General features: G+C 42.0%; 13 protein-coding genes across 15 annotated transcripts in view; 8 read left to right on the forward strand and 5 right to left on the reverse strand.

Moving 5' to 3' along the window:
• The window catches only part of LOC143122974 (metal transporter CNNM4), a 27,569-nt gene extending 18,309 nt beyond the window's left edge, over window positions 1–9,260 (forward strand). The window contains exons 6-7 of the mRNA XM_076284022.1: window positions 6,548–6,723; window positions 7,382–9,260. Coding sequence (XP_076140137.1) covers window positions 6,548–6,723; window positions 7,382–7,957 — 752 coding nt within the window. The 3' untranslated portion in view covers window positions 7,958–9,260. The remainder of the gene's footprint in view (window positions 1–6,547; window positions 6,724–7,381) is intronic.
• A 3,873-nt stretch (window positions 9,261–13,133) lies between these two features.
• On the forward strand, window positions 13,134–47,384 carry cnnm3 (cyclin and CBS domain divalent metal cation transport mediator 3). 2 transcript variants are annotated; one of them, XM_076284023.1, is made up of 9 exons: window positions 13,134–14,727; window positions 14,845–14,988; window positions 15,503–15,664; window positions 15,916–16,085; window positions 18,503–18,599; window positions 19,745–19,875; window positions 20,128–20,254; window positions 47,009–47,048; window positions 47,227–47,384. In XM_076284023.1, exons 1-9 carry the CDS (start codon window positions 13,350–13,352, stop codon window positions 47,273–47,275), a joined length of 2,298 nt encoding a protein of 765 aa, XP_076140138.1. In that variant the 5' UTR covers window positions 13,134–13,349; the 3' UTR covers window positions 47,276–47,384. The 2 variants fall into 2 exon arrangements, with proteins under 2 accessions (XP_076140138.1, XP_076140140.1); XM_076284025.1 differs by lacking the exons at window positions 47,009–47,048; window positions 47,227–47,384 and adding an exon at window positions 23,547–26,228 and having other exon boundaries at window positions 13,136–14,727.
• On the reverse strand, window positions 35,764–39,283 carry LOC143122442 (interleukin-1 beta-like). The gene is made up of 7 exons (XM_076283233.1): window positions 39,183–39,283; window positions 39,033–39,077; window positions 38,655–38,694; window positions 38,299–38,491; window positions 37,943–38,125; window positions 37,151–37,281; window positions 35,764–36,646 (listed from the first exon to the last, which is right to left on the reverse strand). Exons 2-7 carry the CDS (start codon window positions 39,071–39,073, stop codon window positions 36,437–36,439), a joined length of 798 nt encoding a protein of 265 aa, XP_076139348.1. The 5' UTR covers window positions 39,074–39,077; window positions 39,183–39,283; the 3' UTR covers window positions 35,764–36,436.
• Window positions 47,299–49,066, forward strand: LOC143123537 (interleukin-1 beta-like). The gene is made up of 4 exons (XM_076284991.1): window positions 47,299–47,419; window positions 47,704–47,886; window positions 48,201–48,331; window positions 48,857–49,066. The coding sequence occupies exons 1-4, from the start codon at window positions 47,299–47,301 to the stop codon at window positions 49,064–49,066; spliced, it is 645 nt and encodes a 214-aa protein (XP_076141106.1).
• Window positions 49,067–63,305: 14,239 nt separating this feature from the next.
• LOC143122977 (interleukin-1 beta-like) lies at window positions 63,306–66,505 on the forward strand. Its single transcript, XM_076284026.1, has 7 exons — window positions 63,306–63,385; window positions 63,506–63,550; window positions 63,825–63,882; window positions 64,028–64,217; window positions 64,458–64,640; window positions 65,278–65,408; window positions 65,594–66,505. Exons 2-7 carry the CDS (start codon window positions 63,510–63,512, stop codon window positions 65,801–65,803), a joined length of 813 nt encoding a protein of 270 aa, XP_076140141.1. The 5' UTR covers window positions 63,306–63,385; window positions 63,506–63,509; the 3' UTR covers window positions 65,804–66,505.
• A 7,267-nt stretch (window positions 66,506–73,772) lies between these two features.
• On the reverse strand, window positions 73,773–76,672 carry purbb (purine-rich element binding protein Bb). Its single transcript, XM_076284027.1, has one exon. It carries the CDS (start codon window positions 76,588–76,590, stop codon window positions 75,694–75,696), a length of 897 nt encoding a protein of 298 aa, XP_076140142.1. The 5' UTR covers window positions 76,591–76,672; the 3' UTR covers window positions 73,773–75,693.
• Window positions 76,673–78,392: 1,720 nt separating this feature from the next.
• h2az2b (H2A.Z variant histone 2b) lies at window positions 78,393–80,791 on the forward strand. The gene is made up of 5 exons (XM_076283235.1): window positions 78,393–78,500; window positions 79,353–79,430; window positions 79,578–79,691; window positions 79,957–80,086; window positions 80,273–80,791. The coding sequence occupies exons 1-5, from the start codon at window positions 78,498–78,500 to the stop codon at window positions 80,332–80,334; spliced, it is 387 nt and encodes a 128-aa protein (XP_076139350.1). The 5' UTR covers window positions 78,393–78,497; the 3' UTR covers window positions 80,335–80,791.
• Window positions 80,792–83,688: 2,897 nt separating this feature from the next.
• Window positions 83,689–85,038, reverse strand: ved (ventrally expressed dharma/bozozok antagonist). Its single transcript, XM_076284992.1, has 3 exons — window positions 84,768–85,038; window positions 84,280–84,533; window positions 83,689–84,033 (listed from the first exon to the last, which is right to left on the reverse strand). Exons 1-3 carry the CDS (start codon window positions 85,036–85,038, stop codon window positions 83,689–83,691), a joined length of 870 nt encoding a protein of 289 aa, XP_076141107.1.
• Window positions 85,039–96,089: 11,051 nt separating this feature from the next.
• polm (polymerase (DNA directed), mu) lies at window positions 96,090–108,686 on the reverse strand. The gene is made up of 12 exons (XM_076284029.1): window positions 108,584–108,686; window positions 107,156–107,345; window positions 106,891–107,071; window positions 106,581–106,679; window positions 105,818–105,988; window positions 105,081–105,152; window positions 102,204–102,324; window positions 99,996–100,128; window positions 99,703–99,805; window positions 99,040–99,354; window positions 98,592–98,675; window positions 96,090–98,216 (listed from the first exon to the last, which is right to left on the reverse strand). Exons 2-12 carry the CDS (start codon window positions 107,335–107,337, stop codon window positions 98,130–98,132), a joined length of 1,548 nt encoding a protein of 515 aa, XP_076140144.1. The 5' UTR covers window positions 107,338–107,345; window positions 108,584–108,686; the 3' UTR covers window positions 96,090–98,129.
• gnsb (glucosamine (N-acetyl)-6-sulfatase (Sanfilippo disease IIID), b) lies at window positions 108,181–127,818 on the forward strand. Of its 2 annotated transcripts, none has more exons than XR_012986776.1 (13): window positions 108,181–108,491; window positions 108,946–109,005; window positions 109,216–109,419; window positions 109,816–109,881; window positions 111,309–111,407; window positions 121,322–121,489; window positions 121,626–121,708; window positions 123,275–123,393; window positions 123,823–123,926; window positions 124,151–124,252; window positions 124,599–124,709; window positions 126,205–126,329; window positions 126,833–127,052. XR_012986776.1 is itself a non-coding variant. In XM_076284028.1 (13 exons), exons 1-13 carry the CDS (start codon window positions 108,312–108,314, stop codon window positions 126,986–126,988), a joined length of 1,560 nt encoding a protein of 519 aa, XP_076140143.1. In that variant the 5' UTR covers window positions 108,185–108,311; the 3' UTR covers window positions 126,989–127,818. The 2 variants fall into 2 exon arrangements, 1 of the variants encoding a protein (XP_076140143.1); XM_076284028.1 differs by having other exon boundaries at window positions 108,185–108,491; window positions 126,222–126,329; window positions 126,833–127,818.
• A 3,343-nt stretch (window positions 127,819–131,161) lies between these two features.
• On the reverse strand, window positions 131,162–133,009 carry mrps24 (mitochondrial ribosomal protein S24). The gene is made up of 4 exons (XM_076283236.1): window positions 132,955–133,009; window positions 132,607–132,684; window positions 131,969–132,080; window positions 131,162–131,602 (listed from the first exon to the last, which is right to left on the reverse strand). The coding sequence occupies exons 1-4, from the start codon at window positions 132,991–132,993 to the stop codon at window positions 131,319–131,321; spliced, it is 513 nt and encodes a 170-aa protein (XP_076139351.1). The 5' UTR covers window positions 132,994–133,009; the 3' UTR covers window positions 131,162–131,318.
• Window positions 133,010–133,233: 224 nt separating this feature from the next.
• On the forward strand, window positions 133,234–138,819 carry nudcd3 (NudC domain containing 3). The gene is made up of 6 exons (XM_076284030.1): window positions 133,234–133,591; window positions 134,263–134,594; window positions 134,773–134,905; window positions 135,237–135,380; window positions 136,365–136,553; window positions 138,072–138,819. Exons 1-6 carry the CDS (start codon window positions 133,394–133,396, stop codon window positions 138,180–138,182), a joined length of 1,107 nt encoding a protein of 368 aa, XP_076140145.1. The 5' UTR covers window positions 133,234–133,393; the 3' UTR covers window positions 138,183–138,819.
• A 453-nt stretch (window positions 138,820–139,272) lies between these two features.
• The window catches only part of camk2b2 (calcium/calmodulin-dependent protein kinase (CaM kinase) II beta 2), a 73,836-nt gene continuing 70,985 nt past the window's right edge, over window positions 139,273–142,123 (forward strand). Inside the window, exon 1 of the mRNA XM_076284051.1 lies at window positions 139,273–139,562. Coding sequence (XP_076140166.1) covers window positions 139,501–139,562 — 62 coding nt within the window. The 5' untranslated portion in view covers window positions 139,273–139,500. The remainder of the gene's footprint in view (window positions 139,563–142,123) is intronic.

Here is a 142,123-nt window from a genome sequence, read left to right on the forward strand (position 1 = left end):
TGAACACGTCAATATTTTTTTCAGTAAGTATACTTCCAGTGAGGCTATTCGCATGAAATTTTCACTGGACATTAGTATTAACTTAGGTAAACCACACATATATAAAACCCCAAACATTAATGTCTAAAAGTAGAGTTATGATTAAAAAAGTGGAATGGCACAGGGAAAAAGTATTGAACACGCTAAGAAAAAGCAGTACTCAAAGGCAAGAAATGGCAAGGAACAAACTGGAATCTATAAGTAGTTAGAGAAATTATCCCTCCTATCTGTGCAAATTGATATAAGCTGGGTTAGTACATACTGGTGGGCTATAAAAAGGTTTTTTGTTACCAAGGTGTCAAACAAGAAACATTTCATAATGGGTAAAAGCAAAGAGCTCTCCCAAGACCTTTGCAACCTTATTGTTGCAAAACATATCAATGGAACTGGTTACAGATGCACATCAAAACCTCCGAAGCATCCAGCAAGCAGTATTAGAGCCATTATCTGCAAGTGAAAGGAACATCACTGCATCATCACTGGCCATGCACAGGATCTCCTTGCAAGATTTCTGACCAGGAAGTCAGAAGGATAGTCAGAAGAGTAGCCCAAGAGCCAAGGACCACTCGGAGAAAGCTCCAGAAAGACTTGGTACAGTTGTTATAGAGAAAATCATAGGTAATGCACTCCACCGCCATGGCCTCTATGCACGCTCATCCCGCATGACTCTATTGCTGAAGAAAAACATGTCAAAGCTCGTTGAAAGTTTGCTACACAACATTTGGACAATCCTATGAAATACTGAGAGAATGTATTCTGGTCAGGCGAGAGCAAAATTGAACTTTTTGGATGTCATAATACACACCATATTTGGAGGAGAAATGGCACTGTGCATCACCCTAAAAATACCCTACCAACAGTGAGGTTTGGAGGTGGTGGCATCATGGTATGGGCTGTTTTTCATCTCATGGTACTAGCAGACTTCATACAGTTGAAGGACTGATGAATTGAGTCATTTTGGTCTGGGAGAATCTTGACCATCCACCAGGATGATGAGGATGAGACATGGCTAGACCTTCCAGCAGGACAATGATCCAAACCATTCAGCAAAGGAAACTCTCAATTGGTTTCAGAGAAAGGAAATCAAGGCCCTGACTTCAATCCAATTGAACAGTTTTGGAAGTTAACTAAAGATCAGGATTCACAAGAGGGACCCCTGGAATCTTCAATATTAAAGGACTATCTGTTGAAAAGAATGGGCCAAAATCACACCAGAATACTGTAACTGGTTAGTTTCGTCATACAGGAAATGCCTTGAAGCTGTCATTACGAATAAAGGCTTTTCCACAAAAAATTTCAGCAGGCGTGTTCAATACTTTTTTCCTGTGTCATTCCACTTTATTACACATAACTCTACCTATGGACTTTAATGTTTGGATTTTTTTATATGGGTGGCTTATCTGAGTTAATAGTAATGTCTGGTGAAAATTTCATGCAAGTAGCCTCATTGGAAGTATACTTACTGAAAAAAATGTTGACGTGTTCAATACTTATTTTCCCCGCTGTATATATAGACTCACGTATGCAAACACACACACACACACACACACATACTGTATATACACTCACATATGCAAACACACACACACACACACACACACACACATATATGCAAACATACACACACATACATACACACACACATATATGCAAACATACACACACACACAGACACACACACCAGCATAGTGTTATGAATTATAACACAAGATTTGTTATGAATTATAATTTATTTTATTTGCCAACAAACAGTTCCAAAATGTAGATGTCAATGATGAGTGAGATGATATGTGGCAGTGAAAGAGAGGCATTAGTAGCATTAGTAATCGTAGATTAAAAGTGGGTTTCCTCCTGCGCGAAGGCCATTGACCAGGTCAGAAATGCAGCATGTTTAATCATAAAAACGGCAGCGCTGCACTATGAAACCCATTATTTTCAATTGTTTGTGCACACAAGAACTGGTCTGCCACTGTGCCATGAAAAACATGCAGAGCAAAGCAAACCACGTTGAACTTTGACAGCGACACACTGTAAATCAGAGGTGTTTTTGCGCTGAGCACGGCGGCAAGCACAACAAAAATCTTTGGGACATCACCGCAACCGAGAGCAACCTAGCGGTGAGCGTAGCGCATGCCGCTTTCAATGTGAGGTCCGTTTTAGGCATGTTATGTCATTCATAGTGCTGGTATTAGTGTCAGGCAAGCATAGAGCAGTGCAGTGACACCTAGTGGGATTACTGTGCAGTGCCTCTCTTGGAACAATGCAGTATCTCTCTCTCTCTGTCTCTCTCTTGGTGTCTCTATCTCTCTCTCTCTCTCTCTCTGTTTCTCTCTCTCTGTTTCTCTTTCTCCCTTTCTCTCCTCTCTGTCTTTTTCCCCGTCTGTCTCTTTAGGAGTCTGTTCTGTTATTGTATTCTCTGTCTGAGGTCCCTCGTGGTGTACACGTGATGTTAAGATCATCTGTTACTCTGTGCTTAGCATTTTGTTGTCACTGTACTATTTGTCCACGTCTGTGTGCATCGCTGTATTAATGTACACAACATACATGCCATGTTGTACTTCCAGCTATTCTACCTCTTTTGTGGCACAATGACACTGTGGGTAGTTGAGTTGATTTTCACATGTCAGAAGATGCATTGGAAGTGAAAGCTTCCAGGGGGAAAAAACAACAACACTGTCTATTTTTTTTTAAACAAATTGTAACAGTTTTTAAATTCAGTGGTTTAAAACAAATAATATATATACATATATACATAAAATATTAGTGTTTGGCAGGATTCATTGATTTTTAAAATATACATACTTTTTTGTGTTTGACAGGATTCAGTGATTTAAAAAAATCTATGTACATACAATTTTTGTGTTTGACAGGATTCACTGATTTTTTAATATATATATAGCTGTCTGACTCTACCTTCCTCTACCCCCCTACTCTGCCTATCTACCTGCCCCCCCCCCTCGACCCCCCAGCGGTGACCCCCCCGCTCTCTCCTTCGGGGGTGGCACCTCGGCCGCGTCGCCTCTCTCTTAAGCGCTTCTCTCTGTTCACGCGCTTCCCAGGTAAATGCCCTGTCCGGGGGTCCAGGGGCCGGGGGTGGGGGGGAACTCACTTGGGGCACCTGTGCCACCCCGCACGCCTAACCCCTTGGGATGGGAGGAGGGAGGGAGGGATGGGAGTAGAGTAGCCATGTCAACACCACCAATAATGACAGTAACCATAACAACAAACACCATTCTTTCACTTCCTCTCTGAAATCACTAGCTTCAGTCCATTCATCCATACACACGCCCTAGAGCCCTGGTCAGAACAGGCTACAGCTCCTAGACCACTGCAGGGATTGAAGCATGTGTGTGTGGTCGAGTGTGTTATGGCTGAGTGTGTATGTCTGTGTGTATGGCTGAGTGTGTATGTCTGTGTATGTGTGTGCATGGCTGTGTTTCTGTAGGTGAGTATGTATGCTTTTGTGTGTGTGGTCGAGTGTCTATGGTTGTGTGTGTGGTCGAGTGTCTATGGTTGTGTGTGTGGTCAAATGTCTATGGCTGTGTATGTGTGTATGGCTGTGTGTGTGTAGGTGAGAGTGTATGAGTGTATGTGTGGCTGAGTGTGTGTAGGTGAGTGTGTTTGGCTGTATATATGTAGGTGAGTGTGTATGTTTGTGTATATGGCTGAGTGTGTGTAGGTGAGGGTGTTTAGCTGTGTGTATATAGGTGAGTGTGTATGTATATGGCTGAGTTTGTGTTTGGCTGAGTGTGTGTAGGTGAGTGTGTATGTGTGTGTATATGGCTGAGTGTGTGTAGGTGTGTGTGCATATTGCTGAGTGTGTGTAGGTGAGTGTGTATGTGTGTGTATATGGCTGAGTGTGTATGTGTATGTGTGTGTATATGGCTGAGTGTGTATGTGTATGTGTGTGTGTATATATGGCTGAGTGTGTGTAGGTGAGTGTGTATGTGTGTGTATATGGCTGAGTGTGTGTAGGTGAGTGTGTATGTGTGTGTGTATATGGCTGAGTGTGTGTAGGTGAGTGTGTATGTGTGTGTGTATATGGCTGAGTGTGTGTAGGTGAGTGTGTATGTGTGTGTGTATGGCTGAGTGTGTGTAGGTGAGTGTGTATGTGTGTGTGTATATGGCTGAGTGTGTGTAGGTGAGTGTGTATGTATATGGCTGAGTGTGTGTAGGTGAGTCTGTATGTCTGTGTATATGGCTGAGTGTGTTTAGATGAGTGTGTATGTGTGTATGTATATGGCTGAGTGTGTGTAGACGAGTGTGTATGTGTGTGTGTGTGTATATGGCTGAGTGTGTGTAGGTGAGTGTGTATGTGTGTGTGTATATGGCTGAGTGTGTGTAGACGAGTGTGTATGTGTGTGTCTGTATATGGCTGAGTGTGTGTAGACGAGTGTGTATGTGTGTGTTGCTGCACCATGATCAGGACTCTTTTGCTGCTGCTGACATGTGGTATCTTCACCGCGTTACTAATTCATTAAGGTTGAGCCAGCATTACGTCTCATGTGTGTGTGTGTGTATATGTGTGTGTATGTGTGTGTGTGTTTAGAGTAAGGTGGTTCTTGAAAACAGGTAGAGGGAGAGGTGTATGTGTGTGTGTGTGTAAGCTGGCACTTGAGAACTGGCAGAGGAAGGTGTGTGTGTTTGTGTGTGTGTGCGTGAGTGTAAGGTGGCACTTGAGAACTGGCAGAGGGAGGTGTGTGTGTTTTTGTGTGTGTGTGTGCGTGAGTGTAAGGTGGCCCTCGAGAACTGGCAGAGGGAAAGGAAGGACAAGGTTGCTGGCCAGGGCTCAGCGTTAGATTTCGAGGCCACTCTGGTGGCCTGGATGCTAGAGACCTCCAATACCCTGCCCTCTACCCCACCTCATGCCCCAGGCCCCTACCCCCACCTCACGCCCTTGCCCTTTACCCCCACCTTTCAAACACTCCAATCATGTTCATTTTTGCACTCTCACGGACTGCCCCCCCCCACTCCCCCCACACACACACACAATAGCATGGACCCTCCTGAGCAAAGACAGCAGTACATCATCCTCATAGAAACCAAACCAGTCCTTACTTAGCAACCCAACTCAGCCCAACGCCATGCATGCTTGGACACAATGGCTGCGCCTCTGTGAGTTTTTTTACAGAAGCTATCAACCCAAAAGTGTGAAAACCCAAAGATCACAGCGTTTTGTTATGAACGCCAGCTCCGTGTACGGAGTTCCATGCCGACTCGATCCCTGCTTTGGGCTCCCTGCCTGACGACGCCAGACGGGCATGGGTTGAGATGAGCTCGGGCAGCATCTCGGACTGCCCTCGCTGCCAACACTAACCCTGCGCTCTTTGACTCGCCTGCTTGGCCTGGCATGACAGTGTGGAAGATATTTACGGCACTGGGGCTGGCGTTGGCATGGGTACACGCCACAGCATGTTTGGGTATTTGACACTGCGGACGAGCCCAGGAGGCTGCCCAAGGCTGGCGGCTGCCCGAGGCTGCATTTGTTTGTTGACGTTCAGCAACAGACTGACGATCAGGCCGCAATTGGCTCACTGGCAAAATTTCACTCCAGGTTTCCACACTGACGATTGTGTGTGTGTGTTTGTGTTTGTGTTTGTGTTTGTGTTTGTGTGTGTGTGTGTGTGTGTGTGTGTGTGTGTGTGTGTGTGTGTGTGTGTGTGTGTGTGTGTGTGTGTGTGTGTGTGTGTACGTGTATGTGTGTGTGTGTGTGTGTGTGTGTGTGTGGAGAGCGCCCCGGTGTGATCTTTGGTCAAACTGCCCACTCTCTCCATGTTGGCCTGATGAATCATCAGTGGCTGATGAACACACAGCTTTGTTTTTTTGGAAGTGCTTCAGTGCTTCCTGCTTTGTCCCCGCATTATGACTCACACCCTTATGCTCACGCCCCTCTCCTCCGAGAGCCACTAACTCTGGCCAGATCGAGGCTTGATCGGTGCCGTGTCTGGACCAGGGGTGCGTTTTTCCCAGAACCATAGTTGCTTACCTGTTAGCAACTTAGTTGGTTGGCAATGGGAAATTGCATTGCAACCAACAAAGTTGCTAACTTCATGCTAACTAAACTAGCAACTATGGTTTTGGGAAACGCACCCCAGATCGGGGCCTGATCAATGCCGGATCCGTGTCCAAGTTACTGTAGCTGCCATGGAGGTCACCTGTTTCGCTGCTCTGGTCCATGCTCACTCATCCTATCACCTGTCTCATTGTGCATATGGTTGATCTGCCATTCCGTTCACCATTAGACCATATGAATGTACACATCAGCTTACTGCAATTTTATGTGTGTGGTTATGTGTGTGTGCAAATATGTGAATGTACCCTTGTGTATGTGTAAGTCTGTGCACCTGTTTTTATGTGTTATGAATTATGAGTGCTGTGTGTGTGTGTTTTTGTGTGTGTTTTTGCATGGGGGGGCTTCAAGTTTTACACATGGCCAGTAAAGCTGTGAAGAGGCACTTACATGTTTGTGTGTGTGTGTGTACGTGCGCATGTGTGTGTGTGGTTCCAGAGTTCCGCAGCCCATCCCATCTGAGTGGTCTGAACCGCTCGGCGTCTCTGAGCTGCACGGAGCGAGTGGATTCCATGTCGGTCAGTGGCAGCAACACGCAGCTCAACAACGCCCCCTGCCCGCAGTACACCCCCGACTTCAGTGTCCGCATCCTCAGCGACGTGCAGCTCGTCAAGGTAGGAGCCCCCGTACACGCAAACACACACACACCTGGTTTATTCAGGTACTGGTAAGCACACACCTGGACTAGTCAAGTATACGTATAAGCACACTAGGTGTAAACACACCTGTGTTTTTTGTGCAGGTTGAGGGAGATAGGTGAGTGAATTAAAGGCTGTATCAGCGATAGCGGGGATACGTCACTTCTGTTGACGTTCAAACAAAACAGAGAGCTAGCTTGCTACTCCCTCCCCCTCCCTCCCGTGCAGTTAAAACTCTCCTAAACGCGCATCTCGTCGGTTATTGGATGAAACACTTTATTTTGCCTTTAAGTGGGTTGCCAACCCTTGTTGGTAGCAGTTATTGTTGTGTTCAGATCTCGGAGCCGAGGCTGCCTACAGAGAAGCGTTTTTTTGACGGCCTGCTTATGGGGCAGGCAGCTAGCGGATCGTCAGGAAAGATTAGATGAATGTGATCATTTATGTTTGGGCCTTTTTTGGGCCTGAAATCGCTGATACAACCTTTAAAGCAGGACCCCATGCTGGCTTACTGCCATTAGTGAAACTCAAACTGTAAGGTCAACGCGCACACAAGAGCGCAAGCTCAAAGCCCAGGACTGCGTTGTCTCCATGGCGACACTGTTTCTCACTCAATCTCTCACTCTGTACGTCCCAGGTGACCCGCGCCCAGTACCAGAACGGCCTGCTGGCGTCCAGGCTGGACAGCACCCCTCAGTCCCCAGAGAGCACCCATGCTCTGCGGTCGCTGGACTACCCACACCCCCCGCAAACACCCCTGCCACCCCCAACCCCACCTGCCTCCAAGATCACCTTCAACAGCTCCCCCTCCTCCACCGCTGCCAAGACCAGCACCGCCTCCACGGCTAGCATCAAGACCAGCACCGCCTCCACGGCAACCATCAAGACCATCAGCTCCGCTGCCGCCGCCCCGACGACCACCAACAGCAAACCCAGCAACCCCAGCACCGTCATAACCATGACGACGGGGACCGGAGCTGGGAGCCGTGGTTCCATAGGTCGTCGTGGCGACAGCCTGGACGAGGCGAGCACGCTGCTGAACAGCAGTCAGCAGGCCCAGAACCAGAACTCCAACCAGAACTCCAACCAGAACTGCATGGCCGGACGGCGCCACAGCCACGGACCGAGCAGCACGCATGCGACACACTCTCCGCAGCTGCCTCACCCGCTCTGCCACCTTCTCACACACACACACACCGAGAGCACCATCTGACACAGGCCACACGGGGTGGGAAGGGGGATCCAAAGATAACCAACATACACACACGCACACACACATATACCCTTTGTATTTATGTTCTACAGTGGCACATAGTCTTAGAAACATACTAACAAACACATACACATAAACTTACACACACACACACCCATACACACAATCAAATTTTGATAAGGAAACATGCATCCTCCCCCATCTCATCCTATAGGCATGCAGTCAACTTTGTTTGGCCACTAGGTGGAGCTAGAGTACATGACATGATGTTTGTAAACACTGAGTAGATTTGGTGGACACTTGCGTATCTGAAGACTGACACACATATGCAGTTAGTGGGCACTACATAGAGAGAGTGTACACAAGATGGAGACAACCTACTACTGAAGTTTCAACTGGAATTGCATCCCATTTCTGAAGAGGACAGTGTGTCGCCCCTCCCCCCCCCCCCTTCTTCTCATATTCCTCTTCAGCCTCTTTCAGTCTCTCTTTCATACCTCCCTCACTCTTTTCTATGTCTGTGTCCTGCGGAGATGACAGCTGGAGCTGGACTAGAAATATAGTTGTGTGTGTGTGGCTGCAGGTCCAGCCAAGAGGGGGCGCTGTGGAGCCCAGCCTCACGCCCAAGGAATGATCATTTCACTGGAATGGCCTGCTTGAGAAATGGCCTCGCAGCTGACCCAGATGGTGCACACTGGGTTGGCTATACACACTGTATATATATATATACCTCTTATTTTCCCAACGGTCAGGTAAATGTGTGTGTGTGTGTGTGTGTGTGTGTGTGTGTGTGTGGGTGGCATGCAGAAAACATGTAAAACACTGCACCCATGTGGAAGTAGAGATTCATATATTTTAAGTTCTTATGCACTTTGATGAACCTCAATTTGATGGGCCACTCACACGTCTTGTGTGTTCTCTAAACAGGCGAGGGGGTTTAAAATGTGTGACCCCTACTAGCTGACAGGAGTGGGGGATTTTGACCACTCAATAGAGTCTACACAAAAACAAAATCCAAATTGAATTGTCCATTGCTTTATGAAGTATGTATTTCCCCGTAATTATTTTCTCCTTCCAAAGTGGGTGACGGGTGTATGTGTAATATAATATAAGGAAATCTGAGACATCATTTGAAATGGTGCTCTGATGGACTGTACATTAGTGTGTTTGACCTCACTGGATGAGCCTTACTTCCTGGTTCCATGCCCCAGGAAGTGATTTAGGAGGTGAAAGGTCATGCAGCTGTTGCTGCTCTTTGGCTTCAAATACCAACTTTTATGCTACAGATTTGAAGTATAATTTATTCAAGTATACCTACAAAATATTTATTTAGAGTTACAATATATTTATTTTGCCTAAATTAATTTGTACATAAGTGATTTTATTTGTTGGGCATCCTTTCAGTATGTTTTATAATCCTACGTTTTACTGTTACTTTAACTGTTTGACATAATTTCCATTCGGGTTTTTTGTTTGTTTGTGTTTGAGTGTTCAGTTGAGACTGAGGGAAGGGTCACTGGATAACAACCTCTTCTGCAGTCACTATACCAAGACCAATCTAATCCATTGTCCAAATCTACCTGTAGCAGAACTCTGACAAAGCACTACCTTCTTTACTGATCTCTCTAGAAGTGTGTGTGTGTGAGTGTGTTTGCTTATTTGTTTATTTATTTTATTTATTTTTGACTGACAACTCTCTGAGAAAAACACGCCATCAGTGTTTTGCGGCCTCCCTCCGAGAGGAACACGGATGGCCGTGCGGGAGAGAACATTCCAGAACTGGTCAACAACTGTGGCTTTGGTGGTGCGCGCTGTGACACACAAACTTCACTGTGAACAGAAAAAAAAAAAAAAAGAACTCTGAGACTACTACCACTGTCCGCTACGTTCCCAGATCTCCCCAGCGCTCTACGTGATCACCTCAGCTGCCCCGCCGTTACCCTTTTTACGTGCTCCACAGGTCTTCTCAGCTGCGGCGACGGCACAGCGGACCTGGATTTAAATAGAGGTTCCCTCACAAGGGAGGTCAGGCTTCCTTTAAGTACATGTAGCATAGAGACCTTTGCCTGCCTGGCCATGTTGAACGTCCCTTCAGCATGATAGTCGGCCAGTCCTCTCCACTGACATACCTGAGGAAATCTATGGTTATTATATTTAGGCACCGTCATACACTTGTTCTCAGTCCTTCAGTTTTATTTTTGTAGCAAATCATCTCAAGTGTTCTGTTCAAATTGTATGTTTAAATAAGCTAAGTAGTGTTGTGCATGCCAGGTTGTTTGGGATCGTTCCCATGTAAAAAAAAAAAGTTCTTCCATTCATAATTGTTCAAGAGTTTAAAAAAATTCAGCCAATGGAATATACTTTTGCAAGGCATACAATGTTGTTTTTTTTAATTATTATTTTATGTCACTATTGACTTATTTATTTGTCTTTGTAGCATTTTAAATGGTCAATTAGTGGAATTTGGTTCTAGAGATGTTCTAGAAGATTGTTGTTGCCTTTCCAAGGGCTCTGTAAAAGAGAAGCAATATAGAAAGTTGGATGTTTTTCTGAATAAGTTGTACCGAATAGACTCACACAATGCCGCTAGTCGTGTCTTTCCCTTCAGAGTTCACTTTGTTTTGGTCAGCAAACCTGGGGGCCAGCACATTGGGAAGGATCAGTGACATTTTCCGCTGAAAATGTTGAGCTTGTGTTAACATGACCAAAGTTACAGAAACACTGCGTTTGAATCAGTAACCACATGGAAATGGTTAGTCAGACCACGTTGGCCAAAGGCTTTTGCACTTTATTTTTGTTCCCCACAATTCAAATAGTTCCAATCTCCTCCCCCAGGGAAACCTGTGCATGCATACCCACCCCCCTCGGTCCCCTACCCTCTCCTCGCGGGGGGGGGGGGGTTACTCTTACTCTGATCTGAATTAATGAAATTCTTCTCGGCTGCTGGACGGCGGTCCACCTCCGGTCCAAATTTGGTAATAAGCAGCTCTTAGAGATCTTCCAAAACCTTTTGACCCTTTCAGCTTGAGTTAGGCAGAGCCCCCCCGAGACTGAAACGGCAGGGAGGTGGGGAGAGAAGGGTTTCAAAACTCAGCAGGCGATGGGGCCTTTTTTTCCACTGGCCCAGAATTTGGCCAGTTAATGTTTTTCAGGCCAGTTATCTTGAGTCTTCATCTACAGAGCAGTGATGGTGAACCGGAGGGCACTAGACCATATCGTCGTTCCTGGACTTCATGCTCCTGCTTCTCAACCACAGCATTCTAGTCTTCCATTGACTCTCATCTGTGGTTTGAAGCAGGGATTACAAACAAACACATCCACACCGTTTGTTATTGACTGGGAAAAACATGGGGTGAACCACAATGACAAAGTTTTATCTGTCTATTGTAAGGACTGATGCAATATTCAAAAACATGTTCTTTTCTCCAGGTTTTTGTTTTATTTATTGTTTTTGTCTTTTGTTTTTAGGTATGGACCATTTCCTTAATGGTGGATTTGAAGTGTTTGGTTGTTATAGTATGAGAATCACTGTGTTGATGTATTGCAAGCAGCAATATTGAGTTTTCCTTGTTCTAGTAACTGTTAAGGATGTTTCGGCAAGCACACGTACTGTAGGTGTACAAGTGTTCAACTGAAAGGAAAGTGTACATACTGTTTTTTATATATATATATATATATATATATATATATATATATATATGTATATATATATATATATATATATATATATATATATATATATATATATATATAAAAGACTATTTAAAGAGTTCTGACAATGAGGGACAATAAATCTGAGATATATTTCTCTATGGAGATCGAACTGTTGTCATCCTTTTTACTTGTGTTCCTCCTATATGTATTGTACTGTGGGTACAAAATCTCAGTTTGAAATCAACACCAAGTATAACTTGTCACAGAGTGAGGAATGATTCTTAGAGTTGTTGTTTGACGGTTGTTGGGGGAAACATTGGCCAGCACTAACAAACCCTGCATGGCTCCTCACAGTCCTTGGGACCTTGGTGCCCAAGCATATTTAGCCGCCCGTGATGGAGACTGTGACATTGTGTTTTAAGAAGTAATGATCTCAGAAACACAGACAGAAAGCCTATTCACACTAGACCAGCTCCATTCTACAGTAATAGACAGTAATACAGTTATTTTTGTTACAGTGTAGCAGGTCTGAATCCCCTCCAGGTTTTGCACTTATCAGAGATGTCCTTGAGATGGGGCAATGGTAGTGTATTGGATGAGGAGCCTTGAGATGGCTGTGTATTAGTGTCAGGGGACAGCAGTGGCTGACCACAGTCATACTCTTTACACAAGATAGAGTCTCATTGAGACCACTTCTAAATTGGTGAGATGATTCAAGTGGGACATTTTAATCTTCTGATACATCAAAAATGCCATACATGTGAGGTTATTACATCAATGATCTGTCCACGACCAGCCAGCAATAAATTTGTCCAGGTTTTCACAAATGGATGTTTTTAATACAACGAGTTGAATGGGATCCACATGTACATGATCAGACATTGTTGTCTGCTTCTCTAACTAGTTGCTTTGTGGTATTGCCTATAGCTTGCTGGAGCACTAAGGGGCTTCATTTAGGCTAGGCTAGTTTTCAAACTCCTATATGAGGGCATAGCAACTTCTGAAGTGCATATCAATTTCAGCAATTGAAAAAAAATAGATAGCGAGAAACTATTAGTGGCCAGGCCAAGATGTCTATCTTACAATCATTCCAGGAACATTAGGCCTATCCAGAATGCATTTGATAAGTTATTTAATGCATTACTGTTAGTCAATTGTCAGTTATCAATCAATTATCCCAATTCAAATAGCCTAGTCGGGTAGCCTAATTCGGAAACCGATCCAGCGGCCTACAGACTAGCTTACAATGCTTACTTAATTTATCACTTATTTAGCAGTTGGTTGTATGTGTAACTTGTAGCGAAATGTTTCCTACTTCTGATCATTCACAGACTAACCAACACCAACTCGTGGGCCTAAATGTCATTCCTTTAAATATTGATGACAATCAACAGAGTTGTTTGTCTGTCGACGTTGCTGGTAACTTTAGGCGTGTCGCTTGGCTTTACCTTCTCTCATTGGCTTTTCAACAACAACACAATCCAATTGGTCAGTAGGTGATGATGAGTTGTTCCGGTTGCACAGAATCTGAAACCATTGTGGCTCAAAAACATCTTTGTAGCAGAAAGATGCTCTGTGCTTTCCGGTGCGTTCGTGCCATTTTAGATCCAACATGGCGATAACGGCATGCCAGTTTACTGCGAAGTTTTGTTTGGTTTGTTAACCAAAAGTAGGTGGGTGGTTGCAAGGCTGAGCAGTGCCACGTGACTCACACATAACCGAGCTGCCCAATTCCAATATGGTGGTCGGCTCTGCAGGCTTACGTTTCTTGTTGACGATATTGTTCCTCTGCGGGTTCGGGTTCGGCGCGTCCAGCCATCAAGCCCCGCAGATTTTGGGGCTCCGACTGGAAGATCCCCAGGGTGAGGTGTTTATACACGAGAGGATCATTTCGGCGCCTTACGGGTCTAGTTTCAAGCTCAGATTGTTCGGCACCTACCTAAATGGGACTTGGCCGTGGGTCGCTTTCGCAGGAGCTGCGCGAGGGGAAGCAGGTGCCGTCGGAGACGCAGTGGATCCTTGTGAGCAAGAGAAGCGACGGAACTCGTCTGCGTTCAAGGTTTCCGGATTTGGGCTGGACGAGGAGTATAGTGGGGTGATAACGGTCCAGGCGGAAAAGAGCATCCCCGCTGTATCCGCGGAAGGGGATGCCAGTCTGATTTATCATCACTTGTGCGTTTTGCAAGGCCACAAATGGGCATCAGCTGCTCCCGACAGGTTGCGTATCCTGACCGACCCCCAGTTGCCTCCTGACTACATTCCAGCGTGGGGAGTGGCGATAATAATAATACTTATTCTAGCTGCTTGTGCGATACTTAGGAGTCTCAACATCAGTTTGTTGTGGCTCGACCCACTTGAGCTTTATGTGCTGCACAGTTGTGGTTCTGAGAATGAGAAACGAACCGCGAAACGCCTCGAGCCTGTCCGCAGGAGAGGGAACTTCCTGCTGTGCTCGCTCTTGTTTATTTCTTCTGTGGGCCATTCCGTTATCGGCGTGCTGTTCTACCGGGTCCTGGGGTCAATCGCGCCCGCGGTGTTTACTAGCGCTATTCTCATCTTCCTGTTAGCAGAAGTGCTGCCGCACGTGATATGCTCCAGTTACGGGTTCCAGCTCGCACCGGGCCTGACGTGGCTTGCGCAGGTTTGCATGATCGTGACATGTCCACTCTCGTGCCCCCTCGGGCTTCTGCTGGACCTGGCCCTCCGACGCGACATCAGCGTGTACGGCCTGCGGGAAAAGATCATGGAGATGATCAGGACGAACGTGAACGACCCATACAATGAATTTGTCAAAGATGAGTTCAGTCGCGGGGCTCTTCGAACCAAAACTGTGGAGGACATCCTAACTCCGCTCAAAGAATGCTTCATGCTTCCTTCTACTACCGTGCTGGACTTCGGTACCATGTCGGAAATCATGCAGAGCGGCTACACACGGGTGCCGGTATACGAGGAAGAGCGATCCAACATCATCGAGATCCTGTACGTGAAGGACTTGGCCTTGGTTGACCCCGACGACTGTACCCCCATCACCACCATCACCAAGTTCTACAACCACCCTCTGCATTTTGTCTTCAATGACACTAAACTGGACGCCATGCTCGAGGAGTTTAAGAAAGGTAGCCTACCTTTGATTGAAGTTACGCATAACTGAATGATAATATATTGTTAGAGATGGGAAATGTTACTGTGAACAGGCAGTGTGCTTAATATGTCTGTTGCCATTCCACCCTCAGGAAACTCTCACTTGGCCATAGTGCAGAAAGTAAACAACGAGGGAGAGGGGGACCCCTTTTATGAGGTGCTGGGCCTGGTCACTCTGGAGGACGTTATTGAGGAGATCATCAAGTCAGAGATCCTGGACGAGTCTGATGGCTACAGTAAGCTCTGTGTGTGTGTGTGTGTGTGTGTGTGTGTGTGTGTGTGTGTGTGTTGGCTACAGTAAGCTGTATGTGTGTGAGAAAATGCAGGGGAGGCATGGACGTTGTTTATCTTTCATTCTTTCATTGTGGAACTTCTGTGTCTTCACTCACACACATTTGCTACTTTATTTATTTAAATGTTTTTATGGTAACACATGCAGGGTAGGGTTGGGTAGGGAGCACTTAGTACATTTTTTTATTGCCAGTCAGACAAGGTTCTTATTCTCTGTTGATTTTTTCTCTTGCCACACACACACACTCTCACTCACTCTCTCTCTCTCTCTCTCTCTCTCTCTCTCTCTCACACACACACACAAACACACTCTCTCTCGCTCTCTCTCTCTCTCTCTCTCTTACACATACACACAAACACTCTTTCTCCACACACACACACACAACACTCTCTTTCTCTCACACACACACATAAACACTCTCTTTCTCCACACACACTCACACACACTCACACACCCAGTGGAGCTGAAGGTGAAGCGTCCGATGCCCCCTCTGGAGATTCCCCTGGAGCCACGCAGCGTCAGTGAGGAGTTCTCCTTGTTCAAGACGCCAGAGGGAGGAGAGCCCAAGATCCGCACCTCCCCACAGCTGCTGCTCGCCACACACCGATTCCTCTCCAGAGGTGTGTGTGTGTGTGTGTGTGTGTGTGTGTGTGTTTGTCTTGTGTGTGTGTGTCTGTCTGCCTTTTATATCCCTGTGTGCAAAATTGCAAGATCCCTGGTTGCGTGAGTGAAAGTGGGAGAGATGTGCTGTCTCTACAAAACTGTTCAGAGAAGGACAATAATGTATCTAGCTGCCTGCCTGTGTGTGTGCCTGTCACCCTGTGCATGTGTACTGCTAGTCTGCTAACTGAAAGACCGCTGGTGTGTGCAGAGGTGGAGCACTTCAGCCCGCTGCGTATGTCTGAGAAGGTCCTGCTGCACTTACTGCGCCACCCCAGCGTTAACCAGGAGGTCCATTTCGACCCCTCGAACCGCCTGAGCCCTGACCACTACCTCTACACCCGCAACCACCCTGTGGACTACTTCATCCTCTTGCTGCAGGTAAACACGAGTCAGTGTAACTATGTTTATATTTATTCAAAGAGAAGGAGAGGGACGCCGGTGTAGCTCAGATGTCTTCTTAATTTTTTATTAACCTGTTCTGCATAGCACAGGGTCGGTATCGACCCAAATCACTCGTTCAATCACTAATCTCAATGTAAAGTATATCGTAGCCGAGTCATTGTGCTAGCTACATAGTCATGGCATACACCATTGGAAAGCCATGAGCCTCAGGATTCATTTGAGATCCGTGTCGACTGAATGAAACCCATCCCGAACGGCTAAAACCTACAATTTGTATCACTAGTCACGTTTCCAAATGCCCCCACCACCACCGTGTCTCCTCACATTACAGCCTTTGTGTACATCCCGGGCTTCAGGCTACCCCAACATGCTTGGTGTCATACTGTTCACAAGAAGCACGAGAATCCGAATATCCACCGTGTTTTGTCGACATTACGTTTAGAAGATGCATAATTCCACCCAAACAGTACCGTTTAGTTTGTAAAAAAACAAACGATAACTTTTCTCTGACAGAAAACCACATAGTTCGTATGCTTATCCTATGTATCGCCGGGATTCACACCACTCAGCGTGTTCAGGAAGCTCTCCTGAGTACGTAGACACCAGTGACAACTTTGTGTGACGTACCGTTGTCGAGAAACACGTGTTAGAAGCATGATAGCCATGCGAGCTGGCTAATGGATAAGTTAGCTTTGATTGACAATAGCTCTGGCCTATGACAAGCTACGAGGATGGTTCAAAGATCGTCTTGTAGCCAACGAGTAGACCTTTCGAATGACGTATGGTACAACCACCTCCGGTGAGGGGAACTCTGGGAAATTGAGTCCACCTTCGTTGTGCATAACGATAGCTTACTAGTACGACCGGCTCGTCAGAGGAATACAGTCGCAATTTTTACAGTTAGATAGATAGATAGATACTTTATTGATCCCCAAGGGTAAATTCAAGGATCATTTGGATCTTTTGAAGAAGAAGAAAGCAGAAAACATGCCGAAAAGACAGGCAAAGAAGAAGAACGTGGAGGTTGAACCAGCTGAGCATTTCCACACAAAAATGGCTCTAAAGGGGTCATACTTCATTGTACAAACATTTCCTTAGATATTTATCTTCACAACACCTGGGAGTGGGCCTCTGATGTGTTTCAGTTGCCCTTTTAGGGACTTTCACATCTGAAATGTGGCCATTTCCAGGGATTTACATAACCGCCTGAAAGAAAAAGCAATATTCCAGCTACTGTAGCACCTTGACAGTACATAACAGAGTCATTCTGACAGTTTCTAAAAATTCTACAAGGTCTCAGCTTTCAGGGGATACCAGGCATTTGATGATAGGTCACAGTATGAGGACACAGGAGCTATTACAATAGACGCTGTGCAAAATCCCAAAAATAGGCCCATATGCATATCAGGTTTTAAAGGTGCAAAACATCATTGACTGTCATTGATCAGTCGATGATGTTTTGCACCTTTAAGTAAATAAAAAATTAAGAAGACATCTGAGCTGCACCAGCGTCCCTCTCCTTCGCCAAACGGCAGAAGCGCGGAGAACCTTCCTTTGTCTATTTACATTTATTCATTTAGCAGATGCTTTTATCCAAAGTGACGTACATATGTCAGTTACATTACAAGGGCCATTGCCAACTGGTGCCATCCTCATTAATGTTTCCATGGCAACCATACTGATTTGTAACATAGCCAGTGGCTAATTATCAGGCTATTAGCCACAGTGTTTTGATATGGCTCAGTGTACAGAACACTGCTTTGAAAATTCAAGCCATGTACTGGACATGAAGGTAGAATTTTTGGGGAAAGTATGATGTTAGCTAAAGCATGAGGGTTTCCGGTTGAAGTGTTCAAAACCAAAGCAAATACTTTGAAATGAAAATAAATATTTAGCGTAATGCTCTACAAAAAGTCGACTTTTTTCACTTTTGTTTGTCCCGAAGTTACCGTTAGGTCATGTTTGTTTATGTCGTTCAAAGGGTCTATACAGAGAACCTGGCTCTAGAATTCACCTGATATGTACACCGTAGTAAATACACATGTCTATTACAATGTGAAGTCACATTCAGTTGATGTTTACATTTATATTAATTAATTTGGCAAACGAGTTTATCTAAACAGACTTACAGCAATATAATAACATTTAAGCAATTTAACACGGTTGTGTATTTTCACTGTGTTTCATATCTGTTAGCCCAAGTATTATGCTATCTTGATGTCCTAATATCATTCATTTTAATCATTTGTTTGCTCTGTAGTGCCTAGAGTCATTGTGAGCATAGGTATGAATATATGAGGACTTCAGGAAGGAAGGAAATCAGTTGCCAAGCTGGGTTTAACATTTTTGTATTGATTAGTCACTGTTTTGTCCTCTGTTTGATGGTTGTTAAGGGCCGGGTTGAGGTGGAAATTGGCAAAGAGGGCCTGAAGTTTGAGAATGGAGCTTTCACCTACTACGGTGTGTCTGCACTCACAGCGCCCTCTTCAGGTGAGCCAAGAGAATGCATGTGTTTGTGATAAATAGCCCTTTGTTTAGATGCAGCTTGTACTGTTAATGGAGGATTCTGCATCAGTTCAGATTTTAAAGGAAGACGTTCCTGCAAACCATTGCTTTAAAATGCATGTGTATATGTATTTAATTTCACATTTGAAGTATACCTTATCCTTTTTTTGCCTGTTTTGCCTTGCCTTGTATACTTTTCAGATCCACAGATTAACATGAAGGCCTCATTGCATTCCATGTGTGAGGGCATTGTTCCTTTTGTTAACTAGCTCGCCATGGGAACATGAGAACTGACTGTCACGTCAGCGGCTGTTAACAACAACATCAGTTCAGTGGCTTTGTTTTCAATTAGAAGTCCAATAGGACAGAAAACTCTTTTATTCCGAGTGCAATATGCCTGCTCAATTTGCACAATTTTGCTTTATTGCACATACATTTTTCTGATGACCATCTGTCAGAAACATTGATAGATAAGACAGTTTCTTAACTTATATTAACCTGTGTCTTTTTTTCCCCATTTTGTGTCTTTGTGTATCTTTGTGCGATTTATGTTTACCTGACTGCGAGACAAGTTTCCCTTTGGGACAATAAATTAAATAAAATAAATTAAACTAAACTGAACTGAACTGAATTAGAATGTATCTAAATGTAATCTAAAAGCAGGCAGAGCTTTTGTCAGATAGGCTGCTTCTACCTTCCAGCTGTCACTGGTGGTGCATTAGACACAACAGTAGGAAGGACAGCAGAAGTTTTAACTGTTTTTTTTCCCACCTGCATTCTGCCAAAACCCAACTTTACTTGGCCTTTGATCAGCATTCTTACCTCTGACAAACCGACGAGTGAATGTGACGAGCACTAGAGGAGAACCCAGCAGGAAAAGCCTTGGCACTTGTTCTGAGGGGAGACGGCTGAAGAAGCAGCTGAAAAGACGTACAGTTTGACAAGGGGGTTTATTTCCTAGGCAAAAAGGACGCCGCAAACTTACCAACAATAGTTAGAAATGACCATGTTAAAGTGAAGGTCTCTAGCCCCTGAATCGTGACCCTTTCCACGCAGTGTTCTCACCTTTTTAACCTTGTGGCCATTTGCCCCGAGTAATGCCCCTTCTGCCCGCTCTCCTCTGCCCCCAGTGCACCAGTCTCCAGTGTCCACCCAGCGCTGCTCTCCACGGGACCCGTTTGAGCTGGGTGAGGCCGCCAGCCCCTCCAGCTACTGCCCCGACTACACGGTGCGCGCACTCACCGACCTGCAGATCATCAGGGTAAGGTCAAGAGGTTAAGAGGTCATGACCTTAGCCCGCTTTTAGGGCTGCATTCAGAAATTCTGATGGTGGCATTGTGTGTCTGTGTGTGTTTGAATGTAAATGGTCTTTTGTTAGTTGTTGAAAAAGTTATTTTGGAAAAGAAATACTATAAATGACCTCACAGTAAGGACACACACAGGTCTGTGTGATGTTGTGACTGTTTGACCTTGTGACATCGGCATCTCTTCTCCCTGCCACCCGCCCCCACAGGTGACGCGTCTGCAGTACCTGAACGCTCTGAGGGCGTCACGCATCGGCCAGAGTCCCGATCCCCCCGAGATTAAGATCTTACCCAACAGCCAGACCAAGCTACTGAATGAGAGGAACACTACCCAAGGTACGTTTCACCTTAGCACTGTGTGTGTGTGTGTGTGTGTGTGTGTGTGCGTGTGTGTGTGTGTGTGTGTGTGTGTGTGTGTGTGTGTGTGTGTGTGTGTGTGTGTGTGTGTGGGAATTTGGGGAAAGGGGGCAGAGATGTTGTAAAAGGGGGAGATGTCAATCTAAGAAATATTCCCATATGTGAGAATATAACAGCTAACTAGCATTAACTTCAGACACATCTGTAGGCGCATTCGGCTAACTAGCATTAACTTCAGACACATCTATTGGTGCATTCGGCTAACTAGCATTAACTTCAGACACATCTATTGGCGCATTCGCCTAACTAGCATTAGCTTCAGACAAATCTACCTACATGTATAGGCGCAGTCGGAATGGAGAGGCTACCCCTAGATCTACACAGTTCCTAGGGCTTTTTTTGTATTTGCATTCGGACACAGTAAGAACTCTGAGATGACACACATTAGTATCCCAATTATTATGGACCCTTTCAAAAGAGTTCCATTATCAGCATCATAGTTGGCCCCACAAGGCTTCTGTTTTAACATTCCATATGTTATCTTAATGCAGAGGAAGTAGATTGGGGCCCAAATAGAATGTTCAAGCATTGTTTTTGTTTTTATTGTTGAAAGGGTCTATATGAACATAAAGTAATCCAACTGACAGCATTGCTATTTAATTACCAGCTACTGAAGTTTATTGACAAACTAGAAGCTCATGTTATCAGGAGCATTTAAAAAAAAAAAAAGAATCAGCATTGTTATTAAAAAAAATTCTTGTCTGTCCAGAAGGCATTTGTTGCGTGACAGTAGTCAGTCTCTGCAGCCTTCTCATGAAGTTTTATTTTAAGCAAATTTAAACAGGAGCTGAATTATATTGACCGCAATATTAAAAATGGCGCTTTCTTGGCATGCACATCAGTCATGGTTCCTAGACACAGTGAAAAGACCCTACCCCAAAATAGTTATAGGAACTGTGGTCAGAGGAACTCTTTAATCCCCAATTCCATGCTGTCCGAATTTGCGGGGGGAAAAAGGGGTTCTAGGAACTGCAAAAAGTCCCTACAGTGCAAAAGGGCCTTATCACTGTGAGCTAGTAGTATCAGTTCTCTGATGTTAATCACCCAGTATTTCTGCGTCAGTTATTCTCGTGGTACTATAGAAGAGATGAGCTGGAGATTTGTCTTGTTCAGTCAGTTGTCTTTTTAAAATTTTCCTTTTCTCTATTTCTATTCTTCTGTTCTATGTTGATTATTTTGGTGTGCGATGTTTGTTACCAACGCCACTCGCACTCATGCCATATTCCCTCATTAAAATCCAGACTGCCACAGACGATTAGCAAGTCAGGCTATGTTTATATCCACCTTAGAGGTGTTAGAGTCAAATCAAAGAACTGACATATAATGCAGTATAATGTGCATTTTTGTTAGGATACTACTGTAGTTTGAGTATATGGGATCGATAAATGTGGAGACACTGTCTGTTGCAGCACCTCTAACTATCACTTGTCATAAAATGGCCATTCTTTCATATTAGCAGGTGTCACCATAATATGCTAGCTATGCATAAGATGTCAAAGATCATCACAGAGAAAGTGTAATTGAGATGAAGCCAATTGTTTCCACCAAATAGGTCAAGGTCAGGGTAACTTTATTGTCCCCGAGGGGCAATTATTTGCACAGCCAGACATAAGGACAAGACACACAACAATACATAAAAACATAAAATACCCACAGTATCTAAAACACAATAATTAAAAAATAAATAAATAAATATAGTTAAAACAGTTCTGGCAGACTGTTTAAAATGGAAATGGAAGTCGGGATAAAAGAGTTTCTGAGTCTATTGGACCTGCATCTGGAGTACCTACGGCCTTAGGGGATTAGCTTAAACTGGCAGGACAGGGGATGGCTGGGGTCAGCTGCAATAGAAGAACCGGCCTTCTTTGCCACTCTGTTGGAGTAGGTGTGAGAGAGAGTGGGGAAGTTGATGCCTGCAATCTTGCTACATGTTCTGACAATAACTCTCCAGTCGGTTTTTATAGGAGCTTGTTCAGGCTTGTTCAGCCTCTGGTATTCTATTGAAGACCTAGCAACCGTAACATGTTTTCAACCGCAGATTGGAATCTCCCTCTTTTAGAATATCTCTCTCGGTGCTGTTTTCTCTGACTGCTTTAAACTAAGACCTTTCTCTCTTTTTTTTCTTTCCTTTCCTTTCCCTCTCTTTCTCCTCTCTCCTCTCCTCTTCTGCCACCTGTAGACTTTCCTGTTCACTTTTCATTCTTTGAAACTATCGAGAACTTCTGTTAGTACAGTCTGCATGAGGTATTTGCTAATGCTGGTTACTCTGTCGCATGTTATTTGAAGTTCACATATTTAAAGCTGATCTTGAATGCTTTGTCATACTCAAGATGAAACACACACAGTTGACAACAGTTCATTAGAATAATGTGTGGAATCAGCATTTAAAAAGTATATGTATGTATACTTTCAAAAAGTTCATTTGATATTACTTCATTTATTTGGGCACTTTTCATTTACTTCTATATTGTGTTATATTATTTTGAATTATTTTGCTTGTCCATATCCTAGGCCACATGAATTTCATATTATTTATTTTCCCACGGGTTGATTTTGTTTTGCATTGTTGTCATATTGTTCTGGACTCGCGCAGGATGTAAAGAGTAAGGTAAGGATGTCTCATCTGCCAAACGTCCATGAGTCCTCTAACATGTGCTTGTCTTGGAGGGACAGCTACTTGCACGTGTGGTTCGTTGAGGTTCTGTGTTTGAGCGGTTTGTACCGAGTATCGGTCAGAATTGGATTGTTGATATTGATAGAAACTGTATGTAATGGATGTCGCTACCTAGAGGAATGCAAGATAGTCTTTTCCAAAACTTCTGAGGTGCTTTTCATTTTTTTTTCTTGAAATGAATTAGGGAGGATGGGGATGCTGTTTCAGGACAAACATGCTGAACCTCCTCACATATAAGTACTGTACATGCAACAGTTTTAACATTAGCACTCCTCTCTGCGTACTATTTGCATGGCGCCCCCTGGATGTCATTTGTAGATCTTCAGATATTCACAGTTTACTTTTACATTGCTCCGCCATGTTTCCTTTGTCTACACGTGCATCTACGTAACACTTAAGTTACATTAGCATTCCATTGCTTTTAAACAAGTAATAACTGCAGCTTTAAAAATGTTGGTATTAGGTCCTAAAGAACTCACTTTGACCTCCCCCATCTCACCAACCCCACCCCCCACCCCACCTCACTCCCCTAAACAGGTCCAAGCCAGACGCAAGAGGGAGCCTCTAAGGACGAGACTCAAAGCTGAAACGCCTCACAGTTACCCCCCACTTACCCCCAGTTACCCCCATTTACCTCCCACTTACCCTGACACTTCAAAGGATTTTAAATGAATCAAGTGAAATCATATTTTCTAAAAGAAAAAAACAACGTAGGAGATTAGAAAGAAAATAAATCAGTCTTTTATCCCTATTAATGTAGCATTTGAGCCAGGTAAGAGGGGTTAGTTAGTTCATTTTTTTATTTTATTTCTGTTATGGGAGCAGGCAGTGGACTTATGCCTTCAGGAGTTGCACAGTCTGAGGGCTTAAGCTTTGTCTTTGATGGATTACGAAGGACCAATGTCCTATTCCTCACCCACTCCTACCTGCCACACCACCATCTCTTTAAGGACTCCTTTCCGGAGGGCCGGACATCACCTGGATGCTTCTGCCCTCACCAACACACTCATTCACAGCAGACCAGGACTCAGAACTACCAGGAACTGCTCAGACAGCCGTGATGCTCCAAGCACACGCCAAACACGCCGCGCGGGATGAAACGAAAACAGGTTAAATCTGCTTTTAGCAGAGACGTGCTCCTCCAAAACCAATCATCTAATCGCTGTTTTCACTCTGTTCGCTTTTAATAGGCTGTGTATGGGTGCCAAAGTTAAACCCGCCATACTCTCTCGCCTTGTGTTTGAGTTCCATGTTCCATGAGCGGTTCTTCGTGCGTGTGTGTTCTCAGCATGTGCCTCCTTCGTCGTTTTTGTTCCGTTTTATTTCCTCTCAAGCAGCCCTGCAGCAGTTTCTGCTTGTATTGTAGACTTCTCATGAGCACTTTCCACCGTGTGTGTGTGTGTGTGTGTGTGTGTGTGTGTGTGTGTGTGTGTGTGTGTGTGTGTGTGTGTGTGTGTGTGTGTGTGTGTGTGTGTGTGTGTGTGTGTGTGTGTGTGTGTGTGTGTGTGTGTGTGTGTGTGTGTGTGTGTGAGAGAGAGAGAGAGACAGAGAGTATGTGTGTGTGTGTGTGTAAGTAATGATGCTAGTGAGAGAGATCCATCCACTTTCTTTGCTTAGCTGCTCTACTTCACTTGTCCTAAAGGACATAAGTACGTCCGGTACGTCAGAAAACATCTCCAGCCCCTGAAGGCCGCCATGTTGGTGCTGGTCACTCACACTGATCATCAAATACATACAGATTTTAGTTTTGTGTTTTCTTTTGCTGTTCATTTTTATTTTGTAAACATGAAAGTGCAATGATGTTTGGTGCCTAAATCAAAACGATAGAACACTAGCTGTAAACAAAAAAAAAACATGCCAAAATACGAGGGATTTGTTGTGACCACTTTTGTCCAACCAAGTACAAGTACTCACAAACGGTGTGTGTGTGTGTGCTTAATGATAACTGGTGATGAACTGATGCAAGTTCTTAATAAGGCAGTATTTCTTCCGTAAGGATAACGATTATCATCAAGATAGGATTAGTTTCTGTGAGCTTCAGAGATGCAGTGTCTTCATCTTTCACCTCATGTTTCCTCAGAGCAGGACGCCTCTGTGTAAATCCATGTCATTTGTTTTGTTTGGTAATGTGAGTTCGCCAATATCCCTCCCTCTGTGCCATAATGTTCTTTCATTAATCCACAATCCATTCCATGGTTTGAGGCAACAGACCAAGTCAGGTGTGTGTGTGTGTGTGTTTTCTTGCTGTTCATTTTTCCTTAATTAATCCTGTGATGTTGTAATACAATGGTCACATTGAAGATTTGCCTCTCACCTGCCCAACACACAATGACTGGTTGCCAATTATACTCTGCTGTGTTTTACCTTTTAAGTTGAACATTCCAACTTAATTTGTGTGTATGTGTGTGTGTGTGTGTGTGTGTGAGAGAGAGAGAGAGAGAGAGAGAGAGAGAGAGTGTGTGTGTGTGAGCGAGCGGTGTAGAAGAGTGGGAGAGTCACTCAAACATTTCAGTATTCAGTCTCAAAGGATGGTTCATTTTCAATTTTCAGGAAGTGTGCTATCAAAGTATCAAACTCTCCCTGTCCACTAAAGACTTTCCCTCTAGACGTTCAACCATGTTTTAGAGACATGATTCCTTTACACGGTGCCAGCAGTCCTCTCGTTATACAAAATAATGCCGTCATTCAGTTTCTTCTGCCTTTTTATTAGTCATTTTCTCTTCTCTTTGAGTAATGTCAAGAACTGTTTTCTTGAGAATGACCATGTGATTCCAAGTAAATATTTTTCAGCTGTTTTAAATATATTGTACTGTATGCAGAGTTGCATAGGCCGATTTATATTGTATCAAATGAATGAATGTATATTGTAAAAGAACCTGTTACTTGTGCTTCCTTGCTCTAATGGAGAATGCTGGGTATTTTGGTAGGGTAAGGATCACTGTATATACAAATCTGAATCTATATATTGCAGAGATTATAAATCAAGATTAGTGGTTAGATAAAGTGTTACGTTTTTTAGGTACAAGAGTAAAGTGCTGTTACCAGGGGAAACTAATGTTAAGGCATCATTAGGACCAGCTTCTCTTTTTTTCCTTGTTGTAGTCTTTTAATTAATTTCTTTTCCTGGAATGACTAACAGTGAGCGCATCAACCCTTTTCATTGAATGCTTTCAATCTCGACTGTTTGATAGGAAATAAAAATAACCCTGTACAAAAAAAGATCAGTGTATTTCTCAGTTTTATTGTCTTGCATAGTAGTTATTACAAAGCAACATTATTAATGTGTTTGCTCCTCTGTATTTTAGTTGTGCTGCCTCATATGTCCACTAGGTGGCAAAAGAAGGGTTTACTACATTACATTGACCAGAGATGCAGAGTTCATGGTTCCTTCATGTTAATCTGTGATGTGATCTGTAGTAGTTGGTATGCATTTCAGATTGCTGATCATGTTAAAATGATATCTGCTTACTGACACTTTGGCAGTTCAGTCCAGCAGTGAAGAGTTCAGTTTAACTCCTATTGTTGCCCAGTGGCGTGCATGTGTTTGTATGTAAAACATTGCAAAAGTGGAAGAGACTGTCTGCTTAAACAAACCGCCCTCCTTACTTGGTATGTAACAACCAACCTCACTTCAAGAACACCCTACAGTGCGTATCATCCTTAAAATGCAATAAGCATCATACATGCAGTATAGGAAAAACTGATAATGAACAGATATTGCACATTATATGGGTTTGTCAGACTGGGCGCAATGGTGGCAGCCGTTACTTTTACAACTTTTCTGGCTACTGCATGCTAGCTCTTAGCCACTATGTTACCAATGGCAATGACTTTCCTCAGCCTCTTCGGAGAGTAAAATGATTTTCTTTCACAGGGCCCACAATTTCTAGCGGCGCCCCTGGTCGTACCTAATCCACCACCTATCCTGTGCTGCCACAGAAACTGCTGACTCACTTCAAACTGCTGACTGCATTGTATAATATTCCCAAAGCATTGTAAAGAGTAAAATAAATAATAACAGTAATAATGGTAGTGTTAATGATATTAATAACATGACTATAAATAATAATAATAGTAAAAATGAAATAAAACTAATATTATCTTAACTTATCTCTCTCTCACACACACACACACACATATGAATAATCATAAACAAAGAAGGAGGAGGGGGGGTCTCTCCACCTCCTCTGAGTGGATCTGGACTGCACAGAGTGTGGTTGAAAATTGTTGTTGCACCATATTTTGACCCTCACCCCTGTAAGCCTCCTTGTTAAGTTGACATTTTGGGGCATTTTCCCCAATTCTCCATATTATTTTTATCATCATTTTGAGACAGCGTGAATGACTCTGGATTTTCATTCAATCTTTATTTATTCTCGGAGGTTCATTGAGGGTAGTCCTCATTTTCAGTGAAGCCGAGATTACACAGTAATAGGGATATAACGGTATGAAAATTTAACCTCACGGTTATAGTGACCAAAATGATCACGGTTTTCGGTATTATCACGGTATTTCTAAAAGTGTGTTCAATATGTTCAGAAAGCACTGATAGGCCTACACAAGCTGAAATAGTTCAAAAAGTATCCCGTTCACTTTTTTCTTCATGTTTAATTGGCTATGTGCTTATAGCTTAACTTACCCTACCATTACTTGGAGTTTGCTATTTCTGTTATTTGGATGCAATGAGTGAGACCAAAGTAAGCGTTCAAAATAAAACTTCAGGCTACTGTATTCTCCTGACAATGTGAGTGGAATGGATTTAATGTGGACGCAAACATAACAAGAGTGGCTACATGATACAGTGCATATTTTGTGGTGAAAAAGTTCCGCCTTTTATAATCAGGTGTAGTCTAATCCGAATCGTAGTTAAAACCATCAATTAGACAACAGAATCAGAAACAATTTGAAATGAAAATGGTAATTATTATCGTCAACATTTTTATCGCGGTTTACCATTATACCGGTAATCGTTACATCCCTACACCGTAACAATGGAATAACAAGAGATATACAGTAGTATAATAATTGGGGAAAATGAAACAAATAATAAGATAACCTACATAACATTATAAAGGAGGAAGGGAAAATAAAAATACAGAAAATATTAATAATAAAATAACATTTACATAAAACAGGTACAATTTGACATAGGAAGGTTTGTGATTACAGATCTGAATTGATTATAGGAAAGTAGAGAGTTCATTTTTATGTTACATTGGAGCCGTTTTGTACAGTGGCGCATTGCATTCACATCACAAAAAAAAAAAATCAGGTCATCTCATAATCATACGAGATAGTATCTCATAATTATGACATATTATCTCATAATTACGAGATAACTATCTCATAATTACGAGATAAACATCAACATACATGTCTTAGTACCGTTTCCTGGATACCCCTCTCTGTCTCTGTATTTCTCTTTCTCTCCCTCTATTAAAGGTTGTGTCAGCGATGGCGTGGTAACGTCACTTCTGTTGACGTTCAAACAAAACAGAGAGCTAGCTCGCTACTCCCTCCCCCTCCCTCCCGTGCAATTGAAACTCTCCTGAATGCGCATCTCACCGGTTATTGGTTGGAACACTTTATTTTGCCTTGGAGTGGTAGGCAACGCTTGTTGGTAGCAATTGTTTTTGTGTACAGATCTCGGAGCCTGGGCTGCCTACAGAGGGGCGTTTTTTTGACGGCCTGCTTATGGGGCGGGCAGCTAGCGGATCGTTAGGAAAGATTAGATAGATAGATAGAGATAGATAGATACTTTATTGATCCCCAAGGGGAAATTCAAGATGAAATTCAAGATGAATGTGATCATTTATGTTTAGGCCTTAGATAATTTATGTTATGTATTATGCAATCGCTGATACAACCTTTAATGTACTTATTTATTTATTTGTTTATACATACATCCATTCATCATTGTTGCTCAACATGGGAGAAGAGGGTGTTTTCCGCAAGGACATAGCAATAAAATGGAAAAGGGTAAGAATCAAATTGCAACACAATCAAATCATTATTACTGTACAGCTGATTGTTTGTCATGCTGGTGACAGGTTGTTATTAGGTATTAAGTACTCCTCTGTGTTATATGTTAAATATTAGAGTTTTGCGTTGGTGGGGAAATCTTCAGTGACTCGAGGTTGGTCAAGCAGAAGTGAAACTTTGTTCTCTCTAATAACAGAGGACCTGACAGAGGGCGGGTGTTGTGTGTGTGAGGACAACGCACATGATTAGAGTGTGTGTGTGTGTGTGTGTGTGTGTGTGTGTGTGTGTGTGTGTGTGTGTGTGTGTGTGTGTGAGGACAACGCGCATGATCAGACTGTGTGTGTGTGTGTGTGAGAAGATATGATAAGATCATATAACAATAACACCCCCCTCACACACTCACACACACCCACTCCTCCCCCGAGTCACAGGGACTCTGGTCTCATGTCACACCAAGTCACCACCCGATGCATCCTTGCTAAAACCAACGATTCGAGAACACTTCCGGGAATGTTATGCGTTCTTGAATAAATGCGAACTTGTGAATTGGAACAGTACTTCGGCGGTGATTGATGACGTTTTAGAACGATTTTCAAGTTCATGAGAACACAAGTATAGAAAAGAATATTGAGAAAAGCCCATTATTTTGGATGCTTTTATGCCTTGCAGTGACCTGAGGCCTCATTTATAAAACATTCTTATGCACAGATGTGATCTTAGACCGTGGGTACGCTCAAATCCATTCCAACGCTCAGATTTATAAAAAACGTGGAAAAGTGCTTATCTCCAAGTCAGGTTCCAACCTGACGTACGACCATTTCCTTGTGGTAATGCTGGGCTACTGCAAGTAATCTGAGGTCTAAGAGTGATGAATTTTCAAAAATTCAAAAAACTATCTCATGTCTTTTTTTGCCATATGCTTGATCAATATCAGCAGATGTTTTTTGAAGTAGTGAAAACTGGACACAGCTTAATGTTTCATGGTTTGACATGAAACTGCTAATGAGAACTATTTAAGAAAGTAAAGAAATGTGGGCCTATACAGCTTACTTATTCTATAACATCTAAAGAAAACTACGAAGGCCTACCATTTAGTGATTGAAAAATTCTTACAGCTGATCTAGAATATATACAGTATCAGTCTAATATTGACTGTAAAATGTCCAATTGCGCTCATTTAGGAGAGGAAAATGACATTTGCACTCACGATATTCCCAGCTCCGCAACACAAAAGGTAATATTTGAATGTAGGCTATATATGGCCAGCTATTTTATATCATCTATATACTACCAAGGGACAGAAGTTATCCTCTGAACGCAGGGCCTCGCATCTTCATAGAGTTGCAGCCGAGTTGCACAAGGAGTTACAGAGCGCACCTGTTTGCTTTATGACTTTATGAAATTTTTATGTCGTGTGTTGAGAAAAGTGCTATGTAAATGTAACGTGTTGTTGTTCTCTATTATATATGTCACGATTCTCAGGATAGGACCCACGCGCAAGACTCTTCCAGGCGGAAATTTAGCAAAACACACTTTATTATTACAAACTAACACATTTACAAATTTACTTACGGACAGGACTCAGACAGGACTCAAACAGGGTGAACAGAGAGACAAACCGACAAAGGACAGAGGATCAGGGGGGTAGAAATACACAGACCAATTAACATAAACACAGAGGACTTGACCAGACTAACAAGACAATAACAGGGAACAACAGGTGTGAGCAGAAACGGAGGGAAACTAACGAGACAGGCAGTGCAGACCATATAAGGGAAAAGGGGTGGAGACAGTCACACGACAGCAGACAGGTAAACAGAGCACATGGGGAACAGGCAAAAGCAAACACAGGACAATACACAAAATGGCCACCAGGGTGGCACAAAGTCACTTAGTCCTGGCCAGATCCTGACAATATAATTCTTCATTTTACAAATGAAGTCCAACCTCTGACCAAACTCCAAACTTGACTCCATGTGTAGGTAACACTGTAATGTCACACTCTTGCACACTACTAGCGTGCAGTCCATTGTTTATTTCACCCTCACTTCCTGTTAACTGTGAAATTCCTTCGACGACTGTGTCCTCACCAGAGAATGCTTCTGATTGGGTAAACTCACAAACCACACCCAGTGGATATTCCAGAGTCGTAAGAGTTGACTGCGGAGGATATTGCTGCCGTCATAGCAGCCATATCCTTTGTGGTATTCTTCAGGTGCATTGTTGGCCTAAAGGGAGTTACACACACACACACACACACACAGTGACACACACACAGTCACACTCAGTCACACACTCACACAGTCACACACACACACACTCACATATCATAACAGTAAAACCACAACACTTGCCAGGGCACTGTGGTAAACCCTTTTGAAATGTTTGCAATTAACCATCATCACATTACGTCAGCGGCCTCTCTCCAGGGGAAAACACACACGCACACACACACAAACACGCTCACACACGCACACAAACAATCCCTGTGTGAATATGCATACCTATGAAATAGTTCTCAGGTTTGGTTTGCACTGGTTGGCCGAGTTCACACACTGGTTGATTTCATGTCTCCAGTCAGACATGGGCAGTATTTTAATTACATGTATTTAAAATACGTATAATTACTTTAGCGTATTTTGTAATTTGTATTTTGCAGGATTGGAAAAACTAAGATGTAGTTTGTAACAAACTACTTTGAGGGATTGTATTTGAGCATTTCAACTACTTAAATACTTCTCAAATAAGCCAAAATGTCATCACTCAATTAAATATACTACCCGCTATAATAACCATGACAATAGGCAACGCTTAAAGCCAAAGGCCAGAATCTTGGTGAATCTGGTTTTAAGAATAGGCTGGGTGCCTGGAGATATCCCTTGGGCAATTCCTTATATTCAACTGTAAAGTTGACCTAAACATTTCATTACCTTTTTGGAAGAAAAGCATGACGTGTTTACCCATTTTCCATTTTTCTTGCTGTGGTATGCCACATTGTGACCCACTTAAAAGTGTTAGAATCAACTTTCTTCTATTACGATCCCCTCTGAACATGTGTAAAGTTGAACAAAAATGAAAAGAAAAGTCATTTGAGGGAGCCAAAATGGTCAACTTTATCACCCTTCTGTAAGGACAACATAGGGTGTAAACCCAATTTGTTTGTTTATGTCAATTTTTGTCACCCTGTAGACAACTTAAAGCCCCTTAGAACTCCAGCATGTCAGGAAGTTGAAAGAAATTAAAAAGTAACTTGAATTGGAGCTTGAATTGTCAGGTGTGTTAAGTACTACAAGATTAAAATATGAAAACGATACAGATAAGATACTGAGGGAGAATATTAGGACCACGGCCTTTGACCCCATGACCTTGAGTACCTAATACTGTAGCTGATGTTCATTGTCACTACAGGACAGTATTAAAACTTGGATTTGACATGAGGATTTATGTAAGGAGTAACATCCGCTGAGGTGTCCTGATATGCAGTCATAATGGAGGAGACGGAGACAAAGACCTCCCGGAGTGGAATTCTCTCCCAAGTTAATTCATTATGTTACTCAGCGCACAGTGAATCCGGGCGCAGTGAGCTGCCTGCAACAACAGTGGCGCTCAGGGAGCAGTGAGGGGTTAGATGCCTTGCTCAAGGGCACTTTAGCCGTGCCTACTGGTCGGGGTTCGAAGCGGCAACCCTCCGGTTAGAAGTCCGAAGCGCTAACCAGTAGGCCATGGTTACATGGTCCCTTGATTCCACTGTTGCGAAGCCTGCTTGTCAGTTCAATCATTGTTTACATTGATATGGGATGGTGATTAAATTTTTTTACCAGATCTACTTAGGTGCCCCAATGTACAGAATTAATAACCCCCTGCCAGCCAATCAATCAGTTACATTTCATGAGCCAGTATTTGTAATTTGTAACAAAATAGTTTTTGATGTATTTGTGCCCACCTCTGTCTCCAGTGCAGTTCAGGGTCTTCACTTCACTGCATCCAGCAGTAGGGCTACATAGAGCCCTGAAAAGTGCAAGAACAACCAGATCATTGTTTGCAGCCTAACTATATAACTGAAAAACAGTTGTGATTACATACAGATGTTCATATTTCATGTTTTTAATTTACACAAACATCTCCATTCGTGCATCTGTGCAGTGAAGGGTATTTTGTGTGCTGCCTGTTTCCAGAAATCAAACCAACATCTTGTGTTGCCATCTCTTGCCTTACCGATTGTGCCAGAGAAAGTCTAATCTGTGACACCATCACATACTGCATCACATCCTCTGATGGTACAAAGGTTGGGATGGCATCGATTTACCAACCCGCCTCCACACAAACCTACTTCCCCACCCCCGCCCACAACACCTTTAGAGTCAACTGAAATCGCAGGTACCAGCTACAAGAGGAAATGAATCACCTATAATAAAAAAAAAAGAGATGGATGTTCTCAGAACAGGATGTTTCACTAACTGAATAGGTGCAAGAATGCTGTTGTCCAAAACAGTGTTGCATTGACTGTTTCACAAAACAACCATGTAAGAAACAGTGGTCTCATATATATACAGCACATGGATAGACTCTCATTGCAGCAGAGCAAACAGTGCTGAAATATTTTTTGTATAATCTAGACATGGAATGAATATTACCAGCAGTTGCCTGAAGTACACATGGAATATTCCCAGCTAATAGTACACCAATCATCAGCTGCTAACTGAGAGTCAAAAGCTGATACTGTGACATCCTGTGAGGCATTACGTTTGTTTATTGTCTGTTACAGTGATAACCACTTCCTGTTTGCTTGTTGCACAATGAACCAGTTTAAGCAAGACTATATCTCTACTATTAACCTTCCCAGGGCTGTCATGCCAAGGGAATTCCCCTGGTTGTTAAGTTGCCTGGCGCAGATCCAGCTCATACCTCAAATATGCCTCATACTGTATGCCTCAAATCACTCTTAAATATGCCCCAAATCGCTCTTAAATATGCCTCAAATCGCTCTTATATGCCTCAAATATGCCTCAAATCGCTCTTATGCCTCCAATATGCCTCAAATCGCTTTTATATGCCTCATATGCCTCAAATCGCTCTTATGTGCCTCAAATCGCTCTTAAATATGCCTCAAATCGCTCTTATATGCTAGCCTGGGTTTTCCCATGCTGCCTTACGCACACGATTTTATTCACGCTGCTAGGCAGCCTGGATTCCATGGACTTCGTTTTCACCTCAACGAAGGAACCAATCACAGAACGGAGGGGGGACAGCAAGACGATGACGACACACCGAAGCGGTTATGAGCTACGTACAGACACATTTGATAGACATTCGTAGTGCCCAATAAACGGCTCTGGGCAATCGTAAATCACGTTTCAAATAAGAGAAAATGTATGTAGTTCCCAGACCCCATCTCAATGAGATATTTAAGATTGATTTGAGGCATATAAGTAGCCTGGCTCTTAAATATACCTCAAATCGCTCTTAAATATGCCTCAAATCTGCCTCAAATTTGGTCTGTAATAGCACTCAGATGCAATGCAGATTTGACATAGCAGGGATTAGTTTACAGTTTTTCTCGATGGCTAAGAGATGCACTTAATGAAACTGGGATCCACTTGATTTGAGCTTGTAAATGTGTTAGCACTTTTTCATTGGTTTAACACAATTTTCACGTCTTTTTCAAAACATTTAACACAGTTCCTAAACAAAGACTCCAAGTATTATTGGATTAAATGAGTTCAGCAAATGGAAAGTATTTATTGATATTGCTTGCAAAATTTTGAGCTTCTAATGTCACCGTGTGAAACTCCTGTGCACAATTCTTCAATCAGCAATCATTCGTTATCCATCTCTGTTCTGAGTTGCTATTTGCAAGCATGGTTCTAAGGGACATTTACAGAAAGTGCTGTTTCACCTTTTTGGTCCAGGTATTTATTGTAGGTCTATTTCAATGAAAAATGACAACTTGTAGTTTGATGAAATTTGTCCTGTCTAGGTGCTTAACCTTGTTAAAAATGAAAAAAGGTGCTTAACCTAGTTAAAAATGAAAAAAAATTGGAAAAACAAGGCGTTGTAATCGCAGGTATCTTTGGCTGACTATTCAAAACTGCACAATATCTGAAGTGTAGGATCATTATGACACCTTCTGAATGCATGCCAAGTTTCATGGAATTTCGTTCATGAGGGGCCATACAATAAATGAATATACAGTATGTGTACATTTAGTGACTGTACACCACGCACGCACATACACACGCACGCATAAACACACGCACACACACACACACAAAGACATGCACACACATGCAGGAATAGACAAATACACACACACAAAGTACAGACGCACACGCACACACGCATGCATGCACACATAAACGCACACATGCATACACATGCACGCACACACGCACACATACAGGCACACACACATAAAGACACCAGTACACACATATACACACAGTACACATGCACGCACACACACACACACATGCAGGAACACTACACGCACGCACACACACATAACACATAACACACACATTAAGATACAGACACGTACACGCATATACATACATCGTTTCGGGTCTAGCCCTTCATCAGTATTACTTGTGTGACTACAAGGAATACTGATGAAGGGCTAGACCCGAAACGTTTACCCCTTGTTTATGTGGCCTGTAACTGTTTTTTCGGCTTTTTAAAAATACACTGTTGGAACTACTCAGCCCCTGTGTGCGATCTCCCTTTTCTTCACTTGAACTCCCTAGTCTAAACATAATATGATGTTACAACCAAATCTGATTCTTGAACACTTTTATTTTGAAAGCAAAGCACAAAGTATACAAAACAGATCCATCATTTACAACACAGCAGGTCGTCTAAATGCAACTATATTATCACTTCTGGAGGACATCTGAGTTACATTAAAAACACGATTAGAGATTTATTACATGTTACTCTGTGTCAATGCTCCTTCCACATGCAGTCTATGAAAATTACCCATGGACAGTATTTGCTGTTTGCTTTGCAAAGTCATGGTTGATTATATGGTAGATTCATGGTAAATTGTAGATCATTCAGAAATTCAGAATCAGAAATCAATCAGAAATTATAACAGAATATGCAGAATAATAAATAAATACCATACATAAATACATATATAAATAAATAAATAAAAACAAAGGAACTTCAGCCCACACAAAAATTCCATAAATACAAATTAATAAAATGACATACACAGGAATTCAATATGAACTTCTACTTAACTTGCTGTTAGGTAATACAATTTGTATTTACTATGACAAATGAAATTTCCCCAAATATAAGGTTAGAAATCCATCCCAGTGAGTTTAGGGACTCTGTTCTGAACCCTTCATCTCAGCTCAGGTTTTTAAAAAACACCCAGACTAAAGGCTGCACATTGTACATACTGTCTGGGTGTTTGGTATATAGTGGCAGAAATGGCCATTTCACACAAGCGTGAAAGTCGTCAGGCGGTCCGGGACATCCTGACTCTGGCACATATCCACTTGCTGTCCATCAGTGTAAGACGTACTGATGAAGTAGCCTTTATACTTCACTGACTCGAAGCTGGTCACTGTTTCCCCAGAGACCGTCTTGTTGAACAGGAATCGCTTCATGTCGCCACTGATGCTCTTCAGGTCTTCCTTTTTCACCACCTAAAAACACAAAAGAAAGTATTTAGATAAAAAAAGTTCCACATTGTTTCTGATTGCCAGTCTGGTGTTTCATGGGAGAGGACAGATCATGTGGAGAGAGGGAGCCGTCACCGGCACTCAGATGTGGATGTTTGTTGTTTTATTTCAGTGCAGCAAAAAGACTAACGTTTCGATGGAATATGTTAGTCCATCTGGGAAGATGGAATACCTATCGGAATGTTAGAAGATCTGGGAAGATGGAATACCCATCGGAACGTTAGAAGATTTGGGAAGATGGAATACCCATCGGAACGTTAGAAGATCTGAGAAGAAGGCATACCCATGGAAACGTTTTTTGCTGCACTGAGACAACAAACATCCACGTCTGTGCTCCGATGATTTCACTGAGCTTGTGAGATACACCACAGACATGAGTCATGACAACTAAGTAAGAAGAGAATATAATGTCAGTTGCTGTCAGGCACAGTGATAGCTGAATGTGTGTTGTGTTTGAATTTACTGTACCTCTAAGCCTAGAACAGGTTTCCCAGAGGAAGACGTGCATGAGAGGTAGAGGTCCTCTCCCACCCCCAAGGCAATAGGTCGGCCTTTGTCAGGTGTGACCGAGGGTTTGTATGTAGTCAGTTCCAGTTGGACTGCAAGCCAAAGAGGAAACAAGTGTTACAAGATTTGAATGGCCACTGAACATGCCACCCACTTCACCAAGTCAAGATGAGTAAAGAGTAAAATCAACACTGCTTAACCAAATTCACAGAAATGTTTTACAAAACAACACTGATAAATAATGGCATGAGCTGTGCCATCCTACACAACGTAGGTTACATGTGTACATTAAAGACCAAAACATTAAAGGTATACTATGCAAGTTTAGGTATTTTTGGCGAGTTTAGAGCTCCTTCTCTTCTCGCGACCTATCCCCCCTGTACACAATGCAAATGCTTTTGTTGTGGAGGTGAAGGATTAACAACAGGCAAAAACTATCTCCAAAGAGTTATATCTACTGACAAGGTAATGTTTCAGATTCTCGCGAGTCACTCTTGGGGGCCACTCTTGGAAGTTGCATGGCTGGTTTTCTCGGTAGGGACTCGCTACGTCTATGCTGTATAGCTATGCTAGGTGAGCGATTCGCCTATTACAAGTTTGTTTACCATCAAATTGGCTTCATAAAGGTGAACATTTTGCATAGTGTGCCTTTAAAGAATCATGCTTTGTAAAACTACTATGACTTTTAGAAAGACTGTGAGGTTGGTACCAGTGGAACCGGGTTCCGTGTGATGTGTTCTGCTGAGTACTCACCCCTTCTGCTCTTGTTCCCACTCTGGAGGGTGATGGCCTGCAGCTCCGTGGTGATTCCTTTACTTAGAACCAGGAACTTGTTTCGAACATCACAGATGAAGCACTTTTGCGGCGGTTGTTCAGACGAGTCATAGTGGTCAGCAGCATTTGTTGTTTTTTGATGGACTGTTGGTGTCACATACTCTGAAAGATGATGAGTGGCATATGATGAGATATTTACTTCATCTATATCTCATCTTCCTCAGATCAAGGTGCTAGTACATTGTAAGAAGACCTGCTATTGAAATCTCTGGGGTTTATTTTTGAATTCACAATCTCTTGAAGGCAAGCTTTGGAGGCGCCAAAAGTCAAATTACCTTCCACCACATTCTCAAAGAAAATGTTGCACAGCTCCTCGTCTAAGAATTCAGTGCCCTGCAGCTTCTGGGTTTTCTTTAAACGCTGCAAGGCAATGACAAGGTTTACCACCTGCCGCATGTTATGAGGCTCATCAGCCACCTCTATGTCGATTCCTGAATGTTGGTCACACTCTGCATCGTGTTCTTTGATCTGAAAAAACACACACATACACACATTGGTTACAGAATACACAAACATTAGTCCACAGAATTATTAATTTTGTAAATATGAATTTCAATAGGTAAGGTGTCATACTGATAGCCTACATTAATTAGAAAGTCTGTAAATTGTGTGAAGACATTAAATGACTCACCTTGATCGTTGATTCAGCTTCCACAGAGTCGGGTTTGTAGCTGTTGCAAAAGTAAAAACAATGTCCATTAAGGTGTAAAATGCAGGGAAGAATTAAAAAGTGAAATAGATATTAGAGTTAAATTATATTAGCTACTTTAGGCTACATGCCTTCCAGGACCACTCTGATATTTGAGGATTATTGTAGCAACAAACATGGGTATCTCAAGCTAACAAGCCACTTATCTTAAGATCTTAATTACAAAAATGGTTATCTTGTGAGAACCCGTTACATATATTGAGATCTAAAGAAAAAAATATAGGTGTCCTCTAGAGACTTTTGTAAACAAACTCTAAACAATATATGTATGTTCAATTTTGCATTAAAGATATATCTAACCTTTCCAAAGCTGCAGCCAAATTGAAATACACGTCAGCCATGATGCTAAAATAAAATGGAAAAAGAAAAAGTTTAATCTCCAAACAACTGTGACATTAGGATTGTTAATGTATAATAATTACATCTCAATTTGTCATAATGTCATCTTACCGGTTAGTAGGATGAGGATATGCTCCTTTAGATATTTCTTTTTATATGTTGATGAATCGTTATATCAGAATGTTCTGAGTATCACACAGAGTTTTGCTTTTATAGGATTGAGCTGGCAAACCCCTGAAGTGAAAAAAAGTCAAAAATTGCAACATCTTTTTAATAAGTCCATACAACTCTTACGCAATTACAAGAGGAAGTATTAACGTTGCAATAGTTGTATTCACCTTAAAAGTATTTTAAAAGATTCACACAGACTTTTAATAAACATAGTCTTCATCGCACCTTATACCTGAACGTGTTGCCTCAGGTGTGTTTGAATGCAAAATAAGCAATTGTATAAACATTACCCCCTTTCAAGTCAGAATTTAGTAAATGCACTTTTGGAGGTCTGGGCTTTGACTTGGCCACTCCAGAATTCACCTTTTTGTTTTTAAACAATTTCTGTGTAGTTTTCGCTGTATGCTTCGGCTCTTTGTCTTGCTGGAAAGTAAATCTTCTTCCAAGTCTCTTATCTTGCAGACTGAATCAGATTGTCCTCCCGGCTTTCCATATATTTTGCATGATATTTATGTGATTGCTTATTTTGCATTATATTTTTTTATTAATTAACATTATTGTGTAGAAATCTGCTGTTACTTTGACATGAAGTAGGGGATTCTTGTAAATTATTGTAAAAAAAGGCAAATTAAATTGATCATGATTCCATTTCTAAAAGCAGTAAAAGGGGAAATATCCAAGGCGGGGGAATACTTTTTATAGGCACTGTAAACTGTAACTGCTTATTTACAGTTTTTTGTCTGTCAATTAATAAGCATTGTCCCTATCATATAAACAAACAAATAAAACAAATTAAAAACTTATTTTGAACTTGAATTTGACACTACAGGTCCAAATTGTCCACAGATCTCTGATCTCAGACATATAATTTTATTCAGAATGGTTGTCAGAAGATACATTTTTTTGTGGGGAGGTCTTGCTTAATTTGTTTGTACCTATGTAAAAACTCTAAAGCGTCTTTGAGTGTCTGGAAAAGCACTATAAAAATACATGTTTTATTATTATTATTATTATTATTATTATTTTATATGATGATGATGATGATGATGATGATTATTATTATTATTGTTATATTAATGATTTTATTTTGTATTCAAGTGGTATTCTGATACTTTGCTTTTTTAACTCTTTCTTGCAGTGCAATTCAGGAAATCATTGGAGTCATTTTGAAACTCATAAAATTTCCACTCCTTCCTGAAACTTTCCATTAGTTGTGGTTTGTTTCTCTTCTCTCCTTGTGACCAGTCAACGTAATCTAAGAAATCCTACCACAAATTCTGAAAAAAAAAATTAACAGGGAATATAAAAACAAACTCATGATACTGTGAATAAATGAAAGAGGAACTCAGGAAACTATACTGTATGGCAAGAGAAATCATGTAGGCCTACCCACAAACACGGAAACTCTACTGTATGACGAGAGAAATCATGTACCCACAAACACATAGGCCTATAACATTCTATTTCTGGTTCACATCTCACTAAGATGGCGAGCACATATTTAAACATTAGCAACATAAACATAAGTACCCAGATGCCGAACGTTTCTGGCCCCTGGAGTTGCCAAATTCCAGTGATCTTGGCACGCAAGAGCACTCAGTGAGGAATAACATAGGCCTGAGATGAGAACCAGAAATAGAATGTTATAGGCCTACATGTTTGTGGGTACATGATTTCTCTTGTCATACAGTAGAGTTTCCGTGTTTGTGGGTAGGCCTACATGATTTCTCTTGTCATACAGTAGAGTTTCCGTGTTTGTGGGTAGGCGTACATGATTTCTCTTGTCATACAGTATAGTTTCCTGAGTTCCTCTTTCATTTATTCACAGTATCATGAGTTTGTTTTTATATTCCCTGTTAATGTTTTTTTTTCAGAATTTGTGGTAGGATTTCTTAGATTACGTTGACTGGTCAAAAGAAGAGAAGAGAAACAAACCACAACTAATGGAAAGTTTCAGGAAGGAGTGGAAATTTTATGATTTTCAAAATGACTCCAATGATTTCCTGAATTGCACTGCAAGAAAGAGTTAAAAAAGCAGAATACCACTTGAATACAATAAAAGTATCAGAATACCACTTGAATACAAAATAAAATCATTAATATAATAATAATAATAATAATAATAATAATAATAATAATAATAGTAATAATAAATATAGCCGCAAGCGGCAATACCGGGCCCGAGCACCTCCGGTCCGCAACCTGTGACATTTCGGAATCCAACAAAGCTCCCATGTGGTGCGTTTGTGAAATGTACATATTTGATGCGTGTGCTATTTGTTTATGTATTTTATTTTCTGGCACATTTACTTGCTTGGCCAGGTGGGGGCGCAATGAAAGGCAGGCCCATTGGGTGTCATCATAATCATAATATATGATTTGGGGGCAGCCGTGGCCTACTGGTTAGCACTTCGGACTTGTAACCGGAGGGTTGCCGGTTCGAACCCCGACCAGTAGCCACGGCTGAAGTGCCCTTGAGTAAGGCACCTAACACCTCACTGCTCCCCGAGCGCCACTGTTGTTGCAGGCAGCTCACTGCGCCGGGATTAGTGTGTGCTTCACCTCACTGTGTGTTCAGTTCACTGTGTGCTGAGTGTGTTTCACTAATTCACGGATTGGGATAAATGCAGAGACCAAATTTATATATACTATACTTATACTATATATATATATTAACCTGAGAAATTTCAGACCATTCATTTTAAGCAAAGAACATTTCTGATGCACTTTTTGGTTTGCCAGATGGTGGCGCTATGTAAGGTAGGCATATTGGGTGTTTGGATGTCATATACACCTAATCTGATTAATGATGCATCTGATTGTGATACCCAACAGACGTGGAAAAAACCCATTCCTTCTCGTGCCAATTGGTGGTGCTATGCAAGGCATGTTAATAAGACATATGAATATAATCATCATGATATCTAATTTTGTGTAAAATTTCAGATCAATCAGTCAAAGCATTGAACATTTTTGGCACATTTCCTGATTGGCCAGATGGTGGCACTATGCTAGGCATGTGAATTACACATGTGATTATCATCACAATAATGATATCCAATATTTTGTAAAGTTTCAGATCAATCAATAAAGGCAGTACCAATTTCTGGCACATGTTCCTGCTTGGCCAGGTGGTGGCGCTCTGCCAGGCAGGCCAATTGGTTGTCTGGATATCATCATAATCATAATATCTATTAACCAGAGAAGTTTCAGACCATTCATTCAATGCACTGTGACTTTAAGACACATTTCCTGTTTATGTTATCTGTTTAAGATATTAAAATCATAACATATTACAACATATCAAAAATCCCTTCGCGATTTAACATCAGCGTCATCTTGCCATCATATCTGCCAAATTTCACATGAATCTGACAAACCGTCTAGGAGGAGTATGTTCAAATCTATCACGTGACATCAGTGTTCTTGTCATTCTTTCTGTTGCCAGTGGGTGGTACTATGCCAAATATGGATTATGGGCTTGTGAATATTGTCATTACCATGGTATTCAATAACCTGTGAAATTTAAAACATTGCAAGCCATGCATGGTGAATTACATTTATTGTTTTTGTGGAAGGGTATTAAAATTCATAGTTTCGCCATTTTGTCAAATTACAACATATCAAAAAAAGCTTCTCCATTTAGAATCAGAAGCATATTGGCATCATGTATACCAACTTTCACATGAATCGGAGCAACCGTCTAGGAGGAGTACGTTAAAATTGATCTTGTCCACAACACACAAAATCCCAATTACCTCACTTCCTGTGGGCGTGGCTAATGGCATGTTAATACAAAAGTTGTTTGTTTTTGGGAGTTACATGCACCGACCAAATTTGGTGTGTGTATCTAAAACTATATATGGAGTTCCTGGGCCAAGCCCAGTGCCAAGGCTTTTCCCCTGTGTATCCACGGTACCTCTTGATGTGTGTGCCAAATTTCATGCGTTTTTACCAATGGGAAGCACCTCTTTTGGCATCACAATTCATCACATTTTAGTCCGCACAAAATCCCAAATACCTCACTTCCTGTTGGGCGTGGCAAATGCATTGTACATACGAAAGTTGTTCATCTTGGGGAGATACACACACCTACCAAAATTGGTGTGTCTAGCTGAAAGTATGTGCCAACCACTGGATCAATCACCTAAGGAGGTGCTACTGAGTCCCTGGGCCACGCCCGGGGCCAAGCCTTTATGCCTATGTAGCCATTGTGATACCAGATGTGTGTGTGCCAAATTCCAAGACTTTTCATCCATGTTAACCACCTCAAAAATAGCAAAAAGGTGAACAAATAATAATAATAATAATAATAAAAAACCTTTCAAAAACAATAGGGCTTCGCACCTCTCGGTGCGCAAGGCCGTCCCGGCCTCGCGCACTGTCGGTGCTTGGGCCCTAATAATAATAATAATAATAATAATAAAACATGTATTTTTTTATAGTGCTTTTCTAGACACTCAAAGACGCTTGAGATTTTTACATAGGTAAACAAACAAACAAACAAAGTCCATGGATAATATACACACAGGGGCTCAAATTTGGGTCTCAAATTAAGCGAGACCTACCCACAAAAAAAATGTGATCTTCTGACAACCATTCTGAACAAAATTAGATGTCTGAGATCAGAGATCTGTGGACAATTTGGACCTGTAGTGTCAAATTCCAGTTCAAATTAAGTTTTTAATTTGTTTCATTTGTTTGTTTATACGATAGAGACAATGCTTATTAATTGACAGACAAAAAACTGTAAATAAGCCTTACAGTTACAGTTTACAATGCCTATAAAAGTATTCAGCCGCCTTGGATATTTCCCCTTTTACTGCTTTTAGAAATGGAATGATGATTCCATTATCAATTTAATTTGGCATTTTTTTTACAATAATTTACAAGAAACCCCTCTTTCATGTCAAAGTAACAGCAGATTTCTACACAGTAATGTTAATTAAAAATTTAAAAATATAATGCAAAATAAGCAATCGCATAAATATTCAGCAAACATATGGGAAGCCGGGAGGACAATCTGATTCAGTCTGCAAGAGAAGAGACTTGGAAGAAGATTTACTTTCCAGCAAGGCAAAGAGCCGAAGCATACAGCGAAAACTACACAGAAATTGTTTAAAGACAAAAAGGTGAATTCTGGAGTGGCCAAGTCAAAGCCCAGACCTCAAACCAGAATATCTGTGGCTGGACTTGAAAAGAGCTGTTCACACTCAATCCCCTTATGACCTAACAAAGCTTGAGTAGTTTTGCAAAGAAAAATGGAGTAAAATTGCAGTATCCAGATGTGCAAGACTAATTGGGACCTATCCACACAGAGTCCATGCTTTAATTGCGACCAAAAGTGCATCTACTAAATTCTGACTTGAAAGGGGGGAATGTTTATACAATTGCTTATTTTGCATTCAAACACACCTGAGGCAACACGTTCAGATATAAGGTGCGATGAAGATTATGTTTATTAAAGGTCTGTGTGAATCTTTTAAAATACTTTTAAGGTGCATACAACTATTGCAACGTTAATACTTCCTCTTGTAATTGCGTAAGAGTTGTATGGGCTTATTAAAAAGATGTTGCAATTTTTGACTTTTTTTTTCACTTCAGGGGTTTGCCAGCTCAATCCTATAAAAGCAAGACTCTGTGTGTGATACTCAGAACATTCTGAGACAACGATTCATCAACATATAAAAATAAATATCTAAAGGAGCATATCCTTATCCTACTAACCGGTAAGATGACATTATAACAAATTGAGATGTCATTATTATACATTAACAATCCTAATGTCACAGTTGTTTGGAGGTTAAACTTTTTCTTTTTCCATTTTTTTTAGCATAATGGCTGACGTGTATTTCAATTTGGCTGCAGCTTTGGAAAGGTTAGATATATCTTTAATGCAAAATTGAACATAAATATATTGTTTAAAGTTTGTTTACAAAAGTCTCTAGAGGACACCTATATTTTTTTCTTCAGATCTCAATATATGTAACGGGTTCTCACAAGATAACCATTTTTGTAATTACAAGATCTCAAGATAAGTGGCTTGTTAGCTTGAGATACCCATGTTTGTCGCTACAATAATCCTCAAATATCAGAGTGGTCCTGGAAGGCATGTAGCCTAAAGTAGCTAATATAATTGGTAACACTTTATTTTAAGGTTCACATGTTAGCCACCAATACATACCTAATTAATACCTGTATTAGTGACTTGTAAGGCATGTGTTAGGCAACATTAACCATTTGTTAGGTGTGTATTCACAAATTTCTTGTTCATGATGAATTAGGCCTTTATTATTGATATAATCTTAATAATGACCTTGTAAGCCTTGATCTCTACATACTAATTAGTAGTAAGTACCAAAATAGAATATGCATAACCTACTTGTATACTATCTGAATAAATCCAAAATAGTAGGAGAACAGTTGTAGAATAAGCAAGTGTATGGCTCAACCTCATTGCTGCATTTCACTGCCCAGGTTGCTGTGTGAAATAGCACTTAATAACTGGGAGATTGGCTCCCATTCTAAAGTGGAAACTGGTTCCTTGGTAGCAAGCACATTATCATCAGTAATACCTCTGCAGAATGTACTTATTAGTCATGAATTGGTTCAATATTCTAAAGTCAGGCATTATTATTATTAAGAATTATATGATGGGAACAGTCTAGACTATAACTCCTGGTCAATACAGACATTCTTTACCCTTAATACATTGCTAGTGCATACATTGTTCATTCAAAATATGGTCCCTGTTGTAAAGTAGAGGCTGGGACAATGTTTATTTAACAAGTTCTGTAAACATGTTACATTGTACTCTCAATGAGCTCACAAAGCACAAAAAGACTAGCAATACCTTCTCCCAATACTGATAAAATACTAGTCCACTCTGGCAAGTAAATAGCAAATGTTCTTTTGTGTGATTTCTTTACTGCTACTGTAGTTTTCAGGCAAATAGGCCTGCTGTGTACAAGTTTTTGATATGTGGTAGGTGGGTCCCATTTCAAAGAAGACCACCACAGATGTGTTGAATGACAATTCTTTTGCCCTTTTTATTTGTTTAAAAGACGTGTTTTTATCCTGTCAGTTCTAGTTAAAACTAGCTTTTTAAAAACTAACTTGTTAAATAAACATTGTCAGTGCTGTCACTTTTCTCATCTTCTTTTCTATTGTTAACACCCTCCCAGCCTCTACTTTAGAACAGGGACCATATTTTGACATATCATGACTAATAAGTACATACTGCAGAGGTATTACTGATGATAATGTGCTTGCTGCTAAGGAACCAGTTTCCACTTTAGAATGGGAGCCAATCTCCCAGTTATTAAGTGCTATTTCACACAGCAACCTGGGCAGTGAAATGCAGCAATGAGGTTGAGCCATACACTTGCTTATTCTACAACTGTTCTCCTACTATTTGGGATTTATTCAGACAGTATACAAGTAGGTTATGCATATTCTATTTTGGTACTTACTACTAATTAGTATGTAGAGATCAAGGCTTACAAGGTCATTATTAAGATTATATCAATAATAAAGGCCTAAATCTTCATGAACAAGACATTTGTGAATACACACCTAACAAATGGTTAATGTTGCCTAACACATGCCTTACAAGTCACTAATACAGGTATTAATTAGGTATGTATTGGTGGCTAACATGTGAACCTTAAAATAAAGTGTTACCATATAATTTAACTCTAATTTTACTTTTTAATTCTTCCCTGCATTTTACACCTTAATGGACATTGTTTTTACTTTTGCAACAGCTACAAACCCGACTCTGTGGAAGCTGAATCAACGATCAAGGTGAGTCATTTAATGTCTTCACACAAATACAGACTTTCTAATTAATGTAGGCTATCAGTATGACACCTTATTGTTGTTACTGATGCCAGCTATTGAAATTCATATTTACAAAATGAATAAATCTGTGGACTAATGTTTGTGTATTTTGTAGCTAATGTGTGTATGTGTGTTTTTTCAGATCAAAGAACACGATGCAGAGTGTGACCAACATTCAGGAATCGACATAGAGGTGGCTGATGAGCCTCATAACATGCGGCAGGTGGTAAACCTCGTCATTGCCTTGCACCGTTTAAAGAAAACCCAGAAGCTCCAGAGCACTGAATTCTCAGACGAGGAGCTGTGCAACATTTTCTTTGAGAATGTGGTGGAAGGTAATTTGACTTTTGGCGCCTCCAAAGCTTGCCTTCAAAAGATTGTGAATTCAAAAATAAACCCCAGAGATTTCAATAGCAGGTCTTCTTACAATGTACTAGCACCTTGATCTGAGGAAGATGAGATATAGATGAACAGTAAACACTAGCTGAGCCTCTGAAAGAAGGAATTCCAAGCAAATCATTCTAAAACATAAGGGCTCTAGAAATACAGTATCTGCTATCTAAGTTTTCCAGTGATGTGCCTTGACACATCTCATCATATGTCACTCATCATCTTTCAGAGTATGTGACACCAACAGTCCATCAAAAAACAACAAATGCTGCTGACCACTATGACTCGTCTGAACAACCGCCGCAAAAGTGCTTCATCTGTGATGTTCGAAACAAGTTCCTGATTCTAAGTAAAGGAATCACCACGGAGCTGCAGGCCATCACCCTCCAGAGTGGGAACAAGAGCAGAAGGGGTGAGTACTCAGCAGAACGCATCACACAGAACCCGGTTCCACTGGTACCAACCTCACAGTCTTTCTGAAAGTCATAGTAGTTTTACAAAGCATGATTCTTTAATGTTTTGGTCTTTATTGTACACATGTAACCTACGTCTTGTAGGATGGCACAGCTCATGTCATTATTTGTCAGTGTTGTTTTGTAAAACATTTCTGTGAATTTGGTTAAGCAGTGTTGATTTTACTCTTTACACGTCTTGACTTGGTGAAGTGGGTGGCATGTTCAGTGGCCATTCAAAGCTTTTAACACCTGTTTCCTCTTTGGCTTGCAGTCCAACTGGAACTGACTACATACAAACCCTCGGTCACACCTGACAAAGGCCGACCTATTGCCTTGGGGGTGGGAGAAGACCTCTACCTCTCATGCACGTCTTCCTCTGGGAAACCTGTTCTAGGCTTAGAGGTACAGTAAATTCAAACACAACACACATTCAGCTATCACTGTGCCTGACAGCAACTGACATTATATTCTCTTCTTACTTAGTTGTCATGACTCATGTCTGTGGTGTATCTCACAAGCTCAGTGAAATCATCGGACCACACAGACGTGGATGTTTGTTGTCTCAGTACAGCTAATGTTTACATGGGTATGCCATCTTCTCAGATCTTCTAACGTTCCGATGGGTATTCCATCTTCCAGATCTTCTAACATTCCGATAGGTATTCCATCTTCCCAGATGGACTAACTAATTCTTGAATTTCCCCTTGGGGATCAATAAAGTATCTATCTATCTATCTATCATATTCCATCGAAACGTTAGTGTTTTTGCTACACTAAAATAAAACAACAAACATCCACATCTGAGTGCTCCGGTGACAGCTCCCTCTCTCCACATGATCCTCTCCCATGAAACACCAGACTGGCAATCAGAAACGCTGTGAATTTAACTTTTTTTTTATCTAAAAGTACTTTCTTTTGTGTTTTTAGGTGGTGAAAAAGGAAGACCTGAAGAGCATCAGTGGCGACATGAAGCGATTCCTGTTCAACAAGATGGTCTCTGGGCAAACAGTGACCAGCTTCGAGTCAGTGAAGCATAAAGGCTACTTCATCAGTACGTCTTACACTGATGGACAGCGAGTGGACATGTGCCAGAGTCAGGATGTCCCGGACCGCCTGACGACTTTCACGCTTGTGTGAAATGGCCATTTCTGCCACTATATACCAAACACCCAGACAGTATGTACAATGTGCAGCCTTTAGTCTGGGTATTTTTTAAAAACCTGAGCTGAGTTGAAGGGTTCAGAACAGAGTCCCTAAACTCACTGGGATGGATTTCTAACCTTATATTTGGGGAAATTTCATTTGTCATAGTAAATACAAATTGTATTACCTAACAGCAAGTTAAGTAGAAGTTCATATTGAATTCCTGTGGATGTCATTTTATTAATTTGTATTTATGGAATTTTTGTGTGGGCTGAAGTTCCTTTTTTTTTATTTTTTTATTTATATATGTATTTATGTATGGTATTTATTTATTATTCTGCATATTCTGTTATAATTTCTGATTGATTTCTGATTCTGAATTTCTGAATGATCTACAATTTACCATGAATCTACCATATAATCAACCATGACTTTGCAAAGCAAACAGCAAATACTGTCCATGGGTAATTTTCATAGACTGCATGAGGAAGGAGCATTGACACAGAGTAACATGTAATAAATCTCTAATCGTGTTTTTAATGTAACTCAGATGTCCTCCAGAAGTGATAATATAGTTGCATTTAGACGACCTGCTGTGTTGTAAATGATGGATCTGTTTTGTATACTTTGTGCTTTGCTTTCAAAATAAAAGTGTTCAAGAATCAGATTTGGTTGTAACATTGTATTATGTTTAGACTATGGAATTTTCAAGTGTTCATCTACATCATTGGTTTCATTTAAAGACTGATTGATTGGATTATATACTGGGCCTGTGTTCTTCTCTTGGATTGTGATTCAAACCTGTTGTCATTGTACATATGACAATGTGACCCATACGCACTATTTTTAAATTTACATCTAACATTTGATTTTCATCATTCCTTTTATATTGTTTTCTTTGGCAAGAGGACAAGACTAGGTGCACATTGGCTTGTTATTTTGTTTCATGTTGTTTTATGTTTCACGCTGTTGTTAATGTACATCATGATTTTTGTAATATTTTTAATATTTGTAATTGCGCTGGATGCGCAAAGGGAGCATGTATATTCTCCGCATGGTCAGGGTAGGGTAGCCTAATTGGCTGGTTAGCTTCATGAATTGAGGCCTTTATCTATCTATAAAGTATCTATCTATCTATCTATCTATCTGTTTGACAATCAGGGAGAGGTCACCTGGGGGGTATTCCAAGGACGTGGTTTAGTGACAAACCTGGGTAAGTTAACTCAGAGTAAGAGCTGTATGGCTTCATTCTCCTAACAAAACAATGCCATAGGGCTCTTGAGTTAACTTACCCAGGTTTGCAATAGTTTTGGGTATTTCAAGAGGGGTCTAAAGACTTATCTATTCAACTTGCAGTTATTTAATTAATTCATTCATTCATTCATTCATCCTTAGCATTATGGTTTGTATATAATCATGTTTTTTGTTTATTTTCATTATGGATATTTCATATATTGATATTATTGTTATTATTACTATATTCACTTAATGTAGGCTTATCAACTTTTTTAAGTCTGTAACTTCTTCTGTAAGTCACTTTGAACAAAAGCGTCTGCTAAATACAATAACCATGTTATCTTATCTCTCTTTTACTTTAAGAGAGTGGATTCAGTATGGGAAATACATTGTCATCAATCTGTTTTTCATTTTTCTCAGGCTCTGTAGAGCAACTGTTCAATTTCCATCATTTCCTCAACTCGTTCAACCCTCCATTAGGAGTGCAGGCTGCCAGAGCCTCACTTTTTGGATCTTAACAACACCATGGTGGAGCAGCAAGGCCTACGACACACTTCCCCTTTTAGGAAGGGTACGATTTTAAAAGCTGACAGCAGAGCCCTTCTAAGGAGAGCCTCCCCACTCTTTTCCCATATCCCATAATCCCATACAAACCGAATTTGGCTGCAGTTCACCAGAGTTCACCTAGATGGCGATCGCGGGCGAGTCCAAAATACATGGGGTCCTATGGAGCTATATGGCTACATTTGTTGTTTTCACCTATTTAACAACAGAAACCCTCAGATTTTATTTTATTTTTCGCAAAATGGATATGGATTTTCAATCAAAAGTGAAATAATCCGGGAGTCATGTCCTTTCGTTTTCTTACAGGTTGGGTCGTTGCTGCCCATAACACGCTAGCATTGATGCTATGCTACGTCATTGGCACGTTTGAAAGGATTTTTAGAACAATTAAGTGACTTTAAAAAATATAATACTCAACCAAGTGTATTGTCTTTGCCTCCCCTTTCGAATACAATATTCAAATTACTTGAAAAAAAATTATATCCCGAGAAAAGTGGATTTTGAGGGGTACAGCTCCATAGACCTCCATTCATTCTGGACTCGCCCGTGAGCGCCCCTAGATGCAGTACCACACCGGAAGAGTTCCGAGAGTGAAGGTTCTCTCCTTATTAGACATTCTCTGCTGACAGCTTCCTACAAGCTAAGCTGCAATCCTACGTGTCTAACCTGTGATATCCCTTACACAGAGAGGGAATGTTAAAGGGTTGTTCTGTAACTCCAGTAATTTCTTTGCTGATTTCTCACTTTTGTTGTCTCATTTTTCTCTACGGAGCTCCCCGCAGCTTTGGGGTGCATAATTCGCAACTGTCTCTTTTGTCTTTTCTCTGGCTCTGCCATGATAAAAATCTAAAAAATGAAACCATCTTATAACTAGCCGGCCTGGCTAACCAGTGCTTGAGGGGAGAATTTTAAGCATTATGTGTTGCTCGTTCATTTTTGCTTTCTCACAAGACTTCCTGATTCAGACTCTGCTACCAGACAGTAGGGGGAGCAGGGTAATCCGCCATTCTCACCAGAACAGGTTATTTAACCAGTGATTTCCAGTGATTTGTTTTATTAAGTTGCATAGGGGGCCTTTAAGCTTGCCGAATTTATACAGTCAGCCACAGGCAGCTTAGCTGTCTACTAGCTTACATTCGTGACACTCCATAATGGTCACCTAAATCCCACGAACACACAGATAACTCTTACACTAACCTTATTTTGTGCCTTTTATTCATGTTTGGATTAAAGATTTAGTAAGTATAAGACCTTTTCATTCCCCACTTCGATGCAGCTGCATAGGTTTCCATTATATCCAGTCATCTTTCCCGTGCAGCACATACAACATTCCATCTGCAACTATTTGTAGCACTAAAGCAATCTAGATTCTGTCAGAATTTCTGTGGGTGGTTAAGAACCAACCAAGTGGGCAGGATCATGAATAATAATTAGGCAGTTCTATATAGCAATGACCGCTTATCCAGATTGGCTCAATTTGTCTGCCTTTTCGTTTCATTTGGCTACTGCATACAGCAGACAAACAGCATATAGATTTCAAAATTACCACAGGTCACAAACTCAATTTGACCTATGTTATTAAAAAAAACAGGAAAAATTAGATTTTAATGGCATGAGATCTTTAATGTAACCTTTACGAAGCCAATTTGATAGTAAACAAACTTTTAATAGGGGAACTGTTCACCAGCATAGCCACAGTGAGTCATTAACAAGTACAACAAACCAGTAATGCCAGGTTTTCATTCAGATTTCCAGGTTATCATTCTTATTTATTAATTTAGATTTTAATCCACAACTTTTCAGTTTACTGCATGCTAGCCCAGCTCCTTAACCACTACACTACCGCCCCATTCTACCCTAAAGTGGGCAAACCAGAAATGCTATGCCTGGCCCTGTTAGCTCAAATGACAACAAATCGATTGATTGATCAGGACAGTTGAGCAGCCAATATAAATGTTCAAATGATCAGTTATCTCACCACAAATCAAAGATTAGAGAAAAAGGCCCGAAAACTGAGAGCAGATTTGTGTTTCTTCTTTCCTCTCCCACTGATCATCTCATGATCTACAGATCCCTGAACCACTGCTTTCACTTCTAGACTTTGGTCAGATGGACAAGGCTTTATGATATCCATGCCCCTTTCATGTCGGAGGTTTCACTTCTGTTACACTAAAACCCCCTACAGACAACTCACAGTCTGATTCCATAGACCACTGAAGTTGCGAAATCCACATCTCCTTATATGGGCAGAGACGGCAGCTTTTGGGTCCTTTTTGTCTGCGAACTTCAGAGGTCTGTTCACTGATCACAAGCACAAACACCATTCATGTTTCAGTGGGAAGTTACTGTTGGAAGGCACAATAAAGTGTCTGTGTATCAAAGACATACATTTCCCTCAAGATAGTAGGTCTATCCATCAAATCTACCTTATCTTGTCTTGTCTTCTGAAACTCAAAAGGAGTATGAGTTTTTGTCTCAGTACAGAAACACACACACACACACACACACACACACACAAACATACATACAGTAGATAACCGATATTGTTCTGTGAGAACCACATAAAGCATTAAAACATTTGTTTTCCACACCTTTAACTACATTTTGCTCTTTCTACTTTAACTGATGTAGGATTTTTCTTGCAGGACTTTTCCTATGGAACATTTTGTAGAGAATGCCCACAAAGAGTAGGCCTACTATGGACATGCACCTAAGATTTCAGCATATGGTATGTTCCATCGCCTCCTCCAGAGGGAGACCTAGTGGATTATTACTTAAAGGCAACCACACTTCCAGGATTAAACAATGATATGAACTTGTCCCCATTTCCAAGATATTTAAGGTGTGTCACTGTTTACCATCTATACGGGAAGGCCAACAAATCTGGGTGTGTTTATGAATGGATTTGATTCTCATGACTTAGTGCATTTATGAGGGTCTTAAAGTAACCAGTTCTCTTTACAGGATTTCGCAATAACTATTCTTCTATATCATCAGTGTTGCAATCTGTTCTCTTTCTTCCTATTTGTTTTTTAGGCCTATTCCTTCCTGTCGTTGCCATCATGTCTGGTGTAGCCAGTTCCACTGATTACAGTGGAAGCTAATTGTTGCAGCAGACACTCCGCGAATGGAACTCTTCAGTTACACGTCCCTGTCAGAGTGTAGTTCAGTAGACGGACAGCCTAAGGGCTGATTCAGACTGGGTGCGTGGCATGTCTGTTGCGTGTCAGTTGTGTGGTGGCTGCGTGGCATTTTCTATGTCTACACCAGATACGTATCTGACACTGCACTGCGGCGGCGGCCTCTCTGCCTATTAAAGCTGCAGTTGGCAAGATTTTTTTGATTATATTCACTGAAACTGACACTATGCTCTGACAGAACAACATAAATCAGCCGGTTTTAGAAAAAAAAAAACGCACTTTTACCTCCACCTAGAGCCTGTTATTTGTTTTGCAAAAATCCACAGCTCCCGGTTCTTCTGGTCCAATCAGAGCAGGGCTGTGTGAGATCTGACTGTCAATCACAGTCTGGTGCAGTCTGGTGCGCACTGACGAGCACAAACTCGATGAGAGGGTGTTCGATGGTAGTGGGGGAGGGGCATGAGAGTTGTAAACATTAAAAATGTTGGCTAAGTCCCCTCAATCTGTCAGACTTGCCAACTGCAGCTTTAAAGCATCTCTTCACTTTCTGTTTTGAATGCGTGTCACGCATCTCTTCACTTTCTGTTTTGAATGCGTGTCGCCTGAAAAATAGGCATCGGTCCTATTTCTAGCATGCGCACATTTTCGGCGCGACTCGAGCTGCTCCTGAGACATGCGTATCACGCAGGCGGTGTGCAAGGTCTAACCTGTTAACATGGGAGCCAAAATAAAAACGGACCTGTCACGCAGCTGTCACACTCACGCCACACACCCAGTCTGAATCAGCATTAAAGGAGAATTCCGGTGTGATTTTGACCTAAAGTGTTTTGAAACATGATACCGAGTGTGAACGTATGTCTCATAGCCCATCTCGGCTTGTCCCCTGCACTCCGAAATCTGGCGCTAGTTAGCCGATGCTACCAACAAGGCGGTCAATGGTTGTGCCTCGGCATCGGCATAGCCATGCAAATAAATCACTGTTTTACACCATTTACGAGGCTCAATGTATCTCCACACTTCATTGGCAGACTTCCAAGGGCCCTGACATTTAAAACGAGACATTGAGAACTTTGAAAAAGCACTGGTAGTTTACTTACAAGACGATATATACAGACAGTATCTTCTCGAAGTTTAGCGTTTGCAGCCATCTTGAATTTAGTCACGATAAGTCGAGCGACGAGTAAGAATGAACAGGTATGATAAGGGATCAGATTCCAAAAATAATTCCAGTTGCTGCTACTGGAAGAAACTGTAATCCATGCATTTCCACAGAATTATTTTTGGAATCTGATCCCTTATCATACCTGTTCATTCTTACTTGTCGCTAGACTTATCGTGACTAAATTCAAGATGGCTGCAAACGCTAAACTTCGAGAAGATACTGTCTGTATAAATCGTCTTGTAAGTAAACTACCAGTGCTTTTTCAAAGTTCTCAATGTCTCGTTTTAAATCTCAGGGCCCTTGGAAGTCTACCAATGAAGTGTGGAGATACATTGAGCCTCGTAAATGGTGTAAAACAGTGATTTATTTGCATGGCTATGCCGATGCCGAGGCACAACCATTGACCGCCTTGTTGGTAGCATCGGCTAACTAGCGCCAGATTTCGGAGTGCAGGGGACAAGCCGAGATGGGCTATGAGACATACGTTCACACTCGGTATCATGTTTCAAAACACTTTAGGTCAAAATCACACCGGAATTCTCCTTTAAGAGCGGTTGTGTGAAGTTCAATACAGTCAATAGCTTCAAAGTTGTGGTGTGTAATTCAGTAGTCACAGTGCAGCCTCAGGCCCGGGCTACACCGGGTTCGCAAGTAAAGCACTATGTTTGCGGAGCGTCGTAATAGTTTTACAACACTGGTGTATTTTTCTCGAACGTATGTGCTGCCATCACGTCTGGCGTAGCCATTTCCACTGATTTCAGTGGAAGCTAATTGTTGCAGCAGACAATCCGCGAATGGTACAAATTACTTAATGGGTGGATTACCTGAGTTAATACTAATGTCTGGTGAATATTTCATGCAAATAGCCTCACTGGAAGTATACTTACTGAAAAAAATGTTGACGCATTCAATACTTATTTCCCCCGCTGTATCTTAAAAGGCAGCATGTTTTTTTTTCCATTTCGTACACACAGTCTAAATGTGTGTGTTTTCCTCTGTGTTGTTGGACACATTGGAGTTTGCGTTGGTAGGAAAATCTTCAGTCACCCGAGGGTGGTCAAAAGCAGAAGTGAAACTTCAATAGTGCTGGTCAATAGTCACTTAAATCTTGCCCAGAAATCAGATCAGATCAGATTTAGACCACTTCCATATGTGGTCCTGAATCAGACCCAGGTCTGATTTTTTTTCAAAGATTTGATGCAGCAGTGTCCAAAGTGTCCAATGTCGGTTGTACGATCTGTATGCTAAACTGTTTTTTTACCGAAGATAAACAAGCATATTACTACTAATTCTCAAAATCTGGGACAGATCATCGCGATGCGTTCGCACCGCCATTTTGGTTTTAACATTGTTTTCAGTATTGAGCCATCTCCTTTACTCCCTCTTCATCTACAACTGCAAACCTGTACATGGCTCTAACACCATTGTCAAGTTTGCAGACAACACTACGGTGATTGGTCTCATCAGCAACAACGATGATACGGCCTACAGGGAGGAGGTCCAGCAGGGGTGGAGCCAGACATTTGAAACATTGGGGGCTAAGCCCAGTGTCACACACAAGAAGGCTAGGAGGTTCCGGGGGCATGGCCCCCCCACCCCCCCCTGTAGAAAAATTTGAAAAATAACCCCTTAAATAATGACTTCTAGTGAATTCTGTGTAAACTAATGGACACATTGAGACTTAAAAAATGTGAGACTCAAGGTATCTGACTGGCACTACACTGTGTAAAATGATAGTTTTAGGTCTTTCAAGAAGGGTCTATAGGCATAGTCATGATACATTTGAGGTTTGATCGTTGTTTTGGTATGAAGCATCTTTCACGTAATGAATGCGCACTCTAGAAAGTGAAATAGGCCTAGCCTACTATGCGCTCTGAGTCTGTAGCTGTCTGTGTACGTCCGCAATTGATTACGTTTCTCAAATTAAAAATGGAGAACACATCAATGTTCCCTCGCGTCTCATGGCCACTCTATGTAACTCATGTTTAAACTGACTGCGCTGCTCTGAACTTTCCTGCCAGTACTGGTTAATGACATAAACCTCATCTCAACACGGCTCTGGCATTGCCTAAACTCATCGCGTGGGAAATCAGATTAGCCTATCTGTCAGTATTGGGCTTTGAAAATAAGGGATATTTGCTCAGTAATAGTACATTTTGTAACATTAAGAGAAACTGAGGGGAAGTTAAATTAGAAATTAGAATAGTTGGAAATTGAAAACATAAAAAAAAAATAAGATTCAGGGTTTTTGAAAAAAGATTGGGGGCTTGAGCCCCCGAAGCCACCTCTCTTGGACTCTCAACACCTCTACCCTGATCAAGAAGACTCACCAGTGTCTCTTCTTCCCGAGGAGACTAAAGTAGAAGAGACTAACACTGTAATGTTACACTCTTGCACACTAGTGTGTAGTCCATTGTTTTGTTCAACCCTTATCGCATCACATCCTGTTTTGACTTCCTCAGGGTGAAATTCCATCTACGACCGTTTCCTCTGAGCTCACGGACCACACCTTATGAAAAGTCACCGGAATTTCAGGACTTGTGAGAGCTGTTTGTTGACAGGGCATATTGTAAGCTGCTGCTAATTGTTTATATCCTGTGCCATTCTGCAAGTGAGTTGTTAAAAGAGATGACAAGTTACAACAGATACCACTGCACTATAGCACTATGGTTAAGTTAGTGCCAGTTGTTTCCCATCCCCCTCCCTCAAGAAACACCTGCTCAAGATGCACCTACACTCACACACAAACATAAACCCACACACACTATCTATTCTATACATATACTGTCTGAAGTGAACCATTAACAGGTAATAACATGGACATGCTGAGCTCACACACAAGTGACAATGTGTTTCACTTCCTCCCTCTTGCTTAAGCACTATACTTCTTTGCTCATATATATTGTATATTGCTCATGGTTGTTCCAAATCTTTTCCATTTGCGAATGATTGAGGCTACCGTGCTCTTGGGCACTTTCAATGCTGCAGAAATGTTCTTGTATCCTTCCCCAAATCTGTGTCTTGAGATAAATCCTGTCTCACAGGTCCTATTCTCTCGACCTTGTGGCTTGGTTTTCACTCTGACATACACCATCAACTCTGAGACCTTACATAGACCGATGTGTGCCTCCTAATAATATCCAATGAATTCTTTTAGGCCCAGGTGGACTCCAATCAAGTTGCAGAGGCATAGACCATTGATAGAAGTAGGATGCCCCAGAGCTCAATTGCAAGCGTCATTACAAAGGGTCTGAATACCTACTGTAGCTATGTAAATGGAATATTTCAGTCTTTTATCAATTTACAAAACACTCCAAACACCTGATTGGAGCATTGTGTGTAGAATGATGAGAAAAAGTCCGGTGTCACACGGAACTCACATTTGTATAAAGCATTTGTGACGTGCCGCATTACTTGACACACACCCTTGTTAATCGAAGCAGTTAAGTCTTGCTCAGGTGGGGTTTGGAGTCAGGTAGGTCTGGCTCAGGTGTGGTATGGATCAGATGTGGACCCAGCCCTTGTTAATTAAAGCAGGTAAGTCTTGCTCAGGTGGGGTATGGAGTCAGGTAAGTCTGGCTCAGGTGTGATATGGATCAGATGTGGACCCAGCCCTTGTCGTGCACCGTCATCGCACTGTTGCCAGATAGATCCGCCTGCTTCCTGTCTGATCCAGCTGGCAACTCCATGGAATCAGATGCAGCTATCTCATGTCTAGGGGTGAACACACTTGGCCCCGATAGTTGAATATCCAGTCAACTGTGTGCAATATAACTAAATATTTGAATACAAATGTGTCTAACTGCTTACTATTGCCTGTGTAGGATTATGGGAAAATGTTATGAGATATTGGATACTTCGCTGAAGGGGAGCATCTGAGGGGACAGGACCAAGGGGGCAGGCGAATTCCCGGAAGCTGAAACACCAATTGAGCTGGTGTACCCATCTCTTCGCTAACCCCCATAGAAGCCCATTAATTTAGGATTGTTTTTGAAATCCCATAACTTCATATAACATATATCCTCATGAATCATATCATGAACAAAGCTATGTAGCCTACAAGACCATGGTATGTTAAGGTAAAGCATTACGTAGAGGCAAGTAAACCTAATTAAAAAAAATGGCACTAATAAAAAGAAAATGGCACTAACGTTAATCCTTTCAGAGGTTTTAGATGGATTGACAGTAGAAGCTATTTGGAAAAGTGGAAAGAAGATTAGGCTATACATTTTTTGTTTTGTTTTAGCGTTGACTGTGTTTGAAGATGGTCATGTCTGGTCGTTTCAACATTATCATGACTTGATATCACTTGTGAGGATGATATTACAGTAATAATAATACATAAATAAATGTTTAACTTTGATTACTTTGAAGGCGAAGAAAAGTGTGAGAAAAATTCTGTGTGAACCATCTATCAGACGAGTTACAAGATTCAGTTCGATGGCTAACGTCACAGAGTTCAAAGTGCGAGTCTGCGCAGTACGATTGGAAGCCAACTGAAAAAAAAATTCAATTTGTATCAGTGCCCTCTGAAAACAACAGAGTCTGTTTGTCCATTTCTTTTACTGTCTATGGACAGGACAGACTTTCAATATTCTGGTATTAGTTTATGGATGGCATTATGCACCCCTACCCCACCCCGAGATACCTGAAGATGTCATATTACTAAAGCCCTTTAAGGCAAGTCCCTCCACTCAGCAGCCATATTGCAAAGCACTTTGGGGAGCTTATCGGCAGCTATTTTCCTATGCAAGTGAATGGAGAGGCATACAGGAAGGAGCGGAATATGTGTAAGCTAGACAGTGGCTATATTGGCATTACAAACTAACCCCATGCATTTCACTGACACAGAGTGCATCACATCCTCTGATGGTGTAAATCTTTTAACACCACCAATTAACCAATACCACCACATCTTCCCCTCCACACACCCACTTCCTGTTCTCTCACACGACACCTTATCTCTTCAAACAGCACAGATATCAGTCCAAACTATTTTCTGTATTACTTATACATGGAATTTTACCAATGGAATATATGTATGTCATGGAATATTACCAATTCTCTAATGGTTCTCTACCCATAGGTATTCTAATAGTATAGCCACAGCCTTATAGATAGAGAGTAACTCTCTAGGGTCTGAGTGTAGCCACAAGCTGTTGATGTCACACGCTGTTTGTTCCAGGAAAGCAGCCACTTCCTGATGGTACACCTACTGCATATTGACACACATATTGAGAAATCCAGTTTAGGATGAAACTAAATGTGCATTAAGCATTAATGGCAAGGTTACTGCAGATCATTTCAGCTGTTTCCTCATCATACTTATGCATACCTTAGTCAAAGTCAAAGTCAAAGTCAGCTTTATTGTTGATTCTTGACATGTTCCAGACATACAATGCAATTGAAATTACTTTTCCCTCCATCCCACGGTGAAGACAAAGACATGTAGTTAAAAACTAGACTAGAATTAAAAACTAGACATAGCTTAAAACATTAAGACATATCACACCAATAAATAGATATTTAAATTAAGTTTGCAAGTGGCATGGTAGTGCAAAGACAGTTCGGTCATAGCAGCATCAGTGTAACAGTTTTTTTGTTTCCTGAAGTGTGCAAGTGGCATGATAGTGCAAAGACAGTCATGGAGGGGGGGGGGGGGGGTCATCTTCTTGATGGCCTGGGGACTGAGGGAAGAGAGTTCAACATCCTAACAGCCTGGTGGATGAAGCTGTTGCTGAGTCTGGTGGTGCGGGAGTGGAGCCTCCTGTACTTCTTCCCAGATGGCAGGAGGCTGAACAAATTGTGAGCTGGATGACTTGTATCGCTCACAATTGTGGTTGCTTTGTGGATGAGGCGGGTGGTGTATATCTTTCAGGGAGGGGAGTGGGACACCAATTATCCTTCCGGCTGTGTTTACTGTGTTTGAATTGGAAAACACTGGGAGAACTGTCATAAACAATGGTGTCAAGACTTCTCATTTTGATGACACTGACAGTTTCATTGACATGAATACCTGCTTTTGAGAAATGGACTATCCATTTTGAGCAAGTGACGTGCTTTTGCAGGTCATCCTATAGGTTTTGCAGTTTGCACTAATTGTTTTGAGAATTGCACTAACTGCTGTGCAAATGTTAATAGTGATGTGAGAAAAGCACCAAAGCGACTGAGAAAAACTGTAATCCTAGTTTGTCATATTTGCAGATGAGTTGCTGCGGTATTATTGTGTTGAATGCTGAACTGAAGTCTATGAACAGCATTCTCACATATGTGGGTTTTTTTCCAGATGGGATACTTCTACCATCTTCGGTGGGCTGCGACCAGAGCACTGCCCCAGGCTGCAGTGGTCTGGATCACATCCAGCTCAATTCGGTCTCAGATGTAACTAAGTTTCAGAGCAACTCGGTCTCAGATGCCACCGTATACCGTCTAAATGTTGTACTGTATATTGTTTAGATTGTCTGGGAACCTAGAGGGATAACACTGGCCAAATAAATCTGATTCTAATTACGACTCAAATTTTACATAGCTGGTCTCTAATGCTTTTGAGCCCCTGTGACAATACTTTCCTTTTGAGTCCTCATCACAACACCCAATGCTCCTTTTGAAATGTTGCTAAGCTTTAGTCTATAGGTAAGTTATAGTTTAAATACTGTTAATCAGAAGTCTTTGTTTTCGGCTCATATAATTAAGGGCATCATTAACTGCTCTTATTGACAGACAGACAGACAGATAGATACACAGGTAGATAGATACATAGATAGACAGATAAATAGATAGATAGATATATAGATAGATAGAGATTGATAGATAGAGACATTGTGTGACTGATTGATTGATTGATTGATTGATATATTGATTTAAGCATATAGTATGGCACACGCAAAACCAACAAAATACACAAATATAATGAATATTATTGACGGGATGTGGTAGGATCTGGCAACTCCAGAAGGCCAGAAACATTCGTCATCTGGATGCTTGGCCTTGTGTTTACATATTCCCTCGCAGACGTAGTGGGATGTGAACTAGTTTGTGTATATGATCTCTGTGTGTGATTTTTCAAGTGTGAGTTGGGAGGTAAGTGTGTAAGTGTGACGTTAGGCCAAATAACAACTTACTGTATATTAGCCTACACTATGATACAAATCCTTATTTTAGTGCATTTTTAAATGTCGCCTCAGAATTGGCTAAAACATCCCAGGTTGCTTTGTGTTTCACTCGTCACAAGAAGGGACAAACATGCTTCAACAACTGAAAGGTTCTAGTAGGGATCGGAAGTTCTATGATTTTCAGACCTATTCAGTAATTTCCTGAATTGCTGCCCTGCATCAAAGCACATGGTTAGAGCATTACATCATTAAATTATTGACCGGTCTTACACTTGGCTGTGAAAAGTAGATGGTGTGGTGTGGGCATTCTAGAGCTGCTCGATTATGGCAAAATTCATTATCACAATTATTTTGTTCAACATTGAGATCACGATTAGCCTACTAAACACGATTACTCTGTGATTTTGAAACAACAATCATCCATTTTTAAAACTTTTTACATTTTTAAATTGAATTTTAAATATAAACAGGGGAAAAATACATAGATAATGTACACGACAGCTCAAGACAAATGAAACTGAATGTTTCAAAAAGAATCATTATATTTCGAGTATGTTGTTTTCAGAATTGGAAGTCATCAAGATTAATCAATTAATTGCACAGCCCTAAGGCATCCGATAGGCCGCCTAAACATTCTGGACAAAATCAGATCAGAAAGAGAGATCTTTGTTTCATTGCTGAAATGGATAAAGGGATAAGCTTTAATTGTCCATTTGAAGTGTGATTAATTTGACAGTAGGCTACACAGTGCCATTCAATAGGCTTTTCACCAGCAGCTGAAAAGCAAAGAACAGCCAAACATTTAAGGCATAGGCATTGTATCTCACAAAATGTCAGTATATTTTTGTTTGTTTGATAATTAATAAAAGCCTATTTGTCAAGTGCACAAACATCTGGCTGCAACATTCATCCTCAACTTTTCACGAATTGCATTAGGCTGTGGTTGAATCTCACTTTGTTGCAATCTAAGTTTTTTCTTCGCTGGGAATTTCCCGTCTCAAGATATATAAGCCCGTCTTCCCCAGTGATGGTCATATCATTTAGAGCAGCGACTCAGATCAACATCTCCAAAGAAGTTATTACCTTATCCTTTCATCTGGTAAGATTAGGCTATATGACCACTGAAATTTAATTTGACAAATTTTACACATGTAACATAGGCTACAAGATCATTTCGCATTTGTTTGAATAACACTTGTTTTTCCTGTTTTTATTGTAGCATCATGGCTGACATGTGTTTCAATTTGTCTGACGCTTTCGACAGGTGAGATAAATTATAATGTATCTATATATAAGGAGATAAAATAAATTAACCATTTGACAGTTCGTTTTTAAACTTACCGATCTAAAAGTTGAGACATGTCGAGCCTAACTCATCTTCGCCTTCATTTACTGAGTTCGCCTTCGTTAAGCCTAGCTATATCAGAAAGGGCCTAAAGGGCCGTGCAGTTTACAGTAGCCTACATAATGTACACCTTAATACAGCAGTGGATTATGTATCTTGCCGTCACATTTTACATCTGACTCTATCTTTGCAGCTACCAATCCGACTGTGTGGACATTGATTCTTGTATGCACTGCCATCCAATGGTCAAGGTGAGTCATTGCATATGTTAATAATGATGAACGCATTTGCTTATTATACCTAGTACTCTAACTAATGCCAGTTATTAAAGTACATTTTACAAATTGTAAACTTAATTTGTCTTACAAAATAGTTTTTGTTTGTGTTTGTTTTCAGACCAGTGAGCACAATGTGTGTGACCAACAGTTAGGAATCGACATAGAGGTGGCTGATGAGCCACATAACATGCGTCAGTTGGTAAATCTCGTCATTGCCTTGCACCGTTTAAAGAAAACCCAGAAGGTGCAGAGCACTGAATTCTCAGACGAAGAGTTGTGCAACATTTTCTTTGAGAATTTCGTTGAAGGTAATTTGACTTTTTGCGCCTCAAACCTTTGCCATTACATTATTATTGCCATTACATTACAAGCCTCCTGTCCTTAATAAAGACAGTAACTGCAGTAAGCCATATACACACTTTAATTGCAGCTCCTCATTCTCAGATCTTACAGGCACCTTAATCTTAGGAAGCCGATATAAGTGTATCTGTTAATGCAGTGTTAAAGCTGTCTTCAGTGTTAGTGATGCATTTTGATCAATCTTGCAGAGTGTGTGACACCAACGGTTCATGAACGAACTTGCCAGGCTCCTGATCACTATGAGAAGACTGGACAACCGGAGCAAAAGTGCTACATCTGCGACAGTCTAAGCAAGTTCCTGGTTCTAAATGAAGGAATCACTAGAGAGCTGCAGGCCATCACCCTCCAGGGTGGGAACATGAACAAAAGGGGTGAGTACTCAGCAGAACGCATCACACGGAACCCGGTTCCACTGGTACCAACCTCACAGACAGTTTGGCATCCCACACACTCCTTATGAAAGTCACAGTAGTTATACTAAGCAGAATTCTTTCATTTTGTGTGTGTCTGTATTTTTTTTTATTGTGTCTGCTAGTGATTAACAAGATTACAAGAGTATCTTGTTAATTCTGTATGCACACAGTCTATTCAGTTTTGTATTAAAAGAACATGTTTGCAATTATCCTGGTCATCCTGCTTCATGACCAGTCACTAAGGAGTGAGAAACAGGACATGCATTGACTTTTCCATTTCTTAATGGTATATACTATGAAGCTCTGGCCTTGAATTGTGATTTAATAAGTTTGCATGTAAGTGTCAGTGTTGTTTTGTATAGAGTGTGAAAAATCCCTTTCTTTTGAGAAGTGTTGGATTGGATTTCCTCTTATAAATCCCAAGGTCGTTTTACAGAGGAGCAGCTATGACAGAAATGCACACAGAATATTATTGACAAGAGACAGAAATGACAGCATGACAGCATAGCTCTTGCCTCCCGTTAACCTGGTGAAGTGGATGGCATGTTCAGTGACCATTTAAAGTGTATAACACCTGTTCCTCTCCGGCTTGCAGTACAACTGGAACTGACTACATACCTACCCTCGGTGCCACGTGGCAACGGCCGGCCTGTTGCCTTGGGGTTGGGACGCAACCTCTACCTCTCGTGCAACTTCACCTCAGGGAAACCAGTTCTGGGCATAGAGGTACAGTGCACTCAAACTCCAACTATCACTGCACACACATCCAGCTATCACTTGTGGCTGACCACAACTGACATTACATTGTCAGTATTTTGGTGTGGTGTCAAGTCTGTTCTACATATTGGAAACTCTGTCTTGTTTTTATCGCTGAGAGAAAGACTCTAAATACTTTTCTTTTTTGCACTTAGATGGTGAGGAAAGAGGACCTGGAGAGCATCAGTGGCGACATGAATCGATTCCTGTTCTACAAGACGGTCTCAGGACAAAGTCAGACCAGCTTCGAGTCTGCGAAGTATGAAGGCTACTTCATCAGCACATCCAACCGTAACAGGCAGCCAGTGGACATGTGCCAGAGTCAGGACGCCCCCAACCGCCTGACATCGTTCATGGTCCTGTAAAGGGGCCAGTTCTTCCACTACATACCAAACACCCAGACAGTATGTACAATGTACAGCCTTTTGTCTGGGTGTTTCTTTTTAAACCTGAGTAGAGTTGTAGGCTTGAAAACAGGATCCCTAAACTCACCCAGTATGGATTTCCAAACTTATATTTGGGAAGATTTGTCTTAGTAAATACAATTTGTATGCCTGTCAACAAGTTAAGTTGAAGTTCAAATTGAATTTCTGTGAATGACGGGAACCTTATTTATTTGTATTCATGATGCCACTGAAGTTGTATTATGTACTCATTAATCATATAGAGTTTCTTGATTATTATTTATTTGAGTATTTATTTATGTCTTTATTTATTTATTAATTTAATTATTTATTAATTGTATTAATGACGTGATTCTTATTTATTTTGTGAACAATTAGCATCCTGGACAGTCATCTATCATGATTTGTTAAAGCAAACTTAGGCTCTGTGATTTCCGGTGTGACGGGAATGTTGGAAAATGAACGTTCTAAAGATTTTAGAACTTTGAATTGTTGGGGAACAGAATCTTATGTTAGAATGTTCAAAAGCCCACACCTTTAAGGGTTAAAACACTCCATAGAACGTATATCTTGCATAACTGCAATCACTGTTTTTAGAATGTGTGTCAGACTATATCTTTTGTATTGCTTTGCATTCAAAATAAAAGATTTTTGAGAATTAAATTTGTTTGCATCATATAAGGGTTAGATTGGGGGTTGTTTTTTAAGTCTTGTAATAACCTGTTTAACATTAGTACTGGATTGATTGGATTATATGCAGAGCTATAGCGTGTGTACTTAGAGAGATCAGTCATTACTCTCCCAAATGGACCTCTAAGTTAAGAGTAGAACTCAAGTTATGAGTAGAACATACAGACATGCTACAAGGGACAGGTCACAATCTCCCACCCTGTTCCTTCTCTGGATGTTCTGTGTGCATTCTCTGGATGTTCTCTGGATGTTCTTTGGATATTCTCTGTGTGTTCTTTGGATATTCTCTGTGCATACTCTTTCATGTTCTCTGTCTGCTCTGCTGTCCATGGATCACTATTCAGAAGGATAGATAGATAGATAAGATACTTTATTGATCCCCAAGGGGAAATTCAAGAAATTCAAGGCCATGTCATCAGAAGCAATCTAGGACTAAGCGAGACGGGGCGAGATAGCTATCAGCCAGAGAGAGACACACGCAGTCAGGAGTTTCGGGGACTCCAGTCAGCTTGCCCCTCTGCAGTGCGTGTCATCTAATACCTCATGCGCTACGAGCAGGAGAGGTCATTCATAAATACTCTCTCCAGTATTCCAGTAATCTGTCAACTCAGGAGTCATGTCTCCCAGTGTCGAAAACATATAATCAAGTAGAACAAAAAACGTGGACTGGGCTAGACATTTTGCCTACAGATAAAATAATATAGAAATGCTCCAATACAAATAAAGATGGTAACAAATACAAAAAAAAAAATAAATAAATAAAGGATCAGATCATCTTCTGTAAGATATCATCCCAGTGTAATCATAGACCCACACACACACACACACACACACACACACACACACATATTATAGTGTAACAAGCTGAGGTGTGTGAGTCTGGTCCACTTGTCACACACACGTACACACACACACACAAACACACACACACACTTCCCAGTGTAATGACAGTACACAAGGTGAGGTGTGTGAGAGTCTGGTCCGCTTGTCTGTTGCTGTGATTCAGTAGTATGTTGTTTCATGAGGGGTTTTCTCAGTACACAGTCCTCTGGGTCCTCCTGATGGTCACAGGAGCAGTGAGGCAGCTATCGGCCGTATAACCAGGGCTGTGTGGTCACTTCCTGTGTGGTCACTTCCTGTGCATTACTCATCCACCTGCACATCCTGCCGTCAAAGATCCTTGATTTAACCATCTCTGCTACCGTCATCCTCCTCTGCAATCACACTCACACACACACACACACGCGCATAAACGCACACCACGCGCACACGCACACACACAAATAGACACACACATACACATCCTCTCTCTCTTTCTTTCTTTCTCTCTCTCTTTCTCATGTACACACACACACAAGCATGCACACACGTACACACATGCATGCGCACACACACACACACACACACAAATAGACACACAAATACAGACATACAAATACACACTAGAAACCCCTCTGTGCCCTGATGTGTGAGTTAGATAGATACTTTATTGAGTATCTATTTCTCTAGTTCTGCCCTGCTCCTCTAATAAATACCTAGTTTGTGTGTGTGTGTGTGTGTGTGTGTGAGAGAGAGAGAGATAGAGAGAGAGAGAGAGAGAGAGAGACAGAGCTCCACTTCTTAACAGAATGCCCAAAATATGAGGAAATACGGACATTATTATTCAATAAATTAAATTCAACCCTCCCTGAATTCCAAACCTGGACAAATGAGGCTAAATTGCCTTACATCCTCGGAGAGAATGAGGATGTGGTCATTCTGGCTGCAAAATTTGTAGCAGCCTGCCACAACCTGAGGGACAGCCAGTGAGGCCACAACCACAAACAATGTTGTATACTTGTTCTTATTATTAGAATTGTTGTCTTACTTTTATGTCTTCTATGGCTACTTTTATGTTCTCTTATATGTGAATTCCACAATTCTGTTAAGTATGTATTTATTTTCAAATTTTTTTTTTCCCTCTTTACCTCTTCTGTGTACATGTAATTGAGCTTTGGCAATAATGTTCATGCAACGTTCATGCCAATAAAGCTTTCTTGAATTGAATTGAAATTGAGAGAGAGAGAGAGAGAGAGAGAGAGAGAGAGATAGAGAGAGTTCTGCCCTGCCACTCTAGTAAATACCTTGTTGGGATGACAGAGCACAGCAGGCAGTCTGTGGTTCCCATTTGGATGCGCTTCATTGCCACACATACAGAACGAGCAGAAGTGTGGGAGTGTGGGATTTGCAACTCATAATCATGTGTAATACCTGTAGGATGGATCCTACAGAAATATTACTCCTATAGATTCCTATGTTATAATTCTAGATGCTTGACTACAACAACAACAACGATAACAAATCAAAAAAACACGTTTCCCTTGCCCTGTTTCAAAACTGGATAACACAGGGATATGATGAATATAGCGAAACAGATGTAGGGTTAAGCCCACACATGTATGTACCAAGACTGTGTTTGTGCTGTCAAGGTCAACGAGAGAGAGCACGGTTGCTTGTGCACGCTTATTTGTCCTTTTTTCGCCAGATTTCTCGCTGCTTCTACCCACAGAGCAGAGCAGAGATTGAGAAGCGAATGCAGAGAATGTGTTAATCTGTGTCTCTGATAGTATAATATGTTATGAGTCACCAGCCAGTCCCCCCCCCTCCCCCCGTCCACTGTGAGGATCAGCGCTCACATGCGCAGAGCAGCGGTGCATGTGTGTGTGCGTGCGTGCGTGCGTGTGTGTGTGTGTGTGTGTGTGTGTATCGCTGCTGCCATGCACATTCCGGGCACATGGCAACACAAGCTATAAATAGCCATGCAGCTCGACTGCGCTGCGTCGGGATCAGGGTTTCTTCTTCCTGTGAACACGGCATCCCTCCACCGTGCAAACCCTCCCTCCCCCTTCTCTCCCTCCCTCCTGGTCTTCTCTTCCTCCCCTCCAGCTCTCCTCTTGCTCTCTGTTCAATGCCACACTTTACCTTTAACTGCCTCCTTTCCTTGCAGACATATGTATATGTGTAGCGTAATGTGGAAACACAGGGAACTTGCTATACTGACCGCAGTTCTTTATCTATTCGATGCAACATACACATTGTGAGTGTCCATTAAAGTCCTAGCCGTGTCGCTGCCTTTTCTGTTACAACCAGTTGTAGGTTGGGCTCATTAGTGGTGCCCAAACCACACACACACAGCTACACTCACACACAAGTGTGTTATGAGCCTGTCCTAATGAGCTGTACGTCCTGTTGGTGTCCCCATAGAGACCAGAGCCGAGAGAGAGAATGTGTGTGAGAGAGCAAGAGAGAGAGTGAGAGTGTGTGAGAGAGAGATCCCGCAAGGACACTGGAAGTGTGTGAAATAATCCCCACTTGATTTGGCATCCGGCCCACTGTAGTGTTACGTTATCCACCCCCAAGGCATCACTGTTTCCTCTTGTACTGTGCATGTGCATGTGTGTGTGTGTGTGGGCAGGAGGGGTGGGGGGTAGAGTTGAGAGAGGTCATTGAGTCTGTGTAACTATGGCGGCTGTGTGGGAGGAATAGGAGGAAGAGGAGGAGGAGGGGGAGGGGTCACCCAGGGCATCATGGGTCTTCATGACTGCCAGAACCTGATAGCGGTGCAGGGAAACGAGGCTCTCCTGCTTGGGCTCTGACTCCGGCTGCTCCGACTCACTGGGCTCCCATCGGTAACAAAGCCCTGCGTCTCCATGGCAGCCACTTGGCAAAGGTCACCATTTTGTCATAAATGGGAAAAGCCCCATAATAGAGAACAATGGTCTCTGCTATGTTATGGTTTCTTTGTGGGGCTTCTAGTGTGTTTGAAACATATATCCAATAATATTTCATTATCATGGCGTGAATCTGATTTCTGCAGATTACATTTGCCAGTGACATACTAAACACTATCTAATTGCAACATAGAAATCGTTAGAAATACTCAACAATGATTTAAAAAAAACGCAGACAAATTCTACCATGAGTCACATAGCATTTTCCATCACTTATATCAGTCTTTATTATGTTACAAACATACATAGCAGTTTCTAAATATAGATTTCTAAATGTTCAAATCTCTGTTGGAAAAATGCTGTAGCCAAAACGAGTGCGCTTCAAGGAGCCTGTGGTTGGTCACAGTCTATCAGTAGCTAGAGGTGCTTGGCTGTTCTAGAGGCACCGAAGAACCTTGCATCCTATGGTTCTCTGTGTGTCTGTCTGAAGCCACAGAACCAAGCCCGGTTCTGCTCTGTTCAGGGACAACTGAGCAGACGCTGTCCCTCGGACGCTGGAAGCAAACGGTGGTGTGCCGTGCAGAGAATGAATTAATGCAACAAGTAGATAACAAGATAGCACACCCACACACACACATAGTTTGCTGACACAGTAGAATGTCAACAAATTATTCACGAGCAAAAACCCATTAGAACTATTTATAATCAAATACATTGGTACAGTTTAACTGTCAATGACCCATTGTTTTTTTTGTTTTTTTTTATAATACATATTTCCATTCAAACTTACAAAACAAACTGATGGTGATGGCTTTTTATCCTAATGCTTAAATTGTGTCTGTGTCTGAAGCCTCCTCTGGTAGCAGTTAAATTCAGAAAATAAACGTTTAGAAAAAGTCTTAGAGTAAACGTGGTGAACAGATAGCATGGAGTAGAGCACCTGGTGGAACTCAAACCAAACATCTAGCGGCTGCTCTCAGGTACTCCTGAATCAAGCCACTAATTGATTCGGCTGAGTTCTCCAGGTCAGCTGTCACAACGGTGACCTGCTGTTGCTTTTACATGGCGATGGACAGCGGAAAGCTCCCTGAGCAAAAGCTCCAGTTCACTTCTTGTTGCAGGAGCAGGAAGTGATGTTTAGCCCGACACAGTAACATGCACATGGTGGACTGGAGAGGCCTCTGAGTCAACAGATAGCTGCATATGTGTGTGTCCACTACACACTGTCCCAACACTGCCCATCTGTCACTGATCACAAACTCGCCCGCCATAGCGGCAATGATACGGCGGACACAGAACGTGATCTGACCGGGTCCGTCAAAGTGCGCACTGACACTCTGGAGCCTCACCGCTCACCCGCATGTCGGTTCTCGGTCACAGCTCTGAGAGGTCACAGAGGTCAAGTCCAGCTCGACCGTGCTGCAACAAGACGCAACACTACAAACACAGTCCAGCAAGTCCCCATGGCAGAGGTTACCATGGCAGTGACCCTGTCACAGGCACCACCCTGACTTAACACCCCAGAGCACATGAGTGCAGTGTTAGAATGCAAGCTACAGACTCTGTAGGATATTACATTGTGAATCTTTGAGAGAACATCAGCACTCAAAAACTTATTTCAGGAGTTTTCATAGTTTCGTGTTTGCGATCACCCTCACCCCAACACACACACAAACAGGTCCCAGGACACCGTGAGCTACGAGAGTGTGTGTGTACGTGTGACTATGTGCAGGTCAGGGTTAGTCTACTGCAGACCCAGATGCAGTCCCTCCTACCCATCGACCCTTTTTAGAACTCCAAAGGTCCACCAGGCGGTCAGTGGAGCAGCTGAAACGAGGGTATGTTTGAGAGGGTGGGTAGGCCTTCCACTTACCCACCCCCACAAACACACCGTCCTATGTGTATGAGTCTGTGAATGTGCATGTATGAGTGTGTAAAGGGATGTGGGTGGGGGGGGCATGGAAGGCTGTGTATGTGTGAGAAAGAGTGAGCAAGTGTATGTACAAGGGGGGTTAGGAAAGGGCCGTGTGTGTGATTGAGAGGGTGTGTGTGTGTGTGCGTAGGAAGGTAGGGAACTAAAGGAATGTCCTGGCAACAGCTGCTCCTGCTGCGTCACACTTTAAGTTGGCTCCCGTCTCTCCGTGCTGCCAACCATGAGCCCTGTGCCCTCGTCTGGAGTAATCTGTGCTCGCCACCTTGCCTCCCTCTGCACTGGCCCCGTGCCACACCAGCAACGGTGGATTTATCCCCGTGATTGTGACAACAAACAGAAGCCTAGGTAGAGGCGCAAGATATCTTTCACGCTCACTTTACAATGAATAACACCAGACCTCTGTCAAATTTCCCACATAATGTTAGGCAGCTGTACAAGACCACAGTGAATTGCTGTTTTTTTTCACACAATAATATTTGTTATCGGTAACCAAAATGAAATGCTTTCTACTAATCACAGGTACATAGTTAACAAGTGCTTAGCTAATAAGCATTTATGAAATTCAACAGATTTCCAAATGTATAGAGCTTGAGCATTAGTACAGATTCCCAACTCCAAGTGCTGCCTGCTTTGCGTCGGTCCACAGGCGTGACTAAGGCAAATCTGCCTCCGTCACATGTGCACTTAGTGTAGGCCCTGGTGTAATTAGGTTTTTGCAAGGGTGGTGGCGGTGTGTGTGTGTGTGCGCGTGTGAGCATGTGGCAGCCTCGACAATCAGGCCCTTGTGTCTCTCAGCGGTCAGAGGCAGCCGTCAGCCCTCGGCACAGCTGAAGCTCCTGAGTTTCCCCGGGGGGAGGAATGCCGGCCCTGCTGCGGGCCTGGACGTTAAAATAGCCCTGCTGCAAAGTCAGCTCACACACACACACACACACACACACACACACACACACACACACAGCACCAGTACCGCCGTGCGGCCTGCACAGCTGCCGCCATTGTAGATTTAGAGCGAATCCTCCTCGCTGCGGCTCAGCCGATTGGGCGAGATGGCACTGCCGGTGTGATGGCCGAATACGGCTCACTGGCTGCTGCTCCTGTCTGAGCTCTGCAAACTCTGGGAGGCATCAGGCTTTATAGCACAAGACCAGCTCAAACACTCTCCCTGTGTGTGACTGTGTGTTAGGAAAAAGGTTTTTTGTTTGCTTTAAATAGTCTAGAAGATCATAGAATTACAGCAACTAACACACACACACACACACACACACACTTAAAAGTGAAACAGCTGCCACTGAACAAGACAACGGAGGTTTGCACAGCTCTACTAAATGGCATCACCCAGTGAAGAACTGGCCCAGTAGGTGTGTTCACATTGCACTACCCAGTAGGTGTGTTCACGTTGCACACATTTGACTAGTTATTCCTGTCAACTTGTTAACCCTATATAAAGTGCAGTAATGAAGTGTGTGTGTGTGTTTCCCTGTGTTACCAGTCTGTCTTAACTCTTTTCAACTAGCCTAAACGTTAAGAGGAAGCCAACCTCCCTTTACTGCTGCCACAGAACGACATTGAGACAAGTGACCACCACAGGACAAAGGTATTACATAGACGTCTTTCTATTTTGCTTGTTTGCCCATCAAACCTATATAGTCTTATTCCCTGGGATTAGAGCGAAATAAACAAATATGGAAATGAATTCTTCTGATAATTCAATAAATTAAAACAGAAGACAACTCCAAATGAGGGACAGAGATGCACATTTTTAGAAAAAACAAATTACTCACATGGTTGTGACATGGGTCCCATCTGTTAGATAGTGTGCTAAATATAATGTTGTCTATACTTTCAGAGAAACACATTAACCAGTACATTGTCAACATATATTGTGAGGAAGAGAAAATGGGAATTTTTTTATACAGTCAAGATACATTGCATTTTATATTTTCTTTACTTAGATGCGTTCTTCCACTTTCTATAGGAAAACAACCAAAAAGGAAAAAAGGAAAAAATATCTGCCCAATGCTTCTCCCCAGCTTTGCTTTATGAAATCAGCCTAATATGGCTTTATAATTCTGTCATTCATATAGATATATTCTATTTAAGTAATTAAAAATATGCTGGTTTGTTCCGTTTTTTTTCTTTCATAAAGTATAATCTGCAAATATAAGTTTTCTTACAAAAGAAAAGAAACCATTCATGCGATTCAGTCCATTAATGACCAGGAGTGTGTTGAGGCCTGTGCATGGACCGGCCACTGGAGAGAGCTACCTCTACTTCTTGGAGAATTAGAGTGACGTGTTACCTCACAGTCAAGGTCCTATGTTGTTGATGCTTTAGTCTCCGTGACGGGTAGAGAGTAACTCTCTCTTTGTCAGTCCATGAGAACTCCAGACAGCAGACTGTGTCATTCTTCAGCTGATAACTTTTGAGAGTCCTGGCATTCTGCATTGATCACAGTAAGATCGTCTATTTGGACCAATGGCACGTCTCCCCATTCAGGAAGCTGGACGTTGGTCGGGCAGACGGCTTCTTGCAGGGGGGGCGTGGAAGACAGCTGGACTTGAACGCAACATTTCATTTGATGCAGTTATATTGTTAATCCATTCTGCTAATATATTCCTCTGATCTATATGTTGTCAAAAAAATAAGTGTCCCAATTGTGTTTACAAATTCTGAACCAATGCTTTGCAAATGTAAGAGGCTAGGCTGATTTATGGGAGTATGATCAGTCAGCAGCTTTGGTGACAGACTTCTACCATGTATGGAGGCTGTCATCTAAAGTAGCAATGTTTCAGCCATTGCAGGCTTGCTCAGCTCAAAGGAGCTTGCTCACTCACTCACTGTGGGCCTTATGAAAATGGCTAAAGATCTTGACATCATATTGCAAAAGCCAACCTTATCATTTCTACACACCTTGAAGCCAAATAAACACCCCACAGATAGACACAAGAGTGCTCTGGACCCCTTGGGTCTAGTTTTTTAACGTAAAAGGGCCCAGGCACAAGAGAAACGTTGACAGAGCTACAACTGGAGCACCTCTCCCATGTCTTTAGCTAAACAGCAACAATACACATAAGCAAATGCATGTGGGTTGAGGGGTAGGGGGCATTTTTTTTTTCTTAATATAAATGTTACAATCTGATATTATAAAGATTTGTTTGTCATCATAATCTGACAGTATAAAGATTTTTGTCCTCTAAGGATGAAGAGTTGCTGGTTTAGGAGAATGCCATGTTATCATAGGCCTTTATAACAAATCATACTTTTTCTTGTCTTATAAGACGTTCCTGTCGTGCACTTTTTGCCCATGGCTTTTACTATAATTGTGACCCCCAAACAACCCTCGTTACAAACAAAAAAACTTCGGATCTTACACATCTATAATTCTGTCAAATGTATATTACGCCACAATATTTTAGTATAAGTTCGATTCGTCATGCACTTTGTAAATCTGTCATGTCTGCGTACTGCATCATTATTCATCTGCAGATCTCACGTCAGCTGGACAGCGTTGAGGGGGTTCAGTCGTCCTCCACATCTTCGCCCTCCGACTCTTCCCTCCTCTCGTACATTTTATCCCGTTGTCTCTCCTGGATTTCTTTCATCTCCTCTGCATACCGACTGAATGCTCCACCGAACTTACTCCAGGCCTTAAATGGGATAGTTATAGAGTTCCTGTAGCTTGGTTTGACTTCGCTAACTCTCAGGAACACTCCGTATTTGTTGGACCCGACGTCAAAGAAGAAGCGCTTGGAGTCCACCATGATGGATGTTCCCTCGGGAAGCTCGCCGTAACCCCCCGCTGCTGTGCCACCGGTCAGTTCCTCGTCGTCTCCACCGTAATCATCTATAAGCTTGGCAAGGGCGTCTCTGAACTCTATTAAGCCCTGGGCCGGGAGCGCGATGGTTTGGCCTGCCTGCATTCCGCCCCCAGGGCCTCCAACTCCGAAGCCGGGCCCACGGTTGACGGTCTGTCGGATTCGGAGGAACCTCCCCCGTTGATTCTCCTTCAGATCGAGGTAGTATTTTCGGTTTTCTCTGACTAAGAATTCGCTCTTTAAGGCTCGTCTAGGCCCACCGTCATCTCCACCGGATGACTGTGCGATTTGCTCAGGGCTGCTGGGCCCAAGTTGGGCGTAGTGCTCAATGAAATCCCCTAAGTAGTCGCGAAACTCGGCCGCAACTGACATGGAGAGTGTCAGGCGACTTTTGGAGCCCCCGGCCCCGACCTCCGCTATCTTGATGAACCTGCCCTTCGAATTCTGCTTGACGTCTAGGTAGAACCGCTTGTTTTGAATGTCAAGCCTCTTCGAAGCAAGTTCCTGGGTCTCCTGCTCCCGTTGGAAGTGCTGAAACCCACTGCCTCCCCCACCTCCGCTGCTACCACCGCGCTCGCTCCCACTGTCTCCATCCGCCATCTTCACCGCCACCAGCCCACTTCGTTCTCTCTCCTGCGTATCTTACGCGCAGCATACAGTGAACACCCTTCTCAGCGATACTGCAGGGACTCATTTACTTCAGTCACATTGGCCTGACTTCTGCCAATTACAACTGTGGAATCACTTTACGTACTCCAATTGGCCATTTTATTTTTCAATCATTTATTTGAGGCGGGATCCTAACATATTACTGGCCAGAAACTGTATCCGCTGCATAACCGTCATTTCCTCTCTGTTTTTTCTCTTGTAATGGTGTACTCATAGACAGTAAAGTAGTAAAGTGTACTTCCATAATCACGATGCCCTTATCCACTGACCTGGGGTCAGTGACATTCATGACGTACCCTAGCCTACTGCGTTCACAAATTAATAAGCACGGTTCTTACTGTTTTTGTGTGTTTGTTTGTTTTACATTTCAGATAGGTAGCTGTTTGCTGCATCGAAGACTCGACTCTTCATTGATTTAACACTGAAATAATGGTGTATTGCTTTGTCATATGCGTTCAGTTTGTAACACTAGCTAAAAAGTGAGGCACTCAAAGCCCAACTAAAATCCTTGTTATGACCGCAGACCACCAAGGGTTAAAACGAGCTGAAATAAAGTTGACATATAATCCTACCCAATTTACATGACAGTGCATTGTTCATGGAATTGTAGGCTATAGCCTACCCACGTTTCATTAGATAACGACCTAACAACAGCTATGGCAAAATATTTGTGGTCACACTCAAAACAATCGGACTATGCAGTAAGTAGCCTGATGCATCATCCGGAATGTTGACACGTCAAATGTTTTTTATGCTTTCACACTGTGGAACTTTTGTTAATTAAGTTTACAAATGTTGCAATCTTTTACATGCGCGTGGCGCGGTCCAATCAGGACTAGGTGCGCCTGAAGCCTCAGTGCCTCTATGCCATTAGTTTAACGCGGTTTACAAAATACTATTCACAGTTCATTATTAATTACTGTGCCCCATAGCCTGTTGGAGACCGCTGCATTTATGTTAATGTGCATAGCTCTATCAACATCAGCTGCAGACCACAGATAATATTATAAGATAGCCTTTGTAAATTACTGAGAGACGAAATTTCTCCCCTTCATTTGCAGATATTAGGCTACATAGTTTGCGAACATGACAATACATTAGTCCGTTTAAAGATAATCTAGAGCTACAACAGAAAAAGCAATATATGCATAAAAAATGCATTTTGACTCCCCAGTCATTTTAGTGTTTCAAAATATGATTTAATTTCCTTGCATCAGCCTATATATTCTATAGATAGGGAGGTGGATAGATCCGCAGGACATTACACCTTTTATTAGCATCTATGAGTAAAATGATAAAAGATGAAAAATGAAAAAGATGAAAGATAATAAAGTAGATGTAGGCCCTGTCTCTTACATAGCCTAGGTCTGGCTCCCTCTAAAGGCAGCTACGTGTAGTACGACATTGAATGGTTTTTATGAAGCCTAGGGAGGCTACTTGAATTAAGAATTCTGCGCGAGGCTTACTTTATGTGTAACGCCCTTATTAGACATTCTCTGGTAACGCTTAATTTGAACCCTTCAGTTGAACAATGTATTTACAGCTTTAGGTTTTAAATGGACTCAATCGAGGTTGATAACTGCTTGCGCGCAATGAACGCCTAATCTTATTGGACATGCAGGAGCGCGTGCGCACTTGGTTGGAACAGCCGTTGAGATCAGTACAAACAATGTTGCTATTGGCTTAAGAAATATTCAAAACAGTATGGGCGGCTGCTATTGGCTCTTTCTCGAGCTCACGAGAATCAATTCTTTCATACAGGTTTGCATGAGCGAAGAAGCTTTATTGTTTCCCTCCGCCTCAAATTCAGCAGGGTAACTGGACATTTAAGCGGTGCTATGGTAAGGCTGCATAAATATTTTTTTGTCAGAATATTCTATTACTCTAGCTTTACTTGATTTATTTTTAAATGGTGAACGATTGATAATCACAGTGCATGCTTAACGTTAACGTTAGTTCTTTAGTTTGGCAAGTATTATGTATCCAGTTGGCTTGCTGGAAAGAGCGCCAATCGTGTGACAAACGAACGAACACACGCTTTATAGAGTGAGCATTTAAGATGTGTATATATATATATATATTTGTTTAGCAGGTCCTACAAAAACCTTTCTCGATTTAACCACTTATATTTGAGGTAGTAGGATTTGGCTGATGTTAACGTTAGGTTGGAAGTTCCATACCTTGGTGTAACGTTAACGTTCGCCAGTACTTAACGTTAACGTAACTAAGCTAAGTTGCCAGTGAACGTTTATACTAACATTGCCAGTTACCGGTGGCTTATTATGGACTACTATGTCCATTTTAATGCACGTCTGCACAGTTTCATTAAGATACCTTGGATGCGGAAATCCGTGTTCACGAAGAATGATTCATTTCACGTCGTTTTTCATCCATACGATTGTCCAAGTTGCAGAGACAGACCTCGTTGTCTGTTTGCAAACAAGCAGGAGAGAAATTCTGTCACAGCGGTGCCGTTAGAGTTGCCACCTTGCTAATTAACCAGATAGACTTCTAACCGTACGGGATTAATGTATGCGAGACTTTTCCTTAGGGGGTTAATAAATTCTCTAATTTCTAACAACATCTGTTCTTTGCCTGCTTTTGCAATAGGAGACGTTCTCAGTTTAATAATGGCAAAAAACAAAAAGGATTTGTTGAGCAACGTACCTAATTAACTTAACTTTTTTAAACAGGCTGGAGGAAAAGCTGGAAAAGACAGTGGGAAAGCCAAGGCCAAGGCAGTATCCCGCTCCCAAAGGGCTGGACTTCAGGTACAGCCAGTAAATTGATTTATTTCTGCAATTTAAATGTTTTGGGCAAATGCTTACGTAAAATTTAACCAGAATAACATCTTATATCTTACTGTGTACTAATTCTGGAACGTTAAATAATATGTCTCAATGTGCCATATTCTATAGTTCCCAGTGGGGCGTATCCACAGGCACTTGAAAACACGCACAACAAGCCATGGACGTGTTGGAGCTACAGCAGCTGTGTACAGTGCTGCCATCCTGGAGTACCTGACTGCCGAGGTAAGACATTTGCGCCACAGGTTTGTGGTGAAATGTGGTTAAGGACCAGCAGAAGGCAGCCTTGAAATATATAGAAATGTACCACAAATAATCCCAGAGATTACGGTTGCATTTTCAAGTATGGAGACGTAGTTTACAAAAATCATCTGGTAAAGCTCAGGTTATTAGTAGACTGAGCCGGTGTGTGTTGTGGCGCTGTAGTGAAGCCTGCAAATTATGGAAGAATCCTGCAGGTGGCTCACTAAGTCTGGACTGCACTTTTCAGGTGCTGGAGTTGGCTGGCAATGCCTCCAAGGATTTGAAGGTGAAGCGTATCACGCCTCGCCACTTGCAGCTTGCCATCAGAGGGGACGAGGAGCTTGACTCGCTCATCAAAGCCACCATCGCTGGAGGCGGTCAGTTTCATTTTTACTTTTACCTCAAAAGATTTACTCTTGTCATTTCTGTTTTTATGCAGTGATGAGTGGATCCTCAATAAATTAAGAACTGTTTTTTTGTTGTGTGTGTGTGTACACCTTCTGTGCTTTCCTTTCTCCTTGCCTCTCTCATCCTGTCATTTTGTTTTTTATTCTAAACTGCAGGTGTGATTCCACACATCCACAAATCCCTGATTGGGAAGAAGGGACAACAGAAGACAGCATAGAGGACTCTGACGTTACCTGTGTGTGTATAGAAGAGGGCATAGAGGACAGTGATATTACGCGTGTGTGTGTATAGAGGACGGCAATCAGCATGACATTCTGTTTCTGATTATTTTGTAATTGTAGTTAAACATAAGCCTGTACGTGAATTAATTTTAGTCCTACAACTAAAAGCTTTTTTTCCAATTGAGATTTTCATTGAGGTTTGCTTTTAGTCCAGGACTATGCTTGATACATGTGTGGGAAACTGTCCTGAATTGTTCAGGTAGACATGAGTTTTTTTCTTTTTCTTTTTTTTTTTACCAATACTTTTTTTGATGTTTTAGTTAAAAAAAAAAAAAAATACTTGTTCTATATCCTCTCAGATTGTTTACGGAATGCAAACCAGATCATTTGTCAAGGATCACTTTCATGGACATTGGCTGTCATACCTTAAAAAGAACTGTTTTATACATATAATGTTTTAAATGTCTTTTTAAAAAAATGTCTTTTGGGGTTTTTTTTAGCTGTTAATGCAAACAGTGTGATTGAATGAGAATTGGCATTTTGGTTAGAAATTTGATCCCCAAGTGAGGTCATTTTAAAATATAAGGTCCTATGATCATATGTGATTTAAATGGGTTAAATGCAGAAAGCTGTAATCTGCCCTTAGTATATTCCAAGTGGCTCTTTGTATAGAGTTTTTTAAAATTCTGCAATTGTACACAAATCTTTAGAGGTGGTTGATGTTATTTGCATCTTGTGATTATTGCCCAGGGCTAGTTTATGGAGGCATTATATGGGCTCTGTGCTAGCCTGGCTAGCGCCACCACTTCTCAATGAGACGTGGTCTGGAAACCAAACGTTCATTTTCTCGTATTTGAAAAAAATGCCCAGATCCGTTTATTGGGTGCCACGGATGTCTATCAAATGCGTCTGTGCATAGCTCATCATCGTCTTGCTTTCCCCCTTGTTCTGTGATTGGTCCCCTATCTCAGGCGAAAATTTGCTCCATGGTCTCCAGGCTGCCTTAGCAGCGTGAATCAAATCGCGCGCAAGGCAGCATGGGAACACCCAGGCTAGCTCTGTGCACTAACTAGGGTTGAAATCGGCAAAGCAGTTTCCTGTTTGTTAACATGGCTGTCAACAAGTACCTGAAGAGGAGTGTTTCAGTTGTACCAAAATGTGTGCTCACCAAAAATCCTTCCCTGCTTATTTTGTGCAACCACTGCACGTAGGCTGGTATTTTTAGGTAAAAGGTGGAAGCTAAATCGCTTTTATAGCGTCTTAAAGCCGAGCAGAGTGGCACACACCAGTGCTCCTTACAGCCACCTGCTGCCATTGAGTCTCGCGTAGGCCTACATTGTATTCTATACATTTTGGTACAATTTCTCATCTTCAGGTGCTTGTTGACAGCCATGTCAACGAACAGCAAACTGTTTTTGCCGATTTCAACCCTAGCTAGGTGCACAGAGGTGGAGAGAAGGAAGAAGTACCGCCCTCGTTCATTTCAGTGGCCCATGGCTAGTCACTACTAATATCTTTTTTCCACCAAGCGGTACGGTCCAGTACGGTACGCAGTTATTTGCATTTCCATGGGCAGAATTTGAGAAGTGTACCAAAACAACCGACCTTTACTGTTTCCTTTTGTGCCACCCTTCTGTTGGGCTACCAAGAATAATGGTCCGGTACCTAAAGAGTGGAGCTAGACTAAAGCAAGGGAATTGCATTATTATGTACTTAAATCATGTGGTCACTATAGCATATAGGCCATTTGAAATATGAGTTGTGCCAAAATGACCCCCTGCAGTTGTATGTGTCATGTCAATTGCAAATTTCTTCAAACGGGGTTCCCACGGGTCATGGAATTTCTGGAATATGGTGTTTTGATGAAGTCTATTCCAGACATGAAAAGTCGTAATTGTATCACATTTGGGGTCATAGAATATCAGGAAATTTTGTTGCAGCATGTTGAAATTTAGTTGGCATAATACATAAATACATATATATTTCCACGCAGAATTGTTGTGGACCATCTGGTTATAGCTTTAATGCTGCCTTGAATGGCTGTGATTAGCCCAAAATTATTTATTCAATGCCCATTTATTCATTTTCCGCTCTTAAAAAAAAAAAAAAAAGATTTTTGAATGCCACCCGCTGCTTAGAAATCTTTGGTCAATGTATTGTACCATCATAGGTCATGGAATTTAACATGTAACTTAGAGGGGGTACCCTGTTTATACCTCAAACCAAACATTTAGTACTGAATTTAAAAGCATTTCTGGTCTAGAAGATAATCAAGGCAAACACTGAGTCTTTGAAATGGATATTTATTCAGTGTCAGACTTGCAAATTGTAGGCTTTAAAAAAAAAAAAAAAAATGGGCCGCTTACTGACTACCTAACTTTACTTTGTCATAATATCACTGTCCTTTATACTACAATGAGTTACCTCCAACCCCCACACAAGTTTTTTAGACAAACGTTTGATTGCACAGGATGACAGCTTGTACAGTGTGCAGATTTCCTTCCTCTCACTATATCAAATCCATACATTACGGCACAGGAATAACTTACCGGTTGATTCAAAGGATATGAGCTGCTTTATGATGTGCAGTAATCAGATTACAGATAGAATGCAAAAGAATGTAAAGTAACATTAGTGATTCCAGGCAAAGGACACAGATCTATTTGAGACATTCTGTCTCATATACAATTGCGTCAATCAACAAGAACTATTTGAATCACTATTTCAATTTTAAACATTCAATTTATTCAATAAACATTCATCCAATACACAAAATCTTGTATATACATATTACAGAGATAGAATTTTACAAAATGTACATATTTTCTTCTTTAAATAAGTTGGTCACAGCATACAACATCAACTTCAAATAGGACAGTATGTAATATTGCACTCCATCCTCTGTCATTTGGATTGGTGAGAGGCCACAAAAAGACCTCAGAAACAAAACGCATTACATCTTCAGGAGAAATTGGTGATAAACATCTAATTCCCATCCATCTTTTCCCTAAGTGTTCTGTTTCCCCATCATCACTAGACTGAATAAATAACACAAAATATGTAAACTAAACCACAAAGCTCCAAGTATTGCATTGCATTGTGGGTAACCCCTACAGATTCTATGCATAGATGAAAGACACTCCAGGTTAGCCGCTGGCTCAAACAAACATCTTCACCATGCAGGAGCGGGACTGTGAGATGGGTTCCATGTGCTTTTCACCTACATTGCCTGCCTGCCTGCTACCTGCTGTTACCCAGAATCCACTTGTGTGTTGGTCCCCTCAAGGTAGACTTTTTCAGGTGCACCAGTAAATTTAGTGTGGCGGAGAGCATGTCTTGCTGAAACCAGGCTAATACTGATGAGTGTAGGCCTGGTACGGCACCATCCTTGGGGTGCCCCCAGGGGCTACGGCCAGGGTCGACAGCCCACTGTACTGATAGAGGGCGTCCACGGGTAGGCTGTGCAGGTGACCACTCGCCGCAGGGTTGTAGTGGAGGCCGGAAGGGGTCATGTAGGCCGCAGAGGACTCCTGTGGGTGGTAGTAGTGGGTAGTGGGGTAGGGCGCCGGGCGGTAGCCCTGGAGCTCGGGGTACTGCATCAGGTGAGATGCCACCTTGGCCTGGCAGGCGTGTGCCAGCGCGTCCTGCACCGTCCGCTTCAGCTTCATCCTCCGGTTCTGGAACCAGTTCCTGATCTGAGAGGGAGAAAGACAGGAAAAGGAAAATTGAGTTCTGCTGTGTAAACATTATAATATATCACAAACTTCTTGATGTTTTAGACTCGTTATAAATCTTGAACTGATTTAAAATCTCATCGTCTTGAGGAGTTTTACATATTTAGCATTATTTCCTCACTGTTAGAAGAATAAAGAAGTAAAAATGTCTGAATATGTACAGTTATTGAGAGTTTGAGTATAATGTACAAAAGAAAAGGTATTTACCTGCTTATCTGAGAGGTGGAGCCTCTTACAGAGCTCAGCTTTGTCCTGAGTGCCCAGGTAAGCGTTCCTTTTGAAGGCCTTCTCCAGGCTGTTGATCTGCTCTGCCGTGAAGGCCGTACGAGGCCTCCGGCCACTGGACGGTGACACTGCTGGCTGGGCGCCTTCCTTCATCCCACTGGGGGACAGCGATCGCCCACCTTCGCTCTCATAGCCAGATGTTTCTTCTTCCTCTGTGCTAAACCCTGTCTCTTGACCTGAGGGAATGACATGAATAATAGCAAAAAATTATCACACATCAGTTTGCAATAACAAAGTAATCTGATTGGGTGAAAAGCAATCCATGAGTGTTGATAAGTATATGGAAAACTATCTTTTTTAGAAATCTAATCACAGCTCAATCCCAAAATGTATTGATTTCAGCTCCACATCAACTCTGAAATTCTTAATATTTGAGTTAAAAGAGATTGAAGACTGTTTAAGAGCCTCACCTTGAACACATTGCTGAAGGTTCATTCTGACCTCCTGGTTCTGCTCGTTCTGTGTGGAGCCAGTGTGGTTCTCTTTGACGGCCTCCTGAGGTGGCCCCTGGACCGGCCTAAACTGCCTGTAGAACCCTGGGAGGCTCTCTGAGACGGTCCCGGAGGTGCTGGGCGTTTGCGGAACCCCCAGGGCTGCTGTGGAAACAGGAACAGCAGGCTGGTGGCTCTCCGTGATCTGGCTGCTCTGTGAGAGCCACTCCACTGAGAAGTGTCCCTTCATGGTGACTCCAGGCGCTTGTAAAATCCAACAACAGGCAGGGGGAAAAAAACACAACCAAAAACAGTCCTGAGAAAGTTCTGCTCCAGTCCTATGTGTAGAATCCTTGGCAGAGAGCTGGTATCCGTAATGAGGGTCCTAATGTCGGTGCGATGCAGTAGTGGAGCAAACTCTACTGCTGGGGCTCTTCAGTCTTGCTGCTTGTCTGCAGGCTTGTGGAGATGAGCTTGTGTGTGTGTGTGTCTACAGAGCACCAGCTGTAGTATTTATAGGGGTGACCCAGCTCATTTACAATTCACTTACCCAGAGATCAAAGGGAACATCCTCCTGCTCCCCTGCCCTCCCCTCAAGTTTTCACAAGTGCAGTAATTAAGACGTCTCAATCGGCCCTCAATGAGCCCATTAATTCTTGGCTCCAGCAAGTCTGGAGATGTTACCCCCCCTGTCATCTCCTATCCATACTCACACTGTCTCTTATCCAGTATCTGGTGTGTCTGAGGCATTCGTGAATGTGTTTGTGTGTGTGTGTGTGTGTGTGTGTGTGTGTGTGTGTGTGTTTGTGTGTATGATTGTGTGTTTGTGTGTGTGTTTGTACGTGTCTCTGTGAGTGTGTATGTGTGTGTGTGTGTGTGTGTGTAAGATAGTTCTACAGTTCATTTGGGTGATGTTTCATGTATTGATCTACTTGAGTTCAACCCAATTTTGATAACAAAACAGGCAAACCTTGAAAAGGTTTTACTAATACATTATCTGGATCATCATAAACAGAAAATATACTGATCCTCTCTGGTGTCTTGAGAAGATTAGTTTATCATGGTGCAACATTGTATCATGGCTTTTGGAAAATCAGTGAGGAGATTAAATTCATTCTTTAAAAAGGATCAACACTTTAAGAGATCAACACTTTAAGGGGATCAACACATTATGGGATTAATCCAACTGTTAATGTTGATGAAGGATCATCTTCATCCCACGATACAGATCACCCTTTGAAACAATCAGCTCCTTATCGTGTGTATTCAAGTATTCAGTAAAACAAAAATTGTGTCAAATTACAATAATAACTAAAAACGTAGGAGTAGGAAGACGAGCGTGTTGTTTTAGCGTTTACGCAGCGTAGAATGCGGTGGGAGGCGAGTCTTGAGATGGTGTTGATATCAAAGCACTCTGGTCCTTTGATCCGTCTGGTAACAGTTAATGGGTCTGTTAGCACTCCACTGAACCTCGCCAACTAACCCTAGGAGACAGCTGTCTGGTCAACCCGACTACCGATGAAGATAACAGCGCATATTAGGGTCTATTCACAAGACGACGGGCGATAATCATCTGAAGTAGGATTACTTGGGAGTTTGTGTGGATAAATGCGGTTAGTCGCCGTTCATTTGATCATTTCTAGTTGCCGAAATAAACAAAACTCTGAGAGACTGTTCAAACCCTCTTACTCTTAATCCCCCCCTTGTTTCACTCTGATCGTTCATAAACGGTGCCATTGATATGATCCCTACTGAGCCAAAAAGCCCCAATTGCACAAAGGGCAACAAATAAGCGCAGTTCTGCAGTGTCCTCAAGGAATGTGAGTGCTAGGCTAGAGTTGATGCCTTTGGCAACTCATTGTCCACTCCATAAATTCAATGCGCAAAGAACAAAACTACAGCCTCCCAGCTTTGTTTTGTTTAGTTCTGGAGTAGACTAGCAACATTCTCTTAAAAGCCTACCTGCATGCTTAAAGAGTGTATTGAACCGTTATTAATGCACTGCTCTGAGTGTGTGTGTGGATGAGTGTAGGCCTACACTGTGTGGGTGTGTTGTATCCTACACTACCCCCGGATGGGTAAAATGCATGGACCAAATTCCTTGTATGTAAAAAGTATACTTGGCCAATACAACTGATTTACATTTAGATTGATTTACATTTACATTAATGTGTTGTTGTTTTTTTAAAACTGGATGTTGTTTCCTGTTAGCAGTCTGTAAACGGATAGCCTATGGCACTCTGGCGAGTCACTTTTTTAAAAAATGTGATGAATGCATCTGATCATGCCTGAATCTGATCACGGCTGAAAAATGCCCTGTTTGGCTGATGTGCGGTTGAGAGAGAAATCCTGAGGAAAGCCCTGGGGCCGGAATGCTGGGTGGATGAGCCACACCACACTGCTCTCTGTCATGCCCAAAGAATCCACTCTGACACTAATTCAGTCATCCTGTTTAAAACTTCAAAGACCGCATAATTTGTTTACTCTCTCTCTCTCTCTTTCTCTCTCTCTCTCTCTCTCCCTGTATCACCAAATCAATCTTTGTCTGGGTGTCCCTCTGTATATCAACTATGTCTCTCCCTTTATCACTTTGTCTCTCCCTCCATCTCTCCCTCCCTCAATCTCTCTCTCTCTCTCTCTCTTTCTCCCTCAATGTGCAAGATTGTATCAGCTATACAAAGCTATAGGTACAACCAGGACGCGATTCCTTCTCTCTTCAGTTGGATTTAGTTCATTAGTGTTATTACTCCCTGTCATTGGATCATATATTTGGCCTTGCGATCTCTGGTTTCTTTCTGAGCCCCAGGTGTAGACGCCCCCCGCCCCCCCCCCCCATCTCCAGGTGGAGCAGCTGGGTGCTGATGGGTGACGGTGGGTGGGTGGGGAGGGCTTTGATGTGGCGGCACGGGCCTTCAGGAGTGGAGAGGAGCAGAGTGGAGAGGCGGCACAGACGGCCACTCCAGGTTTACTGCAGGCAGACGGGAGGAGCGGCAGAGGAGACGACTCGGCCACCTCCCGCCCGGCACAGACAGCACAGGCCCAGCACCTTCAAAGCCACAGATTACAGTCTCTCTCTCTCTCTCTCTCTCTCTCTCTCTCTCTCTCTCTCTTTCTCTCTCTCTCTCTCTCTGTATGTGTATGTGTGGGGGTGGGGGTGAGAGAGAGACAGAGGCAGTAGGCAGCTGTCTCCCGTTTCGAACACACCCATAGAGTGCCAAATAGAGTGAGAAGGAGACAGTGAGATTTTGCTGCATATTCATTTTGTCACACATCATCCCCCCCCCCCCCTTAAATGTATTTTCTTTTTTTAAAACTTTTTATTTGTTTATTTGTTTTATTGTCTTGTATGTCTTGGTGTCACGGGTATGCTGGCGACTACGCCACTCCGTCCGGCATTTTTTGTCCTGTGTTTGTTATTTTTTAAATATATTTGTCATGTCTTGGTGTCACGGGTACACTGGCAACTACGCCCAGGGATGGATTACTGCACGGGCCTACCGGGCCCAGGCCCAGGGGCCCAAGGGGTCAGGGGGCCCTGAAGCCCAAGCCTTTGCATGGAATCATTGCCTCAATATCAACAAATCAGGATGTATGCTATGAATCTGATTGAATTTAGTATTGGCCATCCCCAAAATGCACCAGAATACAGGAAATCACATCAAACAAATTAAAAATGTTCTGGGGAAGGACCCCCCAAACCCCCCCTCCCTCATATACGACAATTAGTGGGGGGCCCTTAATACATCTGGGCCCAGGGGCCCGAAAGTGCATAATCCACCCATGACTATGCCGCTCCGTCTGGCATCTTTATTTTTTTTTAAGCGACCTTGGGTGTCTTGAAAGGCGCTTTATAAATCAAATGTATTATTATTATTATATTAATTTTACATTTAATGAGACTGATATCAGTCACAGATGACCTTTCATGAAAATCTTCATGAATCCATTACACAAAGAGAAAAGCTTCAAACCAGAAGCCTTGGCAATAATTCATCATTATTTTCATGACTTGGATGTTGCATTTCAATTTTTAATGGATTTTGCCATAAATTATGAAATACTTTGAATTGGAGATGGGAAGTATACCCTTGAAATTGAAACTGACATTATTACTGTTAGTATTACTACAAATGCATCATTAATTTTCAGAACACATTTTCTACATTGAACATGGAGATACAGTCCCTTTCAAGGTATTATAGATTTATTTACTGTTTTTTCAGGCTTGCTGCTAATTAACCAAATAATTTGTCTGTGGAAACGGCTGTGTTTATTTGCATACAAACTCAAATATTTGCCTGCCGTTGGCCCAGCTGGGGTTATCCACGTCGGCATGTGTTTGCACGGGGCATGTTTGTGTACACACCGCATCATTAGGCCCCCAAGTCAATTGAACTGGAGCCCTCCCTGTAACAGCAGCGGATGGGGAGTGTGTGTGTCGGGGGGGTGGGAGGGGTGGGGTGGGGGGGGGGGGTTGTTGGGGGGATCAGAGAGGTTCCAATGGTTCCCAGTGTCACTTACACCCCCCCCCCCCCCAGAGAGGGCCCTGGGATGACAGACGGTAGCAGACCCTGTGTGTGCTGGGTCCCCACAGAGAGGCCTTTTGATGGCCCTTGTTGGGAGCCTTTCATGTCTAATGGAGCTGTTTGCTGGCCAGTTATGGACACAAATGTATTGTCCCCGACACTGCAGGGGTCTTCAGTGAACAGGCAGCCAGCATAGACCACACCGCACCACACACACACCCACGCACACTTACACCGCACCACACCACACTGCACATCACATCTCACATGCACACTGCACTGCACACTGCACACACACACACACACACACACACACACACACATTCACATGCATGCATGCACACACACACATACACATGCATACACAATAAACAAGCGTATTAACTCATGCCATACGCAGATGCATATAATTACAAACAACCCACACCTTAATACACACCTCCATGTGTGTGAAAATGCTTAAAATGAAATTTTAACTACCATTCATATTTCTACAGCACCCACACACACTATGCACAATGGCATGCACATACACCAGGAGTTCCCAAACTTTTTTGGCAGGTGACCCTATTTTGATGTCACAAAATGTTGGCAACCCCAATCATTCACAACATCTCTGTTGTAACACCCAGTCAAAAGTGGGACTTTGATTTGCCCCCGATGTCCTAGCAAGCTAATTCGTTTGGCTATCTTTGGGCGTGTGGTTGTTTTGCTACTTTGTTTGGAATGTTGATCAAGCACGATTACATCAATAAAGAATCTAATGTGAGCTGTCTAAGTTTATGTAGTCAGATTGTCACGAAGAATCTGATTACATGGGGGTTTTAATATTTTTATTTTATTTATTTTATGCATATTTTAATGTAATGTAGTCAATTGTAAGATACCCAGTATCTCAGGCGACCCCATTTGAATTTCACACTGCAAGACAGCTGACAAAAACGTCCAACATGGCAGAAATCCAATCAGATTGGACTGGATTTGGAATGTTGATTGTTACTTCGTCTAATAGGCATTGTGAACCTGCTCAAACTACATAACAAATCGGCCAGGAATTCAGCTTGAATCAAACATTTGTCAGATCTGACTGATTCAAGAATAAAATCAATCGGATAAAGCATCTGCTGAATGAATGTAAATGCACCGTGGCATTCGGCTTGGCATCAAGTCATTGGTGGGAATCCTAGAATTCCAAACTGGTTGAAACCAGAGACTTTCTAATGAGGAAACACAGCACTCAAGGAATCCTCCATAGAAATGTATGAGGTTGGTTCATAACGCCAATATGGCAGTAGTCTACACAAATCCCGACCTTCCAGTATGCCTCCGATTCAGTTGAGTAGGAAAATAGCTACCTCATAGCCCAAAGTGTGTTACTCGGGCGTGGGGGGACTTTGTTAAAATCTTTTGAAATCAGAGTCATGGTTAGAATTCATTATTCCTGTTTCTGTCCTCTGATTGGGGACAGTTTAGCAAACACAAACAAAAACAAGTCATTCAAATCATCAATGAAATGAATCCTTTAATTCACTTAAATAAATGCTCATTCTAAACAACTATCTGTGTTTACTAAACAAATAAATCAAGATCAAATATAAACATGGCCCCAGGCTTGATCTGAAAGACAAGTGGTGGTTTCAATGGAAGACTAACAGACTAATCCCAATTATGCTCCAATAAACAGTAATTTGGCACAATATCTATCTAACTCTAACTAACTCTGGGCTCATCTGACATGTGAAAATGTGAAACAACAGGCCAAAAGTGTGTGTATGTGTGTGTGTGCGTGTGCATGTGTGCGTGCTTGTGCGTGTGTGTGTTGCGGAAGTTAAAGAACCTGCCTTACTATTCCTGAAAGGCCAGAAATATTTTGCCAGGTTTTGCCGGTAACTTCTTCATTAACAGTCATTCTGTGTCTAATGTGTGTGTGTCTCCAGCGATAACAAAAAAGTGTCAGATTTTCTCGATTAGTGAGTTAGCTCTGCTTTACGGGTAAATAACAGGTAGGCTTTGTATTTAGATATCTATATTGAGCACTTTTAGACAGCCAAATACTCATTCTATTTTTTTGTTGTTGTCTTGAGATGAATAATGAATTAACTGAGCTTCCATCAACGACCCATGATTGAATCAGTTTGTGATAGGAATCACCTAGTCTCTCTGCCATTCAACACAATCAGCGTCCACTTCAAAGGGACACTTAAGCCATTGAGAACAGGTCGTATTTGAAAAACAGGACCCGGTCTTTTGATAACAGAGAGGGAGGTTTGTGTATGTGTGTGCGTAGGTATATTATGTCACTGTGTTTAAAATGTTGGTTTCAACATTTATGTGATTTTCAAACTGAGTGTGTTACCACATGGTGTGCATAATGAAAGTAAATGTATAATTATTTGGTAAATATTTAATTCATTTAATTATTTGTGTGATTATTTAGTGCCTATATAGTGACAAATCACTTTGATTTCGTCTGGCTGCTATTCTGTCCTTGAGTGTCTCTGAATATGATTTAGCTATGAAATACATGCATTCGAGTGGGATGCATACACTATATGGACACAGGTATTGGGACATTTAAAACCACTTAATCACTGAATTGATTGTTTTATTCAGACCCATTGTATAGAATTTTATAAAATCAAGCACCTTGTCATGCAGTCTGTATTCACTAACATTTGTGAAGTTTCAAGTTTCAAGTTTTTATTGTCCCATACATTGCAATATAGCAAAGTTATTGTGCCACAGCTCAGTATGCAAGGAGGGGTAAATAAACACAGGGGGGGGGGGGGGCAGTAGGGGTGACCTTAAACAAAGGGAGTTGAAGAAGGACTGTACAGTACCACACATATGCACACATTATGCAGCCATATACAGTACCCTCTAGAATTATTGGCACCTCTGCTAAAGTTGACTAAAAACCGGAATAAAGCAAATTTATTTTGAGAAAAAGGAAAATTTCATAAATAAATAAATATTTTTAACAAAAATACGTCGCTCACAATTATTGGCACCCCTGCTTGTAATACCTTCTTAAGCCTCCCTTTACCAATTAAACAGCTTGTAATATTCTCCTATGACACCCCATAAAGTTGGAGAATACAAAGCAAGGGATTTAAGACCGTTAGTCTTTACAAAATCTCCCCAGGTCGTCCAGATTCCTAGGTCCACACTTGTGCATTCTCCTCTTTGACTCACCCCACTGTGTTTCTGTGGAATTTGATCAGGGGACTGAGATGGCAATGGCCAAAGCTTGATTTTGTGTTCAGCAAACCATATTTGTTTAATCTGGACATTTGATTTGGTTCATTGACCTGATGAATGATCCAATCATTACCAACTTTTAGTGTCTTGGCAGAGATTGACAGATTTCCTTTGAAAATGTTCAGGTTTTTCTTGGTGTTAATGATACCATGCACCTTAATTAAGTTCCCAAGGCCTTTGGGAATAAAAACAGCCCCACAATAGCACAGCCCCTCCACCATAATTCTCATTAGACATGGGGTTCTTTTCAGTATAGCCATTCTTCTATGTACGCCAAACACACAAGTGTTTCTAGCCAAAGAGCGCAATTTTCTTTTCATCTGACAATAGACCACACTTCCAGACAAAGTCACTGTACCATTCAGTAACTCCTGCTGTTTACATTGGTAATTAAATGACTGAACAGGCTTTTACCTGGCATGCCCTCTAAATAATCTATTAGCAGTGAGGTCACTTTTTAAGATTTTTTTGGGGACTTGGTGGCCCCAAGATGATACCTTTGTCTGTAACTCTCCAACAGTGGTTCTTATGGAATTTTTTGCCTATCTTACCATCCTATAGTACACTGTGTGGACCAATGTATTGGGACATTTAAAAACACTTAATCACTGAATTATTTGATACTTTGAACTAAAGGAGATTGTGAGCCAGGCCTACTTGCCCAGCATCAGTGCCTGACCGTACAAATGCTGTTCTAGCTTAATAGACAAAACGTGCCACAGACACACAGTCCAATGTGGTGGAGAGTTCATAAAAGTTCCTGTAGGTGTAATGACCAAGCCGGGGGTCCCAATAGTGTTGTCATAATATCACATACAATGTCTTTTGACGTTAGTGGTATTTTTTTGTGTGTGTCTCTCTCTCTCTCTCTCTCTCTCTCTGTGTATGTGTGTGTGTGTGTTTGTGTGTGTGTGTGTGTGTGTCAGGGGCCACTCTGTCTGCAATCTACTCAGACTCTCAGCCCCTGTGTCTCCAATCTGTATCCAAAACCCATCACTTCCCACTGGCACACACACACACACACACACACACACACACACACACACACGCACACACACACACACACACACACACACACACACACACACACTCAGAGGTGTCTCTCCTCTCCTCCTCCTTCCCCTCCCTCTCTACCTGAAACTTTTGTTTCACGCATTTGGTCTGGGAAGAGTGGAACTCAGGAGAGTGTTAAAGGGGATTAAGAACAACAGAGCATAACTGTTATCCCCCCTCCTCCCCCCCTCCCTCCCTCTCTCTTTCTCTCTTTCTGTCCCTTCCTATCTCTCTCAACTCATCCCTGTGTCTCTTCAGATCACATCAGAGATTGCCGTCATGTTTGTGAATGGGGGCCCCGATCCTCCAGACTCGTCTAACAGGAGTGTCAGGACCACGTAATGGACAGGAGGGGCATTTTGGGGTGGGGGGGGGGGGGTATTAATTCCTTTTCCTGCCGGCCGGGGCCAAAAGCAGCAGCAGAGGCGTGAACACGGACACGCTCTTTGAAGTTTAAAAGACATTTAGAGGTCAATTATGTTGTAAGGAAAAAGGTGGTTAGAGGACAGCATTGGCCATAAAATACAGTTTCAGGGTAGATAAAACAAGGTGGGCCAGTTATAGGGTTAGAGCATTTTAAGGCCGCTAATTACACTGACAAGTCAGGTTTACATTGACAAGAGAAGCTGATGGCTACTGCGCAACTGTTATAGGCCTATGTTATTGGGTGATATGATTTAGGGTGCTTTTTTCAAAAAGAGACTTGGAGGAGTTGAACTGGAATGTAGCGAGAGTTGCTATGACATCTAACTCCTGCTCTGCTCTGTACTTGGTGACTGTTTAAATAGTGCATGGTCTATGTGAAAAGACATATCCCAGATAGCATATAAGTCTGCAAAGGTGTTAGCCTGTTGATAGATAGATAGATAGATAGATAGATAGATAGATAGATAGATAGATAGATAGATAGATAGATAGATACTTTATTCATCACGATGGAAATTTTAGAAGGGCCAAAATCATCCCAATCTTCAAAAATGTTATTGAGCCAAAAATCATAAGCTACTAACCAAAGATTCTTTGCTACTAACCATGGTGACATGTTTATTTTTCAACACCACATAAAATAATGCTTTAGATTTCTTAAAAAAAAAAAAAAAGACAGATTAAACTCTGATTCTGGCTTCTGATCTAAGATCACAGGACTGTCACATGACTCAAAAGATCTGAAGTAAAAAAAAAAAACCCCATCTAAACTGAAACAGCTGACTTGTATAATATCAATGTAATGTAGTTGTATGCAAATACGTATGTTTATATCATCTTCACCAAATCTACGAGGTAAGTTCATGGGCCTAACAGGCTAATAGGTCTACTGATTTATGCTCACAGATCATAAAGATAACGGCATAGTGTCGTTAAACAAACCATAAATGTATTTTAACAAACAGGAGCTAGTCTCTCTCATGTCTCCCTATTGTTACTTCACCTTGAAATCATATTGAGAGTAAAGAATGATCCCCCCTATCATACAGGCAATGTTAGAGAACATTCAAAGGAGTTGAATGGAGTTGGTGATTTTGGTTGGAGTGATGCTGGTCAGATAGCACGACAATCATAGATGAAAAGAATGGTTTCCGTGGGAACCCTGGGAAAGAAAACTGACGCGTGGAAATCACGGGTGGCATGGTTGGAGGCTTCGATAGTTCCCATACAAGTTCATGTTAGGGGTTCATGACAGTTTCTACAAAACAAATCTGTGCAAAAAAGGAAACAAAAACACAGTGTAGCCTACTCAAAAACAACTATTGAATCTGTGAGATCTCCTGTTGGCAAGCAACAGGGGATAAGGGAAGGCTCATCAAATGTCTCCTACCAGGGTTGTTTGAAGCAGCAGCTTGAGCAGTTCTCTCACAGCAGACAGTAGTAGCCTACTCATCTACAGATGTGGCCACAGCCAGTTATTGATTCTGCTACAGATCATGATGATTTAGGCTGAAGTCAGGTAATTTGTGACACTTTTTGGTAGATTACAAAAAACAACCCTTCAAAATACCTGCTTCACCCTATATTACAAACTTTTTTGTAAAACACACTTTCTTCATAGCAATACATTTAGATCTTAGATTCAGCATATCTCGTTGACAACTATGAATATCACAGTTGTAAAAGTGAGCTAGTATTTCACCATTTGCTAGTGCTGGACAAGAACTGCACTGGTCGTCAGCTTCACATCAGCTCTTACCCAGATAGAAGACATATGTGTCGCCACCTGGTGGTGAATCAAACTACTACAGTTCACTGCATTTTTGGGCATGCAGTGTGGTCCTTTGCCTGGACATGCAGCAGTTGGATCACATTTTGGGTTACAAAGTCCGTCTATCTTCAAATGAGGGTGTAATTTCCCCTCAGAGCTTGATTAATTTATCTGACCGTTTTTTTGGTTTTACACACACAAAAAAAGAGTTTTATGGGAGGTATTGTCATAGTTTATGTTTACAGATTAAACCAGACACAAAAGTTTAGTCATCAGTCTTGCTCCTTTATTTCAAAAGCTTGAATTTTTGCATCGTTTGTCCTACATGTCTTCCTGTTTCAACGGAACTCTGAACAGCCAGGTGTGTTTTATCTCCAAGATATGGGTCAACACATTGAACATCTCAAGACTTCTCATACCTGTGTTTGCAGACTCGAACAGAAGTAGAAGTACCAAGGTACAGTAATACAGCTCAGTCACAGTGGTATGCTTTCAACCAGTGTCATAATAATACAATTATAACATTTCAACCAATAGTATAACTTAACAAAACATCTCATATATAACAGAACTTTAAACAACATAAGGCCTGCATTACTGTATGTGTGTGTACCATGTCTGATAAGAAAGTGAATGTAACACCTGTTGAAACTGAGAAAGAACCACAGTGTGTGGTGTGTGTATGTGTCAGACAGAAAGACAAAAACAGAGTGAGTGAGGGTGTAAGTATGTATGTATGTAAACCACAAAACATATCTGTTTCATCACACAATCCCCCACCTCCAAACACCTTTTTGTTGTTGGGACAACAAATGGTTACTTAAAATATATTTTAAGGTAAATTCTATTGAAATGGATGTTAAAAGTTTCCGGTTTCCAGTTTCAGGACAGATAAAACAAGGTAGTTTGGGCTTGTTATTATGCTAAATAACTATCAAGCCATGTTTACACTGATGAGAAAAGCTGATATGCTCACATACAGATTTGTCTCACCATTACAAAATGTATATAAGTACACAGGCACGCACGCACACACACACACACACACACACACACACACACACACACACACTAACAACACACACACACACAATTATTAAATCTGCCATTTCATTCTTACAGTGTTATATGCTACTTCCCTAAAGGCACTGCTTGCTTCTCTATTTCACAAAACCTAAATGGAAATACAGGCAAAGCTATCATATGCTAGCAACCAAATCAGCCCCTGCAGCTGTTACCATCGAGGTAGTGGTGTGTACACCCTGTAAGATTTCAACACACATACTAGACATCTCTGCAGTCAGTCACGTCACTTTCAGTGAAATTACTCAGCAGTTCGGTCATCGTGCTCGACATTAAAGCATTAAACTCTCAGTCTGTTCAATCTCAATATCTGTCCAAGACCGTGGTCATTGTACACAACTGTAAATCCATTTCAAATACTTGGTTGAGAGAGCTCTGACATATAAAGTGCATTTTGCCATATATTAAAAAATGTCAAGACAGTTCAAGACCATACAAGGACCTAACATAGTGTCAAACTAACGGCTGTTCAATCGCAGGGCTATAGAACTATTTAGATTAAGACCGTAAAAAATTTCATGTAACATTTCATAGTGTCAGGAGCCGTGTCCCCTGATGAATTTTAGAGATGAAAGTCCTCTGCAGTAGACAGTAACAAAGGGTAAGAGCACATTATGCAGTGGATATAGCATTTCATATCTGCAAAGCAAATGCATTGGAATGAGCCCAGAGCAGAGTGAGTCAGGGCAAATGAGTGCTGTTCACTTAAGGGTGACCCCAGCCTTCATGTGGGTGTGTGTAAAGGCACTGAAACATCACATCAAAATGAAATACCTCATATCTACGTCCATATTCACACCTTTTCAAAGAAAATACAGCTAGTTCTAACATTTCTAAAAACATAAAGGCATGAGAGTGAAGAATAAGGAATGTTATTGCGGAACATACAAACCAAAACAGAAGCAAAATAATCCTCTTGCAAGTCAGGCGTTTTCTTTCCTGAGCTTGAGGCTCTTTTCTTCACATGCGAGGGATGCTCTGGAAGCGAGGAAGTGACCCAGCAGATATCGTGACTCATGGACACCACTGGTGACTAACAGGGGAATCAGCCGATGCAGTGCGGTGAATCAGCCTGAGCAGCCATTTTGAGGTGCAGATTTGAATTTAGGTGCAGAGCAGAGTTATACAAGATTCTTTGGGTTCTACAGGTTTTGGATCCACACAGGAACCGAAGAGTGGATTCAGCTGCTGATTCCCCGCTTCTACAGACCTCTTCACCAATCAGGCATTGCGGTCACATGGTGGGATGTAGTCCAGTCCCAGGTGGCTGAAGATCTCTTCCTCTGTACTGGCTCTGAGGTAGCATCTCTGAAGGCCGAGACCGAGAAAGCAGTTAGCATGAGGGGAGTTATTTACAACAGGACAGATCAGCATATGGAAGATAAAGCCTGACAGATACCCTTTAAAAACATTTGGACCAGGCTCAAGAATTATCTATGAAAAAATAATCAAACTGCACCAGGATGATTGCTTGAAAAAAAACAGGAATTAAAGCAGGAATTAAACTGTGCTTTGTGCATTGGTAGCTAATTCATATCACAAAGTGGGATTCTGAACTGGATACACACATACACATACAGTTACTGGCCACAAGTGAACCAATCTTATCACAGGCACACATACTTGACCACAAATAAGCCAATCCCATCCCAGATACACACACCTGGGCACAGGTGCACTCACCTTGCTGTTGTCGTAGAGGGCGTGACTGCTCAAGGACATGTTCTTCTCCCGACCTGCCCAGCGCCTCAGCTCCCTCTCAAACAGCTGCACACACACAAGGGCCAGATTAGGACCAGACAATGACCAGATTATGACCAATTCAGGACTAGCCTATACCTGTGCTGGTCTGACCTCACTTATGCTAGAAAGAAAGACAAGGAATAGGAATAAAAGAACAGACAAGAAGGAATGTCAGAGAGAAAGAAAGAAAGTAAAAAGAGTGAATGACAAAATACTCATATAGTGAAGAAAATTAGTGGGGGGAAAAAACACAAACACAAACAGATCACAAACACAAACAAAAAGTTAGAGAGAAATAAATGAAGATAGAAAAAAAACTCAGATAGCAAAGAAATACAGGCAGAGAAGAACAGAACGCAAACAGAATACGAAATGGCGGCCTCCCCACCTTGGAGCCAGTCCAGCCCAACAGAGCGAACCCAAACTGACTGAAGGGGCTGACTACCAGGTCCACCCTGACGGCCTTCCATCCAGCAGGGCGGCGCTGTGGCAGTGGCTCTGGCCCAGGGGCTCGTCCCTCCCCACCCCCAGGTTCCCCCTCCGTGGCCTGGGCAGATGAGTGTGCTTCCCCTGAGGCTCTCCGCTCCAGCTTAAAGATGGAGAAGCACCTCTCAAAGCGATCCATGTTGTTAGGGGGCCGTGCAGGCCCCTCTTTGGATTCCAGGTAGGAGTTCCTGGTAGTTTTCTGATACAGGAGCAGATCCTGGAGCAACAAATGATATATATATATATATATAACCAGAAGTATTTCCTGAATTTCCTGACTTTCCCCTTGGGGATCAATAAAGTATCTATCTATCTATCTATCTATTTATTAACCTTTCAACCACTACCAGTGGAGCTAGCAAGCACGGGTTCCTGGTCAACAGTTTAAGGTAGTTTTAAGGTCATTTTATCTATGCAAAGTGCGGCCTTTTCTCCTTTCTTATACTTCGTTACAAGTTCGGTCCAGCACTCAAGGAAACTAAAAAGAGACTAGGTGAAGCCTGCTCCCATCGCTGTATTCAGAGGCATTCCCTCCCATTTGATTGTACATCCTGATATTCCCCACCTGAGCCTCCAGCCACTGGACCACTTTGGGCATGAGGCCCTCCTCCTTCCCCTCCTCTGGGTGAGTGATGAGGAAGTCCACGTCATGACCCGTCTCTTTTCCCCTGACGCAGAGAAAGCGAGCGAGCGAGCGAGAGAGAGAGAGAGAGAGAGACAGACAGAAAATGAGGTGTGTGTGGGGGGGGTATGAGTGTTTTTCCCATCTGTGTTTTTGTGTCTGTGTGTGTGTGTATGTGTGTTTTGTGTGTATGTCTCTGTGTGTGTGTGTGTGTGTGTGTGTTAATGATCACTTACCTCCTGAATCCTCCTATCAGTGTGATCTGAGCTCCTGGCAGGACTTCCTGCACCGCCCTCTCTACGATCTGACCAATGGCGTCGGCTTCTGCCCGACTGACGCGCTGGCTGAGGTCCTCATGGTGCAGCAAGCCTGGATGAGGTGTGGGACACAGATTACCCATTTAGATCACTTTCAACAGGGGCACGTTCAATCTCAACACATTTCAGACACTACCACAGACACTACCACACTACCACAGTTCGTCAGACTGAAGAACTGCCTCTCTGACACTGTGATCAGCAGCACCGGAGCGCCACAGGGAACTGTGCTCTCTCCAGTCCTGTTCACCCTGTACACATCTGACTTCTGCTACAACACCGAGTCATGCCACATGCAGAAGTTTTCTGATGATACTGCAATTGTGGGGTGTATCAGGGACGAGCAAGAGGAGGAGTACAGGAGCCTGGTGGAGGACTTTGTGCAGTGGTGCAAACTCAATCACCTTCAACTCAACACTTCAAAGACCAAGGAGATGGTGGTGGATTTCCGCAGGTCTAAGCCCGCTCTGCTACCAGTCTCCATTGATGGGGTCAATGTGGAGGTTGGAAGCACCTACAAGTATCTGGGTCTCCACCTGGACAATAAACTGGACTGGTCAGCCAACACTGATGCACTCTACAAGAAAGGACAGAGCAGGCTGTACTTCCTGAGGAGGCTGCAGTCCTTCAATGTGTGCAGCAAGCTCCTCAGGATGTTCTATCAGTCTGTTGTGGCCAGCGCCCTCTTCTATGCAGTGGTATGCTGGGGAGGAAGCACAAAGAAGAAGGATGCTGGGCGACTTGACAGGCTGGTAAGAAAGGCTGGCTCTGTAGTGGGAGGTGAACTGGAGTGCATCACTTCAATATCTGACAAAAGGACCCTAAACAAACTGATCAACATCTTGGACAATGAATGTCATCCACTCTACAGCACTCACTATCAAAAAGCAAAAGAGCTTGATCAGCTGGAGACTTCGCTCACTGCCATGCACAACTGAAAGGCTGAGGAAGTCATTTGTTCCTAGGGCCATTGAACTGTTCAATGCCTCACTAAAGGGAAGAGGAGAGATAGACTTCTCTGCTTAGTCTGTCTGCCTCTCCACCCTCTCCATGTTTGAGTACTGACTGCCCACTACTGCTTTACTACTGTTTTACTACTGTTTTACTAATGTACACAGCCTAATGTTTTCACTACTGTTTTACTGCTACACTGTTTTTCATGCTATATTAGCACACATGATCAATGGCTGCGGTCAGGCTTCTGCTACAATACTGAATGAATGAATGGCTATAACCCTATTACCTCAACCTGTTCTTGCACTGAAATAGTTTTTTATTTTACCTTGTCTACATTATACTTTACTCTCCTATTTGTCCATATTATTTATGCTGGTCTCTAGACCTTACTCTTGCACTGTTGCGCTGTTGGACTAATGTTGGACTACTTTTTGCACCTTCACCATGACACTCACTCCCCTTTAGCACCTTACCAGTCCCGGCCCTGTCACTACAAGCGTCTTATGCTTGATCACCCTCAAGCACATTGGACTTTCTTAATTTAATTTATATAGTGTATTTAGAATTAGTTTTGTTAGTTTTCTTATCTTTCTTATCTTCTACTGTCTTTATTGTACAGTGGAGTTTAGTTATATGTTTATACTTATATTTATGTTTACCATTTCTGCTGTAAGTGCATGTTGTGTGTGATGTCTGTATGCTACTGAGACCCTTGAATTTCCCCTTGGGGATCAATAAAGTATCTATCTATCTATCTATCTTCAAAACCGCTTTGCTACACTTTCCCTGTTGAACAACATGTTTGGTCATAACAGTGTGCACTAGTAAGGAGTTGAGGTTTTGTAACAGAGTAAGAGTAAGGAGTTGAGGTTTTGTAACAGATGTCACTGGAAATTGACCAATGCCAACAGCCCTGATGCCTACCTGCTTGCTAACTGACCAATGCCAACAGTCCTGATGTATACCTGCTTTCTTACTGAGCAATGCCAACAGCCCTGATGTCTACCTGCTTTCTAACTGACCAATGGCAGCAGCCCTTATGTCTACCTGCTTTCTAACTGACCAATGGAAGCAGCCCTTATGTCTACCTGCTTTCTAACTGACCAATGGCAGCAGCCCTTATGTCTACCTGCTTGCTAACTGACCAATGGCGACAGCCCTGACGTCTACCTGCTTGCTGGGAACTGTTCAGTCTCTGCTCTGATTTGGCCACGTCTGCTGGGCAGCGGAGTCCCTCCCTAAACCAGCGATCAGCCGTCTTCACCCCGACTCCAAATATGGCCGTCAACGCCTGCAATGAAGCACAACACACATTAATAACACTGATATGAATGCCGCAGCACAGCCTTCCAGCACTGCGGAGGGATTTTTTGCATTACAGCAACTAACAACAATGAACTGCTGGCTTCAAAAAGGTTAAAAAAAACTACAGTATTTCACCTTAACACATCTCCCTATCTATCTAGGTATCTAATGAATACATGTTTAAACAAATGTCTAAGTCTTGAAATTATGCATAAGAAGGGGAAGTATGAAAGTATGACGGAAGAGATTATGTCCTCTGTCTCAAAATGATACTTTGAGCATTAAACTCACAGTAGAATACAGTAGAGACATAGGCTTGAGAAATCTTCACCACTCACATTCATAGCCTGAAACTGCTCTAAATACCTTCTCTGCTCACCTTCATAGCGTCATACAGGACTGTGCAGAAAAACATAAAAAGTATGATCATGGACTGTAAAGCAGCATATAAACGTAAATTAGAGAACTTTTTTAGAAATGATGCTAGGGGAGCATGGCAGAGGGTTCAGGCAACCACAGGATACAAGCCTGAACGACATCTCATGGCAGTGGAAAACGAACTTGAAATGGCCAATGACTTGAAATGATTTTTATTGTAGATTTGATATTCATGATTTTACAGCTGAACAGGAATTGGTTTATAAAGAAATATCAATGTTTGGACATTGACATTTCAATAGACGATGTTAAGTCTTACTTTAGACATGTAAATTCCTGTAAAGCTAGTGGGCCTGATGGTATTAGCAGCAGGACATTAAGGGTGTGTACAGATCAGTTGGCACAGCCCTTTTAAAGGCTGTTCCAGCTGTCACTGACACTGGTGCAGTTCCTTGTCTATGGAAAAAATCTCGGATCGTGCCCGTAGTACCCAAAAAAAAAAAAACCTAGGGAACTTAATGACCTGCGCCCTGTTGCCTTGACATCTACAGCAATGAAATGTTTTTGAAAAAATGTATGTGAGGTCACACCATCCTTAGACCCAAACCAAGTTGCATATAGTGCAGAGAGAGGAGTTGAAGATGCACTGCTGACCCTGACAAACAACATATATAAGCATCTTGAACAGGCAAAGAGTCTTGTCAAGATTGTTTTCATAGACTTCAGCAGTGCCTTCAACACAATCCAACCCCACCTGATGGTAAAAGAATTGGTACACCTCGAGGTTAACCCAAAATTAGTTTTCTGGATTCCTGACCTTCTGACGAACCGTAGTCCACAAGTCAAATTCAACTCATGTGTCTCATTGTTAAAAGCCATAAACACAGGGGCACCACACGCACCTATACACCTTATACACCAATAACTGCCAAGCAACCTCCTCAGACCACACTTATTTTAAATAAACTGATGATACAACATTAGTGGGATTTGTAAAGTCTAATACTGCATCCCTAGAGGGTTTTGAGAGGGAGGTGAAGGGTTTTAATTAAAGGTTTACAGACAATTTCCTTGTGGTTAATGCGAAGAAAACAAAAGAGATGACCATAGACTTTAATAAAAAGGGAATTATAGTTCCACCCTCAAATATAAATCGTGTAGTGGTAGAGCAGGTCACAACATACACATATTTGGGTGTTGAAATAGACAATAAACTGACTTTTAACGAATGTGCACAAAATAAGTCCAAATAGTTGCAGAAGAGGATGTTTTTTTCTAAGGAAACGTAATCATTTTAGAATAGACAGCTGTAATCTTCAGATGTTTTACAAAGCTCTTATGCAGAGTGTCTTATCATTTGGCCTTATTTGTGCCTGTATATTAAGGACCAGAATAAACTGCAACGAATAGTCAAAACAGCCAGTAAGATCATTGGAGTTGATCAGGTATCTGTAGCTCAATTGTACAATGACCTTAGTCTAAAAACGACAGAACAAATTCTAAATGATTCAATCTACCCTCTTCATCAGAATTTCTTAAGAAGCAACAGGTCAAGTGGCAGACTCCTGCAAAGGAAAATTAGGACCACAAGGTATAGCAAGTCTTTTGTGCCTACAGCAATTAGACTGTACAACAATAGACTTAAAAAGTCTAAGGCATTTTAAACTATGAGCATACTGTATAGATCAGCACTTAAAGGGACACCAGGCAACGTTTTCGTGTTAATTAATCATCTTCGTAAGTCGGTATATGGTTAAATGACTCATTACAGGGCGAATGAAGACTCTCTCGCCCGCCCCTACTGCCTGTAGGAAGAATATCCCGCTTGCAAGTTCAGTGTATCGTACCCGGCGACCGAAGCAGTTTCAGTTTCCATCCTGCATCCACAGCACAAAGGGAGGCTAACGAAACGCTAGCGATTGTTGCAAACGTGTGTATAATGGCAGAACCGGCGAAGAAGCAGCGAAAACCCTTGACGGAAGATGCAAAGAAAAGGAAAAGAGCTTCAGACCGAGCGAGGGGGAGTTTTGTAGAGAAAAAGCATCAGGCTTGCCTGGTGTCCCTTTAACTAGTTTATTTATTCACACATGCTTGTCAAGTTTCTTCAATGTTTACTACTTTGTCCTTGTTCTTTTATGTTTTAATGTTTTGTATTTATGTTTTTATTGTTATGCAGTAGGCTGTATAACAATGGAGGGTGTAATGGTGACCACTTGAATTTCCTACTTGTGGATAATAAAGTTTACCTTGACCTTGACTACTCTAAATACCTTCCCCGCTCACCTTCATGACGTCATACTACTCTAAATACCTTTCCGCTCACCTTCATGGTGTCATACTACTCTAAATACCTTCCCCACTCACCTTCATGGCCTGAAACTGCTCTGAGTGCCGTGTTGACTCCACCTCCTGTGACGACCCGTACTCTAAGATCTCCTGGATCAGAACGAAAACACAAAACATTGCCTATGACAGAGGCTCTGGGTCCATGGTATAATTATTTAGCAATGCATAAAAAGTGTCACAATTCAGATCAAATGTGTTCATATTTAAAAGCTGATCCTGCGACAAGTTACCTCATAGAGACGAAAGAGAAGACAAGACAGACATGCAATATTGCAGACTATTAAACACTTATGTACGACAAGATATCTAATAAGTATAGTAGACATGTAATGTAGTACAGTACATTATTAAACCCTTCCTAATCATAGAGTACGTTTGCGAAGAAGTGTGTGAATAAGTGTTGAATAAGTGTGCCATTAGGTTAGGTTGTGTTTGAAAAAGGAAATCAAGTAGCTTCCTGTTAGATTTGTCTGTGCTAGCTAGAGAGTTGTGTGTGGTGTTTTGCAAAAAGTGTTTTATGAAATGATAAGGCTGAGAATTAGTGTACAGTTTTGCAGATTTGGTATTGGGGTTATGGTGTTTGAGTGACAGGTTTCAAAAATTGTGTGACATGCAAAGATTTTGTATGTAAGCAGTTAAAATAAACTGTAAACTCAGCCTAGTCATAGAGCACAAAAGTCTGTAAAGTCTGTATAATGCAAATACTACTCTACAAATCTGAAGCTTTTCTAGGGGACAGAGATGTGGTGTCTCACCTTGACAATGCGTAGCGAGTGGTCGCCAAGACAGGGCAGACCCTGCAGGTCCTCCATCCTCTTCACTGCACGTGGGAGTGTCTTCAAGATGGCTGCCGCCCTCCGGAATGCCACGCTCCGCCCCTCGTTCTCACCCAACTCAGCATTCTCTGCCAACAACTCCAACGGTTCCTGGGGAGGAGTGTTAGTTTGAAAGTATTGAATTATTGCAGTAAATATGAATAGATGACAGAGCTCTAGAGCTTCCTAAGGGACAATGTTACATTCATTCATATTCGCTAACAGATGTGCAGTATTTGGCAGCATTATATAACAGAATCAGAATACCCATTACCCAAAAGTAAATACCAAGTTATGGTGCTGATGGCATAGCGGAAGGTGTGTAACACAAGCACGGAATCCTATGGCTACATTTAGAGGCTTACAGAAATACCAACTACTAGAAAGCCTGACACCATGGTAAACATTGGTATTAGGTTAAACCATAGACTGTATACAGTCTATGGGTTAAACAGAACATCTGACGACCACTTCAACATCACTGTATCTGAGCCAACACTGTTGTCTTACACATACACCCTATAGCAGGAGGTGAAGTATATTATTAGCCAAACTAGTCTGCCTTTCAGTTATGAGTCTGATAATCTGAGATATATGAGTGCTTTACACCTGACAAAAGACCAAACCAGATGTTAAAATGAAGACAAACTAGTGCTTCCATTATTCCAGTTCCCAGTCATACAATGCAATCACTTCTACTCACAGTCAGAAACAAGTTGTGGTGCTTCAGAGGAGTTCTTCTCTGACAGGCGTAACTCTTTGCAGAGACCGCAGAGATGACTGGACTGGGTGTGTGGCTCATCTGCAAAGGGGATATAAGACTAGTCAGTGTGGGGGAACCTCAACAAACCAAAGCATTTCTTCAGTCATACTGTTGCAAACAATGCATCAAGAGATGAGGGGGATGTGAGATAACAGAAAGCATCTGCTGTCAGTTAAGAAAGAGAACGTCCCTCCTTTCCCTCCTCTCCATCAGCTACACATCAGGAGACGTGCCAAGATCACAAACGTACCTTTAATTTATGTTTCTCTTGAATGCTCTCAGGTTTGCCAGTAGCCATGCTTTCTGTATACCAGCTGATGTTCAACAAATGAACCGCATTAGCCGTAGTGCGACTAACAGTTTGAGTCTCAAGCCAGGCCTGCACCTCATCCCCTGAGTTGTTCTCCGCGACGACATGTGTAACAGCCTCACTGTGTAGCAGGACAAGAGACTGAGCTAGAAAGAGCTGTAGTCAACATCACAGAAAGACATACAGTAGCCTAACCTTTACTCACCTGAACTGTTCTGCGACCTGGAATCCTTTATTTCGTCCAAGCCGACTAAGGAAAGTCCTGCGGCTTGCTCCCATCTTTCTCTCTAAGATAAAGATGACGGTGTCTGGGTATTTCGTGGCTTTAATGTCAGTGTCCGTTACAGACGATGTTGAGACTACTTTCCTGCGCTTTAGAGGCACCATCTGTGAAGCTAGCAAAGTTATAATAACACCTTAATAAGACGTATTTTGTTCAAAGTTGATTCTCTCTAAAGACAAATCTTGTGTGACCAGTTAAAGTTAAGTTACATAATATACATGTGGGAAGTTAAAATGACTGGGCCATATGAACAGTCTATCTACTTTTTGGCATTGACTGACTATGTAGATTACATCGGGGAGCATGAAACCGCGCAGCGAGTATGACGCAGTGAACATTTTGACCAATAGTGGCACGAAGCTGAAGGCAGTGCACCAGCCAAAATAAGACCGATGTGGAAACGGGAAATGTTTGCCTGAAATGATTGCACAACCGCTGAATTGAAAACAGATCAAACATGCATAGAAGTAACAAGTGTGTATCGTAGATACACCGAACAACCATAAATAACATATCATAGCCTATATTCTGACAACCATTTAAGAAAGATATGCTTCAGGGCACATTTTCACAAGGCAATTTTGAAGTAGGATAGCCTAATGAACACCTTCATCAATTAACATAATTGGCCTAAATGTCAACGTCAACCTGATATCCGCCTTTCATTTAATAGGTTTTCTGTATATCTTTTGTGGCGTGTGTTGTTTTGTGGTGTCGCAACCACCACCATAAGCTACACCTACTGGAAGAGATGGTGAAACAAACATAAAACAAAGTATACTTTATACATATGGCAACTAATGGAATGAACCGAAATTTTCTTGGCGATTCCAGTGAAACTCGCAGATATGTTTCGTTGCAGACGTTAGGTTAAAGTCCCTCCAGGAATCAAGTCATATGACGGAGACAAGACGATCATGACTCTTTGGCAAAATTGTAGCACTTCCTCAAACTTGATCAGACCTCCTCCGCCGCTACTCGTGGTTTATGTCTCCCTCCCACTTTGTGCTTTTTCAATGTACAGCTACCCTGCCGTGGACAGTCAGACCAGCTGAGGAGGAGTGGTAGCTCGTAGCTAATGGCAAGTTTGGAGGCCAGTTCAGGACAGAGAACTCTACATCGGACACTGTGTGCGGTTGTCAGAGTCACCGCATTTCTCGCGTTCGCTGCATGTTTGCCCAGCTGCACAGAATGCGCAAAGCCAAGCAACATTGTGCTAATTGTAACCGACGACCAGGATGTTCAGCTCGGTGGACTGGTGAGTCTTTTATTGTTGTGACTTACACACAGACCTAAATAATGATGACATACCTTAAAATAAAGATAAGAATAGTTCAAAAGTAGTATTACCTGTCCTACACGGGAGTGACAAAAATACCTATCTCCTTGAAAGGACTATACAATAAACTGTCATCGTTGGCTAATAGCCTCTTGCGTTGCTTAGCTAACTGTATGTTGCGTTGTAGCCTATAGACACAGCCTATGTAATGCCATTATTAGCAGTCACATGTGTTATATGGAAGTGCAACTAACCAGGAAGAGGCAGAACTCTTAAAGAGGAAGAGTTCCTTATCACGCTCGATTGAATAATTAGTTTTTCAACTACCTGAAAGTTGAACATGTTGTACTATGAGCCAATTAAATTTTCATTTATAATATTTAACAGTGCTTTATATTGACTACACAAATAAGCAATACCCCTTCACTTTCAGACACCAATGAAAAAGACCAAACAGCTCATAGGGGATGCTGGTGTCACCTTTTCTAATGCAGTGAGTAGGACATCATTCATTTCCTCAAAAAATATTTTTCAAACAATATGCATTGTAAATTGTAATATTCTCTCTCTCTCTCCCTCTCCCTTTTCTGTTTGACTGTCTATCTCTCCTGATATATTGGTCTCTCCCTGTGGGTGCAAACATGTCTGTGTCTGTGTGTGTGTCTGTTTGCCTGTCTGCCTATCTATTCTTTTGTCTCTCTAGTTCACAGTTACACCTTTGTGCTGTCCGAGCCGTAGCAGCATCCTCACAGGTAAATACCCTCATAACCACGAGGTCCGGAACAACTCCTTGTCCGGCAACTGTAGTAGCCCTGCCTGGCAGAAGGATTCCGAATCCCTGGCCTTCCCAGTCTTACTCAGCAAGAGTGGATACCAGACCTTCTTCGGGGGAAAGTACCTCAACCAGGTGTGTTTCCTTTCCCGATGGTGCTCATGCAGTGCTTGTTAAGCAGATGATACACAAGGCAACTTTTTGAGGAATGTTGCTGGGCAGAGTATTGTCGTTTAGGTACATTCCTATTGATATTAGTCATAAAATTTTTCTGAGGAACTTTAATTAAATTTGAATTATTATCAGTATTATTACTATTATTACATTACATTTGGCTGACGCTTTTTAACCAAAGCGACTTCCAACAAGGGAAGGCAAATGTAGGCAAATCACAATCAATGTGGTTGCCTAGTAACATTGCTCAAAAAGGTACCCCATGTACCATCACCTTCAAATGTGTTTTCCATCTTTGTTCGTTTTTTACACAAATTTCATTTTATATTACACATTGTGTTTTTTCTGTGTTTTCAGTATGGGAAGAAGGAGGCAGGAGGCGTGGACCATGTGCCGCCTGGTTGGGACCACTGGAACGCACTGGTGAGTGATTAGACTAAGCTAACAGGATTGGCCACTCAGGGTGTTTGCAGTAGTGAAACACTACACCAGGACTTTGTGTTGTGTGTGTGCACGCAGGGAACCTTTTACTCATGTCATTTGTATTCAGTTATTAAGTGATGATGCAGAATTTAATTCTATTTGTGGTGGTAGGTTTGCAGAATTAACTTGAAATCAACATTTTTTATCAAATTAGCGCAGCGTGGTTATGATGCTAACCAGATTTAAGCACAATTTAGTACAACCTGGAAAATCATTGTGTGGTGGTCAATGTTGATATTGTGGTGGGCCGCCACAAATAAGTCAATGTATGGGAAACACTGGATGATGCAATAATAGGCTAATAAATCTTTTTCCAGGTCCAACTGCTTTCAGAGCCAATCGGTTTTCTCCATAGACAGTAAAATAAACTATTTTTTCCGCTATTCAGTGCAGCCTTTAAGAAAATTGTCATCCTATTACTCACTTGTTGCCTCAACCTAATAAAATCCTATTTTTTGCCAAAGCCTGCATGTAACCCTTGATTGTGTCATCTGGCTGCACAGGTACATTAACTACTCTGTTAATGTACTTAAAAGTTAACCAATTTTGTTTTACCCTCAATAAAACGAAAGGTGATGGTGACAAGGTTTACAAGTTGCAAAAAACGTCTGGCTGCACTAGTAAACGTTTTTTGACCAAAAAGTTGTTGGACCCGTGACGTCGGACTTAACAACCGTTTTGCATCTTCAGTTGCATAAGTTCAGTCAATCTGCCACATGGGCAATGAAAGGATGTGTTTTATGTGCTGGCCTTTTTAGTGACATTTCCTAATTCTTTGGTCTAGTATCCATGCTGGGAACTGTGGTCTTTGATATTTTGCACTAAAACACATCCCATGTAACAGTTGATTCTGGAGTAAGTCTAGAACCCTGCAAGAACAGGTTCAGACCTGTTCCAGAGTCAGCTATGGTTCTTTTGCCTTGAGTTTGCATGGCCAGTTAAGAATCCAATCTTGGCCCCTTATCACTCACATCACAAGCTAAACTTTCTATAGATGTTTTTGTTCAGGTGTGGGTTTCTGAGTGTGCTATTCCTGCCCTCCACCAACTCTGTCTAAGCATGCCTTGTACATTTTTATTTAAGGAGTGACTTTGGGTACATATTATGTTCCTGCTGGTGGTAAGCCATAACACTTGTATCTTGGGAGCTGAATAATAAAACTTTTATAATGTTTATCTTTGCAGCAATCTGCCCATGTACAGCAATGTAAACCTCATATTGTTGAATTCTTAGTTTGAACTATTGATCAGACAAACTGTAGTCGGAGGAGATAACAGACTTTAAGACTGAATAGTTTACTTGCACCAGAATGTTGATATATTGAGGTTACATCCAAACTGTAAAAGGAAAACTTTGATGGTTTGCAGGTAGGGAACTCTGTGTACTACAACTACAGTCTCTCAGTGAACGGCCAAGAGGAGAAACACGGAGATGACTACCACAAGGACTACCTCACAGATCTTATCGTGAGTTTCTCAGTCTCTCTCTATGTCAACCCAAAGCCTCACAGTTTCTATCAGATATGCTGCATGTTGCTTAATTGTGTGTTTAGTACATTGCAAGTGTGTATGACAGTCTGCACATGTAAGTTAGGTATTTTTCAACCAAACAGCTTCCCACTATCATTGCCACAATCTGCCATGAGTTACCTGAAAGCCTTTTGAAAACATGGCGTGCTTGAGGAAAGTAAAAACAGTAAGACTCTGACTTAGAACCCTAAGCTTTCGCAGTGTTAAGGTAAACCCTTTTTACACATTAAGGCTTTGATGGAAAGTTTTTTTTAATTTACTATGATGTATGTTGTTGAAGAGTGTCTACAAAGGCCCTACAGTACATATTCTGTAGAAAATTACAGTAGCTTTTAACAGAAAAGATGAGGCTCTGATATGAGGTTTTATTACACGGCTCTTCATACAGTAATGCTGAAGAATGCTCCATTCACTTGAATGGGCCTTCCCAAAGTTCGGTGGTCTGCTAATTCTCAATAACAGACTGTTGCTAAGTATAACAGACCGCTGTAAAGGAAAATGGGTTTTGTGCTTATTCTATTTCACGTCTTTCATATTATCACTACGCAAGGACTGGAACTTCATTCAAAAGTGAAAGCTCACGTTTGATCAGCTGTGTTCTAAAGAATGTTTGATTCAAGTTCAGCGTGTGCTGTTGCGAACTATTTGTTTCTCAGCAAAAGCCACGATGAAACGGTAACAAATAGGCTATAGCCTAGGCTATGTAGGCTAAAGAGTCATATCGTGGGGAGTTTATTGTTTCGGTTTGGCAAGTAGCCGTGTAATAAGCGGGATAATGTATAGAACGCCGGTCATTATTGGGAAAATAAGTCCCTTCAGGGCGGAACAAGACCCCTCAGCTGCGCTTCGGGGTCCGGTTCGCCCTGTCGGGACTTATTTCCCCAATAATGAGCGGCGTTCTATACATTATCCCTTACGTATACCTGCAGGTGCTGCACAGTAAACATCTTGAATCAAATAGTCTAGTCAGGTTTTGATATGGAGGTGCTCATAATTGATTTGCACATTGTGTAAATGTGAATCATGGAAAATTAAAGTCATTAAGCAACACTGTCCCTGAAGGAAGGCAAAGTGGAACCATTCAGAGTTAGACAAACTCCTTTTACTCCAAATTGACTCTGTCAGCAACAGCGGTACAACACTGAACATGTAGCTGTAGTCTGCTGTCACCATAAAACTGTATCTGTGACTCCCCTTTAAGTGACCCAGCAAATGAGGAACAGCGTGTTCTATATCATGAGCACTAGTTTATATGATGTGTCAATGTATCCGTGTGTGCAGGGGCGGACTGGGACCAAAAATCGGCCCTGGCATATTAAGCGGCCCTCAAATCGGTGGGGCACACCTAATTAAATACAAAATCTTTGCATTACCCTTAAATATGCATATATTTTCAACTGTCATGGAGCACTGAAAGAGATGTAGGCCTCATTGGTTATCTCTCTGACTGATCAGAGGTAGGCATGGAGCATATGATCGATCTCCATATTCAATTAGGCTAACAAGCAATTATTAAATAAGAGTTTCTGCTTGAATTCAAAGTATCATTTCAAATTATTCAATAGGCTACAATTGACAGCAGTACCAAAAATTACTGAAGCCTAAAGAGTTAAATTACCCAGATTGTCTTTAATGTAATTTATACCAGTTATCCGTGTAGGACAACTGAAACAACACAAACAGGGCTGTTGCTGGAAATATTTTATTTACTGTATACTACCTACCTACATTGCTGGTACATTTTGGAACAGTACAGCTACATGAACTAATTATGTTAGTGTCTAGTGGCTTGTGCATGACGTGACGTTTTGTAACCTATATTTCCGTCAGTCTACAGCCTTTTAGTCCTTCTTTACCATGATAACCCTTCCAAGATAGAACCCTTCTCTACTTTGAGAGAGCAACCACCACTCATGCCATCGATGTTGAATTTTGGGCGTATGACGGAAACTGATCAATCTGACCAACAATTAACGTTGATTTGACACTATTTTGCTGTCCAGGTTTGCAAATCATTCATTTAGAAAATTTAAGTTGCGCTATTTGTTATTATAATCACAGCACTTACTAAGTTATCATTAGGCTACCATATCATTACATTATCGCAATTAATAAGTCATCATAATCATCATAGTCAGCATGGCATGGCATGCATGTCACAGCAGTGTTTCCCATACATTGACTAATCTGTAGCGGGGCGCCACAAAATAAAAATCGGCCGCCACACATAAATATTCTATGTTTAATTTAATTTAAATTAAATATAAGATCAAATCCTTGCATTGTCATGGAGCTGCGCTTTTTATGCACGCAGCATTTCCTTGCCCCGCCCCGCTCTCTCTCTCGTAGCCCGCTGCCCCTCCTCTGCATGTGCATTTAACAAAATTCAAGATTGTTGAAGGATTGTTGCCATAGTACGGTGTCTTGTGTAATTCCGCTGGATTTTCTTGTAAAAATTGTTTTTTTTGCATATTTTGCTAGTATAGAGTCTAAGGAACAAGATTTTTTTTGTCTTCAAATTTTCACGATCCATTTTCACACTTAGATGATATCATCATTTATATAATGCATAATTAAGACTGGGACTACTATCACTTGGGGGTCAAATGTGAGAAAACACTGGTAAAGAGGGTATTCTGCCTAATTTTTGGGTGCTGATTCTGAATATCATATTTACTTAGCTGATTTTTTAGTTTTAAACCTGCTAATTAGCATTTGCGGCCTAAAACTGGCCTCCATAGGCAACATAGAACGGGTGAATAGGGTAAAAAATGTAACTCCTTGATATTCTTATGAAACTTTACTAGTTGATTAGTTATGTAGAGACAATATTTTTTTGCATTACAAGTTTTCTGAAAATATATGTTTAAGCATGTAATTTAACAATATCTCATTAATTATGCACTAATTTGCATACATTTCAATTACAGACATCTGAATATTGGATAGTTAACATTGAATGTATACGTTCAGGTTTGCCTTCAGAACTTTTTCTGGATTCAGAGCCTTAAAAGAATGGCTTGTTCAAGCACCAGTCCTAGGTTATGCCGATTTCAGTCGTCCCTTTATCTTAGAGACGGATGCATGCCATGCAGGATTGGGGGCAGTTTTGTCACAGGAGAAGGATGGGTTACAGCGACCAATAGCCTTTGCTAGCCGGGACTTGCGGCCAAGTGAGAGGAACATGTCAAATTATAGTGCCATGAAACTCAAACTCCTTGCAGTCAAGTGGGCAATCACAGAAAAAAATGTCAAGTATCTCCTGGGCAACACGTTCACCGTGTACACTGACAACAATCCCCTCCAATACTTGCAGTCAGCGAAACTGGGCGCTCTGGAACATTGCTGGGTTTCTCAGCTTGCCCTCTTAATTACAACATCAAATATTGTCCTGGGCCAGCTAATTGCAATGCCGATACCCTTTCTAGGCTTCCCACAAGCCCCACTAACACTTTGCGATTTGTGTCACACGGCCTGGACGTCCCCCTGCCGCTTGCCATAGCCAACATGCAAGCCTCAAGTGCACCTATCCAAGACTCTTGGATGACAGAATCTTGTATGGTGGACACCATCCCTGGTCGAACCAAAAGAGACCGGAAAGTCCTGCAAGGGACTGATCCCTGTATTTCCAGATACCTGTGGTTTTGGTGACAGGGACGACCACATACCCGTATTTCCAGATACCTGTGGTTTTGGTGACAGGGACGACCACATACCCGTTAAGACAAGTGGAGTGAACCAAGGGAAGTCCGCAATTGATAAAGCAGTGGTCCCAGATACAGGAAGTGGATGGGACCTTGTACCGAGCGATCCAGGCTCCTCCTTCCAGGGATCCAGTGCTGCAGCTTTTACTGCCAAAGGTGTTGCGAGTCAAAGTGCTCACTAGCCTACACAACAACCACGGCCATCTGGGGGTGGACAGGACCACAGATCTGATATGACAGAGGTGCTACTGGCCCCAGATGTGGCATGAGGTGCAAAAGTGGTGTTCTGAGTGTGAGCACTGTGCTTGCTAAAGCAAGACAACCCAAGCCAGAACCTTCTTGGGAAATATGCTAGCCCCTAAGCCTTTGTAAATAATCTCCATTGACTTTACTCTCTTGGATTGGGCTAGCACAGGACAAGAGAATGTTCTGGTAGTCACAAATGTTTTCTCAAAGTTTACCCAGGCCTTTCCCACCCCTGATCAGAGAGCTTCCACCGTAGCTAAGATTCTAACTGAGAGATGGTTTTATGTGTATGGCGTGCAAAGGAGAATCCACTCTGATCAGGGGAGCAGCTTTGAGGAGGAGCTGTTGAAACACCTGTGTGACACCTATAACAAAGACTAGAACCACCACTTATCATCCAGAGGGGAATGGTCAATGTGAACGTTTCAACAGGACACTTCATGACTTGTTCAGGACCTTACCCCCTGAAAAGAAGCGTAAATGGCCCCAGTTGCTCCCTCAGCTCCTGTTCGCCTATAATACCACCGTGTACCAGTCCACACAGCACTCCCCATACGAGCTGATGTTTGGTCAGAAGCCACAGTTACCAGTCGACCACCTACTTGGATATACTGGAGGTGACCACAGGGTCAGTCCACCGACTGATTGGGTGGTGCAACATCAAGAGTACCTGACTTCTGTCTATGCTAGTGCTAGGAGACACTTAGAAGAGGCTGCGGCATATCATAGGCATGGTGGTCCTAACACTGTAGTCCTCTTCAAAGTGGTTGTATGCACATCCCACCTCACTGAGGCCAGGTGCAGGACAAAAAAGCTTATCAAGGAAAGAAGAGTAGTTGTCCGCACACTGCCATCATAACACATAACGCAACGTTTCGACCCACCAGGGTCATCATGAAGACCCTGGTGGGTCGAAACGTTGCGTTATGTTTTTAACTCAATAAATGTAGTTCTTCTGGGAGATTGTAGTGTGCGGTCCTGACACTGTACCCATATTACCACCTGGCACTCTAGTCTTTTTCTAGTGGGCAGTGGTAGTGTAGTGGTTAAGGAGCTGGGCTAGCGTGCAGTAGCCTGAAAGTTGTCGGTCGGTTCAATTCCCGGCTTTCACTGTTATGCCCTTGAGCAAGGCACTTAACCCCAAGTTGCTCCGGGGACAATGTGATCTCTTGTAATATAGCTGACATACAGTATGTAAGTGACTTTGGTGTCTGCTAAATATATGTAAACTCTTTTGCAAGAACCATTTTCATGGTCGCCACAAAATCCAGGATACATGGGTGTCTACCAAGTATGAAATTGTGGAGTGTCTTGATGGAATTGGCACACACTATAAGATCAGGCTGTATGGGGAAAAGGGCCCCCTTAAGACGTTCCACTCATAATACTGCCGGACAGCATTCAAACCCCTTCCACCTCCCACAGTCTGTTTCACATGAGTTCTCTGCCAGTGTAGCAGAAGTAAATATTCTCCCCGTCCCCTTCAAGCCTTGGCAGTAGATAGGTATGCTACCAGGATGGTGAACTTTAAAGACAGGTGTGTATGCAGAAAGGCTGACCTGCAGCGCTGGCGCACACGTCCACCTGTGGGTGGTGATCATATACGTAGCTTCCTCTCTGGGAGAACACAGCCGGTCATTTGATATTTTTGCCGCATGGGTGTTTGTGGTTGTTGTTGTTGGAAGAACATGGCTTTATTCTTAATTCTAAGACTTCATTGCTTCTCTCGCACGCCCGGCCTGTTGGCTGTGGATAACCCGTAGCTTTTAAAGAGAGCAAATGCACATGGTTTAGTGTCTGAGCAATGTTTTCCCTTGAGTTTTTTGTTTTTTGTATTAGTTCAGGCTGTGAGAGGGCCATCCGTGGTTTGTCTGTTTGTTTGTACCTTATATTCTTTTGTTTGTTAATTTTGCCTACTGTTACTCAACTACCCATGCCTATGTCACCTGTGTTGCCTGTACTATTATTATTATTATAGATTATTTCCAAGACAAATTTCTCTTAAGGTAGACAATAGAATGACATGGCAGGTCAAGGAAAGCATCAAGAAAAGCAAAGATTAAGAAATCGTTTTTGACATAGGCAACAAGGGTGGAGGTGTTTTTACACTTTTCAGACACTCAAAGTTTGAAAACTATGGATATTGTTTTAGAACCAACAACCTTTCTACATTATCTGGGGGTTTTGTGTGCAAAAAGTGGAATTAATTGTCAAAAAATTAGAAGAAAATGTGAAAATCACTTTTCGGACTAGATATAATCGCTTATTTTAAAACATACAGAAAAAAACACTAAAGATGGATCGTGAAAATTTGAAGACAAAAAAAATCTTGATCCTTAGACTCTATATTAGCAAAATATGCAAAAAAATTAATTTTTACATGAAAATCCAGCGGGACCCTATTTTCCAAACACAGCGTACTGTGTACTACCACATAGAAGTATTGCATAGAAGACGTCTGGCTAAATTGCTATTAAATCCGCTTAGCATCGTGACCATGCTGCGCAAATTTGTTCAAAACTGCTGCATTGAAGATAACTCTGCTAAGATCTTATCACAACATAGTAGGGTACATTGAAGAGACTAAACTAAGTTAAGTTATGCAATCAAGCAGTATCTCAAAGCTAACGTTAGAATACTGTTTGGATGTCGAATTTAGCATGCTTAGCCTACTTACAGCTGCTTGTCAATTTCGTTGAAGGGCTCATTTTATTGACTCTGACACTGAATGTTTGCAAAATCCCGATGTAAGTGGAAAAGTGTTTTCCAAAATTCAAAAGTGCTTGTCCCAAGGAGAAGTACGAACCTTTATTTTAACTATGTAGAAAACGTTATGAATTGCATCCACACATCAGCAGCCTTTAAACTGTGTTACAATTGCAATTTGCAAGGGTTCCCTCACGAACGTTTTAAGTGACAGGCACTCAATTAGACCTATACACTACCAAGACGATGCCCCCCCCCCCCCACGTTGTCCAAGTCAGCTACCGCCACAAATTGAATCCAATTCTGTGGGAAACACTGCACAGCCTACCTGTTCTACCACTGAGTTCTTATGTAGCCTCAACTAGGCTCGCACTCTCCACCTGCTCACTGTCCCTTGCTGTATGCTTGCTTACATCCTCATTCAAACTCAACGAACTTCAACATGTTGCTGACATATGCTAGCCTACTTGCAATATTGCATTTTTGAAGCTTCTACATTGGTGTTAATTTTGCAAAATTGTCACTACCGGCACCCGCCGCAATTTTGTGTATGCAACTTCGATTAACTTTATGCGCTCACAGAATCCTGGCTCTGAGCCAAAATGGGAGGGGTGGGTTCTGACGTGAGCTGTTATTGGATCAGTCCAGTCACAGTGTCAATATTGAAATGTAACCAATGGGCCGCTGATTGCCCTTATTTGGGCCGATCGTTGGCCAAAATAATTAAATTATATAGCCTATTGTTGGCCCAAAGGAAAATGCCCGGTATGCCAGATGGCCAGTCCGCCCATGATCCTCGTTCGAACTCAACGAACTTCAACATGTTGCTGACATATGCTAGCCTACTTGCAATATTGCATTTTTGAAGCTTCTACATTGGTGTTAATTTTGCAAAATTGTCACTACCGGCACCAACACAATTTTGTGTAGGCAACTTCGATTAACTTTTGATGCATCACAGAATCCTGGCTCTGAGCCAAAATGGGAGGGGTGGGGCCTGACGTGAGCTGTTATTGGATCCAGGGCCGTTTCAAGGAATTTGGGGGCCCCAAGCAAAATGGACATGGAGGGCCCCCCCCCCCCCCCCACACACACACACCACACGCAAAGCCTACAGGAACCACAGCATAGCCATACAGTTTAAGTTCACCCACACTTTATATAAATAAAAAATGTTGACAGTGCAAATACTGCTGTTGCATATATATACTGTGCATTAGTTTTGAACATTTTGAACATTTGCAAAAACACCACCATACCATAAAATCCAATGTCAGCTTCTTCCTCATGAATGGAGGATGAAGTTGATGATGTACCTGGGAAGATAATTGAAAAAAAATCTGAAATTACCTGTGAAGTACGTTTGACCATTTCACTGTTAGCATATTGGAAAAGGTCATTAACAGCTCAGCTCAGTGAGAGAAATTCATTCTACCTTCATCAGTGGAGGTATCCTTAGGAAGAGCCTGAGGGCTGAGAAATTTAAGCAAAGCACCTTGAGGGAGAAAGAAAAGATATGTTAGCATTTCCATATTTTGATATTTAGAAGGGATGCAGCTGCTTTCACCAATGCTTACTTTAAAAACACCCCAAGCTACTGTTATACATTAACCTAGGCCTACTTGTAACTTAACATAGCATTTAAGCATGCTGCTGTTTGAGAATTAGACAGACGCACCTTGTGCTTTAAAGACAGTAAACAGCTGGCGTCCAGTCTGCTTTGATGCACGGAATTTATCGTGTGGTTTTCCTAACCCCCATTTGGTAAATAGATTATCACGGTAGAATAGTTAGTATAGCAGAGAAGCTATGCCACTTTCATCAAAACCTATTACAAAGCTATAGCAATGTTATGTCATTAAATACGATAAACTGTGATTCTGGAACAGATCTGCGTCTTCCTTATCCGTTCGGGAAAAAAAGTTGCGCTAACTGTTCTAGTTTGTTACAAGCAGCATAGGCTGTCAGGCAGGTAGTTAACATAAACATTTTTTGCTAGGCTAGCCTTCCTGCTGCGACATTACACCATTACAAGTAGAGCTATTTTATCCAGTGTAATTTATCACTTACCACTATCTTGTTTTTTCTTGTCATCCTCTTCCTTCTTTTCTGGCTTCCGGACGCATAACTGTTTTATATTTTCGCGGCAGCAGAGATCACAAACCTGGCTGGCTGGCTGCTGTCGGCAACTACTTAGAGGGGCCCCCTTGAGGGGGATCCCGGTATTGCCGGTAACAATGTCGTTGCACTTCACTGCATTGACTATCAAAGGGGCGCTCACAGTTTGTCGTTGCATTTTATTCTTAATCAGTCGTTGTCTTGGGGCCCCTGGCCTGCTCGGGGCCCCAAGCAATTGCTTGGTTTGCTTGCCTTCTAGCGACGGGCCTGATTGGATCAGTCCAGTGTCCATATTGAAATTAACCAATGGGCCGCTGATTGCCCTTCCTTTGGGCCGATCGTTGGCCAAAATAATTAAATTATATAGCCTATTCTATCGGCCCAAAAGGTGCATCGGCCCACCGGGAAAATGCCCGGTATGCCAGATGGCCAGTCCGCCCATGCGTGTGTGCTTCCATATGCCGTTCAAGAAGAGCGTGTGCCTCTCATGTGACACGCCATGTGGTGGCCTTCCGACACAAGCAAGTCAGCACTCAAGTCAGCTGGGGCTTCCTTTATCTCTCCCCTCTATGACTCTTAATGTGTTCCACTGAGCTAATAAAACGAAAGAGAAAATTCAGCAAACTGTAGGGTAACACAGATTAGTTGTAAAGTGACGTGATGATGCCGATGAGGTGTGCTCTCTGCACTGATATTGTGGTATGTTCTTGAATGTAATGTAAAAATATGACATGGTTTGTAATCCAAATGCTTCATTTGTTAAATTGAGATTTAATTAATGTTATGTTTAAAGCATCCCACTAGTAATCTGTCCAGGTGATTTCATGGTTTCCTGTCTTTGTAAATATGGCTCATTTAAATGACCCCTACCAACCCTTAACACAGTGTCTTTAATCACCATTTGTGTGTCAGAGATTTGCATTGTCGGAGTTTGGTTTTGCAAATATTTCAGCAAAGTACAAAGAGAGTTAAATCAACTGAACCTCAGGAGAATGAAAACATGAAATGACTGAAATTCTGACTTTTATTTTGATGTGCGCGTGTGTGTGTGTGTGTGTGTGTGTGTGTTGTCTCCAGGTGAACAGGTCGTTGGATTTCCTGAATGACAGGAGCCCCCAGCACCCCTTCTTCATCATGCTGTCCCCTCCGGCCCCCCACTCCCCCTGGACCGCGGCACCCCAGTACCAGAAGTCCTTCAGCGATGTGAAAGCCCCACGGGACGGCAGTTTCAACAAAGCAGGCAAAGTAAGTGCAGGTCTCACTGAAGGAGCAACCTTTCTGTCTACCCTATCTATGTCTGTCGGTCTGTCTGTCGGTATGTTTGTCTGACCGACCTTGTCTCCGACTCTGACTCGGCGTGCCTTCTCTTTTTGACTTCCAGGACAAGCACTGGCTCCTGCGACAGCCTGTGAGCCCCATGCCAGAGAGCTCAGTGAAATATCTAGATGATGCATACCAAAAAAGGTACAATTCACAGTAGATTTTTACAGCCTTTTACAGACAAGACATGCTTCCTTTCCCTTCCTCTCTCATTAGTGTGCTTCCTTTCCCTTCCTCTCTCATTAGTGTGCTTCCTTTCCCTTCCTCTCTCTCATTAGTGTGCTTCCTTTCCCTTCCTCTCTCATTAGTGTGCTTCCTTTCCCTTCCTCTCTCATTAGTGTGCTTCCTTTCCCTTCCTCTCTCATTAGTGTGCTTCCTTTCCCTTCCTCTCTCATTAGTGTGCTTCCTTTCCCTTCCTCTCTCTCATTAGTGTGCTTCCTTTCCCTTCCTCTCTCATTAGTGTGCTTCCTTTCCCTTCCTCTCTCATTAGTGTGCTTCCTTTCCCTTCCTCTCTCTCATTAGTGTGCTTCCTTTCCCTTCCTCTCTCATTAGTGTGCTTCCTTTCCCTTCCTCTCTCATTAGTGTGCTTCCTTTCCCTTCCTCTCTCATTAGTGTGCTTCCTTTCCCTTCCTCTCTCTCATTGGGGTGCTTCCTTTCCCTTCCTCTCTCTCATTGGGGTGCTTCCTTTCCCTTCCTCTCTCTCATTGGGGTGCATATGATATGGTAAGGTGTGCTTGCAGTATGGTGCTGTGAGGTATATACTCTTCTCCATTTCTATTGGACAGTGCACCTCACCCAACATCAGATTATTGGTGTGCTTGCAGTATGGTGCTGTGAGGTATATACTCTTCTCCATTTCTATTGGACAGTGCACCTCACCCAACATCAGATTATTGGTGTATTTACAATGGTGTAGTCTACGTGATGCGCAGGACTATGCAGTATACCCACTTAAAAAGCATCACCATCTCAGTATACCCACTTAAAATAGGCAAGGATACGTATTAACATTTGGGGTTGATCACAGTATACCCACTACAGCTAACTACGACATCACAGTATACCCACTACAGCTAACTAGACTACACCCCTGGTGTATTACACAAGCATGTACATGTTCAATTTACAGTTTTGGGTTCAGAGACATTTTAATAGTTTCCTACTGTGTATACAGAGTATGGGTAGACATAGGCACTGACACCAAGTCTATGCCTAATAACTAATCACCACAGAATATAAGCACTGACACCAAGTCTATGCCTAATAACTAATCACCACAGAATATAAGCACTGACACCAAGTCTATGCCTAATAACTAATCACCACAGAATATAAGCACTGACACCAAGTCTATGCCTAATAACTAATCACCACAGAATATAAGCACTGACACCAAGTCTATGCCTAATAACTAATCACCACAGAATATAAGCACTGACACCAAGTCTAGACCCAGTAACTAATCACCACAGAATATAAGCACTGGCACCAAGTCTATGCCTAATAACTAATCACCACAGAATATAAGCACTGACACCAAGTCTAGACCTAATAACTAATCACCACAGAATATAAGCACTGGCACCAAGTCTAGACCCAATAACTAATCACCACAGAATATAAGGTAATGGGAGAATATTCTAGAAGCTCTTAAGCACCCAGCATTGATATGACCTCACTGAGCGTCGGTGTGCGTTTGCTGGTCTGTAGGTGGCAGACGCTGCTATCTGTTGATGACATGGTGGAGATCCTGGTGAAAAAGCTGGAAGAACTGAAGGAGCTGGACAACACCTACATCTTCTTTGTGTCCGATAATGGGTATCACACAGGTCTGTGTTGTTTTTGCATACTGTACATACAAAGACCCAAAATTAACACCCAGTTTCTATATTCAATATTCGAGGCATTGAATGAACATATTTGTGGCATTTCATATCTTAATGATGGGGTGATTTCATAGACTGTAAAAAATAGGGTGATTTTTTATTAGCAATGAAGGGTATACTCTTACAGATAAGAGGTAAATAACTTCTGCATTTGCTAGTCATCTGAAGGCCTGGAGACATATCAACTTTGTAAGTAAGGCTTGAATATATGCTGTGTTTCTCCTCTAGTCTGGCATCCATTAAAACCCGCTGTGTGTGTGTGTGTGTGTGCGTGTGTGTGTGTGTGCGCACGTGTGTGTGTGTGTGTGTGTGTGTGTGTGTGTGTGTGTGTGCGCACGTGTGTGTGTGTGTGTGCACGTGTGTATCCTGCAGGTCAGTTCTCGCTGCCCATCGACAAGAGGCAGCTGTATGAGTTTGACATCCGTGTTCCGCTCATGGTCCGAGGTCCTGGGGTCAAGGCCAAACTCGTCCTCCCTGTGAGTAAAGGGGACATTTTACACTCACATTCCATCCGTGCTGTAGAGGGTCATCAATTATTTTGTGTTTGCATTTGTGTTAGCCCACCATCGTAAACAAAAATCTCACCCCCACTTTGTTTTCCGTGCTGGAGTTGCTTTTTAATCAGTAGACACTGCATGGCCACATATGCATTATGTTGTGTTTGTGTGTGTTTGTGTGTTGGTGTTTGTGTTTGTCTTAGACTCCTGTGCTAAATATCGATCTGGGACCAACCATTCTGGACATAGCTGGAGTTAATCTCACTGAGGTCAACATGGATGGCCAATCTTTTCTGCCACAGATGGTGTGTGCGTGTGTGTGTGCACGCGTGTGATTTTCCAAATATTTCACTGGCCTTCCCATAAGCTTGATCTACATCCCCGGCCTACTCATCTTTATCCTCATTGACATTATCTTTTCCTTGAAAAAATGAAACATATTTTAATGTATACATGAATGTGAAACTGACAGAATACATTACGGTGATTTTCATAAATTAATAGTCATAATTCATAGATTAGTTCACTGCAACATGACAAATCAGTGTGTAATCTAAAATCTTATTGAGCCTTGTCCTCTTGAAATACTTTGTGTGCCTTTAAGTGCGCTGCCTGTTGTTCTAAATGGCCTCTCATGTCGGTCCTTTGCAGGCCCCTTCACTGCGCAACGGCACTGCCCGCTCCTTCTTCCTAGTTGAGTACACAGGGGAGGGAAACGCCTCGGAGGACCCGGCCTGCCCGAAACTGGGGCCTGGACTGGCTGTGAGTGGACAGTCTATGTTGATTCCTCTGCAGTGTTTATTTATGTGGATCGTCAGATCAAGAGAGTTCAGAGTTCAGTGTGGTTCAACCCCTTCATAGAGTTCAGAAATCAGCTTTATCGCCTCGTTGAATTAGTACTGTCACAGGGGTCATTGTATAGTACCAGTATATCTGGTTCTGCTCTCCGCATCCGTGTTCTGCATGTGGATTTGGCTTTGCATTTGGTTCATTCTATTCGTTGAAAGGGTTTCATTCTGTCAGGCAGAGTCAGGTGACCGGTGCTTGAAGACAGAGGTTCTCAACCTTCTAGGGTCCCAGGTCAAACCAGAACGCCAAGTCACAACGACTTCTGGTTACTGAGTATATGAATGTTGCACATATTCTTATGGACGATAACAGAGGTGTTCATTTTTATATGCCCATGTTTAGTCTGTAGAGAGTGTGCTATAGGCAGAGCATGCCTTGTGAGACTTGTGGCTTGTGAGACCTAAAGGAATTTATTTTGTGTTCATTGCTTTTTGTGAGAGTGTTTCTACTTATCTCAATAAGGAAAATAAATGATGAGCCTATGTTGAGTCCAAATATGTATTCTGAAGGCCTAAACAGAGCCCAGCCAAAAACTCCAATGCAATTTTGATAAACTTTGAGGGACGATTTTGCTACATACTATTTTTATTTATGTACCAGCATGCAAAATTTGAGCCTCCTACATGGTTTAGTTCTGGTCTTGTAAACTTTGACAAAAAAAAAGAGGCCCCGACACCCCCCTCCTCCCGTAAAACTGGCTCTATCTTGGAAAGTATTGATCTTACATAAAATTAATTTTACAGTGTGTCTCCTGGGTAACATCGGTACACCTGGTATTTTTTTCAGAATGTTTTGAGACCTAAGTGCGTGGGCCCTGGTTGAATTGATGTGGAATAAGAATTATGGGCAGCCGTGGCCCACTGGTTAGCACTCTGGACTTGTAACCGGAGGGTTGCCGGTTCGAGCCCCGACCAGTGGAGGGTTGCCGGTTTGAGCCCCGACCAGTGGGCCGCGGCTGAAGTGCCCTTGAGCAAGGCACCTGCTCCCCGAGCACCGCTGTTGAAGCAGGCAGCTCACTCCGCCGGGATTAGTGTGAGCTTCACCTCACTGTGTGTTCACTGTGTGCTGTTTGTGTTTCACTAATTCACCGATTGGGTTAAATGCAGAGACCAAATTTCCCTCACGGGATCAAAAAAGTATATATACTTATATACTTATACTTATACTGAATAACCCAGATCTGAATTGACCATAGGAAAGTAGAGTGTTAATTTTTACAGTGCGTTGAACATTAAGTAAGTAGGGGCATTATAGCAAGCTGACTTTCCCATTTCAGAATAAGTATGAGGAACCTTGAGCATCAAACAGTCACTCCATCAGTGAATATAGTCTACAGCAGATGTTCTATTGATTCTCTTGTGACGGATAAATGACCACCACAAACCCAACCTTGCCGTTGGTATAAAAGCCAATGTCTCTCTGCAGCACTGCTTTCCTGACTGCACGTGTGAGGATGCCTTCAACAACACGTATGCCTGTGTGAGAACATTGACTGGCTGCAACCTGCAGTACTGTGAGTTTGCAGACAACGAGGTGAGTCCTGTTCCAATTACACCCAATTGTGTATATGCATTATGGAGGACAAGAGCATGCATCAGTGATACACTGTGATAGTGGCATCTCACACCTAAACAAAGCACATCACAGTGAAACCGGATGTGGGTCAACACCAAGGGGCTGGAGTCTTTGTTGCTTATCTTTTATCTTGCTCTAATGATGCACCATGCACATACTAATAGTCGTTTAAAGCAATTTTTTATTCAGCAAAGATTTTTTCCTTTTTACTCTTCATGATTTATTTTTCAACAGGCTTTTTTTGTTTCTTAAATATATTTATTCTTCATTTGACCGTGTCTGTGGCTAATAGCTGTGCTCACGTCACTAACGCAGACAGTAATCTCGTCTGAGCAAAGCAGTTACAGAGTTCTGATGTTCACATATCAGTTTACTTAATAGCTCAATTTCTGTTTGAAGCAACATTCATAAATATTTCATCACATGCACTGTGGTTTATGGCCTTTCTCCCCTATGTCCAGTCGTTTGTGGAAGTGTACAACCTGACGTCGGACCCCCATCAGCTGGAGAACATTGTGAAGAAAGTGGACCCCGCTCTACTGCAGACCATGAATCAGCGGCTCATCAAGCTCCAGTCCTGCGTGGGGAGCAGTTGCCGTGACAACAAAAAATACTAACCCCCTCCCTCCTTGCCTGCCAACTGGACGCATCCGTGACCGTCCAGAGGAGGAAAATGACAACGTGTGAAACCCCCAAAGGGATTTCAGTATAGGCTGGACTCTGGAAAAGCAGTATTGTCATATCCTATCTGATGACCATTTCATAGCTGATATGTTTGCCAGCCTAAAGTTTAGATTTTAAGTCTGTTTTGGAGGATTATTTCCAAATAACCATTGCCCTGTTGATATCATCACAGAGGAATTAAGGGTTATGGTGTGATTATATATGTTATATATGTTTGTTCTTTCTTTTCAGCACTTTCAAGAGGATGAGCGATGAGAACTGTACAATGAAGTGAGACTCGATGAGTCTTTGGTCCTGCTGCAATGTCGGAAGGCAATATCTGATCTTTAAGCGTTTTAACATGCATCGCAGTCATATATCTCTCTGCTGACTCAGAAGAGTCTGTCAGCATGATGCTATCTTTTTCCCTTTTTTTTTTCTTTATCCTTCACGAGATCCGGTATACAACTGCACTCCAAAAAGCATATTCCATAAGAAACTGAAAACTGATGCCTGACATGATATGAGCCAAAGTCTTTCAAAGTCATTCTGTTTTTGTTGGAATATTTGTGATTTTTTTTAAGTGTACGTGGTGGTGGCCTCACGTATACATTAAGGTTATAGGACAGGAAAGGGATTTTAAACATTATACTGCTCCTTTTATTAAATGAAACTGTGATTATGTGCCTTATCATTTGCACTGAACCAGTATGGATGCCTTTTTTTGACAGAAATATGTTTGAAATTGTGGAAAAATCAATAAAATTATTATAGTTACAAAATCTTTACTTCTTTAGGCGTTGTCATTGAATTACATCCTCAAGCCATATGGGAATGGGGCTCATCTATGTCAGAAACATGTTTGGGCTTTTAGATAGATAGATTGATAGATAGATAGATACTTTATTGATCCCCAAGGGGACATTCAAAGGTCTCAGTAGCATACAGACATCACACACACAATGCACTTACAGCAGAAATGGTAAATATAAGTATAAGTATAAACATATAACCAAACTCCACTGTACAATAGAGACAGTAGAAGATAAGAAAAAGTAACAAAACGAAATACTAAATATACTATATAAATTAAATTAAAAAATCCACAGTGTGCTTGAGGGTGATCAAGCATGAGACGCTTGCAGTGACAGGGCCGGGACCGGCCTGTAGTTCTGTGTGCATGGTGAGGTGCTCAAGAGAGTGAGTGTCATGGTGAAGGTGCAAAAAGTAGTCCAACAGTAGTTCTGTGTGCATGGTAAGGTGCTCAAGAGAGTGAGTGTCATGGTGAAGGTGCAAAAAGTAGTCCATAGTCCTGTAATTCTGTGTGCATGGTAAGGTGCTCAAGAGAGTGAGTGTCATGGTAAAGGTGCAAAAAGTAGTCCAACAGTAGTCCAACAGTACAAGAATAAGGTCTAGAGACCAGCATAAATAATATGGACAAATAGGAGAGTAAAGTATAATGTTGACAAGGTAATATAAAAAACTGTCAGTGCAAGATCAGGTTGAGGTAATAGGGTTACAGTCATTCAGTATTGTAGCAGAAGCCATTGGTCATGTGTGCTAATATAGCATGAAAAGCAGTGTAGCAGTAAAACAGTAGTAAAAACCTTAGGCTGTGGACATTAGTAAAACAATAGTAAAACAGTAGTAAAGCAGTAGTGGGCAGTCAGTACTCAAACATGGAGAGGGTGGAGAGGCAGACAGACTAAGCAGAGAAGTCTATCTCTCCTCTTCCCTTTAGTGAAGCATTGAACAGTTCAATGGCCCTGGGGACAAATGACTTCCTCAGACTTTCAGTTGTACATGGCAGTGAGCGAAGTCTCAAGCTGATCAAGCTCTTTTGCTTTATAATAGTGCTGTAGAGTGGATGACATTCATTATCCAAGATGTTGATCAGTTTGTTCAGGGTCCTTTTGTCAGATATTGAAGTGATGCATTCCAGTTCAGCTCCCACTACAGAGCCAGCTTTCCTTACCAGCCTGTCAAGTCGCCCAGCATCCTTCTTCTTTGTGCTTCCTCCCCAGCATACCACTGCATAGAAGAGGACGCTGGCAACAACAGACTGGTAGAACATCCTGAGGAGCTTGCTGCACACATTGAAGGACCACAGCCTCCTCAGGAAGTACAGCCTGCTCTGCCCTTTCTTGTAGAGTGCGTCAGTGTTGGCTGACCAGTCCAGTTTATTGTCCAGATGGAGACCCAGATACTTGTAGGTGCTTACCACCTCCACATTGACCCCATCAAGGGAGACTGGTAGCAGAGCGGGCTTAGACCTGCGGAAATCCACCACCATCTCCTTGGTCTTTAAAGTGTTGAGTTGAAGGTGATTTAGTTTTACAAGTCCTCTGCTTTTGTGGTTAATTAGTTTCAAAAGCATCCAAATCAAAGCCAACATTGTTTTGCCATCATTAATCTGCATACCAGCAGTTTAGATATGCCTAACATTTTTGGAATATCATAAATAATGCTAACCCATCCAAAGGATAGATTCAAATACACTGCTCAAAAAACTTTAAAGGAGCACTTTGAAAACACATAATGGGAAACCATTAATGGGAAAAAACATCATGCTGGATATCTATACTGATATGGACTTTATGGTATATCTATAGTAATATGTTAGAAACGAAAGGATGCCATATCGTTTTTTGGAAATGAAAATGATCAACTTACAAAGGGCTGAATTCAAAGATCCCCTGAAAATCAAATTGAAAAAATTATATGGCAGGCTAGCACTCAGTAGTTCATATGGCCCTCGACATGCTTGACTTTGGGGCATGCTCCTAATGAGAGGGCGGATGGTGCCCTGGGAGATCTGCTCCCAGATGTGGACACGGCCATCACTGAGCTCCTTCATAGTCTGCGGTGCAACCTGCCGGTGTTGGGTGAACCAGTGTGAATGTCCCAGAGGTGTTCTATTGGATTTAAGTCAGGGGAATTTGGGGGACAGTCTTCATCCTCCAATTTCTTCATCCTCCAGGAACTGCCTGCACACTCTCGCCACATGTGGTCGGCCATTGTTGTGCATCAGGAGGAACCCAGGGCTGACTGCACCAGTACAGGGTCAGACAATGGGTCTGAAGATTTTATCCAGATACCTAAGGGCAGTTATCGTTCCATTGTCTTGCCCGTAGAGGTCTGTGCCTCCCCAGACCATCACTGACCCACCACCAAACCTGTCATGCTGAATGAAGTTGCAGGCAGCATAGAGCTCTCTATGACAATCTCCAGACCCTTTCATGTCTGTCACAAGTGCTCTGGGTGAACCTGCTCTCATCTGTGAAAAGCACAGGGCACCAGTGTCTGACCTGCCAAATTTGTATTCTATGGCAAATGTCAGTTAAGCTCCACGGTGCTGGGCCATGAGCACAGGTCCCTCTAGAGGCCATTAGATCGATCCTCAGGCCACCCTCATGAAGTCTGTTTCTGACAGTGTGGTCAGAGACATTCACACCAGTAGCCTGTTGGAGGTAATTTTGTAGGGCTCTGGCAGGGCTCCTACTGTCCCTCCTTGCACAAAGGAGCAGATACTGGTCCTGCTGCTGGGTTAAGGACCTTCTACTACCCTGCCCAGCTCTCCTAGAGCAACTGCCTGTCTCCTGGAGACTGCACTGGGAGACAGCAATCTTTCTGGCAATAGAATATTTTTGTGTGCCATTCTGGTGAAGTTGGACTACCTGTGCAACCTTTGTAGGTTCCAGGTATTGGCTTATGCCAGTAGTGACACTGACCCTAGCCAAATGCAAAAAATCAGTCAAGAAGGAAAAGATGGAAAAACCTGTAAAACCATTGTAAAACCATTCCTGTTTTGGGGGTCATCTCATTGTTGCCCCTCTAGTGGACCTGTTGTTAACTTTGTTGACATCAAAGCAGGTGAAACTGATTCACAACCACCTCTGCTCTTATGAAAAAGTGTTCTCTTATTTTTTTCAAGCAGTGTTACTCTAGTGTAACTTCAACATAGTATAGCTGGGACAATACATAATGGAATAGATACTATTGTTTGTAAGGGAATAGGCAGCATCCAATGGAAACATATTTATCATAAACATATATTTAACATATATTTTAGATGTCAAAGTACATGGGCAATATTGAGACATGCTTTTAGACAAAAGCTTCACCTCTAGGATAATTTAACAGTTTTAATGATGGTTTAAGTAAATACAATGAGAAGCAATAAGCACGGTTCAAGAGGGAATGGAAATACACTATTTGATTTCAAATATTTCAGGAATTCACCAAAATATGTGTAAGTATGTCTCAGTGTACGTATGTGTACATTCAGACATATTTATAAACTGCCTTCTGTTCCAAAGTCTGTATTTCCATCTTGACAGGGCACTTGTAAAAGTGCGAGAGCAGAGTCTCTGTGTAGCCAATCAGGAAGTAGAATTTCTGTGGCGGCAGCTTCTGAAGCATCAGGCCACATATCACAATGAGGTTCCCGCGGCGTTTGATGACCAGCTCATTGGCTAGGCAACCGTGGAATGTGCCATAGATGAAGCGGCGAATGAAAACGTCCTCTACGGTTCTGTCAGCAGCACCCTCTTCCTCATGCAGGTTACCTGTTGGGAGAAAGACAGGTGGGCAGTAATGTAAAGCTTTGAGACTTTACTTAGGGACTTTACTCACTAACACTTTATTTACTTCACTTACTAATAGAGGCAAGAAGAAACATATAGCCCCAATGTTAAAAAAAAGAGTGATCAGAGATCCTCTAAAGCAGCACTTGTCACTTGTCCTTTCTCCCACAGGCCTACTTCCAGAAACTGCAGAAAGGCTTGCCGTGCAAGGACTGGCTTGCTGAGCTACACTGGCTCTACGGGCACTCAATTGACATCAATGACAGAAGCCTGCAGAAGACGTGCTGTCTGAGAGGTCTTCGTACTGGGAATGTGCGCACAGGTGCAGGACGTGGGTATGTTACTTACTGGTGTGTGCAGATAGCCAGCCTTTTCGATGACCTATCTGGTGTGGATGGAGCGCCTGCTCATAGTTCAGGGGTCGGTCACCTTTCCCCACACGAATACGGGCAGCTCTGTTCTGTGGAGACAACCAAGGACAGAAAGGAGAATGACACAGAGCTGGGGAAAGTTTGTGTGTGTGTGTGAAAACTCCAAAGAAAAGAAAAATAAACAGACTTAGTAGAGGCCATGCTGTCTGGTATTTGATTTGCCAGCCAGAATATAAATGAGGAAAAAGGCTTACAGTTTTTGCTCTTTCCCAGAGGTGTAAAAGTCACACTTAACACAGGTGATATTACTAATTAGCTCATCTACCTGGCTAAGCTGATTTAGTGAATGGTTGGAGCAAATATGTGGCAGGACTTTCTGAAACCGGACCTTTACAACTCTTTGCCCTTTCCCTGAAAGTGACAGGTAAGTATTATGTAGTCGACCCACAAGCATTAGAATTGTCTATGGAAGTAAGGCGACTATTCGTCTGTGTAACGAGGAAACCAATCAGCATCATTCTCAATAAATTCTGGCAATAACATATCTTAAGTTTAGAATAGCTAAAGCATATATTATGGAGAACACTACACTGGTGTGTATTATCATGGTGTTACCTTGTAACATATCGCAGTTGAATGAATTCCTCGCACTCCCAAAGTGGAGTCACCAATGGACAGTCTTCGAAGCGTAGCCTGTACAAAACACACACACACACAGACAGACAGACAGACAGACAAACAGTTTTAGTCGATAAATTCGCAGACGCTGCAAGCAGATGTTTGTCTTGTACTGAACATGAGCTAGCCAATGCCAGTACATCATGGTGCTACTAGCGAGCTTAGTCACAACCATGTTCATGTTTGAAAAGGTATAATTATGGCAAGAGTAAAGTACACCACGTAGGTTACACAATATATTTGTCTGCAGCTAATTACACTAAAATAAAAAAAGTTATTTCTCACCCCTAACAGCGCACACCGACTTATCAAGGGCGTCGCCATTTTGACAGACGTCACGTGGGCTGGGCATTTATTTGTACATTTGACACATTTGTTATATTTTTCATTTTGATATATGGAAACCTTGGAAGTGATAATAATTTATATTATACATTTAGTATGAATGGTTGCTTACTTTATATATTTATATATTTGTCCCGCGCAGTTTCTTTTCGTTTTCCTTTTACTGGTAGGAACTATTATGTATAGCAATAACTGCACTCCGTACAAGAAACAAATGTAACACGCGATAGAAGCTCTAGAACAAAATAGACGGCCAGTCCAGCCGACAGTCGGGTTTAGTTAGGCAGTTGAAGGGAATTAGATTTACAAACTTTCACGTTTGTCAAATTTAGTAATATTTCAGCCAATAAATTAGTACTAGCTCTATTAAACATTAACAATGTCATCGCCGATAGAAATGACTGAAATGTATGACAACGCTCTACTTGGGATCTTACAACACGTTGGAAATATACAGGATTTTCTACAGGTCTACTTTGGATTTCTTTACCGAAAAACAGACTTCTACCGTCTTCTTTCAGTTCCAAATGACCGCATGGGCTTTCCCCCTGGTGTAGCAGAGAAAATGGTCCTCAAAGTAAGTAACAAAATAACACCTGTGAACTCCAACATCTGGTTGAATTCTTCATTACTGGTATACATAGAAGTTGTTGCGAAGAATGCACACATGTTCAGTAGGCCTAGGTTAGTAGTTCAGGTTGTGCACAAGTTGCACTATTTAAAGACTGCATAATAGCCATTTCTATGTAGAAATTCGTCAGAGGGAATACATACTCTTGTTTACACACATTGTGTGTGAGTGTTTGTCATGTCTCTTCTGAAAAACATCAGGGTGCAGGCTATGACAGGACGATCAGGCTACCCCGGATGTTCAGATGGTCCCGCTTTATTGGCTCCTTGAGTAAAATGTGTTTGTAGATTGTGTGACTACTAGGTTACATCAATTAATCAATTAATTTCTAATTGCAGCTTCATGAACTTCATCTTTAATTACTCGTCTTTGTGACTAAATATCTGTGGCATCATATGGACAAAACAAAACATTTGAGAACACGCTCAATTTTTTCTGTTTTATGACATTTTCTCAAAGAAACAACTAAACGATTAATCGAGTAATAAATAATCGACAGGTTAATCGACTATGGAAAATTAATAATTATCTAATGAACTGAAATATATGCAGCAGTGCACTGTTGTCACAATGAAAGTGAGAGTCCAAAGTATTTTTGCTTTTTCTTCTCTCATCAGACCTTCAAAATCTTTGAGAAGTTTGCCATTGCCGACCGGGAGCGCGAAGCGCAACGCCGAGCACCAGCAGCGATTCAAGAGCTGGAGGTGCAGTCAGGGCAGCCGGAGGCAGGAGCCGTCGCCGCAGCGACAGCAGCATCAGCATCGGCATCCAGCCGCCGCACGGTGGAGGCCAGTGCTCCATCCCAGTCCCCGTCGTCATCCCCAGCTGTCGCTCCGTCTCCAGCCTCTCTCGCTGCCTCCTCACAGTCCCAGAGCACCAGTGTTGCGCAGCAATCAGGGGGTGACCAGGCAGCGGCGTCCACCTCTGCAGGAGCGACTGCAGCAGACCCGTGAGTGTTTAGTGTGTGAGAGGATGTTGCTCACATTACAATTCATGCAATCTGCTTCTTGTGTGTGTCGCTGTCCCTGAATACACCCCCTGCTCCCTATAAGAGTCTAACGAAATAGAAGGATCTGATTGATTTGACAGTAATGTTGCTCAAACTGGACATAAATATTTTGCTTTAGAGCCAAATCAGCTTCCCAGAGCAACCCGGACAGCTATAACGGGGCTGTGAGGGAGAACTACACCTGGTCCCAGGACTACAATGATGTAGAGATCAAAGTTCATGTTGAGCCGAATATCCTCAAGGGCAAACAGGTGATGTGGTTTTCTCTCTACAGGCTTTTATAATCTTACGCAGAGCAGAGTATAAATGTTTACATTCATCAACCATATATGTGAATTTGACTCATGTCCTGTAGTTATATACGATGTTTAGACAATATATACTGTAAGGCATTTTTATGAGCATTAAGTAAAATGAGAAAATGAGCATTAATGCAAAATCTGCAATCCTGTTTTTTTTTTAAATATGCAATCAACACATTATACGTTGGTACTGAATCATCACGTTTTAAAAGAGGAAAGTGGCACTTTTGATTGATGACCTGAAATTTAGTAGCATTAACTTTAATGGGTTTGTTTCCAGGTGTCGGTTAACTTTCAGTCAGACAGACTTCGCGTTGCCTTGAAAGAGGGTTCAACAGAGAGGGTCCTGGTCGAAGGGGAGCTTTGTCACAAGATCAACACGGAGAACTCACTCTGGAGTCTAGAGCCCGGACGATGCATCCTGGTAGGAAGTGTACCCTTAACTCACAGACCCAGCCTTTTGGGGCTTGTTCAACTCTTGCTGAAATGACAAATTTCCAAATGTAGAAAAAATGCAATCACACCATCATCCTGTAGAGTGCTGTAGTAACGTGTGTGGGTTTTGTTTCCGCAAGTTTTGTTTCGTCACATACAAAAGTGGTCAAACTGTAAAGAAATGCACAAAAATAAGTCCGCCCACTTGGTGTTTACTGTTATACAGATACATAGATACAGTGCCTTGTAAAAGTATTCACCCCCATGATAAAGTTGACTAAAAAGAGGAATAAAAAAAATAATCTTTTGGAAATTGATCTCAATACCTTAATTAAAAAAACGAGGGAAAATCCAACCTTTAAGGACACCAATTTTCTTTGTGAATGAATAATGTATCGTAAATAAACACATGTTCTTCATTAAAATACAGGGTGCATTAGTATACACCCCCCTATGTTAAATTCTCATAGAGGCAGGCAGATTTCTATTTTTAAAGGCCAGATATTTCATGGATCCAGGATACTATGCATCCTGATAAAGTTCCCTTGGCCTTTGGAATTAAAATAGCCCTACATCATCACATACATAGAAATAGTGGGTTTAGGTGGGTAGGTGTGAAAGAGAGAGTGGAGGACTCTGTGTGTGTGTATATGAGAGAGAGGTGTGTGTGTGTGTGTGTGGCATCAATTTAACCTGTGTGTTCTCCTCCAGGTCTCGCTCAGTAAGTTGGGAGAGGTGTGTGTGTGTGGCATCAATTAAATTTAACCATCGTGTTTTCCTAACTTAGTAAGTGGAGAGAGGTGTGGTGGAGTGTGTGTGTGTGTGTGTGGCATCAATTTAACCATCGTGTTCTCCTCCAGGTCTCGCTTAGTTAGTTGGGAGAGGTGTGGTGGAGTTTATGTGTGTGTTTGTGTGTGTGTGTGTGTGTGTGTGTCTGTCATCAATTCAATTTAACAATCCTGTTCTCCTTCAGGTCTCGCTCAGTAAGTTGGGAGAGGTGTGGTGGAGCGCTGTGCTGAAGGGGGAACAGGAGATCGACATCAACCAGATCAACCGTGAGCGCTCAATGGCAACGGTTGACGAGGAGGAGCATGCAGTGCTGGACCGACTGACGTTCGACTACCACCAGAAACTCCAGGGGAAACCTCAGAGTCATGAAATGGTAAGAAAAGCCTTCCATACTAAATTTGGGATCTAGTGCCCATGGGGATCCAACCTGCGGTCATATCTCTCTCCCCCATTCGTTCCCCCATTAATCAGGGCAGCAGTTTGCAGATTATATTATGTGTTTACATAATTGCAAAAGGGTTCTCAACTGTTGTAGAACAAAACGGCTGATCTTTAATGTAATATCTACATTGCCCATTATCAGCAACCATTCATTCCAAGGCACATTCTGTTCACTAATCCAACATCGTTTTAAAAGGCTAACTGAGAAAACATTGGAGAACCTTTTTGCAATTATGTAAGCGCATAATGTAATCTGCAAACTACTGCCCTAAAAAAAACAATGCAACTGATCTCAGCTGGTATACTGTCTATAATGGAGTGGAATGGACATTTCTAAGTGACCATAAACTTTTGACCAGTAGTGTATATAAAACAAAAAAGCTTGTAGTATATTTAAAGGTAAAGGTAACTGACATTTAGCACTTTTAAACAAAGCAACATGGACTCACAACGGCAGGGTCTGGAATTGTTGCACTGTGGTCATTGTTAGACCATGGCTACCACTACACACTAATTATCCAGTTGTGGAACAACAGTCTTTGGACTGATGAGAATAAAGATCAGGTAGATCAGTGAAATTAAATTAAAATAGGGTTACAATACTCATCCACATTTAATTATAAATATTTAAATAGATATGTTTGTTTATATTGTTTTTTTTAATTGTATTACTACTGTTCTCTACAGCAGTGTTTTTCAACCTTTTTTGTGCCACGGCACACTTTTGACACTTAAAATGTCCCACGGCACACTAACATCCTGTGTGAAGAAAAAATAAACATACCATAGCCTAAAATTTCAAATAATACACAGATATGGCCTTATTATGGCTTCTATGCAAGACCTGCTCAATAAAACAAGCGCCCTCTGTTTAATTTGTAGGTGACTACAATCTAATTTAATTGTTGTTATGAACTGGATATGTGATGATTCTGTGAATACTGGACATGGGGCCCCCGTTGTACAATGCCTGCATACCACAAATAGTGCAATCATACAATCAATGAGAGCATGTGGTTATAAATTCTTTGATGCAACAGTTGCTTTTCTGGACCAGTGAGTGACATTTGGGTAATTTTCTGCGGCACACCTGATGATCTCTCACGGCACACTAGTGTGCCCCGGCACAGTGGTTGAAAAACACTGCTCTACAGTATCTTACACTGTTTGTCATTAAATGTTATTAAGCTTTGTTATTAACATTTTATTAGATAGATAGAGATAATTTCTCATAGGATAAATAAAGTTATTTAAATATTGAGACATCACCATCACTAACAGCCAGCCCTATTTCTGCTGAATGACTGTAAAGATACCTAGATCAAGTGCCATGTAAATGTAAGGTGTTGTTGTTGTATATGGTCAATCTGATGCCCACTTTCTAGGCTTGAGGCATCTCAGTAAGTCTGTGTGAGTAGATCTCAGCGCTCTCTTTCTCCCTGTGTTGCAGAAAGTCCATGACATGCTGAAGAAAGGTTGGGACGCCGAGGGTTCCCCCTTCAGGGGTCAGCAGTTTGACCCGTCAATGTTCGACATCCCTCCTAGCGCTGTCCAGTTCTGAAGTTCACATTAGCAAACAAACAAACATAAACACAAACACAAACACAAGCACACGTACCTCAGCGGGCACACACCTGATTTGTGGTGCGCACCCTCCAGTGGGAGGAGATAGAACGCCTCATGGTGTGGTGACCCAGCTCTGATTCAAATGCCAATAAAAGAAAAGAGAGGCTTGATTGACAGCTATGAAATCTGATTGGCTCTTGAGTAGGCCTCCCTCCTCTCCCTTTGTGTTGGGCATGATGGCACGTGTCTCTTTTAGACAAGTTGCAGTTACAATGAAATGTTTGCTTTTTTCATGTGGTTAGTGTTGCGTGATTGAGAGGAAAATGTCACGGGAGCTTATGATTGCAGTGTTGAAATGGTGGACAGACGACCCCTGTCACATCACCTGTTTATATTGTATTTTTCTTTCCCTCTTATCAAACCAACTTTTTTTTTATTTGGTGTGGTGGAGGGATCTGTGACATAGTTAGAAATCAACTTAAATGTCAAATGTTAGGGCCAAGGTTTTAAATGGCAGGTCCTGACATTGGAAGATTTTGACAGACCAGAGTTTACTTTTGGGTCCTTTTGAAATATTTTGCTTGTTTGTGTGTGCCTGATTTCAATAAATACAGGCGTCTGTTTAACGTGAACATGTCTTTCCATTTGTTCTTAAAATGCTTGATAACCTGCAGTGACACACACTGCTAGTTTCGGATTGTTTACCTAATACGTTCACTTTATCAACTCCTTGCAGTGCAGAATGTATCCAGGAGAGGGCGCTGCAAGCCGATACGGTCATATCGGCATATTGAAACTTGACATGATGTTAAATATCATTGCTATTCCCCTTCATTACAGTGTGTCTGTACTGTAGTTACATGCGTAATAACACAAATGAATGCGGTGTTCGAGAATGTATAAACAGAGAATTAATAGTAGCCTAGCATAGGCTACACTATGTGAACGGTAGCCTATATTGTCCTATATTGCGCCAAGTGATAGTAAGTGTTGTTAGTATTTAAATCGATGGACACAGGAGCAACACTCCGCCCTCTGTCGAGGAAGCCTGGGAACTGACGGAGGAGTCGGCGGATATCGAGTGTGGTGCGACTGAACCAACCGCACACACTTCAAGAGAGGGGTTGGAAAGGCAGCCAAGCCTGCGCGTCAGCAAACCTCTCCCTTACGCGAAAACATCTACTTTTCTGTAGTTTTAAACAAAAAGCTACTGCCGCCTGCTCACCTGCTCACAGGAAATTAACTTAAGTGTTTCGATCATAAGGTGGAGTTTAATTTTTGGGTAGCCAGGAGCCGCGTTGAAAGACGGAGACATGGCAACGACAACCTGTACACGTTTTACTGACGAATATCAGCTATACGAGGAACTCGGAAAGTAAGAATTTGTTTCAGCATTGTTGAAAATATGTAGCTAATTAATGTTATAAGAAATATTTGGAAATATTGGTATGTTTCTCTCATTTTCTCGGTTTGCATATTTGCAAATGTGTGCGTTGGTGGAGCTGGCGGAATGAAGACTGTATAGCCTACTTCTGCACTTTCACAATTCTTCTAACACTCTCATATGACAGTCACCGAAGGTGGTTGTCATTAAAAGTTAGTGAGCCGAGTCCATTGACTTGCTGGTGTTGGCGACAGTTGCCTACATTCTGCCTCCCCCAGCCGTCCACACCTCCTACAGCCGCAGCAGCAGGGTCGCTACAGCCACCCCGCGTTTTGACAGCTCAAAATGTCTCCGTCTTTGCCGGCCCTGCAAGAGTTGCACGGCAGCCGGAGACAGTGACATTTTGAGCTGTCAAAACGCGGGCGGCTGTTTGCTGTCTATAAAATGCCCGTGGTGGCGAAGCATGCCTAGTGCCTGACGTGAGGAAATTGCCCCCCAGTTAGTATTGCGTTTCTTTGCCTGGTTTTCTCCTAAATTATTGAACGCCCCCCACCCCCGCCCGTCTTGTCAACCACAGGCGTTATCTAATAGACTCCGTGTGATTATGTTACACACATTTATATTTGTCCTGAAGGGAGTCGGTGTCCACGAGGTGTCTGCCGTTTCGAGGTTTATGCGATTCCGTTTCAATGTTGACAGATCGGTAACGGACATGCGCGCCAATCGCGCGTGGGTTGATCTGTTGAGAGAAAGGTCTCTCTCTCGTTCGTTTGTGTAAATCGGTTGGTAGCAGACCTGGACCTACAGCAATTTATACACAGGAATACTGGTTGTGATATTATAAAGATTTCGTTTTCTCTGTAGCCTACACATTAAGATAAAGTCATGATTAAAAAAAAAGTTCCCGTTTCGGAAACAAGGTTTCACTTTTGGTTATCTTGCTACCTTAAAAGCAACTGTGAACAAGGACTTGGGTTTGTTTCAGCTATAAATACGATTAGCCTAATGAGAATGTTGAGTTTGAACCTGAGATACAACCTACCAGCAAAAATTCATACATTTTTCAATATCTGATAGATTGTTTAGCAGAGGTTGTTGAAATTGGCACATTGCCCCTTTTGGCCTATAGGCTAAACATATTTTTCCGAATCAGCATTGGCCATAGGCTATAGTGTGTCTTTCTGAATTTGCTTATTACATTTGCCTTCAAAATGCCATTAAGCTGTTTTGCCTTCAGGTTAGTTATTGTAAGTGTAATGAGAGCAGCCATGGGTTGTTCCCTTCCAGATTTTGAGTCCTGGCAATTCAATATCTTTTTATCCTATGAGCACTGGTTCTTTGCATAATCCTGAATGATCATCAATGAAGAAGGCCGTGGATAGGCCTACAAGTCCCCCCAAGTCAGTGTGAATGGGCCATTTTTAGCAAATAATGGGAGTTTATTTGTGTTTTAACTCCCATAAGATTATGTGCAGCTTCACTAACCGTGACCACTGTCAGACTATAACTATAGGAGCTGTTGTACGTGTGAATGGCGATTACTTTAGGTGTGAATAACTTGAGGACACAAGAGTTAAAGATATTTTTGTATTACATGGCGCCAGTTGTGTGTTAAATGTGGAAGAGTGTGTGTGTGTGTGTGTGGGGGGGGGATACTAGGAAAGAGAGAGAAAGAGAAAGAAAGAAAAAGAAAGAACTCTGTATGTTTGTGGGAGAGAGAAATAGTGGGTTTAGGTGGGTGGGTGTGAAAGAGAGAGTGGAGGACTCGGTGTGTGTGTCTGTGTGTGTGCATGTATGTGAGGTGTTTGTGTGTGTATCAGGTGTGTGTGTGTGTGTGAGGTGTTTGTGTGTGTCTGTGTGTTGTGGCTCCTTTCCCTGCGCTTTGACAGACATATGAGCTCAGTAAATCAGCTCTCTGCAGGTTGGCATCTCCTCGGAGACCGTACACGTCACTCACACACTGATGAGAAACACACACACACACACACACACAGGCACACACACACACAGCTATACATGCACACATACAGAGATGAGAAACACACACACACACACACACACACAGATTAGAACCAAACACACACACACACACACACTTCTGACAGTCCACCTACACACTGGGCCAGTCAGTGGCACTGCTCAGCACCCATGCAGCTCTTCAGCTCTGCAGGCCAAACCTTCCCCGCTACCTCTCTCTCTGTGTGTGTGTGTGTGTGTGTGTGTGTGAGAGAGAGAGAGAGCGTGTACGTTTGTCTGTGAGTGTGTGTGTGTGTGTGTGAGAGAGAGAGAGTGTGTACGTGTGTCTGTGAGTGTGTGTGTGTGTGAGAGAGAGAGAGTGTGTACGTGTGTCTGTGAGTGTGTTTGTGTGTGTGTCTGTGAGTGTGTTTGTGAGTAAGTGAGTCTGTGATTGAGTCCGTCTGTAAGCGAGTGCCTCTGTAAGTGTGTCTGCTAGTTTGTCTTTGAGTTTGTCTATGCGTCTTCCTGACACATGCCTGAGCATGTAGTTTTTTCTGTTGGTCTTTACCTCCTCTACTTTGTCAGTTGAGTGTTTG

Source organism: Alosa pseudoharengus, unplaced genomic scaffold (assembly GCF_046254945.1).
Source record: "Alosa pseudoharengus isolate Yale_2024_CS ecotype anadromous, Long Island Sound unplaced genomic scaffold, YU_APseudo_1.1 YU_APseudo_1.1_scf_14, whole genome shotgun sequence".
NCBI classification, from domain to species: Eukaryota; Metazoa; Chordata; class Actinopteri; order Clupeiformes; family Clupeidae; genus Alosa; species Alosa pseudoharengus.

Bases quoted from the DNA above. Each gene is read 5' to 3' on its own strand.
- mrps24 (XM_076283236.1), bottom strand. From the start codon at position 132,993: ATGGCGACGCCCTTGATAAGTCGGTGTGCGCTGTTAGGG. The intron at 132,685-132,954 runs GTGAGAAATAAC...TGTTTTGTACAG, and splicing joins GTCGGTGTGCGCTGTTAGGG to GCTACGCTTCGAAGACTGTC. The intron at 131,603-131,968 runs GTAAGTAACATA...TTCTCCCAACAG, and splicing joins CTGGCTATCTGCACACACCA to GTAACCTGCATGAGGAAGAG.
- gnsb (XM_076284028.1), top strand. From the start codon at position 108,312: ATGGCAAGTTTGGAGGCCAGTTCAGGACAGAGAACTCTACATCGGACA. The intron at 108,492-108,945 runs GTGAGTCTTTTA...CTTCACTTTCAG, and splicing joins ATGTTCAGCTCGGTGGACTG to ACACCAATGAAAAAGACCAA. The intron at 123,394-123,822 runs GTCTGTGTTGTT...TGTATCCTGCAG, and splicing joins CGATAATGGGTATCACACAG to GTCAGTTCTCGCTGCCCATC.
- LOC143122977 (XM_076284026.1), top strand. From the start codon at position 63,510: ATGGCTGACATGTGTTTCAATTTGTCTGACGCTTTCGACAG. The intron at 64,218-64,457 runs GTAATTTGACTT...TCAATCTTGCAG, and splicing joins CTTTGAGAATTTCGTTGAAG to AGTGTGTGACACCAACGGTT. The intron at 64,641-65,277 runs GTGAGTACTCAG...TCCGGCTTGCAG, and splicing joins TGGGAACATGAACAAAAGGG to TACAACTGGAACTGACTACA.
- polm (XM_076284029.1), bottom strand. From the start codon at position 107,337: ATGGTGCCTCTAAAGCGCAGGAAAGTAGTCTCAACATCGTCTGTAACG. The intron at 105,989-106,580 runs GTGAGTAGAAGT...ACTCCTCCCCAG, and splicing joins ACCACAACTTGTTTCTGACT to GAACCGTTGGAGTTGTTGGC. The intron at 102,325-105,080 runs GTGAGTGGGGAA...GCTTCATTGCAG, and splicing joins AGCAGTTTCAGGCCATGAAG to GCGTTGACGGCCATATTTGG.
- cnnm3 (XM_076284023.1), top strand. From the start codon at position 13,350: ATGGTGGTCGGCTCTGCAGGCTTACGTTTCTTGTTGACGATATTGTTC. The intron at 14,989-15,502 runs GTAAGCTCTGTG...TCACACACCCAG, and splicing joins GGACGAGTCTGATGGCTACA to TGGAGCTGAAGGTGAAGCGT. The intron at 47,049-47,226 runs GTGAGTCATTTA...GTGTTTTTTCAG, and splicing joins AAGCTGAATCAACGATCAAG to ATCAAAGAACACGATGCAGA.
- ved (XM_076284992.1), bottom strand. From the start codon at position 85,038: ATGAAGGGACACTTCTCAGTGGAGTGGCTCTCACAGAGCAGCCAGATC. The intron at 84,534-84,767 runs GTGAGGCTCTTA...TCATTCCCTCAG, and splicing joins CCTTCAGCAATGTGTTCAAG to GTCAAGAGACAGGGTTTAGC. The intron at 84,034-84,279 runs GTAAATACCTTT...TCTCCCTCTCAG, and splicing joins TCCACCTCTCAGATAAGCAG to ATCAGGAACTGGTTCCAGAA.
- h2az2b (XM_076283235.1), top strand. The intron at 79,692-79,956 runs GTAAGACATTTG...TGCACTTTTCAG, and splicing joins TGGAGTACCTGACTGCCGAG to GTGCTGGAGTTGGCTGGCAA. The intron at 80,087-80,272 runs GTCAGTTTCATT...TCTAAACTGCAG, and splicing joins AGCCACCATCGCTGGAGGCG to GTGTGATTCCACACATCCAC.
- LOC143122442 (XM_076283233.1), bottom strand. From the start codon at position 39,073: ATGGCTGACGTGTATTTCAATTTGGCTGCAGCTTTGGAAAG. The intron at 38,695-39,032 runs GTTAGATATATC...CTTTTGCAACAG, and splicing joins TTGGCTGCAGCTTTGGAAAG to CTACAAACCCGACTCTGTGG. The intron at 38,126-38,298 runs GTAATTTGACTT...ATCATCTTTCAG, and splicing joins CTTTGAGAATGTGGTGGAAG to AGTATGTGACACCAACAGTC.
- nudcd3 (XM_076284030.1), top strand. From the start codon at position 133,394: ATGTCATCGCCGATAGAAATGACTGAAATGTATGACAACGCTCTACTT. The intron at 134,906-135,236 runs GTGATGTGGTTT...GTTTGTTTCCAG, and splicing joins ATATCCTCAAGGGCAAACAG to GTGTCGGTTAACTTTCAGTC. The intron at 135,381-136,364 runs GTAGGAAGTGTA...GTTCTCCTTCAG, and splicing joins AGCCCGGACGATGCATCCTG to GTCTCGCTCAGTAAGTTGGG.
- LOC143123537 (XM_076284991.1), top strand. From the start codon at position 47,299: ATGCGGCAGGTGGTAAACCTCGTCATTGCCTTGCACCGTTTAAAGAAA. The intron at 47,887-48,200 runs GTGAGTACTCAG...TTTGGCTTGCAG, and splicing joins TGGGAACAAGAGCAGAAGGG to TCCAACTGGAACTGACTACA. The intron at 48,332-48,856 runs GTACAGTAAATT...TTGTGTTTTTAG, and splicing joins AACCTGTTCTAGGCTTAGAG to GTGGTGAAAAAGGAAGACCT.
- purbb (XM_076284027.1), bottom strand. From the start codon at position 76,590: ATGGCGGATGGAGACAGTGGGAGCGAGCGCGGTGGTAGCAGCGGAGGT.